The 144,179-nt window shown below is 32.9% G+C and overlaps 5 protein-coding genes and 2 long non-coding RNA genes across 12 annotated transcripts; 4 read left to right on the top strand and 3 right to left on the bottom strand.

Moving 5' to 3' along the window:
- Window positions 1-5,337: 5,337 nt before the first annotated feature.
- Window positions 5,338-12,601, bottom strand: LOC117680982 (uncharacterized). Its single transcript, XM_034443698.2, has 2 exons — window positions 12,443-12,601; window positions 5,338-12,010 (listed from the first exon to the last, which is right to left on the bottom strand). The coding sequence occupies exon 2, from the start codon at window positions 11,919-11,921 to the stop codon at window positions 6,153-6,155; it is 5,769 nt and encodes a 1,922-aa protein (XP_034299589.2). The 5' UTR covers window positions 11,922-12,010; window positions 12,443-12,601; the 3' UTR covers window positions 5,338-6,152.
- A 234-nt stretch (window positions 12,602-12,835) lies between these two features.
- LOC136272056 (uncharacterized) lies at window positions 12,836-16,012 on the top strand. The gene is made up of 4 exons (XR_010709938.1): window positions 12,836-13,027; window positions 13,690-13,754; window positions 13,862-14,002; window positions 15,587-16,012. It is a non-coding gene; the product is annotated as an uncharacterized lncRNA (long non-coding RNA).
- Window positions 16,013-27,700: 11,688 nt separating this feature from the next.
- On the top strand, window positions 27,701-30,544 carry LOC136272222 (uncharacterized). The gene is made up of 3 exons (XR_010710184.1): window positions 27,701-27,824; window positions 27,930-28,070; window positions 29,617-30,544. It is a non-coding gene; the product is annotated as an uncharacterized lncRNA (long non-coding RNA).
- A 2,110-nt stretch (window positions 30,545-32,654) lies between these two features.
- On the bottom strand, window positions 32,655-45,835 carry LOC105339416 (uncharacterized). The gene is made up of 7 exons (XM_034453174.2): window positions 45,721-45,835; window positions 40,251-40,646; window positions 38,757-39,119; window positions 34,065-34,277; window positions 33,540-33,665; window positions 33,125-33,216; window positions 32,655-32,947 (listed from the first exon to the last, which is right to left on the bottom strand). The coding sequence occupies exons 1-7, from the start codon at window positions 45,776-45,778 to the stop codon at window positions 32,765-32,767; spliced, it is 1,431 nt and encodes a 476-aa protein (XP_034309065.2). The 5' UTR covers window positions 45,779-45,835; the 3' UTR covers window positions 32,655-32,764.
- A 5,706-nt stretch (window positions 45,836-51,541) lies between these two features.
- Window positions 51,542-106,796, top strand: LOC105339415 (secretin receptor). Of its 4 annotated transcripts, none has more exons than XM_020071850.3 (13): window positions 51,542-51,717; window positions 81,366-81,465; window positions 87,208-87,318; window positions 92,768-92,904; window positions 93,946-94,040; window positions 95,552-95,720; window positions 99,382-99,538; window positions 100,836-100,896; window positions 101,220-101,289; window positions 101,542-101,633; window positions 101,973-102,114; window positions 102,399-102,440; window positions 106,385-106,795. In XM_020071850.3, the coding sequence occupies exons 1-13, from the start codon at window positions 51,610-51,612 to the stop codon at window positions 106,700-106,702; spliced, it is 1,602 nt and encodes a 533-aa protein (XP_019927409.2). In that variant the 5' UTR covers window positions 51,542-51,609; the 3' UTR covers window positions 106,703-106,795. The 4 variants fall into 4 exon arrangements, with proteins under 4 accessions (XP_019927409.2, XP_065929525.1, XP_019927410.3 ...); XM_066073453.1 differs by lacking the exon at window positions 51,542-51,717 and adding an exon at window positions 66,376-66,422 and having other exon boundaries at window positions 106,385-106,796; XM_020071851.3 differs by lacking the exon at window positions 51,542-51,717 and adding an exon at window positions 67,452-67,704 and having other exon boundaries at window positions 106,385-106,796.
- Window positions 106,797-108,344: 1,548 nt separating this feature from the next.
- Window positions 108,345-124,710, bottom strand: LOC105339414 (corticotropin-releasing factor receptor 2). Of its 2 annotated transcripts, none has more exons than XM_066073694.1 (13): window positions 124,556-124,710; window positions 121,149-121,624; window positions 120,203-120,325; window positions 119,731-119,837; window positions 118,503-118,594; window positions 116,777-116,897; window positions 113,963-114,116; window positions 113,323-113,395; window positions 112,643-112,715; window positions 111,795-111,880; window positions 111,073-111,193; window positions 110,397-110,438; window positions 108,345-109,596 (listed from the first exon to the last, which is right to left on the bottom strand). In XM_066073694.1, the coding sequence occupies exons 2-13, from the start codon at window positions 121,240-121,242 to the stop codon at window positions 109,204-109,206; spliced, it is 1,479 nt and encodes a 492-aa protein (XP_065929766.1). In that variant the 5' UTR covers window positions 121,243-121,624; window positions 124,556-124,710; the 3' UTR covers window positions 108,345-109,203. The 2 variants fall into 2 exon arrangements, with proteins under 2 accessions (XP_065929766.1, XP_065929765.1); XM_066073693.1 differs by having other exon boundaries at window positions 121,149-121,692; window positions 124,556-124,680.
- A 2,142-nt stretch (window positions 124,711-126,852) lies between these two features.
- LOC117682506 (N-lysine methyltransferase KMT5A-like) lies at window positions 126,853-142,803 on the top strand. Of its 2 annotated transcripts, none has more exons than XM_066073649.1 (8): window positions 126,853-126,869; window positions 135,177-135,239; window positions 137,130-137,226; window positions 138,283-138,442; window positions 139,181-139,376; window positions 140,598-140,669; window positions 141,161-141,238; window positions 142,300-142,803. In XM_066073649.1, exons 2-7 carry the CDS (start codon window positions 135,210-135,212, stop codon window positions 141,182-141,184), a joined length of 579 nt encoding a protein of 192 aa, XP_065929721.1. In that variant the 5' UTR covers window positions 126,853-126,869; window positions 135,177-135,209; the 3' UTR covers window positions 141,185-141,238; window positions 142,300-142,803. The 2 variants fall into 2 exon arrangements, with proteins under 2 accessions (XP_065929721.1, XP_065929720.1); XM_066073648.1 differs by lacking the exon at window positions 126,853-126,869 and adding an exon at window positions 139,632-139,703 and having other exon boundaries at window positions 142,300-142,390.
- The last annotated feature ends 1,376 nt before the right edge of the window (window positions 142,804-144,179 follow it).

Below are 144,179 nucleotides of genomic sequence, written 5' to 3'. Positions count from 1 at the left end.
CAATATATATGAACTTTCAAAAAAAATATTACTGTAAAAACTCATCAGTATAATATTGTTTTCATATACTAGTTTCAGCATATAAAGTATTTGATGTCGTTAATATGCATGACTGAATTTTAAAAATAGTAAAAATAGTAATAAAAATACATATCAACTAGAATTTGAAATATTTTAGAGCAAATCAGTAGACATACTACACCGACGTTACATGTAAAAAACACGGCGGAAGGTAATTTTTATTTGTCTCCTTTACTGATCTTTGATAACAATAGTAAAATAGAATGTTTTAATGCGTAAAGAATAATTTGGTTGCAATTATAATCAACAGCAGTACTAGTAGTGTTTGCATTTTTTCAGTTAATATACCAAACAATGGTTTATAGCTAACGTTTATGTGTTCTTTTCATAAAATTAAGTGGGAAAATAACATACATTTCCATTATGGTTTAAATATAGTAAGATATTTTTAAAAAAAACATTATGCATGTAGTGAACATCATCAGGGCCATTTAATTTTGCTTATACGTTTTCTAAAATGCTCAAATCTACAGATGTTTGTAATCTATACCATTTTAAATCAATATATAGGCACATTCACGTTTCTAGAGCTTTTTTTTTAATTTTCAATTACTAGTAACTCAAACGCATTATTTAGTAGCGTAGAGCATGTTATGATAACGTTTTGTCGACTGCATGGTTCATTTATTGATCGATTGAATTCATGAAAAGAGGAAAATATGAGGAATCGAGTTTAAAATAATATATACTGAACTTACACTTTAATGGCATTTCATTGCAGGTTAATATCAACTATTCTTAAATAATTTAGATACATTAACAAAAATTATAAAATAATCTGATTGCAATGTACTTTTTAAAGTTTGGTCTTCAATATACATTCATTTATATAATTCACGTTTAAGTTGTATACTGTAATGTTTGCAGCTTGCATTTTTTTAGAGGTTGTACCAAAGTTACATACCATTTTGTTCACTATACTAAAGTCATTATTCTCATGAAATTCAAATGAATTTTGCCCGTCCGGTTTTATAACTACAAAAGGTCAAAGTTCATGATTTCCAATTTTCATTTTGATGAAATGTAAACAATTTCGTGCAAATATGTACATTTTATATGTGACGATTATGGGGGTTATTTATGCTTAACATGTTCGAAAATAATATCACTATTAATATCATGATTCACTTTTATTAATTTCTGATGAACTATCTAAAAATAGAATAAAATGCAACATAAGTCTTAATTTTGGACTACTATTTTGTAAACGAAAACATCTTATTTGAAACCTTTCCAAGTCCATCGATTTCAGGAAAAACGTATCTTAGAATATGTGTAATCTGATGTTTCTAAAACACTATTCAAAACCATATGATGCGGATTTCGTTTTCGTGGAAATTGATAAAATGCTTGAGTGCTCTTATTTTTTCATTAAAACTAAAAAAAAACCGCGAAATATTAAAAAAAAAATCAATTATGACGTCATATAAATTTTGACGTCATAACTGAAATAAAGGGTAGTTGGTGTTACGTCACAATGAAAATGTATGAATTATCTCCCTGTAACTGCAAACCTTCCCTTAATTTGATTTAGTTTGCAAAATGAAAAGAATTATCTCTCCGGAAGGTCTATTTCAAATTATTATAAGTTGTATTTCTAATTTGCAGAAAAAACATTATACTGACTAATTTTAGGAAACAATGAAATGATAGACGAAAAAGACAACCTAAGATGTCACAAAAGTGCCTCTAAAGAGACAACACCAATGGTAGTAGGGATCATCGTTCTTGCAGCAGTTGCTTTCATTATATCTTTAACGATTCTATTCACCTATCAGATTGAAAAACGTCAAAGGTCGAGGAACTGTCGTGAGGGAAGTGTATAGGCCGAAGATCTCAACAACGTATATCGTGACACAATTTTTAAAATTCAGTATTTCCCAAACAATCTCAGCCAAATCAATCATTGATAAAAAAAAAAATTCCTTTTCATTTCATTCCACTCTTTGATAAAAATGAATTGAATTTTGTCTAAAGGTCGAGGAAAATAAAATCAACATTTCTCTTCTAATCTACTTCATTCATTCTGCCTGCTTTTTTAAATTCTATTTTATTTTTATAGAATGTCGTCAAATTTTTTCGTTTTGTGTGTGTGGGATATGTTATTATGATTAATTTTTTTTTCACAAAATGCTTCGGTTATTTCTCTTGTAAATTATTATGCTTTTCACAGTATGCTGTGGTTATTGTGCTTTATTTGCATTATGCCTAGGTTACTTCGTATATTGTTGATATTTTTTTCAGTATGCTGTGTTTTGTTAATAATAATAGAGAATGAACATTTTTCAAGCGCTGGTTATTGGTCACAATAATGAAGTTTTCAGTGGATGCTACGATAACTCACTTGTCTAGTTAATTTTTTGTGAAACATGTCACTTAAGATAGCGTTTGCGTTCAATGTGTTATATAACGAATGTTCCTATTTGGGATGGTTTTATCTACAGCGCCATCTACAAATTGTCATCTGCAAAACAAAATTTTAAAAACATGATCAATTAGACCACAAGCTCAGGATATGGAAATTTTTTTGTACATACACACTGTATTGTGTTTATTTTGATTCAGTTTATACAGTAAAACCTAAAAAACATTAATGTCTTTTGTGATATTGTATTTTAGTTATTGTTTTATATTGTTTTTACAAAGGATTTCATCGATTTTATCTTTTTAAGTATCCAATTTGTTATTGTGTAATGTTTTCAAGATATAGTGAGTACAAGGACAATATTTCCACAGAAAAAGGAACATTTTTTTCATAAACGATGGTTTATTTTTGGTTAGAATGAAAGTATAATATGTTCGGTAACTAATGTTAGTGATGGAGATACCATTTAGTCTTTACCCCTACGCTTCAAGGTATTTGTTTTTAAACAATAGCGAAATAGACCCATCTCCAATTTCACCAAAAAAATAGTCAAATCTAGGAATTAAGTATTTTCTCAATTTTTTTTTTAATTTTTTTTTTGTCAAATTTGAAAACTCAAATGTCTGCCTTTCCACAAAAACATCTTAGTAATGATTTACACTCAATTTGAGAGAAAAAACTTAAGATGTCTCCTCAGGCATAATACAGGGTCTAAGTAAAGTCTTAAATATGGATATGACACAGCATTGTTTTGCCTGTAATATCCATTTCTTAGATCTATTCCACTCAAAAATTAGCGTATATGCAATTTGTCATGGAGGATTAAAAAAAAATCATTAAAAAATGATAAACTTTGGGCAGTTATCTCCCTTGAAAAAAATATAAACAAAGGGAAATATTTCGCATGTCTGTGTTTGGTGGAATAACTGTTCAGTGAATCTACTTTTTAATGATTTTGAAGGTAACCATGGTGTAATTAATGTGGTTTTTGTTATATAATGTATATACATGTATAGATATCTAATTCATGTGTAACATAACAAACTATTAAATTTCATGACTAAATTTTCTAATCAACATTTCATGATTCTTATTTATTTACTTAAGGTTAGACGACACGTTCCTCAATTTTATATAACTTTTTCCAGGGATTTGTTGACGGTTTACTACTATTTTGACAAGCTTCCTTGCAAAAAATACGGTACCTTACCAGGCATTTCTGCAAAATACTAAAGTATGCAATATCCTATATAATCTTCTTGAAAATACACTTCAATTGCTGATATAAAAATAAATACATATACAGCACAGTAAAAATCACTATAATGGAACTCTATCTCGGCCGGGGCGGGACTTTGAACTCACTACCTCTAGAACCTATACGTTTCTGGCAGTAAGCGGCCACGGTTCTAACCACTCGGCCATTTAGACACATAATCATATCCAATTAAATTTTAATCAGTTTTAAAATAATTATAAAATTAATATTTTTTATTGGAACTCTTTCTTACGAGGAGATACAAAAAAGATTCTGGAGGAACGTGTCGTCTGACCTTAATCCGACTTCCCTGTGTATAAAACACAATCAGACACTATTGTTTTCATTAAAAAAGAATAAATTAAATGAAGAGAATCTATAGGCGGCCAAGTGTAACAATCAACGTTCTAGACTCAGCTGAGTAAAAAATTCAGCTTGGCTTAGAGTTTACTAAGTTTGATTCGAGAAATGCAATTGGAGAACTTAAGTTGTTTTTGTTTAGAAATCAGATCCAGGAATAGAAAGAGAAAATGCAGGTAACTAAAAGGCATCAATAAAATAAAAGGATTCACAAAAGTTTTATTTAATTGATGATATGATCATGGATATGCAATAACAAATAATCATTTTCACAATTTTTAATTGTCATTCATTTTACTCGAAACACACACTTCATGCTATTATACATTGGTTTATCACTGAAGATATGTTTGGGGGTAAGAGAGATAACTTTCATTGCAATAGATAAATATATTAACTCATTTAATTTTTTTTAAAGGTCGCCTAACATTTGTTGCTTCCTTCAAAATGAAATGTTCTCAAACAAGTTTTAAATTTTTTTGAAGAAAATCAGCATCACATCAACAATTTAATCCAGAAAACACAAGGTTTTTTCGCGTTTTGGAAGTCAAAGTTGCTTTTGTCTGCCAGTTTTGTGTGTTTTACTGAACAAAAGTCAACTGATGCTCTACGCTATTTATCTGCTGTTTTGATAATCTTTCATAACTAAGTAAGCTTAAAATGATGCTGAGTCATCATTTATATAATAAGTGAAGAATTAGGTATTTTCTATGCAATGGTCTGTCATGTGGTGTAGAGGAAATTTTACCTTTGATGGATAAAAAATGCCATTTTGACATGACATGATTATTGAGAAACAGTTTTCTCGAACAAAATTTGTTTGTAAGTACATGTACTTTCGATACTTTGATTTTTTTTTTTTATTTCTATGACAAACTAGAAATATATAGAAAAAACAACCCTCTTAATTAAAATGATGGGTCTATATTGTTGTCGTATATGTACACATCCTAGAAACACAGTGTACATGCGTTTGAATTTGTATAAATAATTCTTTTGGCTCCTTAATTTCCTCTATCATTTCAAGTGTCATTTGTAATAAAATTATATAAAAGAATGCTCTGACTTATTTCTTACTGGTAAATAAATTTTACGAAAACAAACATTTTTCAATATTAATTCATTTTATACCATCACTATTATTATTATTTATTTATTTTTTGCCTGTACAAAGCAACTTTTCACATGGGAAATACATGTACTCAAAACATCCGCAGTAATTTTGATTTGATAATATGTCTATTCTGCCTCAAGAATGCAGATAGCTAACCAATCGTACTTTAGATAACGATTTATTCGTGAACTTGGTAAAAAGCTACAATAAAACAAAACAATAATAAGTACATAATCAAAACATATATGACACAAAATTACATATTTTCACAACTTCCCTACGACAATATTAAGGTTCTGAGCAGATCATGCATTTAGCACATATTATGAAGAAAACTAGCATATATTGCAAGCATACATATATTTGACCTATTTATGACGCTACTGATGGACCGTAGATAAAGGTATGAATATAAATACACAATATTATGAATTATAACTATAGATGCACGTTAACAAACTAATTTCTGTTATATTACGAGGATAATCTATTGACATGATATACGTTTATGGTAAATAAATTTGTCATGACTCGATACAGTATGTAGTGACTCGTAAATAAACAACACATCGATATGGCATTATGAATGATTATAAAAACTAGATGTAGGAAGTAAATATTGTAAATACTTACACCGTGGCGAACCAAAGTAGTGCGACATCGCTAACAGCGTCTGACTAGTGTGTTGTAGCGGGAAAAAGTGATGCAAAAATCGTGCACCTCTTAGTACAGAAGAGTTCTAATTTTGTAATAACTCGTACATGAACTGATTCGTACAAAAACGATATTTATAAAACAAGTAACAACACACTCCCCGCCTGATATCTGTAAGATATCACTATTACACATATTGAAAATAAAGACAAATTAAATCAGATTGAAAACTTACAAAAATGAAGTTTGCCTCATGGCGATGAAATAAATGATGGAAAAGTACCACATGTACTAACCATGTTACTTATAAAACAAAATTCCTACACAGCTAACAGTGGAATCACTTCACAAATTGGTCTGACTAGAATAACAGGTTTGTCGTTCCTTAACAACTTTATCTGAATTTTTCTAACTAAAGTATCATCACTCTTAAATGTTTTCTGCACAACTGCCATAGGCCAAAAGTTCCTTGGACTGTTCTCTTTCATCAACACGACGTCACCTTCCTTGATGTTTGGCTCTTCACTCTTCCATTTCCTGCGCGGCTGAAGTAGGTGGAGGTAGTCAGATTTCCACTTCTTCCAGAACTGGTTCGCGAGACCTTGCACACGTTTCCACTCGGATCTTAGCATATCTTTTACACTGATGTCACCAAACTCGGGGCAGTCGAAATCAGAAGAATGTTTCTGTGTCAACAGTACGTTGGGTGTTAGTACGAACGGATTATCAGGGTCGGCTGACACAGGCGTCAACGGTCGGGAATTGATGATCGTGGTCACCTCTGCCATCAAGGTGCAGAGAACATCATGAGTAACATTCCGATTACTTGGTTCCATTAGCATGGCGTCCAGGATCCTTCGTACGAGCCCAATCATCCTTTCCCAAGCGCCTCCAAAGTGTGATGAATGTGGGGGATTGAATATCCACTTTGTCCCAGAATCATATAAGAACTTCTTCAATGTGTCCTCTTCAACACTGATGGTATCAATTTTCAGGTCGTCTGTTGCTCCAATGAAATTGGTACCTCTGTCCGACCGAAATATCTTAACTTTCCCTCTAATACTGGTAAATCGGCGCACTGCATTGATGAATGCTGAAGAACTTAACGAATCAACTACTTCTATGTGAATCGCTCTCGTCACTAAGCATGTAAATAAAACACCCCATCGTTTGGAGGATGCACTCCCTCCTCGTGTTTTTCTAGTGATGACCTGCCAGGGGCCAAAGACGTCAACACCGACGTTGGTGAATGGAGGTGCAGGTTCAAGCCGGTCAGCTGGGAGGTCAGCCATTTTCTGTGCCGCAATCTTTCCTCTCAGCTTCTTGCAGGTGATGCATTTGTAAATAACTGAAGACACAAGTCTTTTTCCTCCAGTGATCCAGAGTCCTGCAGATCTGACAGCGCCCTCTGTAAGGTGACGGCCCTGGTGTTTCAATAGGTCATGGTGATGACGGACTAGTAAGGTAGCAATGTGATGAGACCCTGGGATAATAGCTGGGTTCTTCTCAAAGTTATCCAACTTCAATTTGTTGAGTCTCCCTCCTACACGTAGGATGCCCTGCTCGTCTAGGACTGGACCCAGTGCTTGAATCGCGCTTCCTCTCTGAAGGGCCTGGGCACTGCTGATACATCGAATCTCTTCGCTATAAACGCTGTGCTGTACTACACTTATGATAAAGTTTTCAGCTTCACTGAAGGTAACAGACTGATTGTATGACGTCTTCTTTCTCCTTTGGCGTGCTCTAGTTTTCAGAATACCGAACGCACGCACCAGTCTAGACCACTGAGAGAACCGCTCAAATCTGTCAACAATACTTTGTCCAGATGTAGCTTCAGGTACTGGCTCGACTTCAGACAGGTAGGTATTCACATCAGATTTGCAGGTAATCAGGTTAGAGGCATCATCAGGTTCTAATGACTGTCTCATGAGAAAATCAATGGGTCCCTGTATCCAAGCACTGCTTTGAAGCTTGTTAGCTGCTATGCCTCTGGTCCCAATGTCGGCAGGGTTTAGTCCTGTAGGAACATAATTCCATTGCTCCGGGGTCGAATGCTTGAGTATTTGCTCAACTCGATTCGAAACGTAAATGAAAAACCTTCTTGTCTGGTTGGTAATATACCCCAGAACTACTCTACTATCGGAGTAGAATTTCACAGAGTCAAACTCGATGTTCAAATGTTCATTGGCCAATTGGTAGATTTCAACTGCAAGAAGAGCAGAGCACAATTCGAGTCTTGGTATCGTATGCCCATGAGGGGGCGCAACTTTGGTCTTCCCAATAACAAATCCTACATAGTGTTTGTTTTCATCATAAATCACATGAATGTAGGCAACCGCAGCAATTGCTTTCTCAGATGCGTCACAAAACACATGTAGCTTGATACGAATATTCCCTTGCAGAGAACATGGAACATACTGACGGGGTATGGATACATCTTGGAGATCGGAAAGCATCCTTTTCCATGTCTGCCATTTCTGTCCTTCGATATCGATGAGTGGCTCGTCCCATCCAGTGCTTCCGACTGTCAGCTGGCGCAGTATCAGCTTCCCTTCTATCGTCACCGGTGCGGCAAATCCTAAGGGATCGTAGATACTGTTTATCACAGATAATACTCCACGACGAGTCAAGGGTTTCTCCTCGCTGGAGATCTGGAAGGTAAATGTATCAAGGTTCATGTTCCAGTAGAGTCCTAAGCTCCTTTGTATAGGTAAGTCAGCTGATAGTTCTAGGCTCTTTAGTTCCTTCGACAAATCGTCTGGATCAAATTCTCGTACGACATCCTTGCTGTTTGAAGCAATCTTATGCAGACGTAAATTACCATGAACAGCTAAAGCATGTTGAGTTCGTTTCATCAGGTCTACTGCTTGTTTCTCGGTGGGTACAGATATCAAACCGTCGTCTACGTAGAAGTGTTTCAGAACAAAGTCTGTGACATCTGGTCCAAAGGAATCCTTAGCGTCTAATGCAGTTCTGTGTAGACCGTACGTGGCTACGGAGGGCGATGGTTTATTTCCGAACACATGGACCCTCATCCTGTGCTCTATCAGGTCTTCGTTGAAGTCATTGTTTCGGTGCCAGAAGAAGCGCAAGTAGTTTCTATGATCGGGTCTAACATAAAAACAATGAAACATTTGCTGTATGTCGGCTGTTATGGCCACTGGCTCCTTTCGGAATCTAATGAGCACTCCGAGCAGACTGTTGTTCAAATCTGGGCCAGACATCAAGACATCGTTCAAGGATAGTCCACGAAAGGTAGCCGAAGAGTCGAACACTCCTCTTATCTGGTCTGGCTTGCGAGGGTGATATACGCCGAAGACAGGTAGATACCAAACTTCTTCCTCCTCGTCAACAGGTGGCGCTACCTCGACATGCTTATGATTAAAGAGTTTCTGCATGAAATCGATAAAATGTTTTTGTTTTACAGGATCCCTTTTAAGACTAAGATCGAATCTGTTAGCTCTGTCCAAAGCCATGGAACGGTTATTTGGTAAACGTGGGCGCTGGCTCTTAAACGGAAGTGGGGCCTCCCAGTTACCATCTGAGTTCTTTCTGAAGTTTTTTTCCATTTCCTCAAGGAAGATTCTATCTTCTGTAGATAATCCTGGCTTATTGTCGTCAGGAGTAAGTAAAAATGTCTTATCATCAATATCCAGAAGTTGCTTGGTACAACTATTCGACATTGGGGAATCTTTAATCACGAGTTGGTTCTCGCAAGGTCGTAATAAGGATGGTCGTCCATTGGATAATACAAAAGTTTTGTATACATTGACGTCATTACTTTGATGCTGAGATCCAAGGCACACGTCACCAACCACAGTCCATCCTAATGGGGATCGAAGTCCAATCGGTGCATCGGGATGGCCAGTTTTCTGATCGAGAATGCGGTGTACATATGGTACGTCTCTGCCAATGAGCAACAAGATTTGGCACTGGTCATCTAAGCGGTCAAGCTCAATGTCACCAAGGTGTGGATGATATCTCATGACATCCGGCGATGGAATTTCCTGTCTGTTGTTTGGTATATTGTCACATTCAATGAGAACAGGTAAGTCTATGCTCACATGGCGATCGCAGGATTCCATCACAAATCCCGAGGCACGTCGACCAGAAGTTACGAGTTTTCCATTGCACGAGTTCATGATGTATTCCTCGGGTGGTGAACAAATCTTGAACATGTCGAAGAACGAACTTCTGGCAAGAGATCGATTGCTTTGGTCATCGAGAATTATGTACATTTTCACGCGGGTCCTTGGATCTTTGCTATGATGTACAAACACAGGTAAGATCTTGGCACACGACTTCCCGTAGGTCATATTTCCGCAGATCTCCGTGCATGAGGACTCCACCACAAGTGGATTGGATGTAGTTCTGTAGATATTTCTCCCTGAATGAGGAGTTCTCTCCCCGCCATGAACTTTAGAGGGGGTGTCTCCATGCATAACTGTCACATGCTTGTCACTTTCACAAATGGTACACTTAATCTTTTCCCTACAGTGTCTGCTTTTATGCATGAAGTCACAGCACTTAAAGCACAACCCCTTTTCTCTGAGAAGGGCCTTCCGGGCTTCTAATGGTTTAGTCTGGAATGCGCGGCACTCACTTAGTCGATGGCTTGTTCCGTGAATGGCACAGACGGTGTCGTCCCTTGAATCTGAGGAAATTTCTGTCCTTGCAGTGGTAATTCGAGTCTTAACAGCTAAGGGAGACGAGCGAATGAACTTCTGCGGTGTGTTCATAGTTTCGGTGAAGGAGAAACTTGGGTCATTCCTGACGCGGCTCATTTCCCTTACAAAGTCAACAAAAAACTTAAACGGTGGAAAGCACTGCTTGGTCTCTTTGTAGTTGTAGGCTCTTGAGATCCACTTTTCCCTCATGTTGTGAGGTAACTTTTCTATGATTGGATTTATCCCAACCGAAGAGTCGAAATATGCTAGAAGTGGCTTGTATGCTGTCTGTTCCTTTAAACTTAGAATTTCTGTAAGTAGATCAGCAAGTTCAAAGAGTTTCTGTGTATCCTTGATGCTAACTCTAGGAAATTTGGCAAGCTTGTCCTTTAAAATGCTTTCAATCATTTCGGGTGCACCATATCTTTGGTCCAACCTCTCCCATAGGAGACGCAGAGCTTTCGACGGGTTGTCTGCATTGGCGGCCCGAATACTCAAGGCATATGAGCTGGATTCTGGCCCTAGCCACTTCACCAAAAGGTCAAGTTGCTCAAAATCAGAAACTTGTAAGTCGGCGAGGACATTTTTGAAACTCGATTTCCACACGAAATAGGTTTCTGGTTTGTCACAAAATTGATAGAGTCTAGACATTAACAGTTCTCTCCTTAAGAGGAATTTGGAAACGTCAGGAAACATTGGAATGTTTGGACGCGTGACAGGCGGCATCTCTGCGTATGTTGTAGCTGGTGTTTGCGGACGTATATCTGATTCAGGAAGGTCACGATATGTATCTACTGGGTTATTGGTCAGAATTGCTCGGCGTGAGTCGTTCATCTCATGGGTAGCATGAGATACTAGCTGTGGTTCGGATTGTGGTCTGTGTGTAGCGTTTTGTGGAACAATGGATGCGTCTGGGCACATGGTTTCACTTTGTCCTTCCAAATGCACAGTGTTCACATATTCACTAGTCCTCTCATGAGGGTCTTCCTCTGGTACATGAATATCATCATCAATGTTATCAAATTCACTTAAGTCACCTCCAACAGATTCCTGTTCATACACTCTAGCTTCTGCATCCAGTGCAGCTGCTGTTTTCTTGGCTGTCAGTAGATCCATATCTGCGTTGTAATCGGATCTCCTTCTCACTGCTGAGGCTCTAATAGTTGCTTGGTCAATCTCGTCCTGTTCCTCAAGCTGAGATAACGTTTTCCTGAGAGCTGCCTCCTCTTCAGCTAGCCTTATGAGAGCACGAGCAGCTTCCGCTTTGGCACGCTTCATGATGCTTGAAGAGGATGAATGTTTCGTACTGCTTTGCGATCCGTGTTTCGATGTGGGTTTCTTCGTGGAGTGTGAATCCTTCTCACGGGGTGAGACCGGCTCCTTCTTGACCCTGACGGGGTCCACTACTTCCGATGGCTCCATGTGGGTCTTTTTACTATTCTGCCTCAAGAATGCAGATAGCTAACCAATCGTACTTTAGATAACGATTTATTCGTGAACTTGGTAAAAAGCTACAATAAAACAAAACAATAATAAGTACATAATCAAAACATATATGACACAAAATTACATATTTTCACAACTTCCCTACGACAATATTAAGGTTCTGAGCAGATCATGCATTTAGCACATATTATGAAGAAAACTAGCATATATTGCAAGCATACATATATTTGACCTATTTATGACGCTACTGATGGACCGTAGATAAAGGTATGAATATAAATACACAATATTATGAATTATAACTATAGATGCACGTTAACAAACTAATTTCTGTTATATTACGAGGATAATCTATTGACATGATATACGTTTATGGTAAATAAATTTGTCATGACTCGATACAGTATGTAGTGACTCGTAAATAAACAACACATCGATATGGCATTATGAATGATTATAAAAACTAGATGTAGGAAGTAAATATTGTAAATACTTACACCGTGGCGAACCTAAGTAGTGCGACATTGCTAACAGCGTCTGACTAGTGTGTTGTAGCGGGAAAAAGTGATGCAAAAATCGTGCACCTCTTAGTACAGAAGAGTTCTAATTTTGTAATAACTCGTACATGAACTGATTCGTACAAAAACGATATTTATAAAACAAGTAACAACACAATGTCAAAGCTATAAGATAGTGATCATTTAATGTTGAAGCACAAAAATTGTATAACTCATATCTAATCTGAATAGATATAACAACTCAAAAACTTGATTTAATTGCTTAAATTCGGAATCATTAAAGCACATGTGAAACAGGTGATTGTGAATGCTTCAATCGCTTGCATAATTCAATGATTTTCTATGATATACCAAACAACAGGGAAGCAAAATCCAATGTTAATGAAAATGATACCAGTGATGTGAACATTCGAAAACAACAACAAATCTGGATGATCCCTTTCCTTAAGACACACACCACGATAAAGAGTAGCTTGCAGGAATGGAAGTAATCAACATTTTCAGTGTTGTGTGCATGGTTTATTTTCGGATAAACAATGTTATCAACACTCCAGAGTGTATAAGGTAAGTATTAAATGACGGATTGATTTTTAAAACACTTGTAGTTTTTAGGGAAATACAAAAATGCTTTGATATTGCGATCTTTTAAATCAACAACAAAACTATAAATGTTTATCCAAATTGATTTTAAAAACTATTTGATCGGCTTATATTTATATTTTCCAGTGCCTATGTATGTGATAACACTACAAATCGATTTTGTAATGTATAGGTCAATACATTTCATAAAATGATTGCTGAAAAGTATATAAATGTAAGCAATAAAGAATCTGCCTTTGAATATTACGCGGTAATCAAACACAGTCGGGCTTGAACAAATTGGATTATTGGATTTGATCACACCCGACCCTGTTTGATCACCTCATAACACTCAAAGAATGATTCCTTATTCCTTAATTTAATTTTAAAAAATTGCAACACTTTTTTACCAATATCGGATTATATCGTTTTTCTAGTATAGATTATTTTTTTAAAAGAAAATACATTCAACTATACTGTTTGCAATTATTATGATGCAAGTCAATACAGTCAAGCAACTATCTTCTCCGAACAAATTTCCGTTTTGCACACATTTGTCATATGCCCAATTTTGAAATTTGTGCAAAAGGAGAATTAACCTTATCAAATGTATTCAAACATATGACAACTATGATTAAATTTTGTAGCATAAATGGAACGAATATTTGTTGCTCTGGATACCAGTGGAATACTGAACAAGACAAATGTATCCGTAAGTACAATATATCTGATAATTATTGACAAAACATATACACCGTGTAGTTAGTTTATTTTTTTTTTATCGTTCGAATAAAGAATTGCAGTTTAATGTCTTTGCAGCCTGTGATAAAGGCTACAGTGGGATACACTGTGAAAATCGGTGTGTTGCTCCTTTTTACGGATTTGACTGTCAGTTGGAATGTGAGTGTATAAAGGAGGACTGTCATTATGCTGTAGGCTGTAAACAAACATACAAAGCAGGTATTCTTACAGATTAATTATGCATGATGTATACTTTATGCAAGGAACGTGTATAAACAAAATATATTACAAGAATTCCTAATGTTACTCTTTTGGGTAAAATAAATGTTCCGTTAGTTCATTAGATTGTACAAACCGCCTCAAAATGTATAAAGATGATGCAAAAACATTATCTATATATTTACATCTACCGAGTATGATTCTTACTATTTCTTACTGAAACTTAAAGTTAATTCATAGCTCTATAGACACAGCCAGACTGAAGTCTACACGCCCCTTTTATCGATTGGTTAAAACCTACAGCGATCTTAGAAAAATCACAGACTACACGAAATACATGTAATCATGATGATGTCTGATTCAAATATCCATAGGAGACGATTTGGCTGTTTCTTTTAGCTAACGTACTAATGTAAATTTACATTAATTTAGTAAAATTTACCTACTTTCTCCAATCAACTGATAAATGAAAGATGTAAATATAAACAACAAAATTCTTTCTTTGATGTTTCATGCAGGTTATGAAGGTAGCAATCATTGCAGAAAAAAATAACATAACCCGCTAACGCAGATTATTTATTTTTTGTGCAATGTCATCACCTTCATAACAGGCACGAAACACACACAAAAAAGCGTTTTATAGTTTATATACAGACTGAAATGTAACTCTAATTACACACAAGCCTCTAAGCTAAACATTACTTTTAAAATGAACCAATATATATGAACTTTAAAAAAATATATATTAAAACTCATCAGTATGGCATTGTTTTCATATACTAGTTTTAGCATATAGAGTATTTGATGTCGTTAATATGCATATGACTGAATTTTAGGAATAGTAAAAATAGTAAAATACATATCAACTACAATTTTAAAATCTTTTAGAGCAAATGTTTTAATGCGTTTAAGAATAATGTTGTTGCAGTTATAATCAACAGCAGTAGTGTTTGCATTTTTTCAGTTAATCTACCAAACAATGGTTTATAACTAACGTGTATGTGTTCTTTTGATAAAATTAAGTGGAAAATTTAAAGCAAAACATTTTGCATGTAGCGAACATTATCAGGGCCATTTAATTTTTCTTATACGTTTTTTGTAAATACTCAAATCTACTCATGTTTGTAATCTATACCATTTAAATCAATATATACATGTAGGCACATTCACGTTTCTCGGTCCTTTATTTCATTTTCAATTACTAGTAAATCAAACGCATTATTAAGTAGCGTAGAACATGTTATGATAACATATTTTGTCGACTGTATGGATCATTTATTGATCGACTGATATCATGAAATAAGGAAAATAGGAAAAAATAATATATACTGAACTTACACATTAATGGTTTTTCATTGCAGGTTATTATCAAATATTCTTAAATAATTTAGATAAATTAACAAAAATCATAAAATATTCTGATTGCAATGAACTTTTTAAAATTTGGACTTCAATATACATTCATTTATATAATTCACATTTAAGCTGTATACTGTAGTGTGCAAATTAAACTTGTTAATCTGGTAAAATACAATTTAGTCACAATAATCTCCCATTATTTCTTTTCTTTTCTAAAATGTTTAGCAACAAAACCCTCTAAAAAGACGACACCAATGGTAGTAGGGATCATCGTTCTTGCAGCAGTGGCTTTCATTTTATCATTGACGATTCTATTCACCTATCAGATTAATAAACGTCAAAGGTCGAGGAACTGTCGTGAGGGAAATGTACAGTCCAAAGACCTCAACAACGTATATCGTGAAACTTTTTTTTAACTCAGTATTTCCCGAACAAACTCAGCCAAATCAGTCATTGATAAAAAAAAATATGTCCTTTTCATTTCAATTAACTCTTTGATAAAAGTGAATTGAATTTGTCGAACGGTCGAGCGAGGAAAAAAAAATAAACATCTCTCTTCAAATCTACTTCATGCATTCTGCCTGCTTTTTTTAATTCTAGTTTATTTTATGGAATGCCGTCAGAGTTCGTTTTGTGTGTGTGTGATATGATATTATGATAATGTTTTTTTTCACGAAATGCTTCGGTTATTTCTCTTGTAAATTATTATGCTTTTCACAGTATGATGTGGTTATTGTGCTTTATTTGCATTATGCCTATGTTACTTCGTATATTGTTGATAATTTTTTCCAGTATGCTGTGTTTTGTTAATAATAATAGAGAATGAACATTTTTCAAGCGCTGGTTATTGGTCACAATAATGAAGTTTTCAGTGGATGCTACGATAACTCACTTGTCTAGTTAATTTTTTGTGAAACATGTCACTTAAGATAGCGTTTGCGTTCAATGTGTTATATAACGAATGTTCCTATTTGGGATGGTTTTATCTACAGCGCCATCTACAAATTGTCATCTGCAAAACAAAATTTTAAAAACATGATCAATTAGACCACAAGCTCAGGATATGGAAAATTTTTTGTACATACACACTGTATTGTGTTTTTTTGATTCAGTTTATACAGTAAAACCTAAAAAAAATTAATGTATTTTGTGATATTGTATTTTAGTTATTGTTTTATATTGTTTTTACAGAGGATTTCATCGATTTTATCTTTTTAAGTATCGAATTTGTTACTGTGTAATGTTTTCAAGAGAGTGAGTACGAGGACAATATTTCCCCAGAAAAAGGAACACGTTTTCATAAACGATGGTTTACTTTTGGTTAGTATGAAGGTATAACATGTTCGGTAACTAAAGTTAGTGATGGAGATATCATTTAGTGTTTACCCTTACGTTCCAATGGGTTCGTTTAAACAATAATTTAATAGACCAATTGCAATCTCCGATTTCACCAAAAAATATTCGAATCTAAGAATTAAGTATTTTCTCAAATTTTGAATTTTTTGTCAAATTTGAAAACTTAAATTTCTGCATTTCCCAAAAAACATCTTGTTAATGATTTACATTCAATTTGAGAAAAAAAAAAACTTACCTCCATAGGCATAGCACAGGGTCTAAGTAAAGTGTCAAATATGGATATGACATAAACATCATTAATACAGTAATGTTTTGTCTGTAATATCTATTTCTTAGATTTATTCCACTCAAAATATCGGCGTATATGCAATATTTTATTGATAAAAAAAAATTCATTAAAAAATAATAAACTTTAGGCAGTTATCTTTTTTGAAAAAAAAAATATAAACAAAAGGAACTAATTCACATGTCTGTGTTTGGTGGAATAACTGTTCAGTAAATGTACTTTTAAATAATTTTGAAGGTAACCATGGTGTAATTAATATGGTTTTTTGTTTTAACATAACAAAGTGTTAAGTTTCATGACTAAATTTTCTAATCAACATTTCATGATTCTTATTTATTTAATTCATCCGACTTTCCTGTGTATAAAACACAACCAGACACTATTGTTTTCATTAAAAATGAATAAATTAACAAAGAGAATCTATAGGCGGTCAACTGTAACAATAATAATTCTTGAGTCCGCAGAGTAAAAAATTCAACTTGGCTAAGAGTTTACTACGTTTGATTCGAGAAATGCAATTGTGGAGCTTAATTAAGTTGATTTTGTTTAGAAATCGGATCCAGGAATAGAAAGAGAAGTTGCATGTAACTAAAAGGCATCAGTAAAGTAAAAGGATTCACAAAAGTTTTATTTAATTGATGAAATGATCATAGATATGCATTAACAAATAATCATTTTCACAATTTTTAATTGTCATTCATTTTACTCCAAACACACACTCCCTGCTATTATACATTGTATTACCACTGAAGATATTTTTTGGGGTAAGAGAGATAACTTTCATTGCAATAGATAAATATATTAACTCATTTATTTTTTTTTAAAGGTCGCCTTACATTTGTTGCTTCCTTCAAAATGAAATGTTCTCAAACAAGTTTTAAATTTTTTTGAAGAAAATCAGCATCACATCAACAATTTAATCCAGAAAACACAAGGTTTTTTCGCGTTTTGGAAGTCAAAGTTGCTTTTGTCTGCCAGTTTTGTGTGTTTTACTGAACAAAAGTCAACTGATGCTCTACGCTATTTATCTGCTGTTTTGATAATCTTTCATAACTAAGTAAGCTTAAAATGATGCTGAGTCATCATTTATATAATAAGTGAAGAATTAGGTATTTTCTATGCAATGGTCTGTCATGTGGTGTAGAGGAAATTTTACCTTTGATGGATAAAAAATGCCATTTTGACATGACATGGTTATTGAGAAACAGTTTTCTCGAACAAAATTTGTTTGTAAGTACATGTACTTTCGATACTTTGATTTTTCTTTTTTATTTCTATGACAACTAGAAATATATAGAAAAAACAACCCTCTTAATTAAAATGATGGGTCTAAATTGTTGTCGTATATGTACACATCCTAGAAACACAGTGTACATGCGTTTGAATTTGTATCAATAATTCTTTTGGCTCCTTAATTTCCTCTATCATTTCAAGTGTCATTTGTAATAAAATTATATAAAAGAATGCTCTGAATTATTTCTTACTGGTAAATAAATTTTACGAAAACAAACATTTTTCAATATTAATTCATTTTATACCATCACTATTATTACTATTTATTTATTTTTTGCCTGTACAAAGCAACTTTTCACATGGGAAATACACGTACTCAAAACATCTGCAGTAATTTTGATTTGATAATATGTCAAAGCTATTAGATAGTGATCATTTAATATTGAAGCACAAAAATTGAATAACTCATATCTAATCTGAATAGATATAACAACTCAAAAACTTGATTTAATTGCTTAGATTCGGAATCATTAAAGCACATGTGAAACAGGTGATTGTGAATGCTTCAATCGCTTGCATAATTCAATGATTTTCTATGATATACCAAACAACAGGGAAGCAACATCCAATGTTAATGAAAATGATACCAGTGATGTAAACATTCGAAAACAGCAACAAATCTGGATGATCCCTTTCCTTAAGACACACACCACGATAAAGAGTAGCTTGCAGGAATGGAAGTAATCAACATTTTCAGTGTTGTGTGCATGGTTTATTTTCGGATAAACAATGTTATCAACACTCCAGTGTGTATAAGGTAAATATTAAATGACGGATTGATTTTTTAAACACTTGTAGTTTTTAGGGAAATACAAAAATGTTTTGATATTGCGATCTTTTAAATCAACAACAAAACTATTTATCCAAATAGATTTTAAAAACTATTTGATCGGCTTATATTTATATATTTTAGTGCCTATGTATGTGATAACACTACGAATCGATTTTGTAATGTATAGGTCAATACATTTCATTAAATGAATGCTGAAAAGTATATAAATGTAAGCAATAAAGAATCTCCCTTTGAATATTACGCGGTAATCAAACACAGTCGGGCTTGAACAAATTGTATTATTGGATTGGATCACACCCGACCCTGTTTGATCACCTCATAACACTCAAAGAATGATTCCTTATTCCTTCATTTAATTTTAAAAAAATTGCAACACTTTTTTTACCAATATCTGATTGTATCGTTTTCTAGTATAGATTATTTTTTTTTAAAGAAAATACATTCAACTATACTGTTTGAAATTATTATGATGCAAGTCAATACAGTTAAGCAACTATCATCTCCGAACAAATTTCCGTTTTGCACATATTTGTCATATGCCCAATTTTGAAATTTGTGCAAAAGGAGAATTAACCTTATCAAATGTATTCAAATATATGACAACTATGATTAAATTTTGTAGCATAAATAGAACGAATATTTGTTGCTCTGGATACCAGTGGAATACTGAACAAGACAAATGTATCCGTAAGTACATATATCTGATAATTATAGACAAAACATATATACCTTGTAGTTAGTTTATTTTTTTTATCGTTCGAATAAGGAATTGCAGTTTAATGTCTTTGCAGTCTGTGATAAAGGCTACAGTGGGATACACTGTGAAAATCGGTGTGTTGCTCCTTTTTACGGATTTGACTGTCAGTTTAAATGTGAGTGTATAAAGGAGGACTGTCATTATGCTGTAGGCTGTAAACAAACACACAAAGCAGGTATTTTTACAGATTAATTATGCATGCTGTATACTTTATGCAAGGAACGTGTATAAACAAAATATAGTACAAGAATTCATAATGTTACTCTTTTGGGTATAATAAATGTTCCATTAGTTCATAAGATGATGCAAAAACATTATCTATATATTTACATCTACCGAGTATGATTTTTTCTATTTCTTACTGAAACTTAAAGTTAATTCATAGTTCTATAGACACAGCCAGACTGAAATCTGCACGCCCCTTTTATCGATTGGTAAAAACCTACAGCGATCTTAGAAAAATCACAGACTACACGAAATACATGTAATCATGATGATGTCAGATTCAAATATCCATATGAGACGATTTGGCTGTTTCTTTTAGCTAACGTACTAATGTAAATTTACATTAATTTAGTAAAATTTACCTACTTTCTCCAATCAACTGATAAATGAAAGATGTAAATATAAACAATAAAATTCTTTCTTTGATGTTTCATGCAGGTTATGAAGGTAGCAATCATTGCAGAAAAAAATAACATAACCCGCTAACGCAGATTATTTATTTTTTGTGCAATGTCATCACCTTCATAACAGGCACGAAACACACACAAAAAAGCGTTTTATAGTTTATATACAGACTGAAATGTAACTCTAATTACACACAAGCCTCTAAGCTAAACATTACTTTTAAAATGAACCAATATATATGAACTTTAAAAAAATATATATTAAAACTCATCAGTATGGCATTGTTTTCATATACTAGTTTTAGCATATAGAGTATTTGATGTCGTTAATATGCATATGACTGAATTTTAGGAATAGTAAAAATAGTAAAATACATATCAACTACAATTTTAAAATCTTTTAGAGCAAATGTTTTAATGCGTTTAAGAATAATGTTGTTGCAGTTATAATCAACAGCAGTAGTGTTTGCATTTTTTCAGTTAATCTACCAAACAATGGTTTATAACTAACGTGTATGTGTTCTTTTGATAAAATTAAGTGGAAAAATTAAAGCAAAACATTTTGCATGTAGCGAACATTATCAGGGCCATTTAATTTTTCTTATACGTTTTTTGTAAATACTCAAATCTACGCATGTTTGTAATCTATACCATTTAAATCAATATATACATGTAGGCACATTCACGTTTCTCGGTCCTTTATTTCATTTTCAATTACTAGTAAATCAAACGCATTATTAAGTAGCGTAGAACATGTTATGATAACATATTTTGTCGACTGTATGGATCATTTATTGATCGACTGATATCATGAAATAAGGAAAATAGGAAAAAATAATATATACTGAACTTACACATTAATGGTTTTTCATTGCAGGTTATTATCAAATATTCTTAAATAATTTAGATAAATTAACAAAAATCATAAAATATTCTGATTGCAATGAACTTTTTAAAATTTGGACTTCAATATACATTCATTTATATAATTCACATTTAAGCTGTATACTGTAGTGTGCAAATTAAACTTGTTAATCTGGTAAAATACAATTTAGTCACAATAATCTCCCATTATTTCTTTTCTTTTCTAAAATGTTTAGCAACAAAACCCTCTAAAAAGACGACACCAATGGTAGTAGGGATCATCGTTCTTGCAGCAGTGGCTTTCATTTTATCATTGACGATTCTATTCACCTATCAGATTAATAAACGTCAAAGGTCGAGGAACTGTCGTGAGGGAAATGTACAGTCCAAAGACCTCAACAACGTATATCGTGAAACTTTTTTTTAACTCAGTATTTCCCGAACAAACTCAGCCAAATCAGTCATTGATAAAAAAAAATATGTCCTTTTCATTTCAATTAACTCTTTGATAAAAGTGAATTGAATTTGTCGAACGGTCGAGCGAGGAAAAAAAAATAAACATCTCTCTTCAAATCTACTTCATGCATTCTGCCTGCTTTTTTTAATTCTAGTTTATTTTATGGAATGCCGTCAGAGTTCGTTTTGTGTGTGTGTGATATGATATTATGATAATGTTTTTTTTCACGAAATGCTTCGGTTATTTCTCTTGTAAATTATTATGCTTTTCACAGTATGATGTGGTTATTGTGCTTTATTTGCATTATGCCTATGTTACTTCGTATATTGTTGATAATTTTTTCCAGTATGCTGTGTTTTGTTAATAATAATAGAGAATGAACATTTTTCAAGCGCTGGTTATTGGTCACAATAATGAAGTTTTCAGTGGATGCTACGATAACTCACTTGTCTAGTTAATTTTTTGTGAAACATGTCACTTAAGATAGCGTTTGCGTTCAATGTGTTATATAACGAATGTTCCTATTTGGGATGGTTTTATCTACAGCGCCATCTACAAATTGTCATCTGCAAAACAAAATTTTAAAAACATGATCAATTAGACCACAAGCTCAGGATATGGAAATTTTTTTGTACATACACACTGTATTGTGTTTTTTTGATTCAGTTTATACAGTAAAACCTAAAAAAAATTAATGTCTTTTGTGATATTGTATTTTAGTTATTGTTTTATATTGTTTTTACAAAGGATTTCATCGATTTTATCTTTTTAAGTATCCAATTTGTTATTGTGTAATGTTTTCAAGATATAGTGAGTACAAGGACAATATTTCCACAGAAAAAGGAACATTTTTTTCATAAACGATGGTTTATTTTTGGTTAGTATGAAAGTATAATATGTTCGGTAACTAATGTTAGTGATGGAGATACCATTTAGTCTTTACCCCTACGCTTCAAGGTATTTGTTTTTAAACAATAGCGAAATAGACCCATCTCCAATTTCACCAAAAAAATAGTCAAATCTAGGAATTAAGTATTTTCTCAATATTTTTTTTTATTTTTTTTTTGTCAAATTTGAAAACTCAAATGTCTGCCTTTCCACAAAATCATCTTAGTAATGATTTACACTCAATTTGAGAGAAAAAACTTAAGATGTCTCCTCAGGCATAATACAGGGTCTAAGTAAAGTCTTAAATATGGATATGACACAGCATTGTTTTGCCTGTAATATCCATTTCTTAGATCTATTCCACTCAAAAATTAGCGTATATGCAATATGTCATGGAGGATTAAAAAAAATCATTAAAAAATAATAAACTTTGGGCAGCTATCTCCCTTGAAAAAAATATAAACAATGTAGCATTGAATGATTTATTTTTGACGTCGTCGTGTCAATAACTGCCGTCAGGTGAGCAGACAAATTGAATAACGCGCGTTAGCGCGTTATGATAATTTGTTTGCTCACCTGACGGCAGTTATTGACACGACAACGTCAAAAATAAATCATTTAATTCTTATATTTACATTCCCTTACTGAATAAATCAATTGTTTACTTAAATAAATCGATATAAAGTGCAGATCACGGAGGGAGTGAGTAAGTAACAGCAAGAACAGCTGTTTTGCAAAACCGGTTCAAACTGGTTTTCACATAGACTGTTGAGATGTGATCGACGAGCATGAAAATATAATCCATGATAAATAACTCTTGAAATATTGTTTTTAACAATAAAGTCAACTTTTTTGTTGAATAATTATAAAACATGGTGTTTTGACAACATTCATGCAATGCATTTTTAACAGATAACATAGGAATCACTGTTTGAGAACTACTTATGTAAATTACTCGTAAATTCATACGCAGTGAATAGGTGTTGCATTTAGAGGCATTTAAACATCACGGAATTTAATGGAAAAACACAGTAGAATGTAAATATAGGGAAATATTTCGCATGTCTGTGTTTGGTGGAATAACTGTTCAGTGAATCTACTTTTTAATGATTTTGAAGGTAACCATGGTGTAATTAATGTGGTTTTTGTTATATAATGTATATACATGTATAGATATCTAATTCATGTTTAACATAACAAACTATTAAATTTCATGACTAAATTTTCTAATCAACATTTCATGATTCTTATTTATTTACTTAAGGTCAGACGACACGTTCCTCAATTTTATATAACTTTTTCCAGGGATTTGTTGACGGTTTACTACTATTTTGACAAGCTTCCTTGCAAAAAAATACGGTACCTTACCAGGCATTTCTGCAAAATACTAGAGTATGCAATTTCCTATATAATCTTCTTGAAAATACACTTCAATTGCTGATATAAAAATAAATACATATACAGCACAGTAAAAATCACTATAATGGAACTCTATCTCGGCCGGGGCGGGACTTTGAACTCACTACCTCTAGAACCTATACGTTTCTGGCAGTAAGCGGCCACGGTTCTAACCACTCGGCCATTTAGACACATAATCATATCCAATTAAATTTTAATCAGTTTTAAAATAATTATAAAATTAATATTTTTTATTGGAACTCTTTCTTACGAGGAGATACAAAAAAGATTCTGGAGGAACGTGTCGTCTGACCTTAATCCGACTTCCCTGTGTATAAAACACAATCAGACACTATTGTTTTCATTAAAAAAGAATAAATTAAATGAAGAGAATTTATAGGCGGCCAAGTGTAACAATCAACGTTCTAGACTCAGCTGAGTAAAAAAATTCAGCTTGGCTTAGAGTTTACTAAGTTTGATTCGAGAAATGCAATTGGAGAACTTAAGTTGTTTTTGTTTAGAAATCGGATCCAGGAATAGAAAGAGAAGAGGCATGTAACTAAAAGGCATCAATAAAATAAAAGGATTCACAAAAGTTTTATTTAATTGATGATATGATCATGGATATGCAATAACAAATAATCATTTTCACAATTTTTAATTGTCATTCATTTTACTCCAAACACACACTTCATGCTATTATACATTGGTTTATCACTGAAGATATGTTTGGGGGTAAGAGAGATAACTTTCATTGCAATAAATAAATATATTAACTCATTTAAATTTTTTTAAAGGTCGCCTTACATTTGTTGTTTTCTTCGAAATGAAATGTTATGAAATAATGTTTTTTTTTCTTCAGAAAATCAGCATTACATTAAAAATTTAATCCAGTAAACAAAAGGAATTTTGCTTTTTGAAAGTAAACGTTGCTTTTGTCCGCCAGTTTTGTGTGTTTTACAGAACAAAAGTCAACTGACGCTGTCCGCTATTTATCTGCTGTTTTGATAATCTTTCATAACTAAGTAAGCTTAAAATGATGCTGAGTCATCATTTATATAATAAGTGAAGAATTAGGTATTTTCTATGCAATGGTCTGTCATGTGGTGTAGAGGAAATTTTACCTTTGACGGATAAAAAATACCATTTTGACATGACATGATTATTGAGAAACAGTTTTCTCGAACAAAATTTGTTTGTAAGTACTTTCTATATTAATATGGTTTTTTGTTTTAACATAACAAAGTGTTAAGTTTCATGACTAAATTTTCTAATCAACATTTCATGATTCTTATTTATTTAATTCATCCGACTTTCCTGTGTATAAAACACAACCAGACACTATTGTTTTCATTAAAAATGAATAAATTAACAAAGAGAATCTATAGGCGGTCAACTGTAACAATAATAATTCTTGAGTCCGCAGAGTAAAAAATTCAACTTGGCTAAGAGTTTACTACGTTTGATTCGAGAAATGCAATTGTGGAGCTTAATTAAGTTGATTTTGTTTAGAAATCGGATCCAGGAATAGAAAGAGAAGTTGCATGTAACTAAAAGGCATCAGTAAAGTAAAAGGATTCACAAAAGTTTTATTTAATTGATGAAATGATCATAGATATGCATTAACAAATAATCATTTTCACAATTTTTAATTGTCATTCATTTTACTCCAAACACACACTCCCTGCTATTATACATTGTATTACCACTGAAGATATTTTTTGGGGTAAGAGAGATAACTTTCATTGCAATAGATAAATATATTAACTCATTTATTTTTTTTTAAAGGTCGCCTTACATTTGTTGCTTCCTTCAAAATGAAATGTTCTCAAACAAGTTTTAAATTTTTTTGAAGAAAATCAGCATCACATCAACAATTTAATCCAGAAAACACAAGGTTTTTTCGCGTTTTGGAAGTCAAAGTTGCTTTTGTCTGCCAGTTTTGTGTGTTTTACTGAACAAAAGTCAACTGATGCTCTACGCTATTTATCTGCTGTTTTGATAATCTTTCATAACTAAGTAAGCTTAAAATGATGCTGAGTCATCATTTATATAATAAGTGAAGAATTAGGTATTTTCTATGCAATGTTCTGTCATGTGGTGTAGAGGAAATTTTACCTTTGATGGATAAAAAATGCCATTTTGACATGACATGGTTATTGAGAAACAGTTTTCTCGAACAAAATTTGTTTGTAAGTACATGTACTTTCGATACTTTGATTTTTTTTTTTATTTCTATGACAAACTAGAAATATATAGAAAAAACAACCGTCTTAATTAAAATGATGGGTTCATATTGTTGTCGTATATGTACACATCCTAGAAACACAGTGTACATGCGTTTGAATTTGTATGTATAATTCTTTTGACTGCTTAATTTCCTCAATCATTTCAAGTGTCATTTGTAATAAAATTATATAAAAGAATGCTGAGTTATTTCTTACTGGTAAAAAAATTTTACGAAAACAAACCTTTTTCAATATTAATTCATTTTATACCATCACTATTATTATTATTTATTTATTGTTTGCCTGTGCAAAGCAACTTTTCACATGGGAAATACATGTACTCAAAACAAAACATCCGCAGTAATTTTGATTTGATAATATGTCAAAGCTATTAGATAGTGATCATTTAATATTGAAGCACAAAAATTGAATAACTCATATCTAATCTGAATAGATATAACAACTCAAAAACTTGATTTAATTGCTTAGATTCGGAATCATTAAAGCACATGTGAAACAGGTGATTGTGAATGCTTCAATCGCTTGCATAATTCAATGATTTTCTATGATATACCAAACAACAGGGAAGCAAAATCCAATGTTAATGAAAATGATACCAGTGATGTAAACATTCGAAAACAGCAACAAATCTGGATGATCCCTTTCCTTCAGACACACACCACGATAAAGAGTAGCTTGCAGGAATGGAAGTAATCAACATTTTCAGTGTTGTGTGCATGGTTTATTTTCGGATAAACAATGTTATCAACACTCCAGTGTGTATAAGGTAAGTATTAAATGACGGATTGATTTTTTAAACACTTGTAGTTTTTAGGGAAATACAAAAATGCTTTGATATTGCGATCTTTTAAATCAACAACAAAACTATAAATGTTTATCCAAATTGATTTTAAAAACTATTTGATCGGCTTATATTTATATTTTCCAGTGCCTATGTATGTGATAACACTACGAATCGATTTTGTAATGTATAGGTCAATACATTTCATAAAATGATTGCTGAAAGGTATATAAATGTAAGCAATAAAGAATCTGCCTTTGAATATTACGCGGTAATCAAACACAGTCGGGCTTGAACAAATTGGATTATTGGATTTGATCACACCCGACCCTGTTTGATCACCTCATAACACTCAAAGAATGATTCCTTATTCCTTCATTTAATTTTAAAAAATTGCAACACTTTTTTACCAATATCGGATTATATCGTTTTTCTAGTATAGATTATTTTTTTAAAAGAAAATACATTCAACTATACTGTTTGCAATTATTATGATGCAAGTCAATACAGTCAAGCAACTATCTTCTCCGAACAAATTTCCGTTTTGCACACATTTGTCATATGCCCAATTTTGAAATTTGTGCAAAAGGAGAATTAACCTTATCAAATGTATTCAAACATATGACAACTATGATTAAATTTTGTAGCATAAATAGAACGAATATTTGTTGCTCTGGATACCAGTGGAATACTGAACAAGACAAATGTATCCGTAAGTACATATATCTGATAATTATTGACAAAACATATACACCGTGTAGTTAGTTTATTTTTTTTTATCGTTCGAATAAAGAATTGCAGTTTAATGTCTTTGCAGCCTGTGATAAAGGCTACAGTGGGATACACTGTGAAAATCGGTGTGTTGCTCCTTTTTACGGATTTGACTGTCAGTTTGAATGTGAGTGTATAAAGGAGGACTGTCATTATGCTGTAGGCTGTAAACAAACATACAAAGCAGGTATTCTTACAGATTAATTATGCATGATGTATACTTTATGCAAGGAACGTGTATAAACAAAATATATTACAAGAATTCCTAATGTTACTCTTTTGGGTAAAATAAATGTTCCGTTAGTTCATTAGATTGTACAAACCGCCTCAAAATGTATAAAGATGATGCAAAAACATTATCTATATATTTACATCTACCGAGTATGATTCTTACTATTTCTTACTGAAACTTAAAGTTAATTCATAGCTCTATAGACACAGCCAGACTGAAATCTACACGCCCCTTTTATCGATTGGTTAAAACCTACAGCGATCTTTGAAAAATCACAGACTACACGAAATACATGTAATCATGATGATGTCAGATTCAAATATCCATAGGAGACGATTTGGCTGTTTCTTTTAGTTAACGTACTAATGTAAATTTACATTAATTTGGTAAAATTTACCTACCTTCTCCAATCAATTGATAAATGAAAGATGTAAATATAAACAACAAAATTCTTTCTTTGATGTTTCATGCAGGTTATGAAGGTAGCAATCATTGCTGAAAAAATTAACATAACCTGCTAACGCAGATTATTTGTTTTTTCTGCAATGTCATCACCTTCATAACAGGCACGAAACACACACAAAAAAGCGTTTTATAGTTTATATACAGACTGAAATGTAATTCTAATTACACACAAGCCTCTAAGCTAAACATTACTTTTAAAATGAACCAATATATGAGAACTTTAAAAAAATATATATTTAAACTCATCAGTATAGAATTGTTTTCATATACTAGTTTTAGCATATAGAGTATTTGATGTCGTTATTATGCATATGACTGAATTTTAAAAATAGTAAAAATAGTAAAATACATATCAACTAGAATTTTAAAATCTTTTAGAGCAAATGTTTTAATGCGTTTAAGAATAATGTTGTTGCAATTATAATCAACAGCAGTGGTGTTTGCATTTTTTCAGTTAATATACCAGACAATGGTTTATAGCTATCGTGTATGTGTTCTTTTGATAAAATTAAGTGGAAAAATTAAAGCAAAACATTTTGCATGTAGTGAACATTATCAGGGCCATTTAATTTTTCTGATACGTTTTTTTAAATACTCAAATCTACTCATGTTTGTAATCTATACCATTTAAATCAATATATACATGTAGGCACATTCACGTTTCTCGATCCTTTATTTCATTTTCAATTACTAATAACTAGTAACTCAAACGCATTATTAAGTAGCGTAGAGCATGTTATGATAACATATTTTGTCGACTGCATGGATCATTTATTGATCGATTGATATCATGAAATTAGGAAAATAGGAAAAAATAATATATACTGAACTTACACTTTAATGGTTTTTCATTGCAGGTTAATATCAAATATTCTTAAATAATTTAGATAAATTAACAAAAATCAATATACATTCATTTATATAATTCACATTTAAGCTGTATACTGTAGTGTGCAAATTAAACTTGTTAATCTGGTAAAATATAATTTAGTCACAATAATCTCCCATTATTTCTTTTCTTTTCTAAAATGTTTAGCAACAAAACCCTCTAAAAAGACGACACCAATGGTAGTAGGGATCATCGTTCTTGCAGCAGTGGCTTTCATTTTATCATTGACGATTCTATTCACCTATCAGATTAATAAACGTCAAAGGTCGAGGAACTGTCGTGAGGGAAATGTACAGTCCGAAGACCTCAACAACGTATATCGTGAAACTTTTTTTTAACTCAGTATTTCCCGAACAAACTCATCCAAATCAGTCATTGATAAAAAAAAATATGTCCTTTTCATTTCAATTAACTCTTTGATAAAAGTGAATTGAATTTGTCGAACGGTCGAGCGAGGAAAAAAAAATAAACATCTCTCTTCAAATCTACTTCATGCATTCTGCCTGCTTTTTTTAATTCTAGTTTATTTTATGGAATGCCGTCAGAGTTCGTTTTGTGTGTGTGTGATATGATATTATGATAATGTTTTTTTTCACGAAATGCTTCGGTTATTTCTCTTGTAAATTATTATGCTTTTCACAGTATGATGTGGTTACTGTGATTTATTTGCATTATGCCTAGGTTACTTCGTATAATGTTGATATTTGTTTTTAGTATGCTGTTATTTTCATAATAATAGAGAATGAACATTTTTCAAGCGCTGGTTATTGGTCAAAATAATGAAGTTTTCAGTAGATGCTATGAAAACGCTCTAGTTATTATTTTGTGAAACCTGTCACTTAAGATAGCGTTTGCGTTCAATGTGTTATATAACGAATGTTCCTATTTGGGATGGTTTTATCTACAGCGCCACGTACACATTGACAGCTGCAAAACAAAATTTAAAAACCATAATCAATTAGACCACAAGCTCACGATATGGAAATTTCTGTAAATACATGTTTTTATCTGTAAGAAAGTCTAACGTTGTTTTTTATGGATAGTGTTACGGCCTTTGACAAGATTTATATAATCAATCAAGACTATTAGTATTCAATAATGAACAATTAAGAGTTTGTTCTTTGACAAAATAATTTATTCAATTCTAATATGCATTGTATATTTTTTTTGTACATACACACTGTATTGTGTTTTATTGATTCAGTTTATACAGTAAAACCTATAAATTTTAATGTCTTTTGTGGTATTGTATTTTAGTTATTGTTTTATATTGTTTTTACGAAGGATTTCACCTTTTAAGTATCGAATTTGCTATTGTGTAATGTTTTAAAGATATAGTGAGTACAAGGACAATATTTCCACAGAAAAAGGAATACTTTTTTCATAAACGATGGTTTATTTTTGGTTAGTATGAAAGTATAATATGTTCGGTAACTAATGTTAGTGAATGTTAGTAATGTTTAGTTTTTACCTTACGCTTCAATGTGCTTGTTTTTAAACAATAGCTAAATAGACCCATCTCCGATTTCACCAAAAAAAATAGTCAAATCTAGGAATGAAGTATTTTCTCAAATTTTGATTTTATTTTTTTTGGTCAAATTTGAAAACTCAAATGTCTGCCTTTCCCCAAAAAACATCTTACTAATGATTTACACTCAATTTGAGAGAAAAAACTTAAAATGTCTCCTCAGGCATAATACAGGGCTAAGTAAAATCTTAAATATGGATATGACACAGCATTGTATTGTCTGTAATATCCATTTCTTAGATTTATTCCACTCATAAATTGGCGTATATGCAATATTTCATGGATGATTAATAAAAAAATCATTAAAAAATGATACACTTTGGGCAGTTATCTCCCTAGAAAAAAATATAAACAAAGGGAAATAATCCACATGTCTGTGTTTGGTGGAATAACTGTTCAGTGAATCTACTTTTTAATGATTTTGAAAGTAACCATGTTGTAATTAATGTGTGGGTTTTTTTTTTATATAATATATATATATATATATATATATAGATATCTAATTTATGTTTAACATAACAAAGTGTTAAATTTCATGACTAAATTTTCTAACAAACATTTCATGGTTCTTATTTATTTACTTAATCCGACTTTCCTGTGTATAAAACACAATCAGACACTATTGTTTTCATTAATAAAGAATAGAATTAAATTAAATGAAGAGAATCTATAAGCGGCCAAGTGTAACAATCAAAGTTCTTGACTCAGCTGAGTAAAAAATTCAGCTTGGAGAGAGTTAACTAAGTTTGATTCGAGAAATGCAACTGGATAAAAATCTCACCGGAGTAAGTTCTAAGGATTTGTGATCAAACTTATGTAAAAACTTAAGGGTTTTTTTGTTTAGAAATCGGATCCAGGAATAGAAAGAGAAATGGCGTGTAACTAAAAGGCATCAATAAAGTAAAAGGCTTCACAAAATGTTTATTTAATTGATGATATGATCATGGATATGCATTAACAAATAATCATTTTCACAATTTCAAGTTGTCATTGACTTTACTTCAAACAAACACTTCATGCTATTATACATTGTATTATCACTGAAGATATTCCTGTCGGGTAAGAGAGATAACTTTCATTGCAGTAAATAAATATAACTCGTTTTTATTTTTTAAAGGTCGCCTTGCGTTTGTTGCTTCCATCAAAATAAAATGTTGTTAAGAAACATTTTTTTTATTTTATTTTTTAAATCAAAATTTGATCCAGTACACAAACGGATTATGGTATTTTGGACGTCAGAGTTGCTTTTGTCTGCCACTTTAGGGTATTTTTACAGAACAAAAGTCAACTGAAGCTCTCTGCTATTTATCTGCTGTTTTTTATTGATTAGGTTTCTGTTTAAAGAAGGTTCCTGTCACACATTTTAATATTTTTAGGTGAGGTTGGGTATTTTGTGGAGCCAATCGTCTGGTATGAGATTAATATCAAATATAAATGTAGAATATATTTTGCTAAATACAATTTCTCCGACTTTGACTGCATTTGTGACATTCAGAAGTTTAACCATGAATTTTTGTCGTTAAAATACGTATTACTGTAACAATATATTCTTTTTCTTTCTGAAGTGTTTTATATTTTTCCGTCAATTCTGTGACGAAATAAAGATGTTAAACTATGATGGATTTATCTAGAAATTTTTTTTGGTAGCGATACACCTTTAATTTTATGATATATGAAAAAAACTTAAAAAACTATATAAAGTAATCTGAGGACTTGTTAAACTTCTTCCCCGAGGTATAAGACTAAAATTATTAATCTTTAATTGTATTAGTTTATTTTGAGACTAAATAAAGTCGGCTCCTTTTCGTATTTGTTTAATTTGTTGTTTGTGTTGGCACCATGTCCGTTCCATGCCACGGGCGTAGATACAGAAGGCGGCAGACTTGTTATAACCGGTAGATGACTCTGTAGAGCCGGGTCAAGCGTCTCATCAACAACTTGGTTTGCTTTCTGAAAATAAACAAAACCACGAAAAAAAAAACTTTTAAACGTTGCATAAAAATTAAATTGATACGACAATCAATGAAACAGTTAAAATGGGTTCTTTTGGGACTTTTTGTGCTTTGTTTTCAGCTATTGTATTTTAATTAATTGTTTGCTTGTCTGTATTACGATAAACATGTATACCTTTTTCTTGTGTTTCCAGTAAAGATAAGATATGAAACCCGCTGCTGCTACTAATACCAGTAAAATAACAGGAATAGACAAAAGAGTGGAATCTAAAAACCAAGCATGTTTACATTTAATCCTTTAGACTATGTAGTATAATGCAAATATATTAGTACAAATGGAACGAAAAGCTATGTATTGTGGCGTCAAAGAGATGTACTTGATATATATTGGATACAAAATAATAATGTAGCTTTAATCCACATCCGTACAACGTATGTTACATCATGCCATATTATTTTTTTTGATTGGTATTCGAATGTTATAGATTAATTTGACATTATGGCATTGATGTAATCATTAATTAATTCACTATAGGTCCTGCATGAAATGCCCCCGGAAAACAACAAATTAAAGGAAGCATTTTATTTACCTCCACTATCTTGGCTATCCTTGGTTCTCTGGCTTTTGCTGTAGGAAATTGTTGTGTTGAGATTTGATTGGGTTCCGGTTGTAACATTATTTGTCGTCACAATTGATGAAAAGGAGGCATATTCAGCTATGAAAGTGATAAAATGATAAGTCGAGATTCCATGTATGACTGTTGGAGAAAGGTGGTCTTTAAACAAACATAAAATATTAAGGTAATATTTATTAACTAAAATTGATATTTTCTTCATAACATCACATTTTTTTATAGTTAAAACTATTTTATGTCAAATTGTCGGCACAAAAACATTTTGTAATTTGTTTTAAGATATGAATGCTGAGACCAAGTGTTAATATGTCAATTTACGTAAATTTAGAGGGTTTTTTTTCTTGATCCGTTTTGCGTTCATTATAGCTCTAACGACGTGTATCCAAGAAAGAAATTCTATCTCAAATTTCAGAAATCTGATGGATCCATCAATTTTCTTGATATTGACCTAACAATAACATTACTTGAGTGCAAATGTACCAGTTGTTGGCGATGTTCCAGAAACACGTGTCGTATTGATATCGTCGGAAGATGAGGCGCCAACTGCAGTGGGAGATGAAATTAACGTCGTGCGAGACGTTGTGGTTCCTGTCGTAACAGTGCCAGGCGAGATTATCGTGAAAGTCTCGTTACACGAGATTTCAGGCGAACGGTGCTGGCACTCTACTGTTATCTGTTCCGCTAAATCTGTAGCTAATATCCATGGGTTTTTTTTTCATTAGAAAAGGTCAAACACAACTAAATGAAACTTGTTCATACATTGTATATCAGTAATATAATGTGATATTGATAGAAATGTTATGCTAATTTTTAGCCAAAATAAAAACCAGACAATAATTTCTTTTATCTAATAAAGAGGCATGGTCACGATTTCGGTCCAAAATTTTTTTCTCCCGATTTTAAGGTGAAATAAACACCTGGAAAATGTCACTCAAATTAACAGGAAATTTTTTGATAATGAAAGATATAACGATAAATAAACTGTACAAATGTCAAATAAGCGAAAAATTTGCAGTTTGGGGATAAAAAACGAATATCTAAAATAATTATTCAAGTAAGTAACAATTACAACATCCCCTGGGTGATTCGACCTCAGGATGAACGGGTCACAAGTACAAAACTCTATCCATTCGGCTATGGAGTAAGTTGCATGTTTCACCCCATAAAATCCTTTTGATAAAACGAAATGTCGTTTCGATCAGCGGTCAGCCATTTTGTGATGATGTGTTATTCCACCTTAATGTTTAAATGCTTCTGAATCAGTTAGACATTTTTAATAGGAGCTGTAAGCGAAATACAGAGCTTACAATTCTTTGCGATGTAAACAAAGCTTGTGTTTACATTTTAAGTGTTGAAGTGAAAATTCCAGTTTTAGAAATAAAAGGAATGTGTTAAATGTTAGGAACTTTTATATATGCTTAAAATGAATAAGAATTTGGACAAATCAGCTCAAGAAAGATTTTTTTTACTGATAATTTGAACCTATATAAAACTAAACAAGACATAAGCCTTGTTTAAATGACAAAGAATAGTGAGCTCTGTATCTTGCTTATAAAAACGACGGACTATTAAAGTTCATTTGATCATTAGAAACGCATTTCTAAAGCAGTGTAAATAATAACAATAGAAAAATAGAATTTGACCAAAATCGTGGCCATGCCCCTATAAAGGAAGTTTTGCAACATTTAAAGATGTATTGCATGTTTCATTTATTAAGAAAAAGTATAAAGATAAAGCAAACATATTGATACCCATTCTTGTGTACATTGCAAATGATGAATAGTAGAAGAAACAAGAGGCCCATGGGCCACATTGCTCACCTGAGCAACAATAGACATTATAAAATCAGCTTTACAAAGTAATATACCAAAAATAATTATGAACAATGTAGTCTAACAGATATTGTATTTTAAAAAATCAATTTTATCCCTGGATATTCTGTTCATCATTGACCCCTTTTTGTCACAGTATAGTCATTGTAAATATTGAGCATTACAGTTCTCAAGAAGATCTAAATCAAATGGGATATAAACCTACATCAAAACTGTGAGACCCAAGAATTGTCCAAAAGTCAAAGTCTTAACAATTTTAAAGAATCAAAAATATGTCAAAATGCTTGCATATAAGTATAACCATATATAATAACATTTGAGTTTTGGTGAATTTAAAATGTTTTCCTTTGTAAAATTGGACCCGCCCCCCCCCCCCCCACCCCATGTGGCTCCATCCTACTCCAGAAAAATGAGATTTTGACAAATTGGAATCTACACTATCTAAGTTTGCTTTCACCAATGTTGCACCTTTTCTAAGAAAATGTTTTTTTAGAAGAAAAAAAAATTCTCAATATATTCCTTTGTAAAGATTTAACCGGTCCCCACTGTGCCCCTACCCTACCCCACGGATCATAATTTGACCAAACTTGAATCTCCTCTTCCTGATGATACTTCACACAAGTTACAGTTTTTCTGGCTAGTCGTGTTCTAAGTAGAAAATTTAAAATAAAATTTCTCTTTATATTCCTATGTAAAAAGTTGACCCCCCCCCCCCCAATTGTGTCCCCAACTTACCCCCAGGGGCCATAGTTTGAACAAACTTGAATCTACACGATCTGAGGATGCTTCCACACAAGTTGCAGCTTTTCTGTCAAATTGGTTTTTTTTAAGGTTTAACTCTATAGACTCTTATATAAAGCCTACACCCACCCACCCCCCCCCCTTCCCTTGCGGGCCCAACTTACCCCTGGCGACCATGATTTGAACAAACTTGAATCTACACTATCTGAGGATGCTTCCACACAAGCTGCAGCTTTTCTGTCAAATTGGTTTTAAAAAGGAAATTTTAAAAGTTTAACTCTATATACTCTCATGTAAAACTTCGACCCTCCATTGTTCCCCATCTTATTACCGGGGACCATGGTTTGAACAAACTTGAATCTACACGATCTGAGGATGCTTCCACACAAGTTTCAGCTTTTCTGGCCAAACGGTTTTTCAGAAGAAGATTTTTAAAGATTAACTCTATATACTCCTATGTAAAACTTCGACCTCCCCATTGTGGCCCCACCTTACCCCCAGGGATCATGATTTGAACAAACTTGAATCTGCAATATCTGAAGATGCTTCTACACAAGTTTCAGCCTCTCTGGCCGATTGGTTTTTGAGAAGAAGATTTTTAAAGATTAACTCTATATACTCCTATGTAAAATTCTACCCCCATTGTGACCTCACCTTACCCCCGGGGACCATGATTTGAACAAACTTAAATCTACACTATCTGAGGATGCTTCCACACAAGCTTCAGCTTTTCTGGCCAAATGGTTTTTGAGAAGAAGATTTTTTAAGATTAATTCTATAAACTGCTATGTAAAACTTCGACTCCCCATTGTGGCCACACCTTACCCCCGGGGACTATAAATTGAACAAACTTGAATCTACATTATCTGAGGATGCTTTCACACACGTTTCAGCTTTTCTGGCCGAATGGTTTTTGAGAAGAAGATTTTTAAAGATTAACTCTTTAAACTCCTATGTTAAACTTCGACCCCCATTGTGGCCCCACCTTACCCCCGGGGACCATGATTTGAAAAAACTTGCATCTACACCATCTGAGGATGCTTCCACACAAGTTGCAGCTTTTCTGGCCAAATGGTTTTTGAGAAGATGGTTTAAAAAAAAATCACCAAATCTTCAATAAATCCTAATTATTTCCCCTTGAAATAGGGCGTGCCCTTTTATTTAAACAATTTTTTTAGAGAATAAGAATAGTCCTTGATAATAAAACTATTATTTTTGGTGTCTTAGATGATGTGAAGTCAAAAGTGTTTAATATTGTACTCATCGTGATAAAAAAATACATATACAGAAGTAGATGCCAGAAAAACCAATTAACAGTAAATGCCCTTATGAATGATTTAAAACAGTTAAATAGAGTATTCCAATTCTGTGCAAAAGAAAGAAGTGAAATGGATACGTTCAATACAGACTGGGAAATTTGGACCCATGTGATTAATTAACTCACTCTAGAGTGCTCTCTCTCTCTCTCTCTCTCTCTCTCTCTCTCTCTCTCTCTCTCTCTCTCAATAAAAAAGGTGCTCAGTATGTATTTTGGTGTTTTTTTCTCTTAGTAAACGTTCATTATATATGCAATATTGATGTAACAGTTTTGTTGCTTTCTTAAACATACTTTGTGTCCTTGAAAATTTGTGATGTATGTATGTGATGTATGTAGAAGCAGTTGGCTTATTAATAAAACATTTTTAAAAAAACAACAACAAAAACAGACAGACAGACGGACGCCGGACAAAAAGTGATCAGAAAAGCTCACTTGAGCTTACAGCTCAGGTGAGCTAAAAACTATAAGCTAACAATTCAAAACACTCAATATATACATGTATGTTTTAAGGATATCTAATGTGATACCTGATCCTTAGGCCAAAATATTGTTATCATCCGGAAAACAAACTTTATTCTTCATAATATTACATATATGTAAATTAAATATTGATTTAAATATATGGAAATTTATCTATGATATCAAACCGTTTCCTAGTTATAGCATGATTGTTCATTGACATTGTAAAGGAAAATATTTGAAGTGTGGAACGATGCGTAAAAAATTATATAACGAGAATCGGAGCAAAAGAACTATTTTATTCACATATAACGCAAGTTTGTTATATCAATATTTATAATACTTTCAGGAACAATATACTGGAATCTGATAGGTTAAGACGCAGTTTATAATCCGTGCTATTACCCTCCCGTTAGCAACATAATTGACAACGGGTAAAACAACGAATGTTACAGGCGCATGAATAATGCGCGTACAGTTCGCCGTAGAATTAACGTCAGTCCAAAAGAAGACAGGTTTCTTTAGAAATAAGATATTCAGAATGATGAAATAAATAGTGCCTGTTTAGGAGGGAAACGTTTGAATTTGACACCCAGCTTCAACCTCCACTTCGCGTCGGTTGATAATGATTTTCTTGGCATGTCAATTTCAACTGTTACCCTTCAATACAGGCACTATTTATATAATGTTACATATATATCTGATCCATAGTGAGGATAACCAGCGTGAAATAACGATTGGAATATCATTGCGCAGATATTACCAACTGATTCAAAATATGTAAGACTTATTGAAAATTGCTGATATTGTAATGGTTACTACCTTCAAGATGAATCCAGAATTTTCCGCCTGTTGACGTATCTGCATTATCTAATCGTAGCTCGATCCGGTTAGATTGGCTGGTATAGAGAACAGATCGAGCAAAATTGTTGACGTCATCACAAGCGACGTCAAAAGTAACTGAACCATCTGTTATCAACAGTCTTTGTTTACACTCCCCTGACCTCTCACTGAACTGTAAATCAAATCCCGTGATACGAATCGTGGAGACACCGCTTGACGAGATTGTGCACGCAGAACCGGAAGTGGAATCACAGGAAGGCATTTCTAACGGATATCCCTCGCTTGACAGATAGATAGATTGTGCTGTGAGCGTGGTGTTGCTAATTGAAACCAGGCCGGAATCTGGATTGGAATAAAAGCACATTGATGGACATGGCATTCAGAAATGAATCATTTTACTTTCTGAAGTTAGTGGGACGATTTGTAAAGTTCTCTGTAAAAGTGTTCTATGACACACTTTTTCAATATTTATCTTTCTATGCGATTGATAAATATTGAAACCGTGTGTCATATGATATATCATCTTACTAGGTTAAATCTTAAACTAATCGTTAAAAGTTGAACAATGTGTTTAAAGAACGAAATTGTTAATGTCAAAGGCTAAAACTAAACATTCAGTATTTAATTTCTTAGTGAACTATTGAAGTTTAGATTCTTCTTTATTTGATAATTTATGTTTTAAAAATGCTTCAAAAACTATCTAACGAAGATATATACTAGTAAATTGAAAAGGACTTTGAAAGACAATCTATTAATTAATGGAAAATAAAATCCAATTTTTGACAATTGGAAATTAAATTATACTCAAAACAAGAAGACAATTGAGTATTGCCGTTGACTTCTGAAAAAGTTAACAGACCCAAAGAACAGTTTAGATATTTATAAGGACAGTTACTTGCATTAGAATGTGTATATCTAATTTAAACTGTATTCTTAATTACATACTATGGATACGTGAAAGTACAGACAGCATGTTACATTTTGTACTAAGAGTTGTACCGCGTGTTGATAAATTATCACATTATTTTGTAATTCGCGTGCTTGCAGTATATTAAACCTACATGTAGCTAATCTCGTTCGTACTTAGAAGGGGGGGGGGGGGGGTCATTTCATCAGAAACCGATTTACTGTTCTTATGATCATTATTTCATTTTGGAAAATAAAAAGTTAACGCATTTCATTAAGCAGGTACAATATACATGCATTACCAATAAAGGTGAAATAACTAGTAATTAGATGCATGTATTAAATGGTGTAAACAAAGGCCTTTTTTATTTTTTAGGCAGAATTTATGCTGCAATTTTAACTAAGGTGACGCAACGTAAACAACAAACAACATCATTCTTTGGACTGTCAAGGTCACGCTTTCATTCTAGCATGTTTTACATGCGTTTTAACAGTGCAAATAATATAAAATACATGTGAATGCATTGTACATATGTAAAGCTTAACGAAATTGAAATCACAACAAACCTGGTAGACAGTTGTACCACATCTTCATGTAGTTGGATCTTTCCATAAAAATGGCGCTGTCACATACGTCATCAGTACTGTTCCAGGAAGCCTGCACCCCGGGAATACACGTCTGCCGCCCGGAGCACCGCGAGTAATGCTCATGCTCGTACGGTGCGGCCGTTCCGTAATATCTCTTCCCACAATCCTCTGCTTCGTTGACGTAGTTGCAACAATACGTAATGTTCCGGTTCGTCTGATCGGCTATTGTCGGACAGTTCCGGTCCTTTCTCTTGGAATAGGTGTAAACGTCATACACGTATATCGTGGAACCCGATGGACAAGTCGGACTCAGGAAGTCTTCAAAACCATTGCCATAACAAGCCTGGAGTGTGTAGGTTTGTAGACTTTCAGAATCTATATAAATGTCAGCAAAAACGATAACTATGTAGTCTTTTCATCGTCAAAATAGTCTGCTTTTAAACATATAATAAAGATATACATGTATATTTCATACATATTTCCAATTGATATTTGAATACAGAAACTTTTAAAACAATATCAAACAACAAACACTGTGCCGGTGTTGTATAGCCGTTTTTCCCCCATAGTAGCTTTTCCCCACGGAAAGCCTACTATATAGTAGCCTTCCCCCCGGAAAAAAGCTACTATATAGTAGCTTTTCCCAAATAGTAGCGTTTTTGGTTCAGATTTTATAAAAAATATTTATGGTAACCAAGTAAGAATTAAAATAAATGTTTCTGCACTCCCAGGTTGCATATAACTGCATTCAACTGTACAGGTTGAGTTTCGTTTTGCCGATTTATTATTTTTATAGACAATGCTGAAAATTGAACATATGTGTAATGGAATAATACACAGAACTTAATTTAAGTAATTAATTGAAAAAGTACTTGGTTTTACAAGATATACACTTATATGCATAACACTGTGTTCTGAATTTTTAAGTAACTGATGTTTTGAGAATTATTTTGATAAATCTATCAGTCCGTTTGTCTGTTTGTGCAAATTTTGTCCGCTTATGAAGTAATAGTGTGTGCAGGCCTTACCCAATTTTCATCGAGGCAAAGTAATTAATATCATTCAAAAGTATAAAAAATATTTTTGAATAAATTTTCTCGGTATGTCACAAATGAGATAATTCTTTTTTCATATGCCCTGAAAATTGCTTAATCACACCGGAAATAGTTGTATCGCACCCAGAAACAGTTGTATTCCACAGAAAAAAGTTATATTGCCCTCCCTAAATTGTAATATCAAACTCGCGTCAGTCGCGTGCATCAATTCTGTGTATTAATTACGTCGGGTTCGAAATTTAGCTAACGTAAATAAGCAACGTAAACAGTTTTCAGTAAAACAAAATGTCAGGACACTGTCTGCTATTCGGGACGCTGCCATTAAGAGAAAATTACTTTAGTTGTTTAATTTGAAAAATAATCATGTTATTGAAAGCACAGATCGACATTTAACAAATTTAAACATCTTACATCGCTTTGTAAGATATGAAGATGTGTCACATGTAATAAAATACACTGTTTGATAAGTTAGATATGTTCTTAAACTGATTTTGATTTTTAAAAATGTTATATATCATATATTACAATATAACATATATTACATGTCTTCTCGGGCGACAATACAAGAATATTTGTCCCTCGGTGAAAGGAAATCCCTGGGGTGTTATGTTGCCCTCTGACTTCGGCATCGGGCACATGACACTCCAGGGCTTTCCTGTCACCTCCTGGTAAATGTTGTGGTATGTCGCCCTCGAAGCCATGTAACATTATATATCTTTTTACTAGCTATAAGAACGATAGCAAGTTTATTGTCTCCAAGACAGCAACTATTTCAAGAGGCGAAGACGAGAAAGAAAGTTGCTGTTGAGGGGGACAATAAACTTGCTATCGTCCGAAGAGTCAGTAAATATACCGAAGAAAACTTTATTTGTCGGCAATGCCAAAATTCTTAATAATCCAATAGATCCCAATATAGCGTCCGTAATGGCTAAAGATGTAAAGTAAACTGCCTCAATGTAGCTGCGCCCCAATAGGGCGTCTGTAATATAACTATACATAAAGAGAGTACAGTACCTACAACTGCATGCGTCCAATTAGAACTTACTTGATATCTTTGTTTATTTCCTTGATTTTTAAGATTTAATTTTTTTTGCAATTTTATATCAACATAACTACATCATTTAAAAGAAACACATTAACTCATATATTTCTTTATGAAAAATTGTTAAAAATTACGCTTATTCAGTCTTTTCTTTTTGAATTTACGAACAGCAGTTTTTAAAAAAAAAAAAAAAAAAGGTACGCGAGTATATTCATTATTCCTCAAAATATTAAATCAATTCATAAGATGACTAATGATGTAATAATTAATTAGATAAATAAATCAATAAATTCTTTGTCATAAAAATAGCAACTGAAAAACAAAAATAAATAACCACCAAAAGCGCATTTGATATACGACTTTTTTTTTTACTTGCCAATTGCTTAGAAGAACAAACTTATCTCTTGAAATAAGTCACCTCATCACCAAAAAAAAATTGTTATTTTTTAATTTTCCGTTACCCTTGTTTCATTGTTAGAAGAAATGTTATGGTAAACAAGTAAATCTTTATTGCAAAAATATGAAATAAATAGTATGATAAGATTTTTAAGTAAGTGAACTGTATATCTTGTTTTATATGGGATTGTTTTCAAAATTGTACATTTCTAAATCACGTTGCAAAATAAAAAGCGGACAAATTAGCAAGCAGTGAATGATAATCTATATACATAAGGTTTAAGTTTAGGCTCCATTTCACATTTTCAGAAGTAACCAGCAAAGATACCGACTTAATTTTTTTCCGTTGTGAAGCCATTTCATTAAAAAAAAAAGTTTACATCCTTAAACCTCGCGTTTCGTAACAAAACTGTGCTTAAAGATATGAATATGGATATAGGTGACTTTAAAACAAAATTATAAATACTAACTTTATACATGTCTTTAATACATATTCAATTATAATACCTTCAGAACCCTATCAATCGAATAAAACATTTCAGTTCATCATCATATCATTGCACCCTGTTGATAATTAATTGATAATTAGAAGTAGAAATATATAATTATATTTAAGATTGTCAATTCTAACGGTATTAGTTTAAAATTTATAGCCATTTGGACGAAGGGGGTAATACACTTCCACTGCTTATATTTTGCTCTACAAAATTAAGTCCAGATTGGTCAGTTAGTTTCCTGGGAGGAGCTTAATATACATAGATGATAATACATGGCAAAATTAAAGTTCCAAGCCGGCGTATTTTCATTTGTATTCTGGCGTGTTCTGTTAAAAATATCCATGTCATAAAGTCAATACTGTAGATAAGCATCGATTAGAGGGAAAAGATTCGAGGCTAGGTATTCCGAAATCCTAATAAAAGGTGTTTCAAAATGGTGTAACAAAAGGTGAAATAATTAATAATTAATAATGACACAGGAATGTTGTGAAGGCGCGGTCCTTTGTTCATATCAGAGTAAAAAAAAAAACCCATATATTTTATAGAACGTATTAATAAATGCCATATTTATCCTTTATCATGAGAAATTAATATCAAATCAGTTATTGCAAATTATTGCCACGAATGGTCCGTCATAAACATGACCGGAATGTAAAAAAGGTGGAAAATCTACTATATAGTAGGCTTTCCGTGGGGGTAATCTGGCTATAAAAAGGGGGAAAACCCACTATATAGTCAGCTTTCCGTGGGGGAAATTCCTATAAAAAATGATTTTAAAAAATGCCATCTTTGCAATGGCATAATTATCCAGCACAGTATTAATAGAATAATGTCTTAATGATTCATGTGGATATGAAGGTACATGTACCAAGGGTTTCAGAAAGAATACACACTTCTCTTCCCAGTTTTTAACCTCATGTTACAACTAGACTAGGTGTCAAAAAATAGTCATTATTTATTCTAAAAGAGGTACGCCTTTTTTTCGCTCAAGAAACAGGATTTGGTTTACACTATCCATAGGCGTCGGAACCCAGAAGCGGGGGAAGGAGGGGGGCTTTGGGGGCTTAGCCCCTCCTCCCCCACTTTTTTTTTGCAAAGTCAGACCTAACCATTAGGAACATAGCATCAGGGAGGGTTCAGCCCCCCCCCCCCATTTTTGATCCCAAATTTACCTTAAAAAGATCAAAATATTAAAAGTGATATAGAAAATTGGAGTCATAGGTATACTAGCCCGTAAAAGTTTCATAATTTTGGGAATTTGTTTTGAATTTTAAATTGGCGTACATCGTTTTTTTGTGTATAAGTGCATGTGCATGCGTACGCTTTTTATACAACGTGTATATATATAATGGCATTCTTTTAATCTAGTACAAGCTAAATCTTATCTAATTGGTTTAATTCAATAGTATACAATTATTTAATTGTTGAGCAGTCAATAGACCAGGATATTTTTCCCGAGGTGCTGGGAACAGCTCAGTATGATCTATTGCCCGACGCCAACGGCTCACACTGATCTGTTCCCTGCACCAAGGGAAAAAAATTTGGTCTATTGACTGTTCAAGCATTAAATAATTGATTTATTAACTAATTCCTGTTTTAGTTTTCAGGTTTTACAATTTGCATATTGCAGATGGTTTTATGCCTTTATGCAATATACATGTACTAAGATTTTTTTTTCTTCTTTAACATGCACAAAACCTGTTGTATGCATTACCACATCTCAATTTAATATTAGTTTACACAAAGAAGGGGGAGTTCAACCCATTAGATTTTAAATAGTCTTTTACCTTATATGAAGCTTTAAAGCTGTTGATTATTTGATACTCCATTTTGATAACATTGAATTTGGTTTCACAAAGTACTAAAACAGCGTCTATGTAAAGGAATATACATTTCCTGAGAACTATCGAAAGGATGTAACATTAACATACCCGCGTTCTGAAATACGTTGCCGGTCCAATAGATTGCAGTCTATTGACCGGCGGTCTAATAGATCGCAGTCTATTGACCGGCAGTTCAAAATAGACGCAAATATTTAATTTGTAATAAACCAACAAAATCCCTTTCATTAGGTAATAATTTAAAATATGTTATGGCAGCTCAGTTCTAAACACGGAACAACAATAGAAACTATTCTTTATTTCTTGCACTTCTGAAATTTTCTTCGAATTGCAAAACGTTCGAAATGTTATCAAGGTTGATCGCCATCCTCGATGCTATCTCTATTGATACAATTTCTAATGCATACCTACGTTTAGTATTAGCTGAAAAATTTGACGCTATTTTATAAATCGTTTCGCGCTTTATAAAACGTGAATTGGCCTAACCCAGATTTTATGAGTTTATATTCTGATGTCTTGTATAAGGATACAGACTTTGCTAAAAATAAAACCCGTCAACAATTATCAACTAAAATCTGTTTCTTTAAGATATTAGATAATAAAAATTTTAAGACTTACCCCATATGAGTTCGAAACATATTAATGAAAATAAACGGAGTAGAAATTCATTCGCCATTCTGCAAATGTAACATTCATACTTGTAATTCCTGCAAATATACTGTCCCTGGCTGTCTTCAACTTTAAATTTAACGAAGTTAACGAGATCAAATTATAAAAAAGTAACAACGCTCTGAACAAGTCTTTTAAAAAGCTATTGTTGTAAGAAAATGATTATAGTGTTTCGGTCAATTCTTTTCAAAGAATGTCCGTGACGGGTTGTGCTTTTTCAAAATAATAAACTTGCCTTCCTTTAAAAGAAATTGGAAGGAGTAATTAGTAACTTGATTCCTTGTTATTAACCAATGCATTAGTAGTCTAGCGCAATCTTTTTGTACCTAAACTTTAGAAATCTTTATAAAGCAGTGAAATATATATACAGTCATATACGTGTAGCAATTAAATGCATTTTATAGTTTTTTGATTGTACTTAATGTTCCTACAATTTCTTGATATGGGATCATTTTAACACACGAAATGTCCTTTCTAAAATCTCGGTTAATTATTGGATTTTTTTTAGTATCTTATCTTTTACATGCAAATATGGAGATAAATTTTATGCAAATTAAAACTTTTTTGTGATGTGACTTATCAGGTTTCTTTGATATACGCCAGAGCATTGTAATGTTAATTACAAAAATTAATTCCGCTAGAATTACAGATATCGGACAAACTTGTATCATACCAGTATTCATTTATTGCAACTAGCTATAATTGGCAAAACAAGGAGTTTATGACACTGACAAAGCGATGTCAATGATGATAACTTCTTCCCAGATACCGGCATACTTTGGGGGCTTTTTCCCTTCATTTTAGCGTACGTTTCTCAATATCCAGTGTTATACAATACCAGTATAGAATATATGTCCTCGTTAATAGACACACGAACATTCAACGTGTTAAAGATACGTTTAAAAAAAAAAACAATTTTCTGATCATACAAGATAAAACAAAATTGATTCACATTTTTTATAGTCTGAGAGCGACAGATTTATAGATTGTTATAGATTTTTCAAGCACGATGTAGACATCAAAGGAAAAAGAAATCAATTGATATTAAAACATACACTTCAGTGAACTTTCTCAGGGCAAGTGCGCGCGAAATGTAGCCTTGAAATTGCTTATGAAAGAGAAGAAAATTGAAATTTAAAAAAAAGGATCACAAGAAAATAGGGTTCAGATTAAAACGAAAAGATAAACTTCACAAATTTATAAGGAGAGAAAGACAGATTAAATGAAAAGATGTGGAGAAGTAGAGTGAGACCTTTAACAGTTTTACTTCATGATAATATAAGAATTTTAACGGAAAAAAAACACTCGAAATTTGTCGGTTTTTATGAATGTCTCTGCTGCTACTTGCACAAGTTTTTTTTCATCTTTTTAGATACACGGAAATTTATTGGAATTATATTGGTAAAAAAATTTAACTAGAAGTTCTAAATTCATTCGGGTTTAAACATACTAAAAAAAGAGGAAAATGATAAAAATCTTACATGATATCACCATATTTTACATATAACCGTTTTGATATGGCCTTGAAATTCGATTATGTTTTTTTTTTACTTCTTTGTTATAAAAATGAACACAAGTTACATATTTGTCAATGATAGAAGGTTATATTGCACAAAGATGAAATAAACGCCATTCGAATGTATAAAGTCTCAGTCATTTCTCTCTGGGTAATAAAATGTATATACATTCAACAGAGCATTAAATTGTATTTTTCTGCGCGTATAATGTGACAATGTTTGGTGATTGATATTAGTCTTAGTTTAGTTTAAACAATATTTATTTAGTGAATTTCATCATACATATTATAATAACAGTACACAGAAGATTGAGAAACAAGCCAAAAGGCTTATGTTAATCTCGCTCTCGTCATTTTACAAATGAGAGGTGGGTAAAATTTTCAATTGCTATAACATTGCACATAAACATTGATTAGGGAAAATGTAGGAGAAAGAAAAAAGAAAATGAATGGGGAGAAAAGAATAGCTGGAATTGAGTATTGGGACAATTGTATTAGTCTTAGGTGATACAATGTAGTTTAAATAGAAAAAACACTTTCAAATATGGCCAAAATGGTCTTTAAGAAAACAGCCAGTACATGTACCGTTAGAATATTGGTGTTTACATTGTTTCTACGACACACTCTACTTTTTTTTCATTTGCTGTTTATTTTGTCCTTATCACTGTTCAAAATATTAAGCAATCCAAAGGAAACGATTATATTTTGATATTATTCATGGTCATGGTCAATGCATCATTCATAACTATTTGACTGTTAAGTGGAAATCAGTCACCCCGACGACAGGTCAAATAAATGTGCTTTTTATACAATAAATACATTATATTTGATGAATACTTAGAAGTTTTGTATAGGTTATGATTTTTTTTTCTCCAAAAATATTGAAATTTACTTGTGTATTCAAAAAAATATTGTAAAAAAAATATTTACTCGGGTGTTCCGTACTACATTCTACCCCCTCCCCCGAAAAAACGACCACTGATTAAAACGTTTTCTGCATCCCTATTAAACGTGACTTAATATGTAAACCGGAAACGTCAACGGCATCAGATTCATTTTGAATAAGATAATAAGATATTGTTTACCATAAATTATTAATAAGTAAGGACACAATCCAAATTGTTTAGCTTTAAAATTTAAACACCTTTATAATACAAAGTTCTCCGTTCAAAGAAATTAATATAGAGTGTAAAATGGCACGTCCATTCAGCTTTGAAGTTCTTAATATTAGGACCTCTGAGCGCCATTAATTTCTTATTGATTTCGGGGACGAATTTTAGGATTAGCTCTACATTCTGTTAATCCCTCGGCATATGGACAAGATGTATGAGAAGACGGCAGATGGACAAGACGCAAGGTGCGTCTTTTACCTCTATTTAAAAAGGCATGGTCACGATTTTGGTCAAACGTTATTTTATGATTTGATGCTTCAGTAAGGCATTTTAAATAGGCAATCAAAATTTGAGTGACATTTGACTCATCACTTTGATGAGTTATATGCGAGTAATATAGCTTACAATTCGTTGCTATGTAAACAAAGATTTTGTTTACAAATTGAATTGTTGTAATGAAAATTCCAGATTTAGGCCTAAAATGAATGTAGTAAACGTTACTAGCTGTTTTTCTATGCTTAAAATGAATAGGAAGATGGACAAATCAGCTGAAAAAAGATTGTTTATCGGTATATTGAACTTAATATTAAACATAAACAGGGCACACGCCTTGTTTATATGACAAAGAATTGTGGGCCATGTATCTTGCTTATAACTCTCCGATTGACTATAAAATTTTGTTTGATCATTACAAATGTATTCTTAAAGCATTATAAATAATAAACACAGAAAATAGAATTTGACCAAAACCGTGACCATGCCCCTTTAAAGGAGCTACATAAAAATGTCATCGGGAAAGACTGACATACACTGTATCTTTTAAGCTGATTGATTAGAAATTGAAAATGAAGATAAGTCTTTGGATGCAGTCCATCAAGAAAAAAACGTCTTCCAATTTTGGTATATAGTTTTGAATTCACCTTTGCAAATTTTATTGCACGAAGTTTTGTTGGGTTTTTTTTTTTTAATTTCAATTCAGTACATATTTGATTTCTTTAATCAGTAATTTTCATTGCCAATGATATGTTTTTCATTTTATTGACAAAATGTTTGTTGAGTCATAGGAATATTTCCATTTTGATATAATACCATGTAACAAAAAGCGCTCTGTATTGTTTGGTAACAATTATCCTTAACAAGTGGCGAAAATCGCTGAACAGAACTCGAATACATTTACCAGAAATAGAAAAAAACCTCGTTATGTTCAATTATGTGTACTTCACACTTAACAAGGCCCAGAACACACAGAACAGTTCATCAGTTGCTGCCAATTTAGCCCGAGGAATGATATTGATTGTTGATGCGTAGAAAGAAAAAGTATTACATGTGCATGTGCTTTATAGGCAAATCTAGATCTACTGAGAACATTTTTATCATTTAAGAAAAGTCTATATCAACTGTTATTTTTTTTACTTTTATAACAGTTTTGATTGAGTGATTATGTGGAAAAATAGTTGTCTGTCGGCTGAAATACGTACTCAGCTATTCAATCAAGTACGAATACAATTTTGTTTATATAACAAATATATCAGGAAACGGCATCATTTTATACATGTAGCGTTCACAACAAAATAATAGAATCATTTGACCAAGATTTTAGAGTTTCGGTAGTACGTAAAAATCTATTTCTTGCATCAAAACAAGTTGAAAATGACGCTGGTTTTGAGTAAAATATACATAGATTGCGTAGACATAGCTCAAAAGCCAGTCTGAGACAAATCTTGTTGATTTCAAAAAGCCATGGCTGAGTGGCCAACAATGAAATAGACAGACCTACGTCACATTGCTGTTTGGCACAAGTACCAAATGCCCCAGCTCTTGTTAAATGTAAGATGGTTCTAATTATTCCTTTTTGACTGCAACGTTTAAACCGTTTATCTTTATCTCTTCTCCTTTTATATCAGATTTGTATTTGGTTGGCGCAAGTCAGTTTAATAACTCTATACATGTAGGCCAATATAACCCCTGCTTCATCTCAAAGTAGGCCATGAGATGGTCTGGTTTCTTGATTCTTCCTGTCACATTTTATTGTTTTTATCTTACATATACATATATGTAGTCAAAAAATGGAACGAATTTCCTCCAACACTTTTTGGGCAATGTAAACCCCCACCCCCTCCCAAATATTCCTCCAAACTCCTTTTTTTCAAAATTTATGCTACGAGCCTGGTTTGAAATAAAAAAGGACATTCACGTCAGATAGATCATGGTTCAGTCGATAACGGCATATTGTAAGTGACTGTGTATTTGTTATGATATGTTTGATCGCATTCTTTACGATACGAAAGTCGGAAACAGTTTCTCTCACCGCACATACCTCCTAGAAGTTTATAAACGTTCATTAAGTTACACCTGCGGATCCATTCTCTATTTAGAGATTGTGGGTAAACTGGATGTAAATATTTACAGTAACTAAAAATAATCGTTGTTGGGTTACGCAAAATCAAATATAATGCGCATGTGCGATGTGAACAAATGTTAAAGCTATGATATACAAATATACGAATTATTTACATGTTCAAAATATAAAGTCAAGCTTTATACTAGCGAATTTATATCTTTGAATTGTGTCTGTATGTTATATGTTGTTGTTTCTTATTCAGTGTTATCTATATCACACTTAAACACTCACTATTCATTAGTTCCCTTCTAGACATGTTAAATGTATAGAAATACTGCAGACAGTTATAATAATTGAGAGAAATTCACCTATTCATAAACAAAATAAAATCATAGTTTTACAGAGGTATATAAGTGAAATCAAATTTACGTAATTGGATCAAGCAGCTTTGAACTTCACCTTGTGTCAGTGATAAAGAACTGATTTGAAAAGCTACAAATTATACAATTAGCAATTAGCACACAACACGTATTTTCGAATTAAAATTGTATTAAAATTTGGCCCAGTGGACACTGTTTTCTTAACCTTGAAAACAAACTCTCTCTCTCTCTCTCTCTCTCTCTCTCTCTCTCTCTCTCTCTCTCTCTCTCTCTCTCTCTCTCTCCATCAAATTCTCTCTATCAGCAAAGATGCGAGCAGTGCAGTTGGTTTCATAACACCTTCACCTTTACAGAAATAGCGACAATATTTTTCCCTATAAAGTCATCTGCGCGCTTCGAAAAGGCTGAAGCCTACTGATGCGATGGCTATGTGAACACCTGCTCAGAAGAACCCTAAACACTAGCCTGCTTGGTTTCCTATTCATACCTATGGCATGGCGATATGTTATGGTAGTAAATGGCTACAGCTATGCTTTTTTATTCGTTTGGATTTTACTAAATGCTTTTATAATGGTAGACAGCTTTGAAACGCGAGATGTGAGTACATTTCAATTTAATTTTCTGTTGTGAAATAGTGAAATCATGAATTTCGGTTAGTTACATATATAAATATGTTTTCATACACGAATACAAACATTAACTTGAACAGACTTTCAGTCATTGTGAATTTTTTTTCTTTCATTTTCTTTTTTATTGATTTATGAATGGTAACATTTTTGTTTTAAGATAAATATGTGCTAGATTCTAAGAAATCGGGGTATTTTTAGCTTCAGCAATTAAAACAATCTGGAAATAATATCTGACAATCTTATAACGTTACTATGCATAGACAAGAATATTATTAATAGCATTATATACATGCATATATATCTTACCTCCCCTCCCATCTAAAAAAAAAACATTCATACAAATGTAACTCACTAACACCTTGCAATAGTGTAAAACACTTTATTCGTGACAACTTAAATTCGCGGTTAACCGGAGATACACTGGCTTGCGACAACTATTTTTCGCGATCACGCTTTGTCCACACTCTATTGTGGTATATATTTTAAATTCGGGTAAGTCTAGTTCGCAGCAAGAAATATTTGCGACGACAAGGCTCTCGCGATCCTCGCGAATATTTTTCGTAAGCGAATAAAATTTGGTGTACAGTAGTCTCCGTGGTTTATGCCTAACCTACATGTAAATCTTTGACAAGAACATTTCTATTCGTAAACACAATTACTCTGACTATTGTATAATGATGGTGTGTCAGGGTGAGGGTCAGGGTTTGGGTCAGGGTCATGGTTTGGGTCAGGGTTGGGGTACATTCAGGCCTTCTTTTAACTTGATTTCAAAATTAGACAAGGCTATGTAGACTTGAGTTATGTCGACGTGGTTCATACGTCTCTTACATGTGTATGATTATGAAATTGTATTCCACAATTCAAAATAATGCTGAATGCCTGACTTTTTATGTTGCTCTAAATTAACAGGGGATAAAAAAATGATAAGATTTTTTGCGTAGGGATAAACACCTTTTAACAGTACAGCATCTCTTTTTCATAATCCCACGCTTATTTCGTAAACACGTGCATGTACTTTGCAGAAACATTCACAGTATCTTGATTGATTTTGAATGAATTACTCCTCCATCTGTGCAAATTTATGACTCTAGAGTACATTAAAGATGTACCACCAAGTATATAATTGATTGTGAATTGCGTCTTGCAAAATACACTAGCTTATGAAATCCTAAAATTTGGTCTTTTTTAACATTTTTAAAAATGATTTTTTTTTGTTGAATGAAAATTTTAAAGGAGGCTGGATGATCAACAAATTAAGCATTAGACCTACCTAACACTTTAAGATATTATTTGTTTAGCTATAAACTACTAAAGTAGCATTTAGTTAAGAAAAGTTGGTCTATTTCACTTTGAAAAATTATGGGTTTTTTCCCTATACTTTTACACAGGGCTCTTCTTCTAAAGGAGGTCAATACAGTCAAAAAATGGCCACGATCATCAAACCCCCTTATAAATAGATATATTTCAAAGGAAAAGTTGATTTGATCTGTTTTTCTCCGATGAAATAGATATTGCTGATACCTCTTCACTCCGTGTCACTTGCTTGTCCTTTTTACATAGGATAGGTGTCCCCATGGGGATAATGGGTAAATGGTTGACTAAATTCTTCCATTTATCGCAAATAACTATGATCACTATCGTGATATGCGTGCTTATTTAACAAAATAAGTGATGACTTGGAAAAATACAATGAATTGACTGATACTTTTTGGAAAATAAATATTTTCGGAGAGTTAATTAATCCAAAAAATTAATGTTTTAACTACCTAATTCATTTTTATTATTAAATAAGTATTATGCACTGTGCATATAGAAAGTCATTTTTCAAAAATAAAATAATAAATCAGAAATATGTGCCATTAAAATTGATACATTGTAAGTTTGAATGAAAAGTATTATTCAGTCTTAGTTTCGTGAAGTGTAATAGTATACGGTGTTAGAGATTGAATTCATAAACATCATGATATATCATGATTTCTCTCTTGCACATAAAACTGATATGGCCACTCCTAATAAAAGTAACATGTGGACCAACATGTACATACAGCCTATTTAAAATTATTTTATCTAAAATAAAAATAATGACTTCATAAGCCTGGCTTGGTGTCATTGTCTTCAATGAACTGAAAGGAATTAAAGGGGCTGGATTGTCATAACCGTTTTTCGACTATATTAATTGATCTCCATAAAAGAAGAACTTTGTATATAGACATAGGGAAAGAATTACTTCTAAATTTCAAAGCTAAATTATTTGAATTTGTTCTTTTCTTAATAATAGTTTATAGCTTAAATGTCATATTTAAACATTGCTAAAATATCTAAATTTGCTCCTTTCTTAAGAATAGTTAATAGCTTAAAAGTCACGTCTAAAAATTCAAGGTGGATCATGATGGCTAATTTGTAAATCACCTAGCTTCCTTAAACATCTAATGTTTGTTGCTAGTACGAACTGTCAGTTTATTCAGATTTGATAAAAAAAAAAAGAAGTTACTTTTTTTCTGTTTGTTGTTCAATATGGTGGAACACATTGTTCAGTGGTCATCAGTGGTAGGTCGCTGGTTCAAAATCTAAAATGTCTCAGTCCACCCAGCTGAAACTGGGTACCGGTATACGCTGGGAGTACTGCGATAGACAGGTGTCCATTCCAGGGGTGGGGGGGGGGGGGTCAGTTACTCTCAACAACTTAGTACCACGGAAACTGGAGATCAGATACATGTATGTGTACCAGACTCGTGCGCCTTCATGGCTCGGAGAAGGCTTAACTTTAACTTCTTCAATGTGTGGTATATGGCAGGTATATGAAGTCTGTTGATGCACGCTTTTAAAAGCCATCATTATGTTCTGTTTTCTTATTCATATGTAACGACAAGATTGCACATTTGTCACATTAACTAGGCTTAAAAAAAATCAATATCAATGAACTACTTAGAGTACTTTCCAGAGCATTTTTCGCTGAAACGTAAAATGTAATTTTAATAAGCAAAGTTCATCGAGAAAAGAGTGGCTAGGCTACAGGGGCAATATGAATTTAACTAATTAATTTTTCTTTCATTAAAAAACTCAATGACTATCCCCATGTACAGTAATATCAGCAGAGACCGACTTTCAGTATTTTCAGTTCTTTGATTTAATAAACTTCGTTAAAAAATTAAATCCAATACTAGTATTTGTTGATGAATAAAAAAAAACACAAATTAAAACAAAAACGAAACAAACTCGGCAGAAAATGGTATAAAAAAAACGATGATTAAAGGAAAGCCTTGTAATTGAGTTCTGTCCGTGCAGTCTGCAGTCTGGATTAAAACTGATGCATTTGGCACTCCCAATAGCAAAGATAAACAACCAAATTTAGAAAACATTTTTATTCTTTCATTCGCGATACACTTTCATGTCATTTCCTCTTGTCCACAAGCGCAATAAGATAACACATTATGTAACATTATATGACATTGGTCGGATTTGTTTTTTAAAGAGAATGATTGTCGTATGGCTATCGCGATTTGGATTGTACGCATGTCAGATTGGGAATATACAGTACAGCTCACGAGTATCCCGACAAAAACACCGACCACCGTGTTTGAAAGTCCACGCTGAGCGTGGAAGTGTCGGTACCTTTGATCTATTGTTCTCTGTTACGGCCACGGAACGAGAAAAAACACGGTGCGACACGGTGCAACGCGATGCAACACGGACAATAACACGGTGTAACACGCGGTATTTACCTGTGAAAAAAGTAGGATTTAGGAATAAAACTTATAAAGAATAAAATATTTATTGATGTACATGTACGTAAGAGAATCAAAGAAAAAAACATAGAAATAAATTAAATTTTTATGCACGCAATTTTCAGACGTATGCGATTGACACGGTTGATTTTTGTTAATATTAAAGATCGATATCGCCCACATAAAGGTTTGATCAATTGAAACACTTACACTTTCTTTTCCGTTTTAAAATTCAAATAAACGGTTCCATAAGTTTTTGTTTCAGTCCGTTTTTAAACGTAGTAGTAATCGTAGTTACTGTAGTTTGGCAGTTTCAATAGTGCATAGAACCATAACTGTGATCTTTTCTCACTTATACTCTATTCAACGATAACAAATCTAACGGGTTGTTGAAAACAAATGTACTTTCTCTAAATAAAATAATTATACAGCTTTATATCTAATATATTTTCAAATTTTCTTTCTTTTATACATATGTGTGATGTACTTGTCCATGTAGTACCGCACGGTACATATTCATGGCGCTAAGAATCCGTGGATCGGTACTCGATAATTTTTTATTTCATCTTTATAGCAACTTGAGTTTAGAAATTATTTGTGTTCCAAGAAACTACTCAGTATTGCAATAGTTACTGTTTGATTGTTTAATGATCGTCATATGAGAGAGAGAGAGAGAGGAGAGAGAGAGAGAGAGAGAGAGAGAGAGAGAGAATACCAGTATGTGTTTAATTTAAGTACATTTTACTTGTAATTTAGTGTAATAAGTTAGATTTATAGTTTCCTTTATACTGAACCCTTTTCCCTAAAATTGCGATAGAAAATATGCAGTCAGGGTCCACGTGCTATCCCTGTCAATCAAATCAGCCCGCGAGATAGACCACGTGCCTCTTCCATGATATGGAAAAAAATGTCGTTCTATTGTTTTTTTTTTTAAGTCCGCAAAATAGAAAAATGTTTAACAATGAAGTATTCAGTGTTTGAGATGTTTAGTTTCTTCATTCTTATACTGCATGCATGAGAGTTGCAATATAATTACGTTGTAAAATCTCTCTCTCTCTCTCTCTCTCTCTCTCTCTCTCTCTCTCTCTCTCTCTCTGTGTACTTTTGTGCAATCATTTTAGAATTATAAGAGTTCTATTTGTATGAATTTAATTAATTTATTTTAGATCCATGGTTTTAATAACGATTTCAACACAATGACTAAAAGTTTGTAAAGTTCACGATGTAATAAGATTTTTCGTTAAAATTTCGACGCTATTTCACATCAATAAAGTTGTGTTTATTCTAAATGCTTGCAAAAAGTTACCGGTATTATTTCATTCATCTTTTTAATCAATCAGGTTTTTTGGTACATACATGTATGTGTACCCGGTAAATAATTTCTTATCGCAAGTTAATACTTTGTGAAATTCCCGCATTTATAGAGTTGCTAAATTGTTCCCCGGATCCACGCGCCGATAGTCTTACGTGTAGCTGTTTGTGTACATATCTACAGACAATTTTTTTGTTTGTTAGAGATTAGGAAAAATCATTGAACTAACAAAGTAGAAGTAAGATATATTCAGACCATACACGCGACGGGTTGTGATGAGTTACCAAACAGGTGTTCGCGGAAAGGTGTGAATAACGGCATCTCAAGTACACCTGTTCAGACGCCCAAATATACACACAGTTAGTAGTAAATTCCAATGACACCTAACAAGACAGACAATAGCACCTGTTGTGTATAGAACCCAAGATGAAAGACAATGCTGTGTATCTGATCAGCTTCCGTACATCGCACGAGAGATTTTTTCATGTGAAATCACGAGGCCATTACGAGCTATACGGAAATAAAGTTGAAAATTATTTTATGAAATGCGGGTATATTTTTAATACATGTACAATGCTTGAATATTATTTAACAAGAGTTTTTAGATCTAAAATTGTATTTATCTATAATCTATAATATAAAAGTGATTTTTTGTTTATGTATTGCTACATAAATAGCAAATAAATATTATTCGAGTCACCGGTAATATGGGGTTGTTATTTACTACAGCACATCAACAGCACATGTTTTTAGAAAAACAAGATCTGAAATGTTTTCATTCCTCAATTTTAATTGGTTTAAAGTAAGGCTGTAAATTAATTAATAAATCAGAAAGTGTTTACAGATAACAGAAATAAGACGTTTAAGCTCCCGACATTTTAATAGGATCGTCAGTTACAACATCACGTGTGTTAAGAAAAAAAAACCAAGATGAATTAAATTGATTTGAATTTTGATTATATATTAATTGATTATTAAATATTTTTGGTGAATTTATTTCAATTTATTTAAGAACAAATGAATTAAAAGGTACCCATTTACGTCGATCGAGTTTTCAGATCACAAAAAATTAACTTCACGTTAACAGCCTTGGGTCCGTGCAACTTAAGTCGACATCGTTTTTTTTTTAATATGAAAAGGATATATATGTTTCAACCCTTGTTTAGCCATAATTTCTTTATTTCTAAACATACGCTTTTTCTATCAACGTCTCAGGTAACGATATCCACGGAGTAACACAGTGGCCACGGAGTTACGCGGGCGGCCACGGTGCGACACGGTGCATTTTCTTGAATTTTCCAATACACATACACGGTGTCACACCGTGTGCACGGTGCGACACAGACCGTTTTCCACCGTGTTTTTTACACGGTGGGTGTCGGGATACTCGTGAGCTGTACTGTATATGGGTAGATATTGTATGACATTCAAATTTAGTTATAAATAAACTGTTCTTAACAAAATTGTCACATAAGATAATTACATATAGTCATGATATTCAGATAAGGTAGAAGAAAAAAAAACCCAGACATAAAACATTTGAATCTGAAAGAGAAAAAAGAAATAAGTTTCAATTTCCAAAATAATGAATTTTTGTTTATGCAAAACGAAACCAAATATCAAAAAATAATTGGACAGTTGTTTGGTGTCGCTGTTAGTTCAGATTCCAAACTTTAATGAATGACAGCTGCTTTTAAGTCCACTCCCCATATCAGTAAAACCTTAAGGCCTTATTGCCCGAAGGATTTCCTGTAAGGATTCGTCGCTGTCACATTATTTTCAAAGGATTAATTATCCCGCCTTCATGCAAACATTCAGGAGACCAGACTTATTGCAGTTTGGGAGATACTTTGACTTGAAGCCTCTCTTACACTAATAATATGTTTTGTGACTGCTTCTTCCCACGACCAAGGGGATTTTCTTAATGAAGGTTTATCGAATATCGATTCTAGACCATTTCTTGTGTGAACAGCTAGACTGACATTAGATTAATCCTTAAATATTAATTAGAACATTATCTTCGGGCTTGAAGGACAATGAAGGTTTTGTATTTGATACAAAGAATGTGTTACTCATACTGAATCCATTCCGATTTCAGATTTAGCTTTAGCAATGTTCTGTGAAAATAAAATAAAAAAGTTTTTACTAATTCAAATATATATATATTTTTTAAATTTCATATAACACCATAATAACAAAATTGAACGTATGTACGCAATATCATTATTTAAAGTGGTCCTTCTTCAACTGTACGTTACATTAATATTAACTTTTTGATCATTCAAACTTTATTTCCCCCTTGCTGAGATTTCACGTTATATACATAACATGTTACCATCTTCGCTAGCCAAGTGTTTCTGATCCGCTTCGCTCCTGTTGATGGCGTTTGTGTGGGGGCAGAGGGGAGGGAGTACCTCACCCCACTCTTGGTTCCGTGCATGTTACAAATACTATTAGAAAACATGAAGACATATTTTCATAGAAAAGAAAACTAAACGTAATTAGAAAAGTAAGCAAATTGTATATTAAAGAATTAAAGATTAAATAGCATACATTATTAATACTGTAAGCTGCTTTATACTAGTCTGATTATTTTACATTAGGATGTGAAAGATTGAGGGGTATTCGTTTCTTGAATTATAGAAAATGAGAGAGAAAAGTTATAATAACTCAATAAATAAAGATTGAATGTTGTTAAAATGATTGGATTTCCGTTCCTAATTGAAAATTGAGATACCCATCTGACATATTAAAAAGCAATCTAATTTCATGAACAATTATTTGTGGGTTTTTTAATTTTTACATCTTAAAATAAATCTGTCCGCGGACGCTAAACATTGAAAATACTTGGAATGGCCTTATAATGCTTTCAAAGATTTGTTTTAGAACAACGACCTTCTAGATTTTTTGTTAGTATTCCTGCGATTAACAGCAATAGACAATGAGACATGTATTTTTTAAAAGATTGATTTTATTACAAATTTCCCTTAGGAAATTACAGTTTTCTGAGGAGGAGTTTTCCGTACAATGAGGGTACCCTTTTGGAAGCCGCCCGCCCGCCATTTTCACCATTTCAATAACTATTTTTCCTTTGTAAAACCCGGTTTAAAAGAGACCAAAGTCACGGTAGTAGGTAATGGCACGATATAGAGTTCTTACATGTACTTATTGGGTCTTTCACTGATGACTTATAATTGTGTATGCAAATACCGATATTACAGTGATATCAACCAGCACAATGTGACCAATGACTGAGAACTTTGGATTTGAGTTATTATAAGAAATTAAGAAGACTGTAGATAGCGCAAGATTGACTGTTAGAACATTTCTTCTTCAAATAGACATCGATAAACACATATCGTATATCCTATACGAAGTAGGTACTGTTTGGGTTTAAACAATATGGTCTCTTTTAACATCAGCGAACTATTTTGCATAAATCCGTCGGTTTTTTAAAAATATGTATCAGCATGTAAGGCTGAAGTACCAGCATGTATTGTTGAAGTATCAGAATGTAATGTTTAATTATCAGCATTTAATGTTAAAGTATCAGTATATAAATAGTGCCTGTTTGGGAGGGTAACAGTTGAAATTGACACCCCGAGAAAACCATTGTCAACCGACGCGAAGCGGAGGTTGACAATGGTTTTCGAGGGGTGTCAATTTCAACTGTTATCCTCCCAAACAGGCACTATTTATTTTGTTATACTGAATGTCTTTTTTAAAAATTTTAAGAAAATTTTACTGCTTTTATATAGGAATAACGTGAATTCTACAGCGAACCGTACGCGCATATTTTTCGCGCATGTAACATTTTTTAATGTTACCCGTTGCCAAGTGCGTTGCTAACGCTGAGGGTAATAGTAAATATTATTAACTGCGTCTTAACCAATCAGATTTCAGTATTTAACATGAAAGTATAACAATATGTAATGTTAAAGCATGTAATGTTAAAGTATCAGCATGTAATGCTATATAGTATGTCCCAAGTTATTGCTTCCATCACTTTTTGATGATTGTTGATAAAATTACACATATCTGTGTGAAAGAAATACAGTTGAAATCGTTAAAAGGGAATATATCCAAGATATCTTCATTGATCAATTATCCATTTCCACTCAGAAAAATTCACAGGAACGAAAACAGATGGAAGCAAAAACTCGGGACGGAGTATAGAGTATCGGCTCTTAATGTTAAAGTATCAGTATGTAATGTTAAAGCATGTAATGTTAAAGTATCAGCATGTAATGCTAGAGTATCAGCACTTAATGTTAAAGTATCAGCTTGTAATGTTAAAGTATCAGCATGTAATGTTAAAGTATCAGCATGTAATGTTTAAGTATCAGCATGTGATGTTAAAGTATCAGCATGTAATGCTTAAGTATCAGCATATTATGAGGATTATCTACTTAAGGCAGTTGTGTAGTTCCATAGTTCACCGCTACGATCCGCTTTCCCTAAAATATGAAATGGTCGTTCAAATTACAACACCTGGCTTATAGCAACGTATGCGTTAAAATAATTTTTATTATACTTTCATGTTAAGTACTGAAATCTGATTGGTTTAGACGCAGTTGGTAATCCGTTCTATTACCCTTAGAGTTAGCAACACACCTGGCAACGGGTAACACAGCGAATCGTTACATGCGCGTAAATTATGTGCGTACGGTTTGCTGTATAATTCACTTCATTTCTATATAAAAGCAGTAGAATTTTCTTTAAAATTAAGACATTCAGTATAATAAAATAAATAGTGCCTGTTTGGGAGGGAAACTGTTGAAATTGACACCCCTTGAAAACTATTGTCAACCTCCGCTTTGCGTCGGTTGACAATGGTTGTCTCGGGGTGTCAATTTCAACAGTTACCCTCCCAAACAGGCACTATTTATATATAATGTTTCGAAGTAACTCCGCAGCGATTTTTTATACTGCTGAATCAGGTCTAAATGTCGGACCTTTTTTCGTCGCAATTGTTGCATTTTCCCCCAATTGAATCTGCCACATTTTTAGTTGTTTATCCATGGAAACAATTGTACTATATTTTACAGTTGACCACAACTTTGATGATTTTTCTTGATTCAAAAGCCGCAGGTGTCTTTGAAAAAACTGAGAATAATTATAACTAAAAAGTTAATAATTTATCAAGACTCAGTGTCATCCAAACCGTCATTGGTTACTTTGATTGGTTCGAGGCGGTAACTTTACAATTTAAATCTAGGGGGAGAGTGTGGAACTCTCTCTCTCTCTCTCTCTCTCTCTCTCTCTCTCTCTCTCTCTCTCTCTCTCTCTCTCATTTATATTGTATATTATAGGCTTGTACACGCATGGAGATTCCATCACCTATATTCAGAATTCTATTTTCAAGTCAACATTGGACCAGTGTATCAGATAAACTGGTCGAAAATTGAACAGTATAACGCTTCGTCTCCAATCATAATAAAGGGGTCAAAAGACTACAATATTATGAAAAAACTGTACTAAGAAAAACATGACTGACCCTTAAGGTCTACCACAAAATGAATACAAGTAGTATCAATAACATCCTACCTATAATCTGATATCAAAGAGCGGAAGCATAGCAGAACAGCTGATTTTAATCAGATTGAACCTACATGTACCCTTAAAAATGGTTCATGGTATTTATACAAAAATTGAGGTAACAAATCGAATTGTAAAGTGGGTTCCAACTCGCAAATTCCATGATATCAAGGAATCGTTAGAAATACAGATGGACGAGAAAATCGACTTATTTAGGCTGTTATTTAGCATTAAAATATTAATGAGTAACTATGCCTGTGTCTAATTAAGGCTCAGATAATCAGTCTGTGTCTAATTAAGGATTATATAATCAGAAGACTCAAAAGGTTAGCTCAAATGTTATATAATGTAAAGTACAAGAATGTGTACGAATGTCAGTAAGTACTAGGTCTGAAAACAAGATTGCGATGACCTGGCAGTGAATCGACTATATGTTGAAAGTTTAATTAAAGGAGTTTGAAGCCCTTGAGGATTCATGATTGTAAATCAATGAGTATTGCTCCTTTGAGGTAAAACAATTGTTTTTGCCAAATGCACAAAAAGAGACAAAAAATTGAAAGCACTAGATTCACCACAGTTTTTGAAAATGATGATAACGATGGATAAGGTAAAGAATCATTTTTTATATGATCCATGTATATATTAATGCAATATGTTCATGCTCACTAATACTTTTATTTAAGGTACAAAACACATTTTGTTTATATTACATGTATTCTGGTATTTATTATATTTTTCGAACTTGAGCCATATGTGTTCATTTGATATCATTATGTTTCTAATCTCATATCAATATTTATTATAACTGTAAGTATATAGGTAAATATGTAGCAATAAGCCGCCGATATAAATGGTATGCCTGTAACGATAAAATTCTTATTGTGTTTTTAGCTCACCTGAGCTGAAAGCTCAAGTGAGCTATTCTGATCACATTTTGTCCGTCGTCCGTCTGTCCGTCTGTCCGTCCGTCCGTCTGTCCGTCTGTCCGTCTGTAAACTTTTTACATTTTGAACTTCTTCTCTGAAACTGCTTATCCAATTTCAACCAAATTTGGCACAAAACATCCTTATGGGAGGGCAAATATAAATTGCAAAAATAAAAGTCTGATCTGTATTCAAAGCGGAGAAAACCTTGAAAATGTAGAAAAAGGGGGGTGCATTTTTAAAAATCTTCTTCTCAAGAACTACCGAGGCAAATTCAACGTAGTTTAGCATAAATTATCCTTATGGGAAGGAAAATATAAATTGCAAAAATTAAGGGATAATTTTGTTTCAAATCTAAGTTATTACGAAAATAATAATAAAGGAAAGGCGTGTTTCAATCAGGTTAATAGCTTCGGGCTCGGCATCCGGTAAAATTGGTAGGCAAGACTTGGCCTAGGCAAAACAAAAGATTGGCAGTTATTAATCTGCCAATCTCATTAAAATTTCAGGATATTTGATGGACTAGTATATTTGTATTCGCTGTAGATATTGCTGCAAAAAAATGCGTATTTGGAATTGACGATTGCCGATCTGCCCCGGCATTTATTTTGCCACGGCCCGAGTTTGCATACCCATTTTACCAAGACTCGTATTCCATACTTTTAAAACGAGGTTCTTTGTTTAAAGCAGCCATGACATTATACGAAAAAGGGTCGATCTGACTATGATGAATTTGCTTGTTGTGCAACAGTTCGCGTATGAAGGGAAATTTTGAAACATGAAAAATATATTGGTGCCGATTTTGTGAAGTAAATTGAGGCTAAATATTTCAATGCGGTGACAGTTTTCACACATGACGTTGATGTTAGCTTGTTCTGATTTTCGTTTCGTTTTCATTATTTATGCTTTGTAACCTGGAAACTGTCGTCTGTATTTCGTGATTTTTACGTATCAAATCAAACAGAGACTTCGGTAAATCAAACAGTTACGTTAACTGTTTACCTGCGCAAATTAAGCAAAATCTGATGTAGGAGTACTGAAATACAATTCATTCTATAGGTAATTCGGCATTATCTTTTGCGTAATGGTAGATTAATGCAATAGGTTTTGTTGAGATGCTCGGCATTTTCTCTAGTTTATTCAGTTTAAATACAGTTTGATATCGCTTACGGAAATATGTAGGTATATACATGTATATATATGATTCATTTCGAAAAAATAAATTGTGTTCTTTATTTGTTATACATGTAGTGCATGTTTCTTGTGTTTAATTGTTTAAAATTTCTATTTACTAACCATATTTGAGTGTTAAGCTTCGAATTATAAGCAAGATACAAAGATTTGCTCACAATTCTATGTTTGTACACAGATCTTAAAAGCTAAAGATAAAATCAAAGTACTGATAGTACTGAAAAGCGCTAACCCAGCTTCTGTATGTATATAACAGATATATGTATATAGCATTTCAGCTTCTGTATACGCACTATATTTCCTCATCACTGCATGACAGTCCCTGTAATGATGTATGTAAGCCCCGTACATTAATTTCACAATAGCCCGTAAATATTAGATTCACAATAGCCCGTGCAGTTATGTGCATAAACCCTGAAACTGGTTCCCTAACCAGTTTAAATGATGTATACTTTTGCTTATAGGGGGCGGTTATTCGATGCACCGGAAGTTGAAGTCTAACGACAATAAAGCGCTGAGCTATGCTAAGCGCTTTAAAAAGTAAAAAAAATTGTCAATATTAATTACAAAAATTGTCTAAATCTGTTCTTCCAGAAACCAACTTATTGAATTGTAAACTTAACCTTTTTAGCTCACATGAGGATGGGGCAGCAATGGGGGGGGGGGGGGGTCGAAGTTAAACAAATGAATATATAGAGTAAATCTTTAGAAATCCTCTTCTCAGAAACTAATCGGCAAGGAAAGCTGAAACATGTGTGGAAGCATCCTCAGGTAGTGTAGATTCAAAGATTTGAAAATCATGACCCCTGGGGGTAGGGTGGGGCCACAATGGAGGGTCGAAGTTTAACATATGAATATAAAAAGTAAATCTTTAAAAATCTTCTTCTCAGAAACTAATTGGCCAGGAAAGCTGACACTTATGTTGATGCATCCTTAGGTAGTGAAGATTCAAATTTGTGAAAATCATGACCCCCGGGGGTAGGGTGGGGCCACAATGGGGGATCGACGTTTTACATAGGAATATATACAGTAAATCTTTAAAAATCTTCTCAGAAACTAATCAGCCAGGAAAGCTGACACTTGTGTGGATGCATCCTCAGGTAGTGTAAATTCAAAGTTGTGAAAATCATGACCCCCGGGGGTAGCGTTGGGCCACAATGTGAGGTCGATGTTTTACATAGGAATAAACAGAGTTATTCTTTAAAAATCTTCTTCTCAGAAACTAATCAGCCAGGAAAGCTGGAACTTGTGTGAAAGCATCCTCAGGTAGTGTAGATTCAAAGTTGTGAAAATAATGATCCCCAGGGGTAGGGTGGGGCCACAATGGGGGGGGGGGGGGTCAAAGTTTAACAAAGGAATATATAGGGTAAAAATATGGGGAAAATGTTCTCAGAAACTAATCAGCCAGATGATTCTTTATAATTGTTAAGACTTTGGCCCCAGGACAATTCTTTGGCCTCACGAGAAGGTTCTGAGTTTGATGTACGTTTATATCCCATATATAAACTATTGTTAGGGATCTTTTTTAGAACTGCAATACTCACCATATGATATGACTATAAAATCATCCTGTTAGAAAAGACTAATGATTATAAACATAAGAATATCCAGGGGGAAATGGATTTTATTTATACAGGATTTACATGAATTATTGTACATTGTCCAGATAGTTTGTATTATGACTCCATTGAGCTGATTTTATCATACCTATTGTTCCTCAGGTGAGCGATGTGGCCCATGGGCCTTTTGTATTAATTTCATTTCGATGGTGATGGAAAGGGGGTGTTTTTGTGGGAAGAGATTAGACACATCATTCAAGAGTAAATATATCTTGTGCTATGTTAATTTATAAGCATTACAAATCAAAACAGTTACCCTCCTCGGTTTTGAATTACTATTCATTTTGCAAATTGTCATTTCTTCACTTAGTGAGGATCAAATAATGATTAATACAGTACTGTGGTTACACCTGGAAGAGTTTTTGGTGAGTATACGTAATATGATTAATTTTGGTGGGCTAGCACGTTTAAACCTAATTGCATGCTCAAGCCAACCTGTATGCTTGGATTAAGAAACCCGGATGATAGTTTGGTTTAGTTTTCAAACCAATACAACTAAATTACATAATTATGTGCATTCTAACAACATTTCTGCAATTCTAATTGCTTGAAAACAAACAAAAATTACCAATGAAGCAAAATCACCAACCTTAAACGATCGAACAATTACTTCAGCTTTAAGTCTTTGTTCACACAATCATGATGGAACCACGGAATTCTAAATTACGACAAACACCACTTTCTGAGAACATGGCATAATGAACTGCAGTCGCTATGCTGACATACAGCTGTATTTATCACCAGTTGGTGGTATTGCATGTCATGGCTGCATGCATCATGATACATGTATATGCCAGCAAAGTCGTGTTCATTGAAAATTTTTATTTCTTAAATATACCTCATAAAGCGATTTCATTAACTGAAAACGTCAAAAAGCGATATACGTAAACTAAGCAGTTTTAAATAATGTTTTTAATGCATGCAATAAAATATAGAAAAATATTGTTTGTACTTCGAAAATAAAAATCTAGTTCATTAACTTCCCCATAAAAAATTCTTTTGAAACGCCTCATCTCGGTTGTTTTTCAATATACATGTAATTGTTTACTGCTACTTGTTTCCGAACTCTGAGGGTTTTTTGTCTTTGGTCATGAACTGAAACAGTTATCGATATAATTTCAAACAAGTTCACTCTCATTATATCAGCTAGGAATGTTCAATGCGAAAACTCGCCACAATACTGCGTAAAGGTGCAAACCCACGATAAGACTAAGTTCATTGAATTATCGACTGCTTAATTCCAATTACAGTGACAATTAATCTGATTTATCTTAACCTTGATCAATATTTCGTTTCCCTTCGAAATAATCTAAACGGAATCGGCAAACTGCTGTGTTATGCGATGCGTTAACGCCGAACATTATTTGACCAATTTACCAATCGTTTTCGCGCATTCAGCATCTATGATACCGCGCCAAGCGAAGGATTAAATAAGCTACAGAGTGGGAGAAGTGGAGATGTTGACTCTCCGTGTTAAAAACTTGTGACTTTTGATGAAATACTGTTCACGTGGTATAATTGGCAAATAATGGTTGTAACATAAACAATAACAATTAAACATAGGGTGGCATAAAGATGGATTTAACAGTTAGGACACCTGTTACCGTCGCCGAGAATTATTCTGAGCACGGATATTCATCAAATAATGTGAGTGAATTTTTGACTCGAATAATTTTTAATCACCTTGTGTTTCTGCATGTAGTTATAAAATGAACTTTGCAAATTAAGACCTTTAACTTAACCTTAATGTTTTTTGAATGTTTTCTTCAGCAGAAATTTCTTTCTGTCTTTCTTTCTTTCTCTCTCTCTGTCCCTCTCTCTCAAATAATTGTATGAATTTAGTTTAAAGAGAGAATGAAAAAAATCAAAAGCTATATAAAGTACGCATGTACCTTAGAGTCGTGAATGTATAAGCATTTCGCGTAAACAAATTCAATATGTTTACATAGCAACCGAACTGAAGTATCCAAAATATATACATTGAATAAAGATTTGTAATTTTACCTTCCGTTGCTATTGTTACAGCAATTACAAAGGCAAGCGCGAGCCAGGTTTTTTATTGCAGATTTGAAATAATGCTCATAAATTCTACGTCCACGCATTTTCGCAATTTTAAAGATGTTCATGCATGTAGTTTTATTAAGGGACTGTATATAGTTATCGATTTGTATGAAAACAAGATTTGATTTCCTGAATGATAATGTCCCCGCTTTCCTCAAGCTTTTTAAATCCTTTTATATTCAGTGGGCGTTAGGTGCGAATTAAAACATACCTACTGAGTTATTACAAGCATCTGGTAAATATTTTTAGAAACAATAAAATGTTTCCTTTTGTGATTCATGCGGGATATGAAGTAGTGAATTCGCCGAATACCTGATACTATACATGCAATCTTCATTAATATGATTGTATATTATATCAATATGAGTATATATTATATATATGATTATTTTTAATTCTGAGGTAAAAGGTCATTCATGTACATGTACGTGATATAATGTACAAATTTAGTGGTTAAAGGCAATCAATCCAGGCTTGCTACTATATATACATCATAACACGTTTGCAATTAAAGTTCTCTTCTGCAGATGTCTTCATATAAAAGCAGGGGGCTAGAATCGGTGGAATCTGTGGAAATTTTAAGGCTTTCACGTTTTCGTTGGAAACACATGCATAGTCCATGTATTACAGTTCTTTTTTAAAGGACAGCAACTTGTTTTTCTTATCAAAGAGTCATGATCAACCTTTATATTGACATAGGGGAGGAAATCATGCAAAAATACGGATTGCAAAACAATTGCCCAATTGCTTATCCAAAACAAGTAAACCGCTTAATTCGATTGAAATCGCATGCTAACATCTAAATTGCCAATTTGTTACCGCAAAGTGGCTTTTATCAAAGGGAGCATCACACTTAATAGCATGACGTTATGTTAAGAATCAAAGACCGGTTTTAAAATCAGACAGACCGCTAGAAGATACGGGAATGCAAGGATGATGTATAAGAGGGGTAGCGCTTAGTACAGAATTGATAGCATTATCTCACATAAAGAAGATATGGAATATGGCCATTTTCTAGCGAGTGTGATTTTGGCATATATATGCATTGAACTTTTATATATCGGCTGATTCAATATAATTGAACATCATATCTTATCTATTGGAATTTCAGAGAGCATTAAAACTCGGAACTCTTTTCTGGCATAGTATTAAGTACACTGTGTGGTTATTTTGATCTTTAACGTTATTATTTTTAGTCGTTTTATTTGTTCGATGGTCATGGCCATTTTTAGACTACGTGTAATCTAATCTCATTGAGAAAAAGAGTGTTCTATATAGATATGGGAAAATTTTCAAATTTTAAAGCTTAATTTGATCGAATATTTCTTTACTATATAATAGCTCATAACTCAAAAAAAAAATATCATATATGAATATTTAAGATAGATGTGATGGTTCATTTGTTGACAACCTAGCCTTTTGAGGTACTTAATTCTTTCTTTTCACGGCAAAATTATACGATTAACCAAATTATCTCAAGTTGAGTATCTCCTGTTGATATTTTCTACTTTAAGTTTATTTAGAGGAACAAAAGAATGTGTTTGATTCAATTTCGGATTGTAATACACTTTTTACAAATACATGTAAATGTTTTGAACTTCCAATAATCTAATCCTTTACGATAAAATACACTGTTTTTTTATTTAGATATAATTCCTTTTGATCGCCACTTCAAATTCGTGAGCTAAATCCAAATAGGTGAAATATCTTGATTTATCTAAGTGATGTTTGCTCAAACTGCGTCGTTCACAAAATATAATTAGATGCCTCGATATCACGCTTATATGATATGATTATTGAATTCCATTTGATGCCCTCAGCGATTAAATAAATCGCAATATGTACGTACGAAGGTTCATTGATATACCTACCGAAAGTGGTATATCTGTACATTCATAGACTCTTAAAACTGATCAATAAATACGACACCGTTTTATTCATGTATATCAGAACAGCTCTATGGTCGTCAACCCGATTTTCCCGTATACAGAGCTACAGTTCCTTCTGCTTAATTAACCTAGACTATCAAATCCGTCGTTTTATTTCCGGGAAAAAAAATTCTCGAATAATTCGCCAACAGCCCATACGCCTGTTTGCTTCGAAAACGTGTTTTGGATTTCCATTTACATATTTGGGGAGGGGGTCGATGCACACAGAGAACTGAATACGTTCTGTGTAGTGTTAAGTTCCTGTGATTTGTAAATCGTCATCTTTTTCATTCACTCGTATACAGCTGCTTTATATCAGCTAAGTTAACCCTCACTAATCTTAAACATCTCTCTCTCTCTCTCTCTCTCTCTCTCTCTCTCTCTCTCTCTCTCTCTCTCTCTCGTTAGTGTTTTTTGTTTGGGAATATGAATGTAAGAATTTGAAAACAGTATTAATATTTTTATACATTTAGTGACCATCAATCATTATTTTATCAGCGCGGATCCAGAAAATTTTTCCAAAGGGGTGGGGGGGGGGGGGGGTCCGACCGTTATATGAGTTTGCTTGGGGGGGGGGGGGGGGTCTGGGGCATATTTTTGGCAATTCAATAATGCAAATATAATGAAATTTGAATTGAGAGGTGGGGGGGGGGGGGGTCGTTTGGACTTTTTCTTGACCCCCCCCCCTCCTCTACATCCACGCATGTCTTATGACCACTAGACATGTATGTAGTCGTAACTATGTATATACAAAATATATCCAAGGCCAGCGCTATCATTTATTACAAGAAGCTGTCACATCTACAAAACTACAACATATTTCTGACAAACGCAAAACAATCCGAAAAAAGTCAGCAATACAGGAAAGATATAAACCGACGGAAATCGAGTAAAAAAATGATTATATCTTTTATTAACGACGTAAGCGTGCCATTTGATACGCCCGCCAAACATGCTTAGTACAAGCATTATCTAGCTCCATTAATAACGCCGGCTACTGGAGCAAGAGCTGTACTTGCATGCAAGAGCCAGCAAGATCAAAATTATTTGGACAGCGTTGCTATCATCTTTGAATAACAACATGACAGCGAATTCAACGAAACTTCTTTTTTTCTCGAAGATATGAATGAGATGTCTAATTGGCGGGTTTTGGTCGCTTGATAACAGTTATATATTTATGTGAATCTGTATTTTGTTTTTGTGTTCTTTTCTGGTGGTATATACATGTATAACAAATCATTCAGGTAAAATCGTGGTTTGCCAATTCTAGTGCCTTATGGACGGGTTATTTTAAAGAATTGTATTTTGCTTCAAAATATGCAGCTACAGTATTGTGAAAAGTCTGCATGTATATTAGTACTTTTATGGTCATATATATTTTTTTCTTAAAAGAATGTATTTTATGAGACGAATGGAATATTAAACGTTTTTCTACTAGATGATAATACGGAACATTGTTTCAATTGATTTGAGCCTTTATTTATTATTTCAAAAAACGTTACTGAAGAGAGTTTAGAAACTATTATCATTTAAAAATTCAAATTATGAAAATGCACAGTTTTACTATAATATTTGAAGTTGAATTAAATGTACGCTTCAGTGTTAATATGGATTATGAATACATTTCGATGAGGATAAATTGTGTGATAATAGGTACTCTTAAAATCAAAAGGGAAATGACGTCAAAAACTATAGAGAAATGTCCGTGATTTTTGTTTAATTTTCATGAAAGTACAATTTGAATGAAAATGATCTTCAGCTTTCTACATTATTTGTACTGTAACAAAAGAATAGTTCCATTTTATTGCATGGCACGGTTATTATTGAAGTCACAATGAAAACGCTTACGTCATTGACTTGTTGGAAATCTTTACTTTGCTTTGTTCAACATCCATCCACTCAAAAGCCTTTGTCTGTAACACGCCTTTTTAAGATGTTTGACATTTGTGGCGTCAAGTATTTTCCTCTGGTATTTTTTTTTTTTTTTTTTTTTTAGATTTCTATATTTTGAAAAACCGATTAAATCGACACCCTCCCTAATACATGTAAATAGAAATGCCGGTACAATGATTTAATTTTGAAAAATGAGCAGGCGTTATAGCATTGTCAAAATTGTTTTATGATTACATCCCCTTATATTAGATAAATGCACTTGAATTTTATTATATTACCAAGCTAGACAATTTGATAAAAATTTTATTAAGAGTATTGCTATATTTGGGTATGAATTTCAATACATGTTAAACTTTCTTTATTGTACATACGGAAAAAGTTATTAAAGATGTTTTTATTTAAACTAGACATTGCTCTTAAAGGCTATTTGTAAGGTTAAAAATAGTTTGATTAGTCGAAAATTTGAAGGAAACAAATTAAAACCTGAGACTGCTATGGAATCTATCAGAAAAATAGCAAACTTGAGCAGTTTGTCAATAACAAATGCACTAGTGCAGCGAAGTTTTATAGGCTTTAACCGTTACACCTTTTGTTTCCGAACAGAAATAAAACTGCGATTTTCTCTTTTTTATCGATGGCTTTTGAAAAAAAAAAACCAGAAATACTTTCGTCTAGACAGTAAATGCAAAGAAGAGAAAGGTGCCATTCATTTTCACAATATTGAAAAGGAGTCGGATGTACCCAATGTTACATAAACAGTGTTTTGTTCTGAATAATTGCAAATTTCTTCAGGAGAAAGGTTTTAAAAAAAAATACCATGCATTTTAGTTTTCCTAATACGCATATTACCATACACCGTAAATTCTATTTTAGAGCAAAGTATACCTTTTAAACAAAATATAAAATAATGATAAATACCGGTAGTATTGAGAATGTTTGTTTTCACACCCTTATATCATTCCACAACATACGACTATATTATTTACATATCAACTTAATTTAACTTTTAATTGTGAAAAAAATAAGGTTTCTTTTTCGACTGGAAAATCATCAGTGCGTTTGTGCTCTCTCTCTCTCTCTCTCTCTCTCTCTCTCTCTCTCTCTCTCTCTCTCTCTCTCTCTCTCTCTCTCTCTCTCTCTCTCTCTCTCTCTCTCTCTCTCTCTCTGGTCTGTGGTGGTTTGTCGGGGAAAAAAGGCACCATTTCAAGAACTGAATGATTTATTTTCCTTGTCTCAATGTATTCCACATTTAGTTCTAGGGCTTTGAATTAGTTTTTTTTTCATTACAAATATCAATTCCCTTCTTCTTTGGAGAGCGTTGCTTTCAACGTCAGTAACCATCAAAATAAACAAACAACACCCTTCTGTATCCTTTGTAATGAAAATAACTCCTCGCAAACAGGGTGTCAAGCAGATCAGATAAAACGGCACAAAATAGAAAGGGCTTGTGCTAAATAGATCTCGTTTTTCTATTTGCCGATTTCTTTTTATTTTCTTAGGGCAATGCGGTACATGTCACACATAATAAAATGACGATTGTTATAGTTTCGATCAATTTAATGTTTATTTTAAAAAGTTTGAATCGCATAATTATTAGAAAAAAGATGAAAATAGTATATATTTTTTTCTGAAAACGCATTCCTTGAACAGTATATAAATTTTTCTGTAACTGTCTGCTTTATTGAAGTCCAAAAATTTGACAGATTTATAGATTGATTGCTGTATCCTGTCCATGTTGCAATTTTGCAAGGGTTGTGACGTTTTCCTGCCACCTGCATGTGACATGGATTCGAAATTAACAAGAGATCGTTTGACATGCAACTGACATTGATGTCTTTCTGATATAGAGATGTCTAAATAGGTTGTGCAACTGACAAGAAACCGGAAACTCGTTCTGATAAGACTGCATGTATGTTTCCTTTCTTTAACAGATATCAAAACTAATGGATTTAAAGGATGCTTTATTTTTCATGAAGAAGCATTAGCATGCATATGACAGGGCCGGTTTAGTGATGGATTTATTTTCAGTACTAAGATCTGCTTAGAAATTCTAGATACAATGTCTTATAATTTAGTAAAGCAAAATTTCCAATATTTTAGCTTTTGTCCTTTTTTATTTTCCTATATACATGTCTATTTATAGAGTTCTTCTGTTCAAGGAGCCTAATACAGTTAAAAAATTGCCATAACCATCCAGTCCCTTTAATTCCCTGTGAACGAATGCTGTCTTTCATGATGATGGCAAGAAATGTTAGCAATGTTAGAAAGCGTCGAAGATACAGAAAACGCAATGTCTTTTTGATGCAACAAATTATAGAAACTTTGTAATACGCAATGTCTTTTTGATGCAACAAATTATAGAAACTTTGTAACTAAGATTCGTATTTTCGTTAAACATTAAATATTGTAATTATCATATAATGATTATATCTAATTTGACAATATATCAAGTAATACATTTAATATGTATTGCGTAAAATATTACATTTCTTTAAAGTATTTATTAGACAATGGCATATTCTTAAAGTTAAAGTCGGCAAAATAAAAAGTCACGTTTTATCCTAAATAGAAAATAAATGCAGTGTCATGGTATTTAATCTTTTTTTTTCTCAGTGTCCGCCATTTTTGCGTGTGGTCAACTTCGCTGTAAATATCTTTGTGAGAAAGCAGCACATGTCGCGTACTAATGAAGACTATCGTACGAGATAAAATTATCTTAAATCCGATTCTTCTCTGTAACGATCGATCAAGCTCAAAGACCGCTCAAAGACTGCTAACAGACCTTAAATGGCTCCTCCATCCAGCCGTGGTGTTTGAACGCATCCCCTGCACTTGTTTGTATACAGTTCATCCCTAAGAAAGTCAAGAGCACGTGACCTCGAGTATTCCCCTTCATTACAACGATAGTAAATAGCTCGTCCTTTGATCCAATGGAGATCTATTCTTTCAACAATGGGATTCTGCTGGTGTCTTTACTGCACCCTTTGCTTTATTGCGATGTGCAAGCGGTACTTTATTCTTGCACATCTGTGATCGAAATAATTTTGGTTCGATAGTCATTTTTTTATTGGTTTATTGGTTTTGCTCCTAACTGAGACACAATCTGTCAGATTCATGTATGAATATTCTCGTCCCGCCTGACCATAAGGATTGTCACCATTAAAACCTCTTATTCTACATTTTTTGTCCGGAACAAAGTGGCTTGAGAAATAGACTCTGAAAAATGTCGGTAAGTTAAAACTTTGCGACTATTATTTTTTAAATCTGCATGATATCAACGATTCGAGATCTGTAAGAAGGCCAATTAAATATAGCAACGGTTGAATATTTTCGGCAATGTTTTTTTTTATGATAGGACATGTTTTGTATTACCCAGATAAAAAGAATGGTTTCTGTAGCGAAGAAGGGGTTTTTGATCAAATATTCCATTATTTTTTTCTTTGAACGGGGAATGTCAAATGCATCAATTAAAAAAAAAATGATTGGCAAATGTTTTTACGATTTCTTGGATATTGGCGTTATTGCAATAGTAGTACAATTATAACAAAAAATGATATCACAAAAAAGGATCGAACGAACAGTTATTAATTGTATACTCTATAATATGAAGTATCTATAATTTTGCAAAAGGGTTGAATACCTAGAATTTAATTGTAATTTGATTTTAAATTCTTCTCATTAATTAGATTTTATTTGGTAGAATTATGTTAGGATAAGTATACACCAAAAAGAAATTGATATTTTTAGACTAGGGTACTTACATGCAGCATAAATAGTGTTTCATTTTGCTCGGAATTGCATAAACATGTCATAACAACTACTAAGTAACAGATGAATACAAATGCCACTTACTTGATAGAGGCATAAAAGTATTTCCTTAATCGTAATCATTGCAAGACAATCAAGCGTTTATCAACACTTCGGTGATTTTTTGTTGTATGTACTTTAGTGTAATTGTTAATTTCAACTGAGTATTATGAAACAGTTATGTTGTAAAAATATATACATTTTTTGAAGAAGAAAAATTTGGCCATGAAATTTTTAAATAGCTACGTAAAATGCTTCCGACAGATCCATTTATCAAAGTTTAATTTCGTTTTGTAGGAAGGAATGCATCTAATATTTTTCTCTCTCAAGAAGAATGATAAACTTTAGAGCTAAAACCTTGACATACATCTATAAATTGATCAATACTTTGAAATGGGATGGACTTGATAGATAAGATCTGTTATTATACTATTTTTTCAAAGAACACACATTTATCAAAACAAAAATGCTTTGCTTGCACCTAGGACTCTAAGATCAATAAACGGTGGGGAAAAACGCATATCAGCATCAAGATTTAGCTATGTTTTGACCTGTGTATGAAAGTGCACTGTAAATGTAACAATATACTAATCTTGGAACTTAAGGGAGGGGAGGTGATTTGCTTTTGGGTGTGTGTTGGGGGGGGGGGGGTGGTCGAGGTGGAGGTCGTTCTCTTATAATGTTCTGAAATCTTCCTTAAAGCTTGTAGTTTCTGAAAATTTTTCGATTCTCTGAGATGCCCACTTTTAATACACAGTATTGTGACCGTTTTCATGACCCTCATGATGAACCAACAAAATGGCAATTTCTTTTCGAATCACGTCTGTAAGATAAATTAACGCATTTCGAGCACTCTCTTTTCCGATCAGAATTATATGCACTTTTTCGCCACCGTGCCCTATCTGTAGAAATAGGGCTTCATTTTGATGTCGGTCAAGAACACCACTTCAAAAACAAAACTTCACGTAAATGAAAAATTGATGTTTATTAAAAGCATCTGGAAGAGTTATTTCTTGTTTAAGTTATGGCTTAGTACCCTCTATTGCCCCAACACGTTAAATCAAACCCGGAAGAAGAACATCATAACCGTTGATATATTAAGTATGACAGAAGGAAAATATTATTAAATCTTTAACGTGTACAATAATTTTCAGAGTATGCACCTTAGAGCGTGTAAGATAGTAAAAAAAATTAACCTGGTCAATTTAGCCACAAATTTTATAATTATGATTTAAGTATTTTCCTATATCTTTATACAAAGCTCTTCTTTCAAAGGAGATCAATACAGTCTAAAAATGGCCAGGTTCACCAAGCCCACTTTATTTTACACTACATTATACATGTACTTTCATATTATGTTTCCTTCCATGCAATCTTGCAAGCACACACAAGATTCTAACTGCCTAATTTATTTAATGAAACAAATTGTGTTATTAAAAGTCGTTTTTTTCAATTCCCAAGATATCATTAGAGGTTTTATGGGGGCCTTATCCACACTTACATTTAGACCAATTGTGACCTTGAAGTTCCTAAATTCGTATTTACTCACATCTTTGGTGAGTTTATACAACAGCGAATGAGTACCTTGAACACTAACAAGTTTAGCTTTTTAAAAAAAACTTACCGTCTTAAGAGCGAACCATAAAAAACAATTAGTTATCAAAGACAAATTAATTCTTTTGTTATATAAATGTCACCTTCCTAAACATACCTTGGCGTGTGAACATAGTGAAACATTTTTATGTCATTATGTGTCTTTTAAGCCTGCATGTCTAAAATTGAGAAATGCGTACACGAGCTTGTAAGTTGATATCGTCTATAGTAGAGTAAAAGAGATCTTAGGAAGGGTCGTAAACTCGAATTATTTTGATAAAATCAAAGTTATTCCGCTGCATCCAGCATTTTGTTTAACAAATAATACATGTGGTTATACCTGTCTAAGGTGCAAACAACTTTACCGATATTAGCCTTACCGCATCAATTTTTTTTTTACACATTTTTGTATTTGAATAAGAATAATAAAAGAAAAACAACTAATTTCAATAGATATTATACATGTATAATATTGCTTTCAAACCTGAAAATCAAAGGCTGACTTTCATTTTAAGCAATTTGTATTGCTTTTTCGTTTTCTCACTTTTTAAGATTTGAAATTTACGAAATTTGTTAAGTCGTACGTGAAAAATATCATCAGAAAATTATCTCCCTTGCACCGAACAGTATTTTAACCAATGAAATAAATGTACATTTTCACATCTTGTATTTTCTACCAATCACAAAAGAGAGGATGTGTACAACCCGGAGACTGTAAATTATTTCAACTCTTTATACCGTCTTCCATTTGATTAGTGAATTATAAAAAATTGTTACAATTATGTGTACCAGCAACCTATTTCATCGTTCATGGTGTACATGTATTAAGAGAAGACAGGTAAGAATATTTTTCTATGGGACATCTTTATTTTTTTTTTTAATTATGATCAAGATATAATAAATGTATATATAATTGTACTTACTTAATACTGTAAACCAATTTTTATTTGCGACAACTTTATTTTGCGATATACTGGAAATAAACTGGTTGGTGGCGATCAAAATTACCTTGAAAATTATAATATTAGAGGCATTTGAGGACTGGTTCGTGGCGGGAAATACTCGAGATGACGAGGCTGGCTCTCACGGACATCGCGAAAATTTCTTAAACGCGAATAATAGTTTGTTTACAGCATATCATACACTGTAGATAAATGATTTAATACCTTTGCGCCAAAACCGTCAAAAATCGAGATTATCTTTATCCGTGCCATAAAAGTTATTCTTGAAAGTGATATGTAATTTTGTAAAATGAATGAATTCCACGCTATGAACATATGAACGAGTGGCCAAAAAAAATGAAATAGGATTAAATTATCATAACAAGTGTTATGTAATATGATTACATAACACTTCAAGTAATCGGGAGCAACAAAATAAATTGAAAACTTGATACACATACATTGTACTTGAAGGCAAAAGACCCTCACCATATAATGATATAAAAACTCTAAATTACTTGACACTTCTTTATATATCATGAATATTATATAGCTTTATCAAACACAGAGAACTCTTGATAATATCATAGCAGCGCAGCTATACTGGAAGAAATGGCAAAACGAAATCTCAAAAATTACAAAATCACTTTTGAAAATAGTATACTTAACAAAAGTTGTCAGTTAAAATAAAATGCTTAATTGTTATTCTAAAAATTGTTTGATGGCTTGAATAAAAACAAATCCATCTTGCTTTCTGCGAAGAATAAGATCTAAAGTTAAACTTTTTTCAGAATCATAAAATTGAGAAGGAAACATCTTCTGATCTTCAAGATCCCCAGAGACCTAATTCTGTAAATAACTTCTCTCATTGATTCGTTTATATTCAGTCTTGTCAATTCTCATTCAAAGATATATCGACGCAAAAATTTAGAATTGCTGAGATGTATATAAAATTGGTTTCTGTTTAAATCTAGTTTCAGCAGGGCTTATATTTTTATAGCTCTCATTGGCGTTTTAATGGCAGAACTTCCCGAGTGGCTTTCGTTAAGTTATCGAATAAAAAATCATTATCCTTACAATAAAAATTGCCTCTTGTAATCTTGCAAAAAAACTGCATTGTTCGATTTTTAAAAAAAATATTATCTTGAAAACGTTACGTAAATATTTGCCGAGATGCACACAAATTTCTATACAAAAATGGATCTATGAAATAATATAGATGCAGTAACGACTTCTTTAAGAGAAGCAGTTGTATAACTGAGTATAGAGGGCCATGGCGCTAATGGTCTCTTCAATTCTACTTCATGCACAAAAGCAGCCGGTGCCATCGTTACTATTGTAACATAATCAAGGTCTTGGTTTTAAGCAGTCGGACGTATCTTGTTTAGAGGCTACATCCATTCAAAAGTAACTTTTTAAGAGTAGCCTTGTCTTTGTGAAGGCAACATTTACATTTTGATATCAATTAAAGATGTTTAACGTTAATTGATTAATTTTGATGTTGTCTGGCTTTTAATTCTCTGCAATCAATCACCACGGGTAGAATCTTTACCTCACATTGACTTGTAAGTTGCACTAATCTGCGATGAATTTTATAACTTGTACTCTACATGACTATTCAGCGAAAAACGCTTCCGATAAATTGATTGCATCGCTAAAAAGCAATTCTATAATATATTTAAACCAGTTAGAACCTATGAAGGAAAACTGATGCACTAAATCAAATTGACATTAACATACTAAATCAAATTCCACTGAGCAATTCCCATACATGGCATTCACAGCATTAGAAAATATTCACAGATCCGCTCGCGAAATTTCACTTTTTGTAGTATGTACTAGTATAATTGCAATATATTACTTAAAACCTTTCTTTGCATAACAGTCGGAAACTTTCTAAAGCACGCAATTAACACCCCCCCCCCCCCCCCCCAGCACTCACGCGTCTTGTTTTAATGCACGCCAAGCAATTCATCATTTACGTGTATAATTTGCGTTGTCTTTGCTTTTAAACTAGAAACTAACGTAAGAGAAATTATTTTGTTCTGGAATTGTCTCAGGTCAGATAAACCAATAAAACAAAATTAATGTAGATATTGACGAGTTGGCTATTTATTATTGATTCATTTTGGAAAAATTATAATATAAAAACCGGTTTGGTGTATGAAACATTAATTTAACAGAGTAAAAAGTTTTACTGTGGATTTTTTTTTTCAGTTTTGTAGCCAAAAAAGGGTCGCAAGAGCCTTATAGGCATACATTGTCTGTCCGTCTCTGTCAATATTTCAATTACTCCAGATTAATTTTTTATTTGTTTATTTCATTCTGCTTCATATGAATTATTATTTGGCTTCAAGTTTCCTAGCAAACAGTCGAATTTGACACTTGTCGCATTTGATTTATGTATATATACGTCAGAGTAAATGGGTTTAAAAAGTGCATGCCGAGTGCTTCGACTTAATTAAACTGGAATTGAACTATCGCCATGATAGTAGGGCACTCATACCGCATATACAATGTAGATATAAAACTCTCTAAATGATGCTTTATCTTGCCATAAAATCAAACATTGATGAAAGCAATATATTTCAATTCTCCATGTGTAGGTGTAAGAACATGACAAGTTATAATTAAAGCCATTCCTGTTTAAATGGAATTGAATTACAGGTCCTCGAGATATCAATCTCTAAAAACATTGATGCCTGGAAAACTTGCGTGCGGCTACGCATAAATCCTCTTTTTGTCCATTGTGTCTGCCTTGGTGTAAGCTTATAATGGCCAGAGTTGTCAATTTGAATGATAAAAGTTTTCTTTTTAGATAAAGTAGTAATATTTGAACACCACTCCTAACATGTAAGAAAATTTATTGTCAAATGCAAATTGATGGCGCAATTTAAAATAAGCAATATATGTGTGTATGTGTGTGTGTGTGTGGGGGGGGGGGGGTTGCATCATGATACTGGTATTCTGTCTTGGATATTCTTGTTTTATTTTCTTTAACGCAAACCAGGAGATTAAAGTTATCCTTAGTGAAAAAGGTATGAAAACTTTACGGAAACTGAAATGTCCAATCTCTTTTCTACAGGGGCAAGTGGTCATTAGCTTGGAGGATCAAGAAAGAATGCGAGACAAGGAACAAATCAGATGTCTCCGAAAGATGCTGTTCGGACCTCATCTAAACAGGGGTAATGATAATCAGCACGTCATAATCAAACTTAATACCATCCTCAACCCATCACTTACTAATCATAATTAAAGTTTTTCAACAATTGTTTACTGTATACAGCGAAATATTCGCCCCCGTTACATTTTCGCCCCTATCGCTCTGATTGTCAACGGAGAAATTAAAGACTGAGCAAATTATAGTATCTCAGATTATCTTTCTAAAAACACAACTGTGATTGAGCGAATTCAAGACGGGGCGAAACTGTTTGCAAGTGAAGAAGGGCGAAAATTAAACGGGGCGGAAATAATTCTGTATGTATTTATGTAGGTTATATTGACAGGGCAAGATATTGCTTCGTCCTTTCTCACAGGACTTTATGATAAGCAATATAAAACAGAAACTGCTTCCTTCTTGAAAGGGAGTCAGCTCAATGCAATTCTACAGAATATTCTTCGTGACAATAATTCTCAATAGATTCTATTAAGGCTTCATTTTATGTACGCACAGATCAAATTACTCTACTAAAATCGTCAATCTATGCACAATCCTTAAAATTTTCTGTGAACACAATACCTGCTGCAAGTATCATGTAATACATAATTAAAGCACACGAGGGCCCCAGCCAGAGTACTATTCATCAGTTCACACTTCAAGGACGCAATCTCTCTTAAGTTGGTTTGATCAGGACATAAAAATATAATTTGCTTTCCGGCCGTCGCCCGATTGACCCATACACTAATTCATTATTCTAATTTGGTATTTTAAAAAAAAATCCCGAAAAGTCAAACATCATCTTCGCTAGCCAAGGGTAGAGGAGAGGAGCGGATCGTAAACCCTTGGCTAGCGATGATGGTCAAACATGTACACGTCCTTTTTTTTTTTGGATTTTATGAGTTCTGAGATAATTTCTATCTTGATCTTGCTGTTCTTGGACAGACATTTATTATATAAATAGACGATTTGTAGAGACAATGTCATTTGAAGGTTATAGTTACAGGTACTTGGTTGTATAACTATGTCTCTACAGTCTTATATACTATCATGAGTGCTGTTTTTCGTTCGTTTATTATTAGGCCTTTTTTTCAATTCTGTTGATCAATTTTCTACAAATTAGATGTTGAAAATGTTTTAACTCACCTGAGCCGAAGGCTTTTCTGATCAAAATTTGTCTGTCGTCGTCGTTGTTGTCGTAAACTTTCTACATTTTCATCTTCTCTAAAACCACTGGCCTAATTTCAACCAACCCCAGCACAAAGCATTATTGGGCGAGGATGATTCAATTTTTATTAAACAAATGCCACACCCTCTTTAAAGGGGAGATATTTCATAATTATTCATCATTTGTTGGTATATTTTAAAGATCTTTTTCTCAAAAATCATTTAGCCAGAAAAGCTTAACATGTCTGGAGTCATCCTCGGGTTCTGTACACAGATTCAAGTTTGTTCATCTCATAATCCCCGAATGTAGGTTGAGGCAACAATAGGTGGATCAATTTTTACATAGTAAAAACGTTTTCAAATTTTCTACTTGAAAACTACTTGGTCAGAAAAGTGAAACTTGCGTGAACCATCTTCAAGTAGTGGATATTGTTTGTTCACACCATGATATCCAAGTATTAGATGGGGCCACAATGGGGGTTAATTCTTTAACATACATTAAGAATGCATGCATATGAAAAATTATCCTTCATAAAAGATCTTAAAAAACTAACTGACAAGCTGAAACTTGTGTGGAAGTATCCTCAAGTAATGGAGATGCAAGTTCGTTTAACTCCTGATCCACGGGAATCCGGTAGGCCTTCACTAGAGGGTGGATGGTGGGATTTTTGATAAGGAATAGATATATAACTTTTTTTTATAAATCTTATTTTATAAATTTTAAAGCTGAAACATAAAAAGAAGCTCATTATTTAAATTAAGAGTATGTGGAGAAAATTTTGGCAATCTTTGTAAACAAGATACATACTCTTTTAAGTTATCTAGATATCTGTGTTTAATACTCTAAAGGCTATCTAAAGGTTTTTTGATCAGTTATGGCCATTGTTACTCAGGTGAGCTACGTGGACTCTGGGCCCTTTTCCCCGCTATCTAATACCGTGTACTCGTTCCCAACCTCCTAGATGCTGCGTCTCCAATACACGTTTATATGATCTTTAATTAATGCTAATAGTTAAGGGAAAAAAGGTCATGTTACACATTATAACAAGATAATGGCGGACTCTTGCTAATTTTACGTATTAACCTTGGCCGTGGAAACAAGAGCAATAACAGAGGCCTGTAGTTATGGATCATGACATTAATATGCTTTAAGGTTTTGCTGACAACTCCATCATCTTGTTTTGTTACAAAAGCTCTTAATCAATTTCCGGTAGGGATAAACACAGCGTGGAACTTGTCAGAGACTAATTAGCGTATGTCCGTTAAAAACCTTAGTGTCATTCTTCTTCAATTATAGAAAAACACTACTCACACAGGCTAAAGAAATGCTATGATTTGAAATATGCAGAAATGAAAACATTATACATTTTACAAATGTTCAAGATATTTGGAAAATAAATAGTGTTTACTACATTAAATTTTACTTTTCAAAGATTTTGTTACAAGCGATAGAAACGAAGTGACTTTTGTTAATGTGATTTACTTTCAAAAAGGGTATATCATTGTTGTAAATGCCAGCGGTAATAAAATATGAAATAATCAGTGTATAATTTAATTCAGACAAGATTACCTTGATCATGACATACACATAAAACCACGATCCGCGTCAGGCTTTGACAACCATTCATCAGAATATAATTATTACTTTGTAAATCTCCTTGAAAGGGGGGTGGTAAAAACGATAACTTTCAAATTAATTTCATACTGATTCATGTTATTTATGTAGCGTAAATGGTGGTTGCAGGAGGGGGTGGTATCGAACTCCCCCACTTTTTCACTTGTTTCTAGGACGTGGGGTGCACAACTTTTCTTAATTTTATTATGAGGCCTTACTCTTTACATTTTTCTTGCAAACATTTAATATGGAAAATTTTAATGGGAAACATCCCCAGGTAGAAATCATTTTGATTTTGACCGTCTGCCGACCAAATTTAAGGAGTCAAGTAGGAGTTTAAGCGCTGTTCCCCTAGACTCGTATGAAAATGACGTTACAGGTCCCCAAACGATGTCAAATTTTGTCTAAGAATTACTTTGTCAATAAAATATTAATGCACAATATAATCTGTAATAGAATTTCTAAAGGAATGTGAGAAAAATTTATTATGATGTCATGCAAGATATTTGGCAAAAGAATGAACAGACTTTAAATTGAACATTATTTACATGTACGTAACATTTAATCACTGCGTTTTGTTTGACAAATTTTATTGCAACAGTACATGTCATGTATGAAATATATCATATGATGTGTGCATACATTGTATGGTATTTTGTTTGTAGATTTATATGGTAATAGTACAATGTCATGTGTTTTATGGCATACATTACAGATTATTTTGTTTGTAGATTTACATGTGTATATTGTAACAGTACATGCGATGTATGATATACATTATATGGAGTTTAGTTTTTAGCTCACCTGAGCTGAAAGCTCAAGTGAGCTATTCTGATCACATTTTGTCTGTCGTCCGTCTGTCTGTCTGTCTGTCCGTCTGTCCGTCTGTCTGTAAACTTTTCACATTTTCAACATCTTCTCAAGAACCACTGGGCCAATTTCAACCAAACTTGGCACAAAGCATCCTTAGCCTAAGGGGATTAAAATTTGTGAAAATTAAGGATCACGCCCTTTTGCAAAGGGAGATAATTAGGAATTTATGAAAATTTTCGAGAAATTTTCAAAAATCTTCTTCTCATGAACCAAATAACCAGGAAAGCTGAAACTTGTGTGGAAGCATCATCAGGTAGTGTAGATTCTAATTTGTGAAAATCATGACCCCCGGGGGTAGGGTGGGGCCAAAATGGGGGGTCGAAGTTTTACATAGGAATATACAGAGTAAATCTTTGAAAATCTTCTTCTCATGAACCATAAGACCAGGAAAGCTGAAACTTGTGTGGAAGCATCCTCAGGTAGTGTAGATTCATAGTTGTGAAAATCATGACCCCCGAGGGTAGGGTGGGGCCACAATGGGGGGTCGAAGTTTTACATAGGAATATATAGAGTAAATCTTTAAAAATCTTCTTCTCATGAACCATAAGACCAGGAAAGCTGAAACTTGTGTGGAAGCATTCTCAGGTAGTGTAGATTCTAATTTGTGAAAATCATGACCCCCGGGGGTAGGGTGGGGCCACAATGGGGGGGGTCGAAGTTTTACATAGGAATATACAGAGTAAATCTTTAAAAATCTTCTTCTCATGAACCATAAGACCAGGAAAGCTGAAACTTGTGTGGAAGCATCCTCAGGTAGTGTAGATTCAAAGTTGTGAAAATCATGACCCCCGAGGGTGGATGGGGCCTTAATGGGTGGTCGAAGTTTTACATAGGAATATATAGAGTAAATCTTTAAAAATCTTCTTCTCGGAAACTAATCAGCCAGAAAAGCTGAAACTTGTGTGGAAGCATCCTCAGGTAGTGTAGATTCAAAGTTGTGAAAATCATGATCCCCGGGGGTAGGGTGGGGCCACAATATGGGGGCGAAATTTTACATAGGAATATACAGAGTAAATCTTTAAAAATCTTCTTCTCAGAAACTAATCAGCCAGAAAAGCTGAAACTTGTGTGGAAGCATCCTCAGGTAGTGTAGATTCAAAGTTGTGAAAATCATGATCCCCGGGGGTAGGGTGGGGCCACAATATGGGGGCGAAATTTTACATAGGAATATATAGAGTAAATCTTTAAAAATCTTCTTCTCAGAAACTAATCAGCCAGGAAAGCTGAAACTTGTGTGGAAGCATCCTCAGGTAGTGTAAATTCATACTTGTGAAAATCATGATCCCCGGGGGTAGGGTGGGGCCACAATGGGGGTCGAAGTTTTACATAGGAAGATATATAGTAAATCTTTAAAAATCTTCGTCTCAGAAACTAATCTGCCAGTAAAGCTGACACTTGTGTGGAAGCATTATCAGGTAGTGTAGATTCATAGTTGTGAAAATCATTACCCCCGAGGGTAGGGTGGGCCACAATGGAAGGTCAAAGTTTTACATAGGAATATATAGAGTAAATCTGAAAAAATCTTCTTATCAGAAACTAATCAGCCAGATGATTCTTTATAATTGTTAAAACTTTGGCCCCAGGACAATTCTTTGGCCTCACAAGAAGGTTCAGAGTTAATGTACGTTTATATCCCATATATAAACAATTGTTAAGGATCTTTTTGAGAACTGCAATACTCAACATATGATATGACTATAAAATCATCCTGTTAGAAAAGATGATTATAAACATAAGAATATCCAGGGGAAAAATGGATTTTATTTATACAGGATCAACATGTATTATTGTACATTGTCCAGATAGTTTGTATTATGACACCATTAAGCTGATTTTATCATACCTATTGTTCCTCAGGTGAGCGATGTTGCCCATGGGCCTCTTGTTAGATTTATAATGCAACAGTACATGTGATGTTTGAAATACATTATATGATATTTTGTTTGTATATTTCTATTGCAACAGTACATACAATATATAGTGATTTGTTTGTAGATTTAAATTGCAACAGTACATGTGATGTATGAAATACATTATATGATATTTTGTTAGAAAATTTATATTGTAACGGTAGGTGGGATGTAGGACATACATTTTATATTATTTTGTTTGTAGATTTATATTGTAACAGTACGTGGGATGAAATCTCCTGTTGGCCCGACACGGAGCCTAACACCACGGTACACCTGCAATGTGCGGACTACATCAACGGGTTCTACGTCAATAGTGAGTACCATTCGGAACTTCTCGGGACTTCCCGACAGAGCTCGGAAAATCACCTCAAATGAACTTCGAGGAGTTTTTCTGAGCCGAGCTCTACGGGAAAGGGTATAAAGTCCAAAATTTGTGTTTGTAGTGAGTACGTGTAGTTCCTCTGCACTAAACTGATTGATTGATTGATTGATTGATTGATTGATTGATTGATTGATTGATTGATTGATTGATTGATTGATCGATCGATCGATCGATCGATCGATTGATTGATTGATTGATTGAATGATGTAATGCTTAACGACTGATTGATTGTTATAAATTCATACATTTAAAATTTAATTGATGCAGTGTTTTTCCGTTGTTTGGTGTTGCAAATCATTCCTGCTGACGTTAATATATTTATTGCTCACTCCTAGCATATCTTCATTGATAGTTCTATATAAATAGTGCCTGTTTGGGAGGGGTGTCAGTTTCAACTGTTATCCTCCCAAACAGGCACTATTTATTTTATTATACTGAATGTCTTAATGTCAGAGAATATCTAACTGCTTTACGTGAATTCTTCCGCGAACAGTACGCGCATAATTTACGCGCATGCAACAATTCGTTGTGTTACCCGTTGCTAAGTGTGTTGCTAATGCTGAGGGTAATAGAACGGATTATCAACTGCGTTTAAACCAATCAGATTTCAGTATTTAACATGAAAGTATAATAAAACCATATGTGTAATACATGTATTAAAAACATTAATTTATAATTACGCATGACAATTCTATTACATGTATAAATATTCCTTAATAAGAATAATTATTGCAACACACTATCAGCTTCCACAGCAAATTATTCATTCGTAACTTTATATGCGGAAACATCTAATATTGTTTAGCTTAGATAGATGCAGCTATCAAAGTCAAGGCAGCTATTAACCTTTGCTCTCTGCGATACTCGAGTTGCTGGGTCTGGTGCTGTGTTTTGAACGCGGCGTCAAATTGCACTTACAGTACAGCTCACGAGTATCCCGACACCCACCGTGTAAAAAACACGGTGGAAAACGGTCTGTGTCGCACCGTGCACACGGTGTGACACCGTGTATGTGTATTGGAAAATTCAAGAAAATGCACCGTGTCGCACCGTGGCCGCCCGCGTAACTCCGTGGCCACTGTGTTACTCCGTGGATATCGTTACCTGAGACGTTGATAGAAAAAGCGTATGTTTAGAAATAAAGAAATTATGGCTAAACAAGGGTTGAAACATATATATCCTTTTCATATTAAAAAAAAAACGATGTCGACTTAAGTTGCACGGACCCAAGGCTGTTAACGTGAAGTTAATTTTTTGTGATCTGAAAACTCGATCGACGTAAATGGGTACCTTTTAATTCATTTGTTCTTAAATAAATTGAAATAAATTCACCAAAAATATTTAATAATCAATTAATATATAATCAAAATTCAAATCAATTTAATTCATCTTGGTTTTTTTTTCTTAACACACGTGATGTTGTAACTGACGATCCTATTAAAATGTCGGGAGCTTAAACGTCTTATTTCTGTTATCTGTAAACACTTTCTGATTTATTAATTAATTTACAGCCTTACTTTAAACCAATTAAAATTGAGGAATGAAAACATTTCAGATCTTGTTTTTCTAAAAACATGTGCTGTTGATGTGCTGTAGTAAATAACAACCCCATATTACCGGTGACTCGAATAATATTTATTTGCTATTTATGTAGCAATACATAAACAAAAAATCACTTTTATATTATAGATTATAGATAAATACAATTTTAGATCTAAAAACTCTTGTTAAATAATATTCAAGCATTGTACATGTATTAAAAATATACCCGCATTTCATAAAATAATTTTCAACTTTATTTCCGTATAGCTCGTAATGGCCTCGTGATTTCACATGAAAAAATCTCTCGTGCGATGTACGGAAGCTGATCAGATACACAGCATTGTCTTTCATCTTGGGTTCTATACACAACAGGTGCTATTGTCTGTCTTGTTAGGTGTCATTGGAATTTACTACTAACTGTGTGTATATTTGGGCGTCTGAACAGGTGTACTTGAGATGCCGTTATTCACACCTTTCCGCGAACACCTGTTTGGTAACTCATCACAACCCGTCGCGTGTATGGTCTGAATATATCTTACTTCTACTTTGTTAGTTCAATGATTTTTCCTAATCTCTAACAAACAAAAAAATTGTCTGTAGATATGTACACAAACAGCTACACGTAAGACTATCGGCGCGTGGATCCGGGGAACAATTTAGCAACTCTATAAATGCGGGAATTTCACAAAGTATTAACTTGCGATAAGAAATTATTTACCGGGTACACATACATGTATGTACCAAAAAACCTGATTGATTAAAAAGATGAATGAAATAATACCGGTAACTTTTTGCAAGCATTTAGAATAAACACAACTTTATTGATGTGAAATAGCGTCGAAATTTTAACGAAAAATCTTATTACATCGTGAACTTTACAAACTTTTAGTCATTGTGTTGAAATCGTTATTAAAACCATGGATCTAAAATAAATTAATTAAATTCATACAAATAGAACTCTTATAATTCTAAAATGATTGCACAAAAGTACACAGAGAGAGAGAGAGAGAGAGAGAGAGAGAGAGAGAGAGAGAGAGAGATTTTACAACGTAATTATATTGCAACTCTCATGCATGCAGTATAAGAATGAAGAAACTAAACATCTCAAACACTGAATACTTCATTGTTAAACATTTTTCTATTTTGCGGACTTAAAAAAAAAAACAATAGAACGACATTTTTTTCCATATCATGGAAGAGGCACGTGGTCTATCTCGCGGGCTGATTTGATTGACAGGGATAGCACGTGGACCCTGACTGCATATTTTCTATCGCAATTTTAGGGAAAAGGGTTCAGTATAAAGGAAACTATAAATCTAACTTATTACACTAAATTACAAGTAAAATGTACTTAAATTAAACACATACTGGTATTCTCTCTCTCTCTCTCTCTCTCTCTCTCTCTCTCTCCTCTCTCTCTCTCTCTCATATGACGATCATTAAACAATCAAACAGTAACTATTGCAATACTGAGTAGTTTCTTGGAACACAAATAATTTCTAAACTCAAGTTGCTATAAAGATGAAATAAAAAATTATCGAGTACCGATCCACGGATTCTTAGCGCCATGAATATGTACCGTGCGGTACTACATGGACAAGTACATCACACATATGTATAAAAGAAAGAAAATTTGAAAATATATTAGATATAAAGCTGTATAATTATTTTATTTAGAGAAAGTACATTTGTTTTCAACAACCCGTTAGATTTGTTATCGTTGAATAGAGTATAAGTGAGAAAAGATCACAGTTATGGTTCTATGCACTATTGAAACTGCCAAACTACAGTAACTACGATTACTACTACGTTTAAAAACGGACTGAAACAAAAACTTATGGAACCGTTTATTTGAATTTTAAAACGGAAAAGAAAGTGTAAGTGTTTCAATTGATCAAACCTTTATGTGGGCGATATCGATCTTTAATATTAACAAAAATCAACCGTGTCAATCGCATACGTCTGAAAATTGCGTGCATAAAAATTTAATTTATTTCTATGTTTTTTTCTTTGATTCTCTTACGTACATGTACATCAATAAATATTTTATTCTTTATAAGTTTTATTCCTAAATCCTACTTTTTTCACAGGTAAATACCGCGTGTTACACCGTGTTATTGTCCGTGTTGCATCGCGTTGCACCGTGTCGCACCGTGTTTTTTCTCGTTCCGTGGCCGTAACAGAGAACAATAGATCAAAGGTACCGACACTTCCACGCTCAGCGTGGACTTTCAAACACGGTGGTCGGTGTTTTTGTCGGGATACTCGTGAGCTGTACTGTAACATCGCTAGTGATATGATAAGGTGTGATATTTTGAGAGAAACCATGGAAATTCATCAGAATTAACGGATCTCTCAATCTGTGGAACTTAATATAAAGCCCACGCGTAAGGATTGGTCTTTTAATTTTATTATAAGAGTACGGCCATAGAGTTATAAAATGCTTCCGGGTCAATTTGAAAAATACCACTTATAAAAGACGCATTTACAGATTTAATATAAAAAAAATATAACCTTTTGTTATAAATTCTCTAAAAAGCATTCAAACTACAATAAACAAGTAATTTGATTAAAATATGATAATGGCAAAATGTCTGTGTACAGTTGGACTAAGTTAGAAGCAGTTTACAGTTTAGGCTGTCTCTTTAGTTGTGATTTACAACATAGAGAATATAACAAATAATTACAACAATTTGTATGCGTGAGTATGGGAAATATTCATTCACGACCGTACATATTATATGAAGTATTAAATAATGTAAATTTTTTATGTAAATATATGACAACTTTCTTTGCATCAGATTCTACATTTTTACAATTATCATATTCAATATCAATTTTTTTTTCAATTAAAAAATCATAATTATTTATCAATATTAATAATTATTAAATTCATTATATTAATATTTTTAGAGATATATTTAAAAAAAGAACCCAATGCATTCTCCTCAGCTAAATTGATACTGTATACAGGAAAATATTCGCCTCCGTTTTATTTTCGCCCCTTTCGCCCTCGTTGTCAGATAGCTTATAATGTAAACTTTCCATCGATTTGCTTTTAATATATAATTCGTCACTTTGTATGTGGGTGTCTATAACAATCAAGATCTTTCGTATTTGTTACATGTCTTAGGTCTCTGACAGGTTTAACCTTTAGCAAGATCTTATATATTGCGCATTTGTTAAATGAATTATGGATCATTGATCATAAATCAAATGCATGACAGTTGTTATCCTGAAAAATGAAAGTCATTGAAAAATCACTTATGATTACTAGTTTTAGCAACCACCCTTTTTGCTGATTGAAGTTTTGCCCTCCCCCTCTCTTTTAGTTTTAGCAACCATCTTTTTTGCTTATTGAAGCGCTCTCTCTCTCTCTCTCTCTCTCTCTCTCTCTCTCTCTCTCTCTCTCTCTCTCTCTCTCTCTATGAAAATATGGATATGCTCTCATAACATGGCTAGTTTTAAAGACTATGAAAATCACCTTTGTTTTTAATGTCATACAACTTATTTGTAATTAATGTACATTTCAGTTGAAGGTACATACTGTTTACAGAGAAATACCCAACGCCGTTTTAATTTTGCCCATTTTGCCCTCGTTGTAAGCGGGCGATTTTAAGAAGGATGAGTCCCCTCCCCTTTACTTTCAAGAACGATACTACGTGCCTGTTAAGACTAGGGAAATTCAAATATATCACATTTTTTCTTTAAACACAACTGTGTACAAAGCTAGACTGTTTGCAAGTATAGATGGTCGACAATTATAACCCTGTAATACTATATATACAATAGTGTTTAATAAAATACTCCACGGCAGCTTTCTTTTCATTTTCTCTAGATTACGCTTCCCGGAAGTGTATGCCGGACGGACAGTGGTACGTACATCCGGTCCTGAATAGAACATGGACCAATTATTCTCAGTGCTTCAACAAGAAAGTAATAACAAACGAACCGAAAGTCGGGGGCATTTTAGAGGTGAGTGGAGGCTGTAGCACACACTTATGATCTATATCTAGAAGATTAAAAAGCTTATATCAAATCATATACAATGTATGTTTAGCGAAATTAATGAAGTTGTTCTTTTATTAGTATTCTTCATGATGCGTCTGCAGAACATCTCACCTTCGTGTGTGTCCACAAACAGCATATTATATTTATATTAAAGATACTGCGGTATAGCAAAACAATCTAATTAATATCAAACACGTTATAAAAGTTAGTTACATTCACGCCACATTGCGTTACCAGCCTAAACGCTATATTCTAACGGTGTAAAATATGAATTAAGGTTACACTACAATTATCACTCTGAATGAGAAATAGTTCTCTTTAGGATAACTCATTCACAGAACTTTTAGAGAGAGAGAAAGAGAGAGAGAGAGAGAGAGAGAGAGGGAGGAAATAATTACTAATTAAAATGTGATGCATATTGCAGTCAGTGGTAAATTTAAGTAAGGTTTTGTTTTTTGTTGTAGGCTTGTTTATTGTTTATTTATTTAATATTGTTTTACATAATACATGTATGAGGTATGTTTAACACCCCTATATTTATATTTATTTCAAGATTATGTAAGATATTGATAATTTTTCTTTTCTACTACACGAGATAGTATAAATAGTGAATGCATCGTGGTTTATTTCATGTCGTGCTAAATAAATGTAATTTAATTATAATATTTACAAAAAGTGTATGAGATATTTCTATTACATGAGATATTTCTTTATCGCATGAGATATGTGAGATTCTAGAACTATTACATACAGCATTTCTATTACTTGAGGTGTTAACGAATTCTATTACATATACATGAGGTATTTGTTAGAAAAACGTGGTTCAGGTAATTTATTTCAGAGGTATTTTTATTTCATATATACATGTAGTATTTTTACTACACTAGGTAGTTTTATTACAAGAGATATGTAATTACATGTACATGAGGTATTTCTATTACACTAGATAGTTTCACACAAGAGGTATGTAATAATATGTATATATAAGGTAATGGTCTATTTCAGACTCACATGGAACACATTCGCCTCATGTATAACATCGGGTATGGACTGTCCTTTGCTACCTTGACTGTAGCAGTATTTATTATGGTCTATTTCAAGTAAGTACAGCTCATGTGTATTAAAGTTACATTTATTTTAGATATTAATTTTCTTTAAAATGCAGTTGTGCAATTATTCGCTAGCCTATTTTTGCGAGTCCCTGATGATTCTTAAATCAAAAGCATTTTCATGATTAAGATCATTCAAACATTTTTGTGAAAATTTTAAAACTTCTTTTCCCTATCAATCCCCACTCTTTTCGAAGATTACTGTGTACTTTGCCTGTGTCTTTATATTTTTTTTTTGTATTAGCGTGGAGTCATTGTGTTCTTCATTCACAAATCGACAGACATGTTAGAAGGTTTCATTCCAAAACAGAATCCTTATGTCTTCGGTTCTATGTTTCTAATTATTCCAGAACAAGAACATGCAAGGACAGAAAGGAAACCGTGTCCAATAATTTCAATTTTCTATAATGGAAATTTAAAAAATAAAGTCACCGCTGACTTGTAGTTGAAAGTTGTTCAAGTACATGTCTTCAAGGTCTTTGAAGTACATGTACGTGAGAAAAAATAACGATCATAACAAAAGGGATTGTAAACAAAACGACCTTGTAACCGATATAAAATTTGATCTAGATATGTTAAAAAGAAGAAGTCGTAAAATATCAGGTCAGGCTGACCCTAATAGTACAAAAGTTTGCTAAAGCTGTCAAATGTTTTTAGAGCATCTTTTTTCCGATTAATTATGAAATTATTCGTGCCTTCATTCCCATTTTGTTTTATTATGAAATAATGAGAAAAACATATCTCAAGTTTCAAATTGTAGAATATCTCTAATGAAGTGTCAAAATGACTTTATAATAATTTTAAAGTTAACTCAAAAGGCAATATAAATGCATATCGATAAAAAAAAGAGACAGTCAAATACATTGCATTAAACTTTTTTGCATATGTCTCTGTGATTGGCATAAAGATGTTAAAAAGATTAAGATATTCTTAGATGGTGAATTATTAAACACATATCTGGTATATATTTTACAGTATGCTTATCTAAAGGGGACGTCTGCCATCTTGTATGATTATATTTTTGGACGAAAAATGTAAACCTTTCTTGAACTGTTGTTAAAAGATACAAAATCAATTCATAATTATGACTTTTTACATGCTGCAAATTTCGGACACTAGTCTAGTACATATGCCAGTGCCTTAAAACTGCAAAGCCACATACTTAAATTGAAGATTTAAAAATCTAAAAAAAAATATTAATGGGGTCTTTAATGTCCACGTGCACTCTACAACCATTGGTATAATTTATATCCATTTACATGTAAAATGATTACTGTAGATTCCATATTTTACGCGAGTACTTAATTTGGGATTATACCGTTTTCCATCAAATCGCGAGAAAAAAATGTGCCCGAAAAAAAAGCGATTTTTTAAAATTCGCAAGATGAATTTCTCGAGATTTTACACGGATAATTTACACGGATAATTATTTATGCCTTGCGTTTAATTAGAAAGCTACAGTAAGGAAATAACCTTTTGTATGGACAAAATTTGCATTGTAGAAGGCTACACTGCCCGAGGAACACCGTCCATCTTAACCTATTTATAGCCTTCATGTTACGGGCACTTGTCTCATTGCTGAAAGAAAACCTCCTGGTTCAGGGGCTGGGTCTGCCGTCGGACGTCGAACAGACGCCATATCACACCGTCATCTTTATAGAGGAGGGGCCGGTAAGAAATCCTTGCTGCATTGATAACTTAATCATACAAATGTACTGTCATGTTGTAAATTTTGAATTTACTGGGTGGCAGTAAATACAAAATTCAAACGTTGTCATGTTAATGTAAATTTTGTATTTACTGGTTGGCAGTAAATACAAAATTCACAACGTTGTCATGTTGTAAATTTTGTATTTACTGCCACCCGGTAAATTCAGAATTTACAACATGACATTACCTTAGGCTTACGTCTGGCTAGCTGATGTTGAAGCATAGTTATGTTTTTTATCGTTATGTTCGAAATTATTACGAGTACCGTTTCCGCTTTGTTTATAAGCATTTCCGGTGGAAGAATTGGAAACAAAATGTTGCCGTTTTGATTCTTAGCAATAACCTCATAGAGAACATCGCTTTTTCTTTTTTGTCTAAAAAGTAAAAAGAAGTAATATTTTGGAAATAAAAAGCACACACTTATTAAAAACTGATTACTCAGACCTGCTAAAGAGCCTCATGTTCAGATGTGAAATCATCAATGATGCTGCCATAACATGATTTCCAATTGGAAATTTCCGATTTGATCAGGATGTTACGAATTTGTCTCGTTTGCAAACCATTAAATGAATTTTGCTAACAAGATTCTGCTAATCTGTGCGAAACACAAAATGTCAGGAGCTATGATGACTAGGGATCATTTTACATTAAGAGTATAATTCCTTAAAATTCCATATGTGGTGAAGCCTACTATTTTAGGGAATATTCATTAATTTGAATGGAATTTGTAATAGAATAATATATAGAAGCTTCAATCAGAGTTCTTTCTTACCCTCAATAAGTCCATACAATGTCTGAAAGGGAAATCTTCTCATTAGCGAATTGCAGATAAATTCGTTTCGATTGCATGTTTTTTTTTTCTTGGCCAACTGACTGCTACTCCTCTATCCACTGAGAACCAAAAGGTCACAAACGTGTTGCTTTTAAACAAAAATGGGCATCCTAATATACTTTTAAATCGCATTTCATGACGTGTATATGGTCCAATGCATGAAATACTGAATATATATGAAATTACATTGTGTTGTCATATAACAATTTGAAGCGGAGTAGTGAAACAAAGTTACAACGATTTATCAAACAAGGATTACATTAGAAAAACCAGGTTGTAATTTTACTTGTACTAGTCTATGAATCATTTATCAAGCCGGTTTTGTCATTGGTATCATATACTGACGCCACAAATAAATAAATGATTTATTTTTTACATGAAATCTATTTAATTGCATTATCTTGAGGAATAAGGAATCATTCTTTGTATCATGAAGTGATAATTTCGGTCGGGGTGTGGTCAAATCCAATAAAGCCCGTAGGGCTTTATGATAGATTTGACCACGCTCTGACCGAAATTATCATCTCATAATATTCAAAGAATGATTCCTTATTACTTATATTTTATTATTTCTAATTTGTAAACTTTAAAACAACATTTTAAAACCACTAATTTTTTCATGTAGCCATGCTATGTATTACATGTACTACGCAGCGTAGCCAATACCATTTTACGGTTATGCTATGAGACACGCCCATTTTATGTCACTCATCTTTTATGAAGTTATTGGATTAAAGTCATCAAAATTGATTCGTAATGTAATCACAGACAAAGACAGTTGAAAATGTAAATAATTTATATAGATTTAACTGTGTGAGCTTATGGAAGATTGTGTTACTTTTAAAACATGTAAATGACAATTTTTTTGTTACAGCTCTCCGATGTAAGATCATTTTATTGTCAATAAATGATAACTTCATTACTGAAAGTGCACTTAATCTATCATACATTTCTCACATGACAGTGTTTTCAATTTCATTATATAACTCAGTTTAGGCGAGAGCTTCAGTATGAAGACTTAAGATACTGGTATTGTATAATGGCTTCAATTATAACAATCAAATATATTTTCAGTAAAAAAAAATAACATTATGTCATTCATTAAATCATTTATTTCACGATAGGTTTGGAAAGGTTACTGAAAGACAGAGTTGTGTCTTTTAATCCCTAACGCTTATGAACTTTCATGCGCTAACCGATCGAAAAAAAAAATTGTAATCGTTATCAACTTGCGATTATTACAGGTACCTTAAGTTATACAATGGCTGTTTGATAAAAATTTCACCCTGCGATTATTACATTGTACATATGTTAATTAAGAAATAAGATGACTGACCGATAAGATTTCACCCTGCAATTATCATACCAGTTCATATTTACAAAGATATTGGTGTAAGATGCTGTCTGTCGTTCGTGATTATAATATGTCTGTGTAATATATATACATTAACAATAGGAAGACTGGGACTAATTAAATTTCACCCTGTAATAATTACACTTGATATCTTTATTTAATATGATATTTCATTCAAATATACATCAATATGAATAAAAATAATCATAAGGATTGAATGCTTACATGTACTTTTGGATGTCGGCGGTCCTGTAACACACCAGGCCGCGTAGACAAATTTTCATACTGTGCTTACGCGCGATATTCAATTTGTCTGCACAGCCTGGTGTGTCATAGGACCGACGACATACAAAAATAAGCATTCAATAATAAAAAAATAATTACACAAACTAAATTTTTGCAGCATTTGGGAGTGTGAGATGCTGTTTACCATCTGCATTTATACGTGACTGTGTATCATGTACATATGTACCTTAAGTCATAGAATGACTGAGACCAATAAAATATCACCCTGTGGTTATTATAATCTCAGCGAGATTCGTCGAGACTGAAAAATTTTTGACAGACGTCTCTTCCGAATCTCAGACCAGTGCCACACAAAGTGATTCGGGAAAATTTGCTCCAACTTCGGCCGGTTGTTATGTTAGAAATACGCTGAATTAAATCATCTGCTCGCTTCAACTTTTTACTTTGAACATCCCTTTAACTCCCTATCAACATAAAATGTTAGGTTCCTACCGTTAAAAGATTTATATCCCACAAAATATGAACTTGTTTATTTTTCAATTCATTTCCACACTCATTCACATCTCCAATGCTGAAGAGTTCCAGTCAAGGTCATAAATAGAGTGTTTCAAAATATGTCGTATTCGTAGTTTTACATAGAAAACTATAAAAGGGCAAACATAAACTTTATAAATGCATTTAGATGTCAAGTTATTTGCCAAAAAAAAATAAAATATGGAATTTATAATAAATAAAAAGGAAATATCCGGTATTTATAACTAAACCTTTTAATTTTATAATGAAATATTCATAAAATGATAAGGTTGAAACCTTTGAGTACGACATATTCTGAAACAGGCTATTTGTGACCTTTACTGGAACTCTTCAGCATTGGAGATGTGAATGAGTGTGGAAATGAATTGAAAAATAAACAAGTTCATATTTTGTGGGATATAAATCTTTTAACGGTAGGAACCTAACATTTTATGTTGATAGGGAGTTAAAGGGATGTTCAAAGTAAAAAGTTGAAGCGAGCAGATGATTTAATTCAGCGTATTTCTAACATAACAACCGGCCGAAGTTGGGGCAAATTTTCCCGAATCACTTTGTGTGGCACTGGTCTGAGATTCGGAAGAGACGTCCGTCAAAAATTTTTCAGTCTCGACGAATCTCGCTGAGATTATGGTTATTACACAAACTTGTTTTTGCAGCATTGGGAGTGTAAGATGCTGTTCACTGTGTTCTATTACGTGTTGATGGCCAGCTACATGTGGATCTTCGTGGAGGGACTCCACCTACATACCCTGATCATGGTCTCCGTTTTCTCGGAGCGTAGCAGTGTCAAGTGGTACCTGTGCATTGGTTGGGGTGAGCATCCGTTTCCTGGTTTGCTTTTTTCTCGGGGGGGGGGGGGGGTTGTTGTTGTTGTTTTTTTTTTTTGGGGGGGGTTGTTTTTTAATTAAGAGGGCTGAATAGTTCTGTGTATTTTTAGGCTATATTTACCTCCTTTGAACGAAGAGCTCTGTATAAAGATATATTTCCACATTAAAAAATGTTGGATGGGCGTGGCCAATTTTAAGAGGCTATTTAATTTTTGTTTAGACGACAAGCTATGTTAAAAGGAAGAAAGAAAATGTTCAAATGTCGAAGCTATATCATTTTGGTTTTGGTTTTTCTTCTCTGAAAATAATTTGTTGCAAAAAATTTCATATCTTGAAAGTTTAGGTTATTTGATTGACCATCCAGTCACTAGATCTCGTTTGTTGATCTTATCAGTTGTAACAGTTGTTTTTGCGCTCAAGAGTATTTCTTACACGTCCATCTCGACATGAATGCGTGTTTAAAGTTTTGGAATTTTGATACTTTTTTCACGTTAAGGTAATTAGATCTCACAATCGTGTTAACTCCTGCTAATGAATTTTGATCCCTGATTTATCAAGGGAGTTGTGTCATTGAGAAACTTAATACTCTTATTCAGCTCTTATTCTAATCGTTTTTCAAAGGAATGGTTAAAATCATGCTACCCATAATATCGCTGGCGGAAAAGGTCACGATTTGCTAATTTTCAGCTAACTGTTGTCGTTACATCTCACGGAGAGGAATATGAAATACATAAACAATAATTTTTCATTAGAATGTTACATATGCATATTTTACTCCCACTAATATTTGTTCGCTGAGCATTTGTAAAACTCTAATTTCTGTGAATGAGGCAAAATATGAATTAACTTATGCGTGATTATTTCCTATTTTATGTTGACATTTCACGTAATCCACATTTTCATTCGCTTAACCAAACTTCTGCGCCAATCAAGTGGATAATCTCTCTCTCTCTCTCTCTCTCTCTCTCTCTCTCTCTCTCTCTCTCTCTCTCTCTCTCTCTCTCTCTCTCTCTCTCTCTTTCTCTCTCTCTCTCTTTTGAAATATTGCGATTAAAAAATTGGCGTCTTTTTAATTTTTAGAAATCGATAACGATAAAGATCATCACTTTAAGGAATATTCAGTTACTTAAATGGGAGTCATTAATTATAGTCAATTAACAATTATATTTTAATGTATATTCGTTTGTCAGTTGTCAAAGCATCAAACAGTGTATCTGAGGACACTGTCATTGTATTAACTTGTGGTACCAAGCCTCTCAGTACTTTAATTTTTTTCTTTACAGCCGTTCCATTTATTTTCCTCATTCCATGGATAATTGTACGGGTATTATTGGAGAATGTATAGTAAGTCATTATATTCTAGAGATTGGTAGTCAGACTTATAACGAAATACTAGTATTTTGCTAACCTTCAATTGATGATAAGTATGTGTACTCAAAAATTGGTATAGTTTAAACACACCAATATTTAGGAATAAGAGGTTTGTATGGTCGCGGTCATTTTTCTACTATATCAATCTTCTCGAGATGGTACCCAGTTAGAGTTGTCTTTCTTATCAGAATATCAGGTTACCTTAAAGTTCACTGTTAAGGCTATGTAGCTTGTAATGTGCACTGTCATTTATCAAGTTTGGCCTTGCTTGCTTAGTTTTTTTTTTTCATTTCTAGTTGTTGGAACACGAATCCTACACCGGGATACATGTGGATATTGAAGAGTCCTGTTGTTGTCGTCACTGTCGTAAGTATCCACGTGACGTCATATTTATTTTTTTTATTTGAGGTCATGAGTAATTCAAAAAGCCACATGATAACAATTGTTTTCATGAATGCGATTACTAATTTTATCCGTTTCAACATATATATTACCGATATAATATATTGTGTATGAATTACAATCGTTTCTTCGAAACACCATGGAATATTATTTCAATTCATTTTTTTTTTATATTGAAACCAAAGTGCCTTCATCAATGCTATTGTCTTTTTTCAGATTAACTTTGTATTTTTCATAAACATACTTCGAGCTTTATTCACGAAGATGAAAACACCTGTATCAAAAACAGCAAAACGGCACAAATACAGGTAAAAGACCCCCAGAAAAAAAACTCTTTCAAAAATTTTTGACAATACCCCGAATGTACACAACTATGGAAAATATGATTTACGTTTTGGTATGTACAAGTCATATAGAAGTTTTTTAAAAGATTATTAGAATAAAAAGATTAAAAGAAAGTGTGTCGGTCTCCATAAAAAAATATGAAGATAATATTTTATGAATTATCCCTATTACTTCTCCTTGGCTTTCCGAAATTTAGAAAAATAAAACTAAGGGAGAAATTCTTTTGCTATTTTACCTAATGATTCATTTTGTGGCTTCGGTGTAAAAAAAAAATATATCATTACATTTTCTTTTAAATTTAGGCGTTTGGCAAAGTCAACACTTGTACTCATTCCACTGTTTGGTGTACATTACGTAATCTTTTTGGGACTTCCGGATAAGGATGTAGAGCCGGAAGCGGAAGTTATCAAGCTTTATTTTGAAATGTTTTTAAACTCGTTTCAGGTAAGCTACAGGAACTACAAATTATGTATTACATTTATTGGCTTACAGAAATAGAAATATAGATGACGAGAGAGAGAGAGAGAAAGAGAGAGAGAGAGAGAGAGAGAGAGAGAGAGAGAGAGAGAGAGAGAGAGAGAGAGAGGGGGGGGGGGGGAGAGGAGAGAAAAAGAGAGGGGAGAGAAAATTTAATATCATTTTAAGTCAAATGATTGCATAGCAATCTCTCTGTCTTTTTGTATAAATGTAACTGTATTGTAAATATTATTATTATTTTTTTATGTTAGGGTCTACTCGTGGCAATCTTGTTCTGCTTCATGAACAACGAGGTATGTATAATATATTTTACATTCTTAAAATCCATCTAGTTTAAAAAGAATAATTCATTTTTAATAAAACTGAAAAGGTTTTACATAAATCTACAAATTATTGAAATGAAGATAAACGTTAAGCTGTCATCTGTGCTTTTAAATGCATTGAAAAATAAGTTAAAATACCTATTTACACATTTGTTTGCAATCACTTAATAAACTAGACACGATCTCGTTGCAAGCAACGAGGAGGTCTTCCGTCCGATTTTTAGAACAGGAAATGACCTTGCCTTTTATCTTCATCAACGAAACATATCAGGAAATGCAGATGTGATCTAAAAGAGCGATGGATGAAGGATTATCCACCCTGTAGGATCCTTAATTTTAAGGACCAGTCCCATTTTATTTCATATTAAATAAGAGGTCTTTTGACTTAATAACAGGTCTAATAACCTGTAATAAAAAGAAACCGAAGAAAAAAAGAGAGCCTTCCTTTGTAAACGGAAGACCCTAATAACAATAAGAATAGAAGGGTCTTCCGCTGAAGACGGAAGACCCTAATAATAAAAGACTGTTTTTGTCTAAATCTTAATTGAAGAGAGTTTTTCAACTTGTACTACAGTCCAACAACCCTTTTATGTTGATTATTTTAGTTAGAAAATTAAATAAAAAGGAGAGAAAGAAATAAAGAACAAATCTTGGCTCCGGCGAGATTAGAACACACAGCCTTTACAGGTGTCTCAAAACATGGCTGACGCGAAATAATTCCCGAATTTGTGTTTGAATTTGGGGCGTTTCCGCCCGGGAGAAGAGCTGAGTTTTTGTATGAGATGAAAAACAAAGTGTAAGATGTCTGGCTATTTAGGTTTGGTAACAGTGCGAGGTCATTTGAAATATTGACGCGTGTTTTTGTCTGGAGGGGGGGTGAAAAGACCCGAGCTTGATTTTCGTCGTAAATAAATCGAAAATAGAATTTTGAGGTGTGGATCTCGGATTCGGGTAACAACAATTAGGGGAAGTCCTAAAACAATGACTGATGCAGTTTACCCATGTATTTCAGTGTTGAGATTTTTTGTTCGTGTCGTTTACTATTATGTTTGACTGTTTTATTTCAGCAGGATTGATAAAATCTTTATAAATGTAGAAATAACGAAATCAGTAACACGTAAATTTATTCGGTAAAAATTTGATGCAGTAATTTCCACAGTTCTTACATTCATAAGTAGTTCACACGCTATCGTAGATTCAGACTAAACAGAAAAAAAGAAATATACATGCAACAGAAATATTATGCGGCTGCACAGGGGCCAAGCCCATTTCAACATTAATTTCAATGAAACCATAAATAAAGAAAGAGGTCGAACTCTGACCCAGATAGAAAACTACCAGCTCGCTTCAAAATCCTAAAAAATCAATTAATCTTTAAAACACTCGCAACGTGCATGTATGTTTCATAAAAGTAATGTCTGAGATACACTCCTGCCGAATTTTAAGTTGATGGGTCTTACAATAGCGGAGATATACGCAATTATTCTCTCGAAGTCGCCAGTTTATTTTTACTCTGACATTTACCGGTCCAGAGCTCACGATGGGATTTTGCCTATGACAACAGCAGTATTGCAACAAGTCGAGAAACATTTGCAATAATCTTTTAAAATCTTACATCAAACACAATTTATGGATTTACTTTTTACTTTTAAAGTTTTCAGAAATAAGATATATAAAATGCCATAACATTTACATGCTAAACACTACATATGTATGATGAGAGAGAGAGAGAGAGAGAGGGAGAGAGAGAGATCTAGAGAGAGAGAGAGAGAGATTAATCAGAAATCGATTTGATCAGAGACATAAATAACATTTATGTCTCTGATTTGACAAAGAAATTTATAATTGGTTTATCTGCTTTTTCATATCTATTATATTTCTTTTTGTCTCAAGTTTTTCTTTGCCGACAATAACTGCATAATAAAAAATTCTGGTAAGTCAGCAAATAAAATAACCTACATCATTAGAAATATAGTATGATTATTTATTCCCCATTTTCCCGAATCCAAACGATACCCAAGTGTTATGTCTAAATGACCAATGTTAAGCATTCAGTTGATAATAAAAATCGTTTTTTTTAAATCCCAGACAGTCAATAGATTTGTTATTAAATCATTGAACAGTGAATTTCAAAAAATAACATCCGTAGACAAAATCCCGTAACTAGAAAAAAATACGTATTTACTTTTTTGACGTCAAATGTACATTAGCCTCTAGCCTCATTACTCCATGTTACCTGTAGTAGATCTTTTAGAGAGAGAGAGAGAGAGAGAGAGAGAGAGAGAGAGAGAGAGAGAGAGAGAGAGAGAGAGATTGATTTTAGTGTTCAGGAATTCAATATAAACGCAACATTTGTCAATAAACGCATGTATACATGCATACATGTACATATCTAAATGTTTGAATAAATACAAAACAACCTTTCTTTTTAAGCCATGTGAAATACTAAAACGTTGGTGCATTGCTAAATGTTGTGTGTATACAATCATTGACATGGCGGCATTTCTTTGATGCCGGCAAAGCGATCCAGTGAACTCTAATGCGGTCGAACTGCAGGGGTGCTTCGGCGGCATGTCTTTGATGCCGGCAATGCGACAATCGTCCGAATTTAGCGAGCAGTTGACAGAAAAGAGCTCTATATTTGTACTGAAAAAAGCCGCTATTATTTTTATTTATGACAAAAAGAAAACGTAAACATTCAAATCCATCATTATAAAGATAAAATCGTTAAACACAGTTAAGCAAGAAAAAATAATCGGCACTCGGGGACTGAACCCGGGTCGCCTGGACACAAGTCCACCACTCTAACGACTGAGCTACGCGGACTCTCGCTTCAGAACTTTGGAGCCCAAAATCTCGAAAATGCATGGATCGATTTTAAAACAGATTTCATATTCAGAGGTTTCTAGAGTGTCTCTATCGAATAGTAGCATAAAAAAAATTCAAGTTCAAAAAATTGAAAAATTAAGGTTTTTCATTTCCTTCCGCTGACGACCGGAAGTGACGGCGGACGTTCGGATATGCGTAGTACACTGCGGCCGTTCACTCTCTACGATCTCTGAACATTTGAAAGTTCTATCTTAAATACTTTTGGAGAAAACTCGTGAACAAGCAAAAACATAAAATCTTTAATATCTCGGGACCGGAAGTGACGACCAAAAAAATCCCACGTACTTTTCTTACAAATGTTGTCATTAACCAGATCTGAAAGTTTTATCAAAATCGGCTGAAGCGTTTTCGAGAAAACGTGGGAGAAAAAAAAAATAATAATAATAATAGAGGAAAAGAAACAAAGCAAAAACAATAAGGTCTTCCGTTTCCAACGGAAGACCTTAAAAAGCATTAAATTGTTTTGAATATAATTATATTTCTTATAGTGTCAACTTCTTTTTAAAGAAACGAATTGCTAGCGATATCATCAGCTTTTTGTGTTTTTTCCCCGAGAAAGATAACTCGTTTTGACTCTGTTTTGATTTTGACTTTTATTATAAACACATTTGTTTTGTGAATTAAATGGTCGGAGTCACAAAAGCAGGGAATTTTTAATTATTTTATAATTATCAATCAGATTCAATTCTTTATGTGTATATTCGATATTAACTCAGTTTCAAAAATACCATTTCATATTTGTATCATCAAAGGTGGAAGTTCATCCTCCAGTGCACTAAACATTATATCATTTAACTTCAAAAATCCACTTATTTTGCATTCATTCTCTTATATCATTAATGGATGTGATTTTTGACTCGTAATGGTTTAATTTTGAACTAATATTATTAATTGCAGCTAGGTAGTTTGTTGATGATCAAATTATATCGTTAGTGGTCGGGATGTTGGCCAATAATACAACTTTATATCATTAGTGGATACAGTATCATTAGAGATTGCTTCATGGTTACGTTCTTGTTATTCAGGTGCAGATGGAAATTATGAAAAGGTTGTGTAATCGGGGCCCTTATTACCGATACCGGAGATATTACCGACATTCTAGTCAAGGAGGATCTTTCAGGTGTGTTTGTCAAACTCGAAACAACCAAAATCAGAACAGTTTCAAACTAGACGTCGCCGCTAGAAGGTCCTCTGGGGATAATAGCAGCACCCTGCTCTTGAATCCGTCTAAATACCCACAAGAACCCTGTTATTGCGGATGGCATGTGGACTCGAAAGGACATTTGTGTCGAAATTTTGTGAGACATGATGACAATCTAAGGAGAGCACAAAGTTGTTTATAACGAAAATACGGGTCTTTTTTATTTCAATGTTTATTATATATATGAATTATATTATATATATGAATTATTTTGCTATTAAACTGTTGCAGCGTTACAATGTGTAATGTTTGTACTGTCCTTAACTACTTACTGATTTGTATTTACTCATGCAACTTTTTATTTGTACAATTACAAGTTTACATGATCACAATATCAAATGATCTATTATCATCTTACACCGAAAATATGATATTCTATAAATTGGTTTAGGATGCATTAAGATCAGATATATTCTAGACAAATATATGTGATTGAAGTCATGTGTATATCATGCACTCACGGTGCTTATCATTGTCGGAAACCCACGGTCGGTCTCACTTAGAATCGAGGGTTTCCGACGATGGGTGCTTATTTAAGGTGGAATAACACATCATCACAAAATGGCTGACCGCTGATCGAAACGACATTTCGTTTTATTAAAAGGATTTTATGGATTGAAACATGTAACTTACTCCATAGCCGAATGGATAAAGTGTCGGACTTGTGATCCGTACATCCCGAGTTCGAATACCGCAGGGGCTTTTGTTGTTACTTACTTGAAAAATTATTTTAGATATTCATATTTTATCCCCAAACTGCAAATTTTTCGCTTATTTGACATTTGTACAGTTCATTTATCATTATATCTTTCTTTATCAAAAAATTTCCTGTTAATTTGAGTGACTATTTCTAGGTGTGTTATTCCACCTTAAGATTAAAACTAAATCCAAGTAATTTTGTTTACAATATGTCAGTACGACCATTCTGTATTTTAATCAGTATCGAATGCTTGTTAATCATACAAATCCCGGTAAACAATAATCCATTGCATCGGTCACGGGGTTGTCAGTTAATCGTTCTATTTTTAACATCAAAATGACACGGAAACCCCAAGAGATGTTCAAGATAAATATGGCAGCAGCCTTAATCTCTAGACACCAACTATTACTCAATATAGAAACAAACAGGATATAAATGTGGTCAGTGCATACTACAGCTTTAAGGACGTTCATTTAGTACCTCTACTGCTATACCACACGCGGACGAATACTTTACCGCATTGACGTATTTCAATGGTGACCATTAACCCTTAAGAAGCTATGCATACGAGTGATTTAATTAGATATTGTCATACTTCAGAACCTGTCCCAGGGCATTGCATTGTGAATTCTATAAACATTTGTCGACGTCTTCCTTCAGGGTTGTTTTAATAAGGCAAAAATGACTATAGCGTATTATTTTAAATAAATGCACGTACCAGCAGTAACCAGTTTTGAAAATCATATTCAATACAAGAGAACTTTCTTTGTGAATCAAAATAGTATACATTTTCTACTGTTGATAATTTGCTCTGTTTTACATTGCTTGAATGTAGTAATTTGGCACAAAATAACATCTGAAGATATTTTATTTCGCTTTTGGAAAGCTTTATGCAAATCGGTTTTGCTGCCATAAAATTGTGTTTCAAATCATGGAATTTATCCTTCTTATTGAGAAAAATAAATAAATAATAATTTTAAGTAATGGTTTATGATTGCAACATCCAAATTTAAAACAATTCTCTTATTCTCAAAAATCATTCAGATTGTTGACTTTTTTGCAGGCAGTGTACTAAAAAACAATTGTTTGTTTTCCATAGATTTATTTCAAAACAAAACATTTAGAAAATATGGATACATTTTTAAAGATACTTTGAACGAAAAACTGCAAAATTCACATATACATGAATACATGTATATACAGGCATTTTCTACCACATTTTATTGCGCCGTAGATACACACTGTATTGGGACAAAATCCAAACTGCATAAAACATCTTTGAATATTTTCTCAAACATTCTAACGATGCTGCTAAAACTGTTTCCATGTACAATGTGTTACGGCGCTTCAGAGTACACAAAATCACCTGTTTTATTTTAGGCTATGGGATATGTTTTACATTATATACATTCGTATTATACATAATTATACCTGATTTTATGTACAGGTGGATTACATGTAGTCCGCAAACACCACCATTAACTATTTGCATAGGTCGCGTCTCCCGATACCCGTATTTTTTTTTTTGCCAGAAATAAACTCTGATATAAACAAGTTTAATTATTTCATGATTGATTATAGCTAAGTTACATGTATCATTGAAACCAAAGCATACATGTACATGCTCCCAATAGACTAATTGATATGTCAAAATTATGATAAAATTTTATTATCTCATGCCTCTACCTGTACTCTCATTCATGGACTTGTGCAAGTACATGTATAATTGGTTTGATTCACATCTGCAAGAAAACCACGTCATATTTTGTAGAGTCGAATTTATATAAAAATTATACACGGAGTATTACATATAACCTACATTAATGTAAATCTTATACGTCAAGTTATTCATTCTGAGATCAAATATAAACAAAAACTATATACAAACGTAACGGGAAATTATTATATAACAATTGTCAATGACATCATCACATTTGCCCATGTTACACTTCGGATATGATCGGCAAGTTACATCGCGTCTTGTTTGAATCTGAACTTCGGATACTCTCTCGCCTAACCCCTGTAAATGTCGTCATAGAATGTTCCTCAGCTCCGGAAAAAAGATTTTCACTCTCCCCTTTTTGGGAGTCTCTCTTTTCACTCTTTGTCAGAAGCGGCTGACCAACTTCTTTCTGCGTCTGCGTGCCGTTTTCCGTCATTTGTTCTGACGTCTTCCTGTCACGTGACATGGAGGTTCGCCTGGTGTATACATTGACCTGTCTGCTCCCTCTACGGAGAAACCCGCTGATGGAGGTTCCAATGGTGATCAGACTGGATCGCCGCCCATCGTTCATGTATTTCATTTGGCTGATTTTCTTTTTGAAACATTTTATCACCTATAAATAATTCAGACGGTCGGATTTATTATGAAGTCAGTTGATTATACATGTACTGCGTTTTGAAATAGGCACGCGACACCTGCATATTATTAACGTACTTTCTTTCAAAACAAACAACTTTAAGTAAATAATTCTTCTTTGACTTGGAGGTCTAACAGTGTTGTGCGATAAGTACAGATTAGTAATAAGTAGGTAAAGTTACATGAATGACTTCAAAAACCGCATTTTTAACTTTATAAGAATTCAATCCATTTCATGGGCAAATACTATAACATTTGAATATTTAAAAAAAAAAACCAGTGAATATTTTATCCATTGTGATGTCACAAGGTGTCCAACACAACCTTAATCCCATTGTCACAAGACGCGATTCCTTATACTATAAACTCTTTGAAGTTAGTTTTAATGGATTGTAACAATGATTCCTTTAAACTTCCTTGGGATGGAACTTAATGGATTTCAATACATGTATATTAAGATAAATGATAAATTAATTGAATTTAATTTAGACTAAGTAAAGCAAGATTCGATACTCGTACGTTAGTTTTTAATGAGTAAGGTGCTCGGGAACCAAAAACATTCACGAAAAAATTGCCCCCATGAAATCAATAGTTCATGTTTTCACAGTAGCTGTATTCAAATGGGTGGACATTTTAGAGATGTACCGTGGTTTTAATTTACTCACGTGTAGCTTCAATTTTGACGATAATAAAGCCGTTTACATAGTGTCAATATATCATGTTTACATATGAATGCATTTCTGTAGAAAAGGTTTCAACTGATATATAAAACGTTACCTCTCTATTACAGTAACACAGCAACAAGGCGACACAGGCTCCCTACAAAGACATATTAAATGTTTTTTATGCAAAATATTAGTATGTATAATACGTCAAAACTTGATTTGAATACATGAAATGTTTCTCGCCTAAGATCAGTTACAAAGTACATGTACACATGCGTAATTACTGTGTACTTTAAAACGTGTCAACCTACGATAAAAAAAAAGCAGCATTTCGTGTTCGAATTCATAAAAATATTCAATAAAAATAGCATGATATCTACTGCAATCAGCATGCAGTTTTTAAAAGTAGATTTTTTTAATTAACGCCGCAAAAAGGTTTTTTTAATGAAAGTAGGATCATTCTTCTAATATTCATACAATATTCTATTTTCTGATTACCCATCCCATACATTTAGAACATTAAACCAATTTTTTTTTAAGAAAAAATCAAAAACAAAGATACTATATAATAAGATATGGTTGAATTTGATTCAATATTTCATTGAAAAATGTGGCTTAGTAACGTAATGTGGATTAAGTTTCTATATGCACCGATATGCCTCAAAGTCAGGGGTTTATTTAACTTTGTGAAGAAAAAAAATCTCGTTAATGTTCGTCCATATTTTTGCTACAGATAACATGCTTATATGAATTGAACAAAGCGCATAAGAACAAAAGTAAGCCCAAACCTGATAAGAGTTGACAATGGCGACAATGATGCGATAGGCGATGTGGTTCTGTCGGTAGGGAAACAGCACCTTTTGGACCCCTAACAATGGCACCAGTATCAGACAGGCCCGCAGGGTTTTCCTGGATCAGAAAATATTTTTAAAATGTGCTTACAAATCAATCGTTTCGACGACTGCATGTTGAAACAATTTGATATCGTCATAATAATAAACACATTAATCAAATGCATATTGTGTGATTTATTCTGACGGCAAATTTTCACTTTTTTTACTTAAAAAACAGGATTGTGATATTCCTTTTTTAAAGATATGAATCATTCACTTTGGTATTATTTCTATGCAGTGTCAACATAAAACTTAATTAGGATATCAATTTTGTTTTTCTTATTTGGTAATACTGTGGATTCATTTAAGTTCGTGAAGGACATTTTCGTGGTTTGTGGGTTTTTGCTTATTTGTGTAGATGTAATTTCGTGGATACATCGGTTTTCAGTTTCAGTAACAAAGAAAACTCCTTCTAATCTTGTTTTCATTGAGGATGTAAATTCGTGCTGAGGGCTAACTACGAATATCACGAAAATTTATGCCACAACGAATTATAATTATTTTACAGTATTTGTAGGCAAGGAATCTACACTCTACAGTATTCATCATACACTTCGATACAGAGCCATGGAATTACTGAGGAAAGGAATATACATTTATCGATTAGTTTGACTTACTTTAGCTGGGTAGTTTCTCCACAGTTGACTGCGCGAATCTTTACCACAATTATTCTCATCACATTTAGAAGGATGACAAAATTTACCTAAAACATTAAAAAAATAACGTACGTTACAGAAAGATCAAACACATTTTAAATGAAAAACGTCAAATTAAACTAAATTTGCCAATCTTAAGCAGTTGAATAATATGATTATGAAAATCGTTGATTATTGCCTACAAATTAAAAAAAAATATCAGGGTTTTTGCCAGATTGTTTATTTTTCAACTTTTTTTTTACATAAGTAGGTAAACTCTTCAAATGCATTTGAACTATTTTTAGTAGTTACATATATTACACGATTAAACTTATTTTTAAAAAAACACCAGTGTTTTTGTTTTGTTTTGATTTGTTTTGTTTTGTTTTTTGTTTTTGTTTTGTTTTGTTTTGTTTTGTTTTTTGTTTTTGTTTTGTTTTTGTTTTGTTTTGTTTTTTTTTTTGTTTTTTGTTTTTTGTTTTTGTTTTTTTTTTAGGGGGGGGGGGGGGTTATCGGTAAATGAAAGAGAGAACAATGTTACTAATACGTACAATGTCCCTCTTCTCAGTAATGTCTTAATCTTACAAAATGAAAATGGTGATTCATACGCCCGAGTTTAAGTTGTACTAAGAGCAGTAAGTAACTATGATGAACATATCAATAATATGTGGCAAAGATTAGACCCGTCCGTAATATGACACAGTGAGTATTTCCATGTCATCTATATTTGTATCCCTCTTACACAAATATTATTGGGGGTTGTTAACTTCTTACTCGTTAAGGCGGATGTGCACGTACAATTTGATATATGATACGTAAGTCGTACTTACACACAGGGATGCTATGCAGGTCCCGTGGATTATCCATAACAGTTTGTTATGGCGAACATCCCCCGCCCAGCAACTAAAACAAAAACAAAACAATTAATTTAAACGTGGACTTGTAGTATATATTTTAATAGTTATAATCAGTAGCTAATTCAAACAAAAGGATGAAATTGATTCTGTAATAAAATCTCCAATATGTTAAGTAAAATGTGCGATTGATATTTTCTTTCATTGATCATACGTAAGATGGAAGAGGGAAGGGGCCATAACAAAAGAAAATTTGTCAATCCATTGTGGAAGTGAATTTTTGCATACTATGTACAGTTTATATAAGTGATTACATAATTATCTATTGTTGATATAAACTCAAGGAAATCCTGTTGATTTTATTCGAAATTCTTAAGTAAACCAAAAATTGATATTTCGAACGCCAGTAAAACATGAGATAATTTCTTGTCAAAATTTTCGTACTCTATTCTTCCATTATTTTTCCAATAATCGAACAATATACAATGTAGATTTTATAAGCCTTTCTTTTGTAAATCAGCAACAAATGTTTAAGAGATGTTAAATGTTAACTTTAGATGTCAGCTAATATTTAACTGATGATGTATCGTAATCTTATGTTAGCCTGCGTGTATGATATACCTGCATTTAGACAATTAACCATGGATCCCACTTACTTTAGCCGTCCTACATGGTCCTGTGTTTCGGCGTTCATTATTGCATATATTGAAATGGGGAACATCGGAAGCACTATCAAAAACAATGAACACATTGTATAATTAAATATACGTGAATTCAGCCACGTCATTTTGATTATTAGAAGGTACATGGATAATTAAGTAAGACTTTAGTACATGTAACTATATCTTTGATGTTGTAATTAATAAAAAATTTAAGATGAAAAAAAAATAACAAAAAATACAGTAACTGTTTTTATTTTGTGCTTTATCATTAAACAAACGCATGATACAGTTACTTTTCCAAACCATATCAGTATGTAACATGGATAACTATTTACTTCGAACAGCTTTTAATGAAATTTATTTTTAATACACAATTATCTGTAAACCAACTTTAGTTTTAAAAGTCGCTATTTCGCTATTTACTGAATATATATAAACTGGTTCACGACACTTGATTTTCGCTACTAAGCCTTATTCAAACCCATGTTTTATCATAAAAATATCACAAAGACTAGTTCGACCGAAAATAATCCGCGGCCATGAAGCTCTCGCAAAATATCGCGAAAAATTTCTAGCCCGCGAATAAAAGTTGGTTTGCAGTAATGCTAATTCTACAATTCTTCTTCCAACTTACCCCATCCAATGCATAGAGACACCAACAGGAGTTTCTTCTGGTTTGTAAAAGTCAACACAATGATTGAATGCAGATAGAACCCCTCCACGAACAGCCATGAGTAGTTACAGATATTAAAGTATTCCTTCAGAATCCACAGCAAAATGCACCATATCTGAGTGGAGAGTACGTATTATGATTACATGTACAGTGGAGCCTCAGATATCCGGACGCCAGATATCCGGACGCTTCACTTACCGGTCGATTTTTATTGGGAACGGAATTTTTACACAATAATTTGTCTCGTTTATCCGGAATTCCGCGTTCCGGATCCGGACGGTCAAATTTTACCACATAATACAGTTTTCCTTTAAATTTTACCTCATTTAACCGGACGGTCACATTTAAGTGTTCGGGGGCACAAAAGTTTTTTATGCGCAAGTGCAAATTGGTGTAAAAACATCTGACACTGGTTGTGGGTTTTAAACAATGCCTTCGTCCGGTAATCGGGGTCACCTGTGTCACGCTATGTACTCGCCCGAGGATATTACGATAACCATGGATGCGACACGTTTAATTGTCGCCATTTACCTTATGAACTGTTATTGTTTGATTAAAATGTCATGAAAATTGTTTAATTTGTGTTTAAAAAAGTCATCTATTGATTGAATTAAAATTCTATTAATCGTAGTGTGATTAGATCGTTCGTACGCCTATTCATTTTAAAACGTAATTGAAATGAAATATTTGATAATTTGAGTTCTGTTTACGATAGTTATTAAGACCGCTTGGGATGTTCAGGGTATCGTTATTAATTTTATAGCGTGTGTTCAATAAACAGTGTAATAATAATTTATGCCAAACATGGCATGGATGAGTGTTCACGCTACTTGTAAAAATCGCTTGGGTGCAATTAACTCTATAGAAAGATGGATACGTAAAATTAGCTTGGGTAAGTTCTGTCAATGAAAAAATAGCTTGGACAATTATCAATAAGGGCATATATACATATTTTCACCCATTTTCAATCATCAAATGTTGAGCAGCTTCAAACATGTCAACACCACCGGCCAAGAGAGCGAGAGTTGCGATCACCGCTAGCTTGAAGAAAAAGATTTGTCAGCGTAAAGTGGAACACCGACTTTCTTCTCTTCGCTTTGTTATGCGAATGTAATTAAATTATCGGTTTAATACAGTGATTGTTATGTACATGTACATGTACATGTGTTGCATTGAAGAATGTAGTGCTAAGTTTCCTGTGGAAAAAACATACCTTAAATAATGTTTTCAACAATATTTTGTTTTGTTAATTTAAAAAAAATGTAAACTTTTTTTGTAGTGCTTATGGCTATCAAAATAAAATATTTAATTGTATAATTAATTTATGAGTTATGTTTCCATAAATATTAAAGGTAAATATCACAATTCAGATATCCGGACGCTTCACCTATCCGGACGATTTGGCCTGGGGACAAAAGTGTCCGGATAAGTGAGGCTCCACTGTATATCAGAATGATTAAGAGGACTTAATGATCGTGGCCATTTTTTATAGACTGTATTGATCTTCTTCAGCAGAAGAGCTCTATATGAAAATATAGAAAAATACCGGAATTTAATAGAAACATTTAATGGACTTTTTCTTTAATAAATAATATATTATGATTTTTTTAGGGGGGTTGGGGGGTTGGGGGGTGGGGGGGGGGGGAGAATATTACTGCAATTATTTCTGATTCATTTGTATAAAAATTAACTTGAATCTTCATAAAGCTTTATTTCTTTGAAATGGTGCAGACAAACAATTATTTGACAGTTTACATATAGTGTAAAATTGCACAGACAAGTTTCATTTTCAATTTTACATTTATTCATCTAATAGTTTTCAAGTGATCAGTCCGCAAATCTGACTTCTCTGGTATCCTGAAGGTCATTGAATGATAATATAAATACTTCAACATCCAATTGTGTCGATTGTGAAGAGATATGAGGTAATCGTCATAATAAATATTTGCAAGTGAAGACCTTGAAATCTCTTAACTATCAAAACAAATCGGGAGAATAGATGATATCAAAATCAATTGTGATGTAATCAAATCAAAACAATCATTAGAACTTTGATAATATTTTTCATTTGATTGTTTCTATTGACCTCGACCTGTGTTCCCTTCTCTGATATATCGACAATCAATGTGAATGTCAATGTGAATGTTGCGCCATAAACCTTCTGGTGTTATAATGTACACAAACACATTGCATACGTTTTTATATCGACGATATTGATTTCTATTTATCTAGATTCAATTATTGATATTATCTTATATCCATCTGGAGACATTTATTTAACAGTTACAGTAATAACTGTAAATGTGTCATACTACATTAAAAAGTACTTAAATGATATCATTAAAATATTAAACATTATAAGTATATTAATCATAAACATAGAGAATTTAATAATAAATAGTACCCTTTTCCATATCACAGCCATTATCAGCCCGAGGGCCGAAGGCCCGAGGGATGATATCGGTTGAGGGCCGATACAGGTTGTGATATGGAAAAAAGGTATCTATTAATATATCTATTAAATACTTATTAATAAAGTAAAAAAATTAAAAACATCATCTTGAATGGGTGTAATACAGATCCGTATTAGCCCTAGGGCTGATAACCTGTATCAGCCTCGGAGTTTTGTGATGTCATCTGTATCGCATATGCAAAAAGCGTGTATCTATTACTAAGTATGTAATAAATGTTTTTTGATAACACAATCAAGTTTAATAGCAGCATTATTGTAATATGTTTCTCCTTAAATCATGTACGTTACGTAATGTGACTGACCGGGGAATCCAAGGCCACCTCCAATGTAACCAGGTGGTTGAAGAGGAGCCATGTCATTCCGTACAGTATGTAGGACAGGAACAGGTTCTTGTGGATCGTCACCCGAGTACAGTGGAGCTGTCTGGAATTCAAAATTTTACAGGTGTAAACTACATATTTACAGTCTCGTTGAACACAGGTTACATGTTTACAGTGTATAACAGAAACATGTTCTAGTGAATCTTGTCTCGGGTATGGTGGAGCTGTCTGGAGTTTAACCGTTTACAGTCATGATGTACAAAAGGTTAAATGTTTAAAGTTTAGGACAGAAACAAGTTCTTGTGAATCGTCACCATTAGAGCTGTGTTAAATTAAGAATTTACAGGTATGGGGTAAACAAAAAAATTACAGTCATATTGTACAATTAAAGGTTTAATATTTACAGTATATTTACAGTATATTACAGGAACAATTTCTTTTATGTTGCCACCCGGGTACAGTGGAGCTGTCTGTAACAACACAAATTTACAGTAAAAATGTATGAAGGATATGTCAACATTAGAGAACATGCAGGAACAGGTCTTGTGGATCGTCACTCGAGTACAATGAAGCTGTCTGTAATCCAAAGGTTAACAAGAGTAAACAAACACATTTAGAGTAATAATGTACAAATGTTACATTTTTACTGTATAGGACATAAACAAGTTCTTATGTATCGTCACCCAAGTAAAGTGGAACTGTCTTAAACAAGAATTTACAGGAGTAAACAAGAATTTACAGAAGTAAACAAGAAATTTACTGTCAAAAGTTACATGTTTACACTTATAGGATCGTGAATCGTCAGCTGTGTACATTGGTGTTGTCTGTAATTCAATAGTATGATATATTAAATTAAAGATGTGCAGTTATAACTAACGTAACCGCCTGGAAGACAAATGATTATCTGAACTCATATATTTAAAAAAAATTAGCATGAACAGATGATGCCATTAATTTAAAGGTTTAAAGAATAACAAAGTAGATAACAATTGCAAAGTTGAAGAGTTCTTGGGAAAATTAGACTTGAGTAGGTTTTCAAAATAAATATGTTTCTTTTTTTTTTAAGTTTGGTGGAGAGATGGATTCTTGGTCTGTTTGTCTCGTTTGTCTGGCTATTCAATGGAGATAGTGTTGCTCAGTAGTCAAAGACTTCACAGTTAGACCGACTTATCAATAAGTTCTGTTGGAAAGATGAAATCGCCACCTTTCGTAATAAAATACAAGACACGTGAAGTTTGTTTGATCGAACAATGGATTCTCGGTCACTTCGTCTCGTCAGAGACATAAATAATATTTCTGTCTCTTAAGTCTCGTCTGCCCGGCTATACACTGCAATGTACATGTACCTTACAATCAGGGCTTCTAAGTCGCAATGTTTACAAGACGAGCATTCGCAGTTTTTTTTTTTTTAAAGTTTTTCTTATAAAGAATGATGCTTATGTCAGATTATCTATTTTGTGCTCAAGCCTGTTGTCTATTGAATTCTGAATTTGGTGTATAAAACTTATTTACTTTTTTCACATTTTTTATATTGTTCCAATAATCTAATTGTAAGTTAATTAATTATACATGATTTATTCAGTCTCTAGAGAGTAGTTTAATTTTTTGTATTAAATAAAAGCAGTAATGTAAGCAGACATGATAGAACTCAATTAAAAGACACATCTTTAATAAAATCTGATTGAGTAAGTTATCAATAGAATCTCACCTGAAGCAGGTAAAAATTATAAAGGCAAGGCACAGCAAGACAAAGGAAACTAGGTAACCGCTCTCGTATAGATAGTTGATGTTTTGTAGATTCTGAAAAAAATATATGATCGTTTGAAAAAACGATCATTTTTTTATCCTATTATAATAAAACATTGTTATAAACAAATATTTGGTTGACCTTTTCTTTGCCAACAGTTAGATATAGCAACATTAGATACGTCATGACTGGCAAGTGATTATTGGTACACTGCAGACACTTTACTGATTTATTAAGATGCCTAGTACACGTACATGTATATTAGATATGACGCCCATTTATTTTTTTTCAAACTCAAACAAAAATTATCTTTGGAAGATTTTCTTCTTCTGTGCTTCTAGTGAAAAAAAGGTCAGGCACGTCAATAACACGTTGGACCGTTGTTTTTTTTTTATATGGCAGTACATGTAGCTACTGATATCAGCTGCACAACAAATTTATACAGGTTATATCATATTAAAATTTAATTAGGGATTTCAATTGAAATTTGATATTTCTGTGGCTCTTTCCTTTTCAGTTTTAAAAATAATATTTTGATGTTATGTTATTTAAACTATTGAAAACATGTTGGTTTGTTGATGAAAACCAAAATATTTTACCTCAGTGTCATGTCTTTGCTATTTTGTGACGTGTTAATAATGACATTGGTGTTGCATTTTTTGCATGCGGTAATAGTTAATACGTTTGTTGATATTGTGATTATTGTAAACAATGGCTAACGTTATTGTTGGTAATATGATTTTATTGTTGTTGTTGTTCTTCTTCTTAGATGCAGTCTCGTATAATTGCGTTTTGTGTACTGTTGCGTGGATTGTAATTGTTGAGAATAGCTAAATATAGATGTTATTATTGGTAATAATATTACCAATATTGTTGTTGTGCATACATGTGGTCTCGTATGATTGCTTTTGTGTGGACTGTTGCGTGGATTGTAATTGTTGACAATAGCTAATGTTATTGTTGGTAATATTGTTATCAATATTCTTGTTGTTGTTGTTGTGCATTATTGCAGTCTCGTATGATTGCGTTTATGTGTACTGTTGCGTGGATTGTTGACAATATATACTAGCTAATGTTATTGTTGGTAATATTGTTACAATATTATTCTTGTTTTTGTTGTTGTGCATAGATGCAGTCTCGTATGATTGCGTTTATGTGTACTGTTGCGTGGAGAAATCCTTCATCTTACCTCATACTCGGTCAGGTCCACACAGCTGATGTAATTGGTCCAGGACGTATTGGTGTAAGGATTGACGAACCAGGTACCGTCCGACTGACATTGACGATAGGAATGACCTTGAACAAATATTGATTATCGATTGATTTTGATTTATTTATTTATTAAATTCTTTATTTATAATCGATGAATTCATTGATTGATAAATAGTTACATGTATGTTTATCGATTGAGTGATTGATTGATTGATTTATTGAGTGAACGTAGAAATCAATGGATTTATCGAATAAGGATTTGATTGATAAAATACATGCAATTTATTGATTAATTGTCAATGATTGAATGATTCATTTGATAATCAAGCAAGTAAGTCAAATAATAAACTATCGATTTATTTCATTTTGATTTCAGTTTGAATTGCTTAGTCATTTAGAAACGACTTAACACGATTTTGTGTAAAAGCAAATTACGGTCGATATCCTACCCTGTTGTGAGAATATCATTCCCTGGGGGTGCGACAGGGGACAACCTCCTACCGCCGTGGTATTGGCCAAGGTGTAGTTCCAGCAGGTCACGTGATCAAACACCTTTGGGCAATAAGTTTTCCCTACATATCAAAGTGAGAGGTAATAGAAATAACAAAGCGTAACCGTGGCAAATATCTATTACAAGTATATCAAAGGCAAAGCGGTAATTCATGCAGAAAAAAATCAATTCATATATGTATAAACTTCACGGTTGCAGAATCCATAAAAAGTTTGCATTGTGTGAAATTTACTCGAAAGTGTATTCCCACAATAGTTACATTATGTATATCTGTCTATTTGTTGATAAATGTGTCTACAATAATTACCTGTTATTATTATTGTAAGCATCATCTAACACAATTCTTATCGCACCCCCCCCCCCCAATAAAAAAAACAAACAAACAAACACAAATCAAATGGGTATGTAAAATATTTTGCAAAACCCAAACATAGACCATAAAAATTTGTGTGACCATATTATTGATTCGCCTAACTATTTGATCTATGAAAGGGGCATATATCTTTGTTCGTTTTATATCAATTGCGTATAATGAATACTCTGGAAGCATTAAAATTCGTGGGTGTCAATTTTTGTGGATTGCTGAAATTACATATTACATGTAGGTTCTTGGGGACGTAATTTCGTGTATTTTCTTATACATGTACCTTCAAAAGGAAACATGACTTTCTAGCCCTAATCAATCAATTCGTGGGAGGAACACACGAATTCTGCGAAAATTGAGCCAACATGAAATTTAAGGATTACACAGTATGCTGCGTAGCACTCACAATATTGTCTTTAGTTATTGAGAGTGCTTTCGCCATTCATTGCCGAATGGAACAGTTAATATATATAAGAAAGCTTTCATAATAAAATACTAGTAATAGCGTAAAGTTACCTACCATCGTCAGGTTCGGTTTCCAGTAGTAGCTGTTTACAAATTGAAACAACACTCGGGTCTGTTAGATTTTTCACAAGGTCCCCTGTAATCTCCATTTTAATATTTCGGATGAGATTGCGTCACGAACATTGAGTTGCTTTCGTCACAATTACTTCCCTCTGTTATAAATCTTTGTCAATGAAAAAGATGCTCTTTGCACGGGTTGATAATTTTTCTAGGACGGTAGGGGTAAATGTGGTACCCGTCATAGTACAGATTAGCAAAGTTTGCAAAAAGAAATTCAGTCACATGACACATCATGTGATTAAATTTCACTCACTTTCCCCGTTTTGTTTACGTCACTCACGTCTGCGTATATCGTAATGATTATCCGTAGAACTGCAGTGTCTGTAGCTTTGTTTCCTCATTTTTTTGTTTTCAGAAAGGCCTTGTTCAGTGGTTGTAGTTTAAGTCGAGAGTGCAAATGCAATGGACCATCTGAAATGAATTCTTTTTTGTAGGACTATCGGACAGTGAAGATATATGTAACTACAAAGCTCTCCTCCCTGTAAATTAAAAAAAAACAACAATGCAAGGTATTATGCTGCTGGGACCATTTCATCTTTATTAGTCTTTAGACATCCAAAAACTTAAGATTTTGATATTTTTGCAGACAGGCAGCAAACGTCTATTAATAAGCTCTAAAAATAACTATATTTAATATATTTTAAAACTTCAAATATGAATACTGGCATTTACATAATGTGTGGTTTTTTTTCAAAATTTATTTTGTTTATTCAAGGACCAAAGTTTTGCAATAACTACGAGCAATTTAAATGATATACATTGTATATAATTTACACGCAGTGTGCACGTGATGGGTCGGATAATTTTGACTGCAAAGTTAAAAATTGCGAACGTGACACGGTCATTTACATGTACATGTATGACCCTAATATGTAATCCAATATGTAACACGTGATTCGAGGAGATAACATCTTACATTGAAATTAAATCTTATATGATTTCACTGAATGCCAGAGCGATCGAGCGGAAACTTATACTTAGAGAAATGGTAGACATCAAGGACAGGAAGTGACGTCAATGGGAAAATAATGACCCTTGGGTATCATAATTACATATATCTACTATTTATGATGACAAATATTTCTAATATTTAGCGGGTGGTTCAATAGAATTCCAGAGGAAACAGGAGCGGAGAATGCATTGTTTTCCACTTTAGCATTGAATTGGTATGATAATAATGATGGATGATGGATGATGATGATGAATCATCGAAGAAATTTTTTGAGACAAAATACATAAAGTTGTTCTCCAGTTTTATTCAATCTCAAGCTTGGGTTTTTTACGATAAGGCATACTAAAGGTTTTGTTTTTTATATTGGCGACCTTATCTTTTTACTGATAGTTTGCATTCATTTTTTTTTTGCAGAAAATATTACAAACAGAAGCTTTTTTATATATTATGTTTCACATGCTAACTACAAAATGTATTATTTCAAATATCGCAAAAATTCACAAGAAAAAAGATTATAGATTTATTTAATTATCGCAAGATTTTACAAATCCAGAAAAACCGAAGTATACTTTCCTTACACCTAAACAATACTTCAAAAACTGGAAATCAATTCACCTATGCATCAATCACTATAATTATCATTCTACACGTACTATTTATGATGCGAAATCGCCATTTTATGTTTTGCTTTCCACGCTATATTAGATAGGTTCTAACTAATACGTATACGTTCTCTATAATTAACGAATATTTCATTTTCTACAATAAGAATGTAAACTATACTATATCAAAGAATAAATAATAGATAAAAAAAATATAAGGTACTTCATTCAACAAACTAAGATCGATGTGAAACATTTTCCCGTAGTTTTAAAAATGGAAAGTGTAATTTATTCCCTGGCCTTTGCTTACCTCTTTCTCTCTCTCTCTCTCTCGAATACTCCATTCAGCAAATAAAAAGAAATATTTGTCTATAATGTGGGATAATATTTTGTACAGGTTGTTGTGAAATAGGATGATGGTCTTTGAAGCGTTCTACCTCATAGAGACCCATGCATGAAATTAGATAAAAAATCGGGGTTTTAAAAACAACTCATTTTCTATGTGCTGCCCTTTGATATTCCTATTTTCAATGAAGTTGAATAAGGCTATCACACATCTTCAAAATCAGTGTGTATTTGTGATGGTTTTTAATCTGTTTGCCTTCAATAGCAAGTTCGTGTTTACTTTTGTCGGGTCTGATTTAATTTGCTCAGGGTGAAGCCGGAAATATTAGACCCAGAGAAGGTCAAGGTCATGCATGGAACTGGAAAATTTATTTGGCCAGGGTTAATTAGGTGTTGAAAGGGGGGGGGGTTAGAAAATTGCAATTACTCATTTTTTTTTTTTTAGAAATGAAATTAAGGGCGAACTTTTAATCTAGTATTGTCTTTTTCAATCCTAAATAAGAGAGATGATTCTTTATACCAATAATGATATTCTGTAAGGAAATGAAAATATTAGTACTTTGCAGTATCTTTTGTTAAGTTCAATAAAGTGTAGTAAAAGTTAATACTGTGTAACATGTAGTAAAATGATACTATAGTTAACTCTCTCTCTCTCCCTCTCTCTCTCTCTCTCGTTGTAAAAGCCTTTGCAAAAATATACAATGCATTTTTAATTTAAAATGGTGTCTAGCAATGCCAGCGTAAAACATATTTTATCAATGCCCCTCAGATAATGTAAATTTCAAAACGAAAAAATTAGTTCTTATCTCGCAGATCTGCACGTGGACCAACGATTTAAATATAAAAACCAAATTGAGACCACGAAATCTCTCTACCTTTCAGTCGAATGGATAAATAAAAATGGAAACCCCTTGGGTTGTGATTGTTTATGGAACGAATATTTTTCAATACTTTAGAAATCATGCACGATGCGTGGCGCGCATGTGTTGTTTTTTTATCTACGTACATTGATTTCAAAACATTTCTAACAGCATTTTGGCATGGCTCAACAAATAGTCAATATGCAGATAAATGCACAATGTAATTGCAACAGTAAAGCCAAATACTGGACATTATTGCATTAATATAGATTGTTCATTATCAAGACACCCAACCATATCTAGCGGTTAAAATTTTCTGGATTGATCGATAAATAGTTCCTATATCAATAATGTAAATTAACTAATTCGCCGTCTACTTATCATTGATTTCGAAATTGGTTTTCTATTTTCTGCAAGTTAATGCTACATAACCATTTAAAGTACATGATTTATCTTTCTATATTTCACGCCATTTGCAAAATACCGCAGAAACTTTAGTATACAGTAAAAACAATTTTAGAAATTGTATTGACTGTTAAGTTACTTTGCAATTAAGAAAATTTGATGATTTGCCTGGCCTTACCTGGGTTGAGCATTCTATCTAGCATCTGATGTTTCGAGGGATTACCACTAAGTGGACAAATGTCAACAACTCCTTACGTCATCAGAAACTTCCGTTCGGCGTTCTAACTGCCATCTCACGGATCTCTAACGCAGGCTGGCGTAGAAGGCCATTGTAACGGCGTGTAACTTTGTAACTTGACCAGATAATATGTGTATAATTTGTGCAAGGAGTCACAAAGGTTATTCGGATTGTATGTTATTATGATTTAAATGTTACAGTATCGCAATCGAAAACAAACATGACGTCTCTTCCGCCGCCAGAGAAATGCATTTCGCCAAAAAATCATCTTTATTAGAGATATATGAACAATCGTGTAGCCATGTTGGTTTTTTTTAGAATTATATACTTTCTATATATTCATGTTTTGTTTTATATGAAGAAAATAAGTATTCTTGAGTGCTAGGGAAATATTTTTATCCTCAGATTTCAATGAAATTATGACAAAACCTCTATCAACATATCACATTTACCTATATTGACTGAAAATAAATTATCAATATGAATGCATTACTCGTACATGTATACATGTATGTTTGTTACTGCGAACATTTCTTTCCATTTTCGTGGTTCTCCGGTATACCTCTTGACTCATTCCCGCCATAATCTAGTTTTTAAAAACTTTTTTCTAATCTTAAATCTACTGATATTTGAGATCACTTTTCCGCCATGTCTAGCTTGTACATTCAAAAAGGTTTCATGATCAAACGTTATCTAATTGTGAACACTGTTATGTGTTTTTTTTTTTATTTATCCTCATCCCAAACGTAAAAAAAAAGCATTTCAAAATTAGAAAATGGGGGTGTTAAAATGAAAAATGAATTCTTGCATATCTAAAGCACTCGTGTACAAATTCAGAAATCCTTGTATCTTTGACCATCAAAATAAATCAAAGCACGGATATTGATGAGCGAAAGTGCATCAGATTCCGATGTACTAATTATGACCATTATATAGAAGCGCGCGTCATTTCTGTTCGATGAAAATTAATAACAATATGGGAAGTAATTTAGTGTTATACATTTAGTGTTGCAGATCAATAACAACTTACAACAATCGACTTTAATGTAAACAGACATAAACATGGGCATGTTTCCAGCGTATAGTACAACTTGTGTGTAATTTCATCAGGCCCGGATTTAGAACGTTTCCCTTTGGTTATTTTTTTTTTTTGTGGGGGGGGGGGGGGGGGGTCGAAGAAGGAAAGACAGAGTTTATTTTTGTTACATTTAATAATTAATGATGTTATATTTTTATTCTATATATAATACCAGCAATTATTATGATTTTTTCACATGTATATTGTATATCGTGTGCATTGCCATCATTTCCTATAAATTTATGGTGCATCGATCGCTCATTGATTTTTACAGGAAAAATAATCTCGTAAGCAAATAAGGTTAAAAAAAGAGTTATCTGTCTTTGAATTATTATTCATTGACCTTTTAAAATGTATATTAAATAATAACAACAATTCTTAAAACTCTGAAATCATACTTATCTTATAATACGCGTATGGAACAAGTAATAATAATAAATCTTTTTTCACGATTGAAAATTAAAGAAGTGTTTTATTTCTGATATATTATAAATGTTAGCCTACAAAATGACTGGCCCCTATTTTTTTCAGAACACTTATCAATAGCATATTTTAAGAGACGAAATGCTAATATTAGATATTAGATATAGATTTCTGTAGAAGATTTAGAAAATATGATTTTATATGTGTGCTGTTCATTTTCCGAAACCCCTTAAGATATCTTTATGCGCTTAAAGCGAACAGTCTCGTCCTGCAAAGAATGAGCTATTTTGACATCTATTGAACAGATCGGTTCTTCTCTTGATCAGATCGGTGTGAGTCCCCGCATGATATAAAATAAATGATTCTCGGTTTCTTTTTCTTCTTTATAGAAACTTTTGATAAGGCAGCTATCAAAATACAGTGTATATATATGTGTGTGTGTGTGTGTGTGCGTTTGTATCATGCCGACACCTACGACATGTACTAGTTTACACACGTGCAACTTACTACATTTTCAAAACCTACGACACAAATCCGTGTAGTAAGTTTGCAGAACCCCGTAAATCGGGTTTTTCGACCATGATTTACCCAGAAAATACAAAATTATAAAAAGTGTGAGTTTCCGGTTTACACATGAATTTTGTTACACACGATATCGAGTCTAAATGGGGATGTTACACACTTTGCCCCCTTGCCACATTTGCGCATGCGCAAATTCAACTTCCTATGGAAATAATGGAAACGCAAAAGAAGGTACGATCACTTATTTCTTTCATGAAAAATTAATCTTTTGTTGATTTTTACACCAATTTTCTTTCGAATATATAATTTTAGATCATTTGTTTAAATGCGACATCTGATTTTTCGTTATTCTGCAGCTAAATTGAGGAAAATTTACATGTCTTTGTGTGTGTCACCTCATAAAGTTGTAGATGGTTAAGATGGTTTTCTTTTACGTTTAACTGGGTTTAATTTCGGTAGTAGTCAAACACATGTAGTGTGTGCTTTTTATTAATTTGTGTTTTAAATAATCATTTATTTCATTACAATTTCAGTATAGCATTGAAATTTTTGATAAACTCTCAAAAAGTTAGAATTTCCTCTAGACTTTAACAAGTTGCATGTAGCACAATCGAGAATTATGTGCCTCCTGCATGTTCTTCTAAACATTTTAGGGGTTTTAATTGTGAAAATGTGTTGTAATTAGTTCGGGTAATTAAAGAATAATGAAGAAAAAATTAACATTAACTTGGAACTTTTCAAATTTAGACTCTCTACAGTATATACTTTTTATCAAGAGGAGAAAAATATGGATTTCCTTAAGGGGGTCAACAATTTTTCATAGGCCTTAACTGGGGAATCTTTTAATTATATTCTCTTTTGGAATTCACAACAAACAATTAATCATGAAGAAATAAACAATATGTTTCTTAACTTTCAAATTTACACCCAACACATTTTATCCAAAATAAAGAAATATTTTCTGTTCAACGGCTTTAATTGTGGCGTTTCTTAGTAAAGTTCTCTTCAATCAATCAAGAAAAATTAGCAAATTGTTGCTCTATATTAATCACATATTAATTCTTTCATTAAATTACACCCTCATGAGAAAATTCTAAGTTTCAATTTCATGCCCCCCAAAAAATCAGTACGGTAAATCACTTATAAAAACCCTTTAATTTCATGAGCTTAATTTTTGCACCATAATTTACTCTTCCTTGCATTAAAACAAAGAAATGATTATTAGAATAATTATTAAGAAAAATCCTATTATTATTTACATAAACACCCATGGGGAAACCCAAACTTTTCATTTTAACGTTAAAAAATCAGTAATGTTAAACCCTGATTTATCCTTAATGACATTAAAACAAAGTAATAATCAGTATTAGTTTAAGGGAAAGGCTCATTTACAAATTGCACCCCAAAGGAAAAACCGTGTTTTTCATTTTAATGTTAAAAACCAGTATTAAATTGAAAACCCCTCTTATCCTTTTTTTGAAAATCCTATTATCATAAACTATGACCCATATGAGGAAACACATTATTATCTTTTTATCGTTGAAAGATCTGACAGGTATAGTTAAACATTTAGGAAACCACATGCATCTTTCAGGACCAGAATGTACACCCTAATTCCCCCTAATGACATTATTACAAACAAATAATCAGCATTAGTTTGAGGAAAACCCTTTTATTAAGAAATTAAACCCCCATAAGGAAACCAATAATTTTTAATTTAATGTTTAAAATTTAATACATGCAGTAAATCACTTAGAAAACTCTCTAAATCTTTTTATTATCATTATTATTATCATTTGCACCCTTATTTATCTTTCATTACATTGATACAAAGAAATGGTTCTAATAAGTTTAAGGAAAGATCCTATATGTAGATATATATGAAGTTTGATCCCCATGAGTAAACTCATTTTTTTTTTCATTTTAAAATTTAATAAATCATTATAAAAACAATACCCCCCCCCCCCAAATCTTTCGGGATCAATTTTTACACCATATTCATCCTCATAATTAATGACATCAATGCAAACTTGTAAAACAAAAACAAAAAACCTACAAGAGAGCTAAATAAATACTGAATCTTGTAAACACTCTCCAAAAGTAAAAAAAAATATTCTTTTACAAGGTAATTATTTAAACAATTTTACTCTGCTTCATTTTCAAATTCATTGAAGTTTACCTCTTCTTTTTTTTAAATTGAAGTTTATTGATTTGAGTGCCTGTAATACATATGAGAACAATTCTTTGTATTCGAGTTGACCTGTATACGAATTGGTCTGTGTACGACTTGACCTGACAGTGTTACGACGCGACATATCCGGTAAAAAAAATGTCACATAACAAACCCCTCCATCCTGCATGCTTTATACGAATTACTACAGCCCCCAAAAAGGAAAAGAAGCTACGTAAGAACTGTAAGTCGTTTGAATAATTAGTGACAATCTTGTAGGAGAAGTTGAACGTGTGAACAAGTGTAGAACCTCTCTGCGTTTCGTCAGCATGTGCATGTGTTTAACAGCTGCACTTGTAATGTAACGTGATCAAGTCCAGCACAATCTCCTAATTTAGCTACATAGCTTGGTTATAACACTTTTTTTTTTAAAAATTGACATTTTAAATAACATGTCTTTTTTTTCTTGTATTATTTTCATAAAATTATTTTGCTAAATAAATGAGAATTGTTTGGAACATATTAGTATGATTTTGATCAACGAAATCGATGCTATGCAATGATAAACAATAATTATTACTGTCGATTGACTAGATAGAATGGTCTTTTCTTAAAATGACACATGTCCAACTAACCCGGTTAAATGATAGAATTTGTGCCCTTTACTGTAATTCTTAGTAGCAAATGAAAAAAGAAATATCTCGGTTGTATCTTGCCTATATTTTCATTTGATTGGTCTCAAATACCTACAATGTTGCTCATTTATAATCCCATTTTACCACATTAATGGTTTTGGCAATGAAATCACTGGTCGCCATGTTAATGATAAAATCCGAGATATTTCGAGTGCAAAATGGCAGGCAAATTCAAACAGAGACACTTTGTGCCTCTGCTGGGGTTTGAACCAGGGTCCTCTGGCACGCCAGTCAAGCACTCTACCGAGCGAGATAAAGGGTTAACCCACTAGCCAGAGCTAGTAGGAATGCAATATACCTGACTCTACCACAGATATATTAACAAAATGCCTTTGTATGACCCATTGTATTAATAATGAATATTTTGTGGACTTAATTACATATGCATTTTCAAAAAGGTTTGTAATATAAGTGCTGTGTTTTACCCCTGCAGATTGTTTTTAACAGACTTAAAGTCGATGCGAAGCAGATCCGCTTTGCAGCTGCTACATTGCAAGTATATGGGACGAATTCTTACTGTGACCTGAGCGTAGCCTGGTCACGGTAAGATTATTCTTTCTATAGAATGACCAGTACTGAATAGGGTATAGATTTGGCGGTGCTTTAAATGTTCCTGGGTGTTGTTTTGAAATCTTTTTTTTTTCTTTGGCTGATGTACGCTATATTATTGCTGATAGTAATGCAATATTGCTTTATTTAGAATTTTGTCCTAAAAAATTATATTGGAAGCCATTTTACCATTTACGAATAAATCAATAAGTTCTGAATAGCGTAGCTGTTTCCATGGAAATCGAATGCAGATAAAAAGTTTTAGCCCTATTTAAACACCATCAATTGAACCTATTGAAAAACAGGTTTGATGCATACCAACCAGCTATTGGCAATTCTTTTAACCTATACAGTTAATTTAATTTGCATGGATTTAACAAACAAGATCACTATAACAATACTTTAGACTACATGTAGTTTCTAAATTCTAATATCTTGTCGGAGTACAGTTGCCGCACCTCCATTTATCATTACTGTGGTTCAATATGATTTATTTAAGACTTAGTAAGAAAATTTAATGAATTCCAGAAGTAATTGTTTTAATCTATTTCTTCATATAATCCTGAAACAGACAAAAACAAATTGAGTTTTTGGAATTTGTAAAATGGCAGCTTAATAAGATTTTTCATCCTTCTGCATTTTTTAAAATTTATATCCTGCATGCTTATATGGGTATGTAAGAATAATACCAAAACAACTTTTGATAGAAGAAATCTTGTTACATGTGAAAATATAAGGCGTCAACAGACTATTTTATGCACATATTATTAAACGTTGCAATGACCTGGCAAAGCAAAAGTTTAATATTGGTTGACTAATGTAAGACTGTAGTATTGAATACGTACATGTATATGACCGCAAAAAATGAAACTACTGCAAAATTTAAACAAGCATTATAAGTGTATTATATTAAAGGTAATGATTTTTTCTCCAACTTTTATTTCCATAACTATTTGCTATTCAACATATGAACTATTCGGAACTGGTCAACGCCTGTATGAATAAACTTAAAGATTTACTATAAATTACAAAAGAGGTAGCCGAAGGGGACATTTACTTTTAAGTTGAAGTTTCTGACTAGCTTAATAATAATTCGGATGCTAAAAAGTTAAAGTCAAGTGAAGAAAAAGAGTAAAAATAGATATCAAAAACAGTTTCTGTGGTTAAGGAATAAGGTGCACCATCCAGTCTTTAATCTATCTTTCTATAGACTATCAGATGATGAATCAAATTGCCTTAAAAATAAGCCCCTTTCTGAGTTTCACATCACTTTATAGCAAGATACAGAAATGCCTATTGGGGGCAGTCTGCAGAAATCCAACCCAGAATATTGGTAACAAAAAACACTAAATTCCTCTCTGACACAAACAAATAAAACTATTTCAGGGGGAGGGGATTGTAGCAGCTCATCTCATGACTTGAGGGTGGTACATTTAAAGGAAAAATTCAAATTCTAGAGGGGGTGGATGGAACAATGCATATAAAAAATGGCAGGTGAATAAACAATGATGTTTTGAAAATAGGGCACATGTTGAAACATTAGATTGAAGTCATCATGGTAATACATGTAATTCATGAATTGTTCATGTCTAGTTGTCTATTTCTTGAACACCCAGCTAGCTACATGTACATCATTTTGACTATGTCTGTGGTTATCTGAATCTAAGATCAAGCAAGAGGAGATTTGATATTAGTGTTGACCCAAATTGTTGTTTTAAAAATTACAAGAGCCTTTTTTATTTATATTACAGAGATAAAACAAATACATACATGTATGGAGAACTCTCTCGGTAGTGTGCGCATGATGTATGAGTTGTCCAATTGTATGGTCTAATTTCAATTTGGTTTGGACTGACAATTTATGAATATGAGCAGTTTTACTTTCTAATTTTCTGTCTAAAATGTTAATCAATTAAACCTTAAAATGAGTTGTTTAATCTGCGCAATTCTCATCTGGTTTAAGGTTGAGGCTGACTTTAGTTTGCATGGTTCATGTTTTTGTGCATTCTGATCGAGTAAAATACAGTGTATTTCAACCTTTTATGATTTTTATATAGATATAGACATTTATTAAATTGAACACAATAAACACATGATAAACAATTTTTTTTCCACAATTTTTCTGTGGTTTGGTAGGTGAGCATTGCCATTGAACTTGCTTTATATGTCGACATTATGATAAAATGAAGCTTTGAAGGAGTATATAGGAAAAAAGAAAAAGTAAAAATCGTAACCCTTTGAAACTGTATACACTAAATGATGGTATCTCCAGGATTATTTTGCTTCATTTTGAATGAATCCATCATAGCAATTAATCTACATTTGTAATACATGTACCCAAAATACATGTATATAGCAAAATTTATCAACTGTTCATATTTTGAGATGACCCTCACTTAAACTAGATGGTTGAATTTAGTATTTTTTACATATAAGGTTCAAAATGATATTGCTAATCGCGATATCACAATTCAAAGAAAATCTCTATTGTAGTATTTTTTTAAATCTGCTACGAAATGCGGAAAATGAAAATTCTCTAAATATTCCTATAGAAAAATATACCTGTATTTTGAGATTGCCCCCAAAAAGAACCAGATGGTTGCTTTTTCTTTTTTTTAAAACTAGAGCTGATGTAAATTACATATGGTTAAAAATAAAGAGGTTTTCTAATGGGTTTTTTTTTATGCACCCCCCCCCCTTCCCCAATAGACCAGCTTAAATTATACTTGAGTTCAGGAAATCAGGGACATATACATGTATGTACACTCAGGTGCCAAAAGTAGGTCAATTTATTTTTTCTTTTCACCATATATTAATTGAAATTTATTTTTTTTAGAATTGTTAAAATGAAACCCTTTGACCATGTACATTGAAAAGACTTGGATTGATACATTAAGAATTTTTCTAGCTCTTTTTGCATCTTATTTGAATATTTTTCCAACCTTCTATTACTGAAATTTAATATAAACAGTTCAAAGTAAGATTGTTCGGCTCATACATTGCAAAAAATATATAGTAGAGCTCTTAAAAACTATCTCAGTGTTGTGTTTGAAATATTCAAATTTTACAAATGAGTTGTCAAAAACTAATGTACGACAACAAGTGGAAATTGAATCTACTATGCTGGAAATCAATATCAACTTCTTCAAAATCTGACCAATAATCTGACCTGAAAACCTTTTAAAAAAAAGTCTTGTTTTCGATGAAATATATAGGGAAAAACAAAAAATTGACATACTTTTGGCGCATTAGTGGACAATCATGTAATAATGCCTGATATTCATGGTCTGTGTGTTGCCTCTTTACCAATCTTGTGAAGTAAGTTTCAATTGAATAACATATACATTATTTTATACATGTGAATCAACCCACCTTGTGTAATGAGTTTTCTTGCAACCAACATTTACCATGGTTGGTTGCATTGCCAACAATTTTATGTATTTCATATGCACATGTAGTGTCAATTTTCTTGCCAATATAATATATATTTCCTAGACACATATAGCAAGTTTCCCAATTACACCAGTATTAATTCACCTCACAGATGTAGTGAGTTTCATTGCCAATTAATGTACATTCCTACACACATGAAGTGAGTTTCTTGTCCATATTCATTTAAATTACCACACACATGTAGTGAGTTTCCTTGTCCATATTCATTTAAATTACCACACACATGTAGTGAGTTTCCTTGTCTATATTCATTTAATAAATTACCACACACATGTAGTGAGTTTCCTTGTCCATATTCATTTAAATTACCACACACATGTAGTGAGTTTCATTGCCAATATACAGGTAACTCTCAATGGCTCGAACTTTGATTGGATCGAAGTTCTTGATCGCTGGAAGTGAGTCTAGGGTCCCGATTTTTTCCCCTATATAACTAAGCAAATTTACTATTGATTTCTCAAACTCTTGATCTCTCGAAAACCCTAGCTTGATCTCTCTAAGTCAAACTGCAGTCCCGTTCATAATCTATAGTTTCTTACTCTCGATACCTCAAAGTCTCCGTGTATCTCCAAGCGCTATACCTAAATAACACCTTAGACGCGGGACTTGTGTCACGAGTTGTTTGTTCAGGCGGCACTTGTCCTGCAAGGTGATAATTGTTGGATGACTGACTATACCAATACCTAATCTATAATTATCACAACCGTTTTACGATAATTTGGAGACGCAATGAAAATGAGAAATTAATTGAGATGAAACGATAATATTGAGCCATGGTCAAATTTTAGAATTATAAAACTGTTAAAAGTATGCTTATCAGCATCATTGTCATTGTAATGATTATATTGCTGAACAAGTTCTTACAGCTGGTGAAGGACCCTTACGGTGGGAACAATGGGTGATACTTAGTTATCACATTTATGACATGTTAATCGTCTCGCACTCCAGTAGTACTGAGCAATTTGGTCTTAATATGATGCATAAAATAAATAATTATATTATGAATTTATTCAATAGTTGTTTGAATTTAGTTTTAAAAACATCCAGTTCTGTATATTTTACTGAAAAGAAAACGTTGTTTAAGCATGAGCGTAAGGTTAGCACTAATTAAATGGCTTAATCATAACATCCGGTAAGACTAATTTTAAAACCCATTGGTCAACCCAGAAAATTCCAAACTCTTGAAAACTCGAACTCTTGAAACTTCAAAGTTTTTCCTTGGACCCATGGACTTCCAGCTATCGAGAGTTACCTGTACAATCCTACACACATGTAGTGAGTCTCCTTCTCCATATTCATTTAAATTACCACACACATGTAGTGAGTTTCATTGCAAATATACCTTTCCACACACATGTAGTGAGTCTCCTTGTCCATATTCATTTTAATTACCACACACATGTAGTGAGTTTCCTTGTCCATATACATTTCCACACACATCATGTACATGTATAGTGATTTTCACTGAATTGGATTTCATGTGATAAAAAATAGTCATCATGAGGTGATAATGATAATAATAATTAAGGTGAAAAGTTGATAATTATCCACCTTAAATACATTTAGTATAATATCTCATAACTCACATTAATGAAGTATGGCATCTCATATAACACACATTTTAATTTGTATTGGCATTCATGTACAACTTCTTTTTCTTCTTTTTTCTAGCTTATGTAAGTTATAAAGCAGTCAACCAAAAAGATGGCAGCTTATTCAAGGGGGAAAATTGCAGTAAGTGAAATTTTTAACATTGTACATACAGTTGAACTTTTAAGGTATATTTCAAACAACAGTACATGTGTATTGAATACCATTGATATGTTAAAGTTATTTGGGTGTGCATATCTCTCATTCTTTAAGTAAACATTTTACCGGTGATATCTCAAATTCTCATATTTAGATGTTTATTCTTGTTTTTGCTTAGTGTGACATATTGAAGTTTTCTATAATTGTCATACAGTCACAATATATGCTCAAATTGTTTTATCAGCAATTTGAACAAAATCAGTTGCTCGGTCTGTTTTGTTTGTAAGTGAAATTATCACAACAGAAAAGTGAATTAATCAATGGTTTTATCAAATTTATGATAATAAAAAAAACAATGCGACAGTATTAAGTATTACAGTCCCTTAAACCATCTACTTTCCCATTTTTTCGTGCATTCACCATGCGCTCACCGTGCATTCACCGTGCGCTCACCGTGCACTCACAGTGCGTTAACTTGCACTCTTCACTCCGCTCCTTTTGTGCACACCGTTCAGAAAGCGCTCATTGTGCGTTCACCTTTGTTCACTTTTCGTTCACCGTTCACTTATCGTTCGAATTCAGTCCGTTTTCATTCATTTTCATTCGGAACTTCAAAAATGAAAGAATCGATCTCAGCAAAATGAGGAAAAAAACCTTGCGTTAAGGTGAAAGGAAACTAATATTACACATAAAGCATCATTTTAATTAGAATTTAATCCGTGGAATTAAAAGTACACATTCTTGAGCAGGTCTGTTTTTTGCTGTTGTTGTTTTTTATCACTCTCCTAAACAGGCATTGTTTTTGTTGATCCGAAAATGGCTTAAGTATGCAGTTACTGTGAAAATTTTATGTTACACAATACAGCGATAAATTGATACACAAATAGTATTTAATGATTCATTTTAAGATAGTCAGTCCAGTCATTTAAAAACAGAAGAATTCAATCAACTAACGATTCGACACATATATATATATATATAAATATAAGAAACAGACATTGTATTTGTGTATTTTTCACGATTCAAATAATAATTCCTTCGATTCCAAATCACAAACATATCCATGTTCGACAATAAACTGTCTTACTGAACAGGTCAACTTAAGATAGTAAACATAATTGCGTGTTAATTTATAGATTAACAATGGTTTTATGTATTATTTAGACATTTTTATCATTACATTACTCGATTATCTGTTGATAAAATTAATATTATGGTCTTAAATTTGGTTTTATTTAACTGTTATTCCTAAACATGCATAAATGGTATGGTATAACTTTAAAGATAATACAGGATAGATATTATTTGCAGGATAGTCGATAGGATAGGACTGTTTTGTCAACTTTCAAGATAGCAGCACTGTATGTGTAGTTTATTAGCATGTTTTTCCTGATTTCCGTCAAAATACAATGTAAGGATAACCATCGAGACACTCCGAATAAATCGTTCATCTTGCGTTCACATATCGTTCACCGTTCATCGTTCAGCGCTCATCGTTCACCTTTCATTAGCGTTCACCAGATTCCGTTCAGCGTGTGCTTACATAGAATGTTTCAGGGACTGTTTGTGTAAAATTAGCATTCTAATTTATGTTTGTAATATATCTTTTTTATGTATGCACGGTGTCAGGGCTCTACATTAACTTTTTTTCCTTCTTGTCCATTCGGACAAGTGATTATGACCGTGTGCATTATATAAGTAATATTAATAAAGTTTTTATTTTGATCTTGAAATAGTTGAAAAGGAGTTTGCAAACCAAAATGGAAGGCCTTAAGATAATTTGATTTTAAAATCAATGTGATATAGTTTAAAAGACAAATTTTGCATATTTTGAAATAAAACTTTTTTCTAATGAGTAATTTATTTATGTGCTAGAAACAACGAATAAGCCCTAAAAGAGAGGCAGAATTTATGTGTCGTTCTGGACTGGACTGTGATGCATTAAAAGTTGAATTGATCAACAGAAGAATTGGTGAGTTGATACACATCTATTACTACTATACATTAAAATAAAAGACTCGAATTTTTGGGCTTTAATATCGAGAAATCAGAAGAGAACTGTCTTTTGTTCTTTATTTTTTAAACATCATTGGTATTTGAAGATTACCAGTTTGTTTTTATTTTTTCTCAATCAAGCTTCGCTTATTAATAATCAACGAAAATTCCTTATGAAAATCCGGAATCATCTGGATTTTTTTTATTCTACAATCTTGCGCATGTGCATTCCATTCACGCTAAATCACGGGAGGCTCTTTGAGTTTATGTTTCCACAATATCACACTTGCATGGATAAACTCAGAAACGATAATACACATATGTTTAAATTTTCATTGAAAATTTGCTATATCCTGAGAGTTTGAATGTCAACATGTTGTGTAAATTCGAAGTGAGTAAAAAACATTAATATGAATTAAATTTTTAGAAGAAAGGTATTTACAGCCTCAAAATGGTTTGTTATGAATAATTTGACTGTTATAATCACAATGCAGCTTCAATAATTTTCTCCAAAACCGTTTCGAAGCGATTATGCAATTTTTTGCTACATTACTGGTATATGAGAGGCATTTCAACTGTGGTGAAGGCCTGTCCCGAGACACAGTTAGATTATTCTAACTAAGCAGAGTGTAGTGAAATTAATAGCATTATTGTAGGCTTAAAGCTTGGATATGTAAATATGGTGTGTCGATGTATCTATTTCGTGAATGTCCGATATCATATGCAATATGTCAAACCGTGCATGCACGGGTCAGAGTCTAGTGTAATAGAAAATAGTATCATTTCTTTGTTTTTATGTACCAATCTACTCAGTTTCACACATTTGTTTCCCTTGATTATGCAGATCCTTAAATGAAAAATGTCATTAGTTTCTGGAACAATTTTAGCCCCTTGCATTTGATAATCACAATTATACAATAATTCCATAATAAAAGGCATTTATAAATAAATTAGGTTTTGTACATGATTTGTGAACACACTGTACAATCATGTAATGCAAAATATTCACCAATATTTTTTTTCTTATTTTAAGGATATGGGGTTTTTGCAACTCAAAATATTCCAAAAGGAAGCTTTTTGGTAGAATATGTTGGAGAGAGAATTGTGCCCAAGGAAGCAGAAGAAAGAGAAAAGAAGCGCAAAATAAAACATACTAGTTATATGTTTTACTTTAAGTGGAATGGTCTGAAGTGGTAAGCAAATATAATATATTTATTGTGATTGTTGAGAGAGAGAGAGAAAGAGAGAGATACAATTGTTTTATTTACCTATTTTAGATTTTTTGTAATACAACTTTTTCTGGTTCTTATGAGAATGTGAAATTGATATCCATATACAGTTTACTAGATGCTGGGAATTGTACAATTTAGGTCAGATTTTGATGACAGAAAATTAATTAGAATTTTAAAAAAAAAAAATTGTGTTTGAATATTCTCACCACCCTGGCAATTTGTTTTTAGAAATTGCAGTGTTTGCGGCAGGTTATGAGTTCTGAGAATTGGCAAAAAACCATTGTTACGTACATTTCAACTAAATATGGAGATGAAAATGATATCCTGTTTAACTATTTGCACTTTATAAAGGAAAGTAAAGTGAGCATGAGATAAAAAGTTTTATACAATGATTAGGTATTTTCTATTACCATGATTACACTATAATTAAGTGAATAAATCATTCTGACATCTTTGCTTGATGACTAAAATAACACCATGCATACGTAACAGGATTGGAAATATAATGACGGCCAAACAGAGATTTGAACCAGGGCATCCAGATTCACTAGATATGTACTCTACCAACTGAGCTATATATAACCACCGATGATCAAACCAGTCCCACTTTCACACATATATGTGTAAATTCATTTTCATTATTTTTAATACCGGGTGCAACCCTGCAAAAATCTATGAAATTGCTTTTTTTGTTTGTAGCATTGATGCAACTAACACTGAAAGAAAGGGGAAGTATATAAAGGACGAGGAAGTCGGAAGTCCGTTGAATAACTGTGTTATGCGCCTTTTGGTTACCGAGAATTATCCAAGGCTCTGCCTCTTTGCAAATAGAGATATTAAAGCTGGAGAAGAGTTAAGATATGATTATGGGGAAGCCAACCTACCTTGGCGACAAGTATGTGACAATTTTAATAATTGTTGATGTGTTAATGTGATTTAAATGTCAAAAGGATTTCAAAAAAAAAATGCACATGGTTTAACATTTCATATTGTTTTTTACAACAAGAATTAGTATAATCAGTGAATCAATTAATTTTTAACCTGAATAATATTGAGTTTACTGCGCGAGAGTACATGTAGTTCAGAACTGCACAGTAATAAATACTATATAATTTAATAATAAATTGTTACAACTATTGTTCTCTTTAAGATTCACCTGATGATAATCCATTTGATGATAACCCATTTGATGTCAACCAGGACAGTGAGGAGAACAATGAAGGTTACTTTTACTTAATGTTTCTAGTGTTCATTTTGATTTGATACATGTACATGTATTAAAATGTATTTAATATTTATGTGTAACATATGTCATAACAAATACTGGTACACATTTTCTGCACATGTGGTGAATTTCCTTTCCATTTTGAATGCATTTCCCACACATATGAGTGAATTTCTTCGCCAGTGTACATTTACTACACATGTAGTGAGTTTCATTGTCCATATTCATTTAAATTACCACACACATGTAGTGAGTTTCCTTGTCCATATTCATTTAAATTACCACACACATGTAGTGAGTTTCCTTGTCCATATTCATTTAAATTACCACACACATGTAGTGAGTTTCCTTGCCAATATACATTTCCACACACATGTAGTAAATTTCCTTGTCCATATTCATTTAAATTAACTTTTTCAGTGTTTTTGCTTGTGATAACATATGATAACACAGTTGATTTTGTACTATACAGTCCATTAAATTCAAATAACGTATGATTTGGGCGCAAGCAGGGTTTGCTTATTTATATTCAAATATTTAATTGTACAACTGCTGGAAATTTTCAAATCCATCGTTAAGCCCTCGAGCTTCATTGGATTTGATCATGCCCCGACCAAAATTATCACCCCATAATACATGTACTGAAAGAATGATTCCTTATTCCTTAATAACTACCACACACATGTAGTGAGTTTCCTTGCCAATATACATTATCTTCACACACGTAGTGAGTTTTCTTTTCAATATACATTAATCATGCACATTTAAAAAGCAGACTTTGATGAACTTGATTTGCTGACAAAGGTGTGTTTATAAATCATGTTTTTATTTTCTGTCTATTCCCCAAGAATTTTCAAGGCTGTTTATTGATGTGTCTTTTCTTCAATATAGAAACTATTGATACTGAAACAGAGAGTGAAAAAGAAGTTGATGATGATTCCAACACTGCATCCCCTATGGAAGGTACTTTTCATTCAGTTGATTAGATCCAGATCTTTTTTAATATTCCAGAGTTAGGTAGCCTATTAAAGTAGAAGGTATTGCAACAAATGTTTCAAATATAAGTAGGGTGTGCACTGTTCAACCTGCCAACTGTGCAATCCGGTACACTGGACATTCTGACCTCATACTTGTATTTTATTCCCAATTTTTATTTATAGTGTATCTAGGATAAAACACTACACTGTAAGTTTCATAACCTGAGGTTTTATTTGGTCAAAGTACTTTAAGTAATTCAACACATTACATAATGTACATGCACAGTAATTGCTTGTTGGCTAGGTTACCGGTACAAAGATGTCCTGTAAGGTTAAAAGTTATGGTCGTTTTAGAGCATAGTTAACTACATTTTCTAGTTAATAGTAAATAGTGTATACTGTGTAATTTCATACCTTTTGTGCTACTTGAGGTGAATTTTTATCGAGATGTAATTAACATTGTATATTGTATTGCAGTTCCATGTAAAAGTAAAAAGCTAAGCACAGAGAGATCATCATGCCCACCCCATGCAAAACCTGAGGCTCAAGGACAAGGTATTATCTTTGATTATATAAATTTAAAACTTTTTACGGACACCACCTGCCAGTTGCCATTAGTGACAGTAACTTAATTGCATATAAATTAGGTATTGTAGATTCAAGTTTGTTCAAATTATGGTCCCTGGGGGTAGGGTGGGGCTACAATGGGGGATAAATTATATATAGAGAAAATCTTTAAAAATCTTTTTCTCAAAACTATTAGGCCAGAAAAGCTCAAATTAAAATGGAAGCATCCTCAGGTAGTGTAGATCCAAGTTTGTACAAATCATAGTCCCTGGGTGTAGGGTGGGGCCACAATTGGAAGATCAAGTTTTACATAGGAATATATAGAGAAAATCTTTAAAAATCTTCTTTTTTAAGACTATTAAAAGAATTTGGCCAGAAAGGCTTAAACTTGTGTAGAGGCATCCTTGGGTAACTATGTAAATTCAAGTTTGCGAAATCACAGTCCCTAGTGGTAGGGCGGGGCCGTGATGGCGGTTTGGATTTTTACATAGGAATATATAGAGAAAATCTTTAAAAATATTCTGGGAAAGTTTTCGGTCCTAAACTCAGTACTTAGTGTGAAAGCACGGGTTATGCAGATTTAAGTCTGATGAAACCCTGATTCCATAACGAAAAGTGGTGCCACAAAATGGGGGGGGGGGGGGGGGGCTATTTAGGAATAAAGAAAAAACTTCTTACAAGTACAACAACAAAAGGGGCTTGGTATTTACCAAAAATAAAGAGGTGGATAAAAATTGGCAGATTTTCAAGTTTTTACTGTACTTAGTTGTCAAGATATTTTGATACTGTTATGCTAATTTGATCAGAATTAAGGCAATTGTTGCTCAGGTGAGCGATGTGGCCCCTGGGCCTCTTGTTTAAATTCTTGGATACAATGAATGAATGAATATCTTTTTGCTATATTTTATACAGTTTTAACATTCAAAGGAAGGATACCTATTTTTGAATAAAGACTATACATTTGGGCTGAAGAACAAATAACCTTAATGACAAAAATATGATAAAGGTACAGCAATTTTGAAATAATAAAATCTTATTTTTTTTCACAGCCAGTGTTCAACGTCACACACGGACTGCTGTAGAAAGGCATCCTTGGAGCGACAGTTTAATAACTTTATCAAACTAGGGAAAACTCCTGGTCAACTTGACTGTTTAAACGCCATTAGGAAGGAAAAGGCGTTATCAGGCTTCACTTGGCGCAATGTGAAGTTTGCTGTCAAAAACATAATACCTCTCGTCTGAGAAGTTGCAGAAAATGAAATTCCAGGTGGTCGCAACGTTAAATTTCTCTGTTTTATAATTATGTTACCGTAATGAAGTTCCAATGCATACTGTTTGTGCTGTATTATCAATTTGTTAATAACATTATGCCAGTATCTAAATTTAATACAGGGTGCATGCATTTGTGACAAATGCTTATTGGCTTATACAAATGTACATTTATTTTTTTGTCTGTTATTCTACTTCCTATTCCATGAAACATTTTGAAATGGCAGAAATGGGTAGACATTATTTGATATTTTAATTGATAAAATATGATCAGAAATGTAAAGGAGGGCACGCATCATGCATGATAATGTCAATAATTGATTGAAATTATTTGAATTCATAAACAAAATTCCATATATCATGAATTACTATGAAATTATGTACTTTCAAATTTTAGCTTAAAGTTGTTTGATCCTAAAATAAAATGAATTATAATTAAGATTCTGCAGTTGATTTATGTTTTGTTTGAAGAAGTGTTCAAAGTCCACAGGTCTAGATTTTACAAAGCAAGTGGCAAATAGGAATTTATTTGATTTAAACAGTATATGTTTTTAAAGAAATGAAACACACATGAAGACTTTTCAATTCAATTAGATTTTCTTATAAATTCAGTCTTGATAGGGTGCGTAAAAATTAGCAAGAAATCCTAATTATTTAAGTCATACAGTGATAGTGTAAAGTGTCTTTTATAGGCAAAACAGTTAATAAAAGCATACGAGTTGCAATGGTACTAGACTGTGCATGTCCTTTGACAAGAAATATTACTGTCTCGTATATGTTTCAAATTACAATACATATAACATAAAATGTTGAATGAATTTACATAATTGAATTATATATGTAATTAACATAAGATTCTTTGTATCGAAGTAGGGTCTGGTGCTAAATATAATGTAGTTTAAATAGAAAACGTGCATATGTGGAGAAAAGTGTGAAATGCAGTCTAATCTTATTTATCCAGAATTCACTTAGTATATATTGTTCTCCACAAATTTGACAATATATGCATCTTGAGTATACCATAATGAATTGATTAGATTAGCCTGAGTATTAGAATTAGTATTAGAATAATTCGTCTTGCAGCTTGCTGAAATTATTAGATCTCTCTCTCTCTCTCTCTCTCTCTCTCTCTCTCTCTCTCTCTCTCTCTCTCTCTCTCTCTCTCTCTCTCTCTCTCTCTCTCTCTCTGTGTTCAGTAATAAATGGTTTATGTGGTAAATTTCCTTTGAATCTTCAATCGATCACATGACTAGCTAGATGTATTGACTTTGGGGTAAATTAGGAAGAAATACACACTGTAGTGAGTTTCTGGTGTGTATTCACAATGAGTCATGTGACCTCATGTAGTGACTATCAGGTATAAAATCATAAACTTTTACAAAGAGATTTTGCCTATTTCAAATAGCAGAATAGTAAAAAAATGTCTTATATTACTTAAAAATATTAATATATATTGAATAGCGCAACTAGAACATAGTGTAGTGAATTTCAGGTGTAAAGTCTGATGTAGTGAGTTTCGGCATAATGCAAGTATGTGTGTGTGTGTGTGTGTGTGTGTGTGTGTGTGTGTGTGTGTGTGTGTGTGTGTGTGTGTGTGTGTGTGTGTGTGTGTGTGTGTGTGTGTGTGTGCTGTCCATTCGTCGTGTTCGTGTTACGTGAC

This window comes from Magallana gigas, chromosome 10, assembly GCF_963853765.1.
Source record: "Magallana gigas chromosome 10, xbMagGiga1.1, whole genome shotgun sequence".
NCBI classification, from domain to species: domain Eukaryota; kingdom Metazoa; phylum Mollusca; class Bivalvia; order Ostreida; family Ostreidae; genus Magallana; species Magallana gigas.
This window is presented reverse-complemented; position numbering and strand designations above follow the sequence as displayed.

What these genes read in the sequence shown, in the direction of transcription:
- LOC117680982 (XM_034443698.2), bottom strand. Translation starts at nt 11,921, where the DNA reads ATGGAGCCATCGGAAGTAGTGGACCCCGTCAGGGTCAAGAAGGAGCCG.
- LOC105339415 (XM_020071850.3), top strand. Translation starts at nt 51,610, where the DNA reads ATGGCATGGCGATATGTTATGGTAGTAAATGGCTACAGCTATGCTTTT. An exon ending in TCTTTATAGAGGAGGGGCCG is followed by an intron (nt 95,721 to 99,381) that starts GTAAGAAATCCT and finishes TTGTTTTTGCAG; the next exon opens with CATTGGGAGTGTAAGATGCT. An exon ending in TGTTTTTAAACTCGTTTCAG is followed by an intron (nt 102,115 to 102,398) that starts GTAAGCTACAGG and finishes TTTTTATGTTAG; the next exon opens with GGTCTACTCGTGGCAATCTT.
- LOC105339416 (XM_034453174.2), bottom strand. Translation starts at nt 45,778, where the DNA reads ATGGCGAATGAATTTCTACTCCGTTTATTTTCATTAATATGTTTCGAA. An exon ending in GTGGTACAACTGTCTACCAG is followed by an intron (nt 39,120 to 40,250) that starts GTTTGTTGTGAT and finishes ATTCCAATCCAG; the next exon opens with ATTCCGGCCTGGTTTCAATT. An exon ending in ATTCTGGATTCATCTTGAAG is followed by an intron (nt 34,278 to 38,756) that starts GTAGTAACCATT and finishes CATGGATATTAG; the next exon opens with CTACAGATTTAGCGGAACAG.
- LOC117682506 (XM_066073648.1), top strand. Translation starts at nt 135,210, where the DNA reads ATGGCAGCTTATTCAAGGGGGAAAATTGCA. An exon ending in ATTCAAGGGGGAAAATTGCA is followed by an intron (nt 135,240 to 137,129) that starts GTAAGTGAAATT and finishes TTTATGTGCTAG; the next exon opens with AAACAACGAATAAGCCCTAA. An exon ending in CCAACCTACCTTGGCGACAA is followed by an intron (nt 139,377 to 139,631) that starts GTATGTGACAAT and finishes GTTCTCTTTAAG; the next exon opens with ATTCACCTGATGATAATCCA.
- LOC105339414 (XM_066073694.1), bottom strand. Translation starts at nt 121,242, where the DNA reads ATGGAGATTACAGGGGACCTTGTGAAAAATCTAACAGACCCGAGTGTT. An exon ending in AGGTGGCCTTGGATTCCCCG is followed by an intron (nt 114,117 to 116,776) that starts GTCAGTCACATT and finishes CTCTCCACTCAG; the next exon opens with ATATGGTGCATTTTGCTGTG. An exon ending in GGAGAAACTACCCAGCTAAA is followed by an intron (nt 111,194 to 111,794) that starts GTAAGTCAAACT and finishes TTTCTGATCCAG; the next exon opens with GAAAACCCTGCGGGCCTGTC.